Source organism: Podarcis muralis, chromosome 7, assembly GCF_964188315.1.
Source record: "Podarcis muralis chromosome 7, rPodMur119.hap1.1, whole genome shotgun sequence".
In the NCBI taxonomy this organism is placed as follows: Eukaryota; Metazoa; Chordata; class Lepidosauria; order Squamata; family Lacertidae; genus Podarcis; species Podarcis muralis.
Window position 1 is genome coordinate 15,184,708 of NC_135661.1, and position 142,696 is coordinate 15,327,403.

General features: G+C 46.5%; 3 protein-coding genes across 7 annotated transcripts in view; 2 read left to right on the top strand and 1 right to left on the bottom strand.

Moving 5' to 3' along the window:
- The first annotated feature begins 4,092 nt into the window (after positions 1 to 4,092).
- Positions 4,093 to 107,554, top strand: FER1L5 (fer-1 like family member 5). Its single transcript, XM_077930949.1, has 55 exons — positions 4,093 to 4,770; positions 7,381 to 7,463; positions 27,355 to 30,761; positions 32,281 to 32,336; positions 34,482 to 34,573; positions 38,033 to 38,141; positions 39,719 to 39,803; positions 40,417 to 40,544; positions 41,330 to 41,458; positions 43,577 to 43,639; positions 46,112 to 46,162; positions 47,410 to 47,440; positions 48,695 to 48,810; positions 50,480 to 50,603; positions 52,720 to 52,796; positions 55,033 to 55,101; positions 55,758 to 55,801; positions 56,129 to 56,297; positions 57,810 to 57,965; positions 58,715 to 58,828; positions 59,928 to 60,105; positions 61,929 to 62,053; positions 63,756 to 63,856; positions 64,622 to 64,811; positions 66,285 to 66,440; positions 67,448 to 67,579; positions 68,382 to 68,545; positions 71,043 to 71,157; positions 72,377 to 72,479; positions 72,593 to 72,809; positions 75,669 to 75,879; positions 76,317 to 76,461; positions 78,280 to 78,357; positions 79,195 to 79,376; positions 81,354 to 81,515; positions 82,599 to 82,697; positions 83,047 to 83,208; positions 84,251 to 84,416; positions 85,685 to 85,710; positions 86,915 to 86,974; positions 87,661 to 87,771; positions 88,779 to 88,901; positions 89,488 to 89,643; positions 89,808 to 89,899; positions 90,952 to 91,122; positions 91,762 to 91,910; positions 93,229 to 93,368; positions 95,443 to 95,531; positions 95,977 to 96,072; positions 96,921 to 97,062; positions 100,919 to 101,018; positions 102,123 to 102,334; positions 103,028 to 103,137; positions 104,076 to 104,223; positions 105,685 to 107,554. The coding sequence occupies exons 3-55, from the start codon at positions 30,677 to 30,679 to the stop codon at positions 106,606 to 106,608; spliced, it is 7,233 nt and encodes a 2,410-aa protein (XP_077787075.1). The 5' UTR covers positions 4,093 to 4,770; positions 7,381 to 7,463; positions 27,355 to 30,676; the 3' UTR covers positions 106,609 to 107,554.
- A 1,753-nt stretch (positions 107,555 to 109,307) lies between these two features.
- Positions 109,308 to 130,843, bottom strand: LMAN2L (lectin, mannose binding 2 like). 4 transcript variants are annotated; one of them, XM_028741049.2, is made up of 9 exons: positions 130,662 to 130,843; positions 129,334 to 129,452; positions 123,986 to 124,103; positions 121,808 to 121,890; positions 119,902 to 119,934; positions 117,492 to 117,653; positions 117,268 to 117,382; positions 115,844 to 115,963; positions 109,308 to 114,939 (listed from the first exon to the last, which is right to left on the bottom strand). In XM_028741049.2, the coding sequence occupies exons 1-9, from the start codon at positions 130,816 to 130,818 to the stop codon at positions 114,797 to 114,799; spliced, it is 1,050 nt and encodes a 349-aa protein (XP_028596882.2). In that variant the 5' UTR covers positions 130,819 to 130,843; the 3' UTR covers positions 109,308 to 114,796. The 4 variants fall into 4 exon arrangements, with proteins under 4 accessions (XP_028596882.2, XP_028596884.1, XP_028596883.2 ...); XM_028741051.2 differs by lacking the exon at positions 130,662 to 130,843 and adding an exon at positions 125,963 to 126,098 and having other exon boundaries at positions 129,334 to 129,432; XM_028741050.2 differs by lacking the exon at positions 119,902 to 119,934.
- Positions 130,844 to 140,342: 9,499 nt separating this feature from the next.
- The window catches only part of CNNM4 (cyclin and CBS domain divalent metal cation transport mediator 4), a 54,037-nt gene continuing 51,683 nt past the window's right edge, over positions 140,343 to 142,696 (top strand). For both annotated transcript variants that reach the window (XM_028741045.2, XM_028741047.2), the window contains exon 1: positions 140,343 to 141,897. In XM_028741045.2, coding sequence (XP_028596878.2) covers positions 140,358 to 141,897 — 1,540 coding nt within the window. In that variant the 5' untranslated portion in view covers positions 140,343 to 140,357. The remainder of the gene's footprint in view (positions 141,898 to 142,696) is intronic.

Sequence of the window (142,696 nt, forward strand, 5' to 3'; positions counted from 1 at the left end):
TGGAAAGAGTTTTTTGATTCTTGGTTTGCTTGTTTGTTTGGCTTTTCCCATTAAGTATTTTTCGTTTTCTGGATTCTCTTGAACATCTCCATCTTGGTATTCTTCTGAGTTTGTCCGTTTGAAGGGTGCCTTCGTGTGCCCGGCAGTTCCTTCTCTTGGGGTGTGAAAAGCAATCCACAGTTCCTAGTTTCTCCCCAGCCCCACCACACCAATTCCATGGAAAGAGTTTTTTGATTCTTGGTTTGCTTGTTTGTAAAAGACGTCCACCGTGACTTCTGTGACTCTGCAGGAAGAGGTGGCTTCATCTGAGTGTTGTGTGACTTCATGGGTCTGGCAGCTCCTTCTGTTGCGTTGCGATCTAGAGTCACTAGCTTGTCCCCAGCCGCCTTCCACCAATCCTCCAGAAAAGAGTGTCTTGTTTTTTGGAAGAGCGTTCATTTCATTTGAGTGTTGCAGGATCTTTGGAGAGAACTGGGAAGAGAAAACCAGAAAGGAAAATGGGAAAAACGGGAGACCAATAAAAAAAAAACATTGCTTGAATAAAAAGAAACCAACTTGAATGAAGGTAACGTGAATTTACCTCAAGCAGCACTGTCCTGATGGTGGTGAGTCTCACTGCAGGGTTTTTCTTGATGTATCAAGAGCTCTGCCTCACATTGCATCTTCTTTCTCGTCAACTGAACAGATCTGCTTCAGATACAGTGAGCTCTGCAAATCCGGAAGAAAAGAGAAACTGGAAGAAAAGAAGAAGCGTTCTCCTACCTGCAAGTGAGCTTCATTGTGGTGACACCGAATAGGGCCTCTTCTGACGACTCGGTCACCGCCACCTGAAAGAGACTTAGCACAAAAAGTTGCAGAAGGAACACAATACAAATTTTCTTCCCAACCAAGCAAGGGATACTCACCTAGATGTCCTTCAGGCAGAATGTCTCCATCTATATCGCTGCTATCATTGTGATGTAGCGTTTTGGCTTGACTTGGGAGGTATCAGAGCCTGTCACCGCCTCTTCAAATTCAAGAGGACTTTCTAGTTGCCATGTGTGTCCCTCCCGAAGCTGCGCGCTCGGTGGAAGAGGACGACCATCCCAGATCGAAGGAGTGTACCCTTCTTCAGTCAAGGGTATACGAGAGCTGTGCTGCCCTGCTCGAAGCTGCAAACCCCTGAAGGTCCATTTGTAGGAGAACGTAGGGTAGTCCAGCTTCCAAGACTCCAGACACATCCAAGTAAGGCAATGACACACGATGTCTCAAATGGTGTTCTTGGAAGATGCTTAGCCAAAAGTTTGCAGGTTCTAGCAGGGGAGCGCAACTATCGCATACCCTTGACCGAAGAAGGGTACCCTCCTTCGATCTGGGATGGTCGTCTTCTTCAACCGAGCGCGCCGCTTGGGGAGGGACGCGCATGGAGCGCTGAGGGATGCAGCAGAATCCACCCCTTAATGCATTTGTCAATGAAATCCTAGCCCCTGATTTTAGAGTGATTACTCCCACAGCCACATCACATATTGGTGATAGTTTGGCCTGCCCTGTTGCATAGTTACCTTTTGACGTCCGTTTCCCATTTATTCTGTCATCTGGTCATTGCCCTCAGAGAAAGCACTTTCCCACAGGATCCTGGACTTGCCGTTTCCCTGAGCAGTCCCTCTCCAGTCGCCATCAGCAGCTTCATCCTCAAAATGCTTTCTTTGCCTTTCCAGCAAGTTTTCAACTTACCTTTCTCTCTCTCTCCGTCCAAAGCAACCTGAGCCAACATGAAATTAGAAGGCTTGTTTTTCTCCTCTCCCTGTCTTCTTTCTTTTTTTTCCACATGCACATTTTTAGCTTCAGTAACAAAACAAAAAAAAACTTTCTTGTCAGGAAATGACTTCTCTAGTTGCCTCGTGAAAGAAATGCCTTCTATTTTCCCTGCTCATTTTTACTCTGCTTGAAGTAGACCTCGTATCCATGTGCTCCTTCTTTTCATCCAAAGACTAGTTTGAAAGGTAAATCAAACTTGAGCTCCCCCTTCATATTCCTTCATTTATCTTCCTTTTCTATTGGCTTTTCCCATTAAGTATTTTTCATTTTCTGGATTCTCTTTAACATCTCCATCTTGGTATTCTTCTGAGTTTGTCCGTTTGAAGGGTGCCTTCGTGTGCCCGGCAGTTCCTTCTCTTGGGGTGTGAAAAGCAATCCACAGTTCCTAGTTTCTCCCCAGCCCCACCACACCAATTCCATGGAAAGAGTTTTTTGATTCTTGGTTTGCTTGTTTGTTTGTAAAAGACGTCCACCGTGACTTCTGTGACTCTGCAGGAAGAGGTGGCTTCATCTGAGTGTTGTGTGACTTCATGGGTCTGGCAGCTCCTTCTGTTGCATTGCGATCTACAGTCACTAGCTTGTCCCCAGCCGCCTTCCACCAATCCTCCAGAAAAGAGTGTCTTGTTTTTTGGAAGAGCGTTCATTTCATTTGAGTGTTGCAGGATCTCTGGAGAGAACTGGGAAGAGAAAACCAGAAAGGAAAATGGGAAAAACGGGAGACCAATAAAAAAAACACATTGCTTGAATAAAAAGAAACCAACGGGGTGGTGGAACGTGAATTTACCTCAAGCAGCACTGTCCTGATGCTGGTGAGTCTCACTGCAGGGTTTTTCTTGATGTATCAAGAGCTCTGCCTCACATTGCATCTTCTTTCTCGTCAACTGAACAGATCTGCTTCAGATACAGTGAGCTCTGCAAATCCGGAAGAAAAGAGAAACTGGAAGAAAAGAAGAAGCGTTCTCCTACCTGCAAGTGAGCTTCATTGTGGTGACACCGAATAGGGCCTCTTCTGACGACTCGGTCACCGCCACCTGAAAGAGACTTAGCACAAAAAGTTGCAGAAGGAACACAATACAAATTTTCTTCCCAACCAAGCAAGGGATACTCACCTAGATGTCCTTCAGGCAGAATGTCTCCATCTATATCGCTGCTATCATTGTGATGTAGCGTTTTGGCTTGACTTGGGAGGTATCAGAGCCTGTCACCGCCTCTTCAAATTCAAGAGGACTTTCTAGTTGCCATGTGTGTCCCTCCCGAAGCTGCGCGCTCGGTGGAAGAGGACGACCATCCCAGATCGAAGGAGTGTACCCTTCTTCAGTCAAGGGTATACGAGAGCTGTGCTGCCCTGCTCGAAGCTGCAAACCCCTGAAGGTCCATTTGTAGGAGAACGTAGGGTAGTCCAGCTTCCAAGACTCCAGACACATCCAAGTAAGGCAATGACACACGATGTCTCAAATGGTGTTCTTGGAAGATGCTTAGCCAAAAGTTTGCAGGTTCTAGCAGGGGAGCGCAACTATCGCATACCCTTGACCGAAGAAGGGTACCCTCCTTCGATCTGGGATGGTCGTCTTCTTCAACCGAGCGCGCCGCTTGGGGAGGGACGCGCATGGAGCGCTGAGGGATGCAGCAGAATCCACCCCTTAATGCATTTGTCAATGAAATCCTAGCCCCTGATTTTAGAGTGATTACTCCCACAGCCACATCACATATTGGTGATAGTTTGGCCTGCCCTGTTGCATAGTTACCTTTTGACGTCCGTTTCCCATTTATTCTGTCATCTGGTCATTGCCCTCAGAGAAAGCACTTTCCCACAGGATCCTGGACTTGCCGTTTCCCTGAGCAGTCCCTCTCCAGTCGCCATCAGCAGCTTCATCCTCAAAATGCTTTCTTTGCCTTTCCAGCAAGTTTTCAACTTACCTTTCTCTCTCTCTCCGTCCAAAGCAACCTGAGCCAACATGAAATTAGAAGGCTTGTTTTTCTCCTCTCCCTGTCTTCTTTCTTTTTTTTCCACATGCACATTTTTAGCTTCAGTAACAAAACAAAAAAAAACTTTCTTGTCAGGAAATGACTTCTCTAGTTGCCTCGTGAAAGAAATGCCTTCTATTTTCCCTGCTCATTTTTACTCTGCTTGAAGTAGACCTCGTATCCATGTGCTCCTTCTTTTCATCCAAAGACTAGTTTGAAAGGTAAATCAAACTTGAGCTCCCCCTTCATATTCCTTCATTTATCTTCCTTTTCTATTGGCTTTTCCCATTAAGTATTTTTCATTTTCTGGATTCTCTTTAACATCTCCATCTTGGTATTCTTCTGAGTTTGTCCGTTTGAAGGGTGCCTTCGTGTGCCCGGCAGTTCCTTCTCTTGGGGTGTGAAAAGCAATCCACAGTTCCTAGTTTCTCCCCAGCCCCACCACACCAATTCCATGGAAAGAGTTTTTTGATTCTTGGTTTGCTTGTTTGTTTGTAAAAGACGTCCACCGTGACTTCTGTGACTCTGCAGGAAGAGGTGGCTTCATCTGAGTGTTGTGTGACTTCATGGGTCTGGCAGCTCCTTCTGTTGCATTGCGATCTACAGTCACTAGCTTGTCCCCAGCCGCCTTCCACCAATCCTCCAGAAAAGAGTGTCTTGTTTTTTGGAAGAGCGTTCATTTCATTTGAGTGTTGCAGGATCTCTGGAGAGAACTGGGAAGAGAAAACCAGAAAGGAAAATGGGAAAAACGGGAGACCAATAAAAAAAACACATTGCTTGAATAAAAAGAAACCAACGGGGTGGTGGAACGTGAATTTACCTCAAGCAGCACTGTCCTGATGCTGGTGAGTCTCACTGCAGGGTTTTTCTTGATGTATCAAGAGCTCTTCCTCACATTGCATCTTCTTTCTCGTCAACTGAACAGATCTGCTTCAGATACAGTGAGCTATGCAAATCCAGAAGAAAAGAGAAGCTGGAAGAAAAGAAGAAGTGTTCTCCTACCTGCAGGTGAGCTTCATTGTGGTGACACCGAATAGGGCCTCTTCTGACGACTCGGTCACCGCCACCTGAAAGAGTCTTAGCACAAAAAGTTGCAGAAGGAACACAATACAAATTTTCTTCCCAACCAAGCAAGGGATACTCACCTAGATGTCCTTCAGGCAGAATGTCTCCATCTATATCGCTGCTATCATTGGGATGTAGCGTTTTGGCTTGACTTGGGAGGTATCGGAGCCTGTCACCGCCTCTTCAAATTCAAGAGGACTTTCTAGTTACCATGTGGGTCCCTCCCGAAGCTGCGCGCTCGGTGGAAGAGGCCGACCATCCCAGATCGAAGGAGTGTACCCTTCTTCAGTCAAGGGTATACGAGAGCTGTGCTGCCCTGCTCGAAGCTGCAAACCCCTGAAGGTCCATTTGTAGGAGAACGTAGGGTAGTCCAGCTTCCAAGACTCCAGACACATCCAAGTAAGGCAATGACGCACTATGTCTCAAATGGTGTTCTTGGAAGATGCTTAGCCAAAGGTTTGCAGGTTCTAGCAGGGGAGCGCAACTATCGCATACCCTTGACCGAAGAAGGGTACCCTCCTTCGATCTGGGATGGTTGTACTCTTCCACCGAGCGCGCCGCTTGGGGAGGGACGCACATGGAGCGCTGAGGGATGCAGCAGAATCCATCCCTTAATGCATTTGTCAATGAAATCCTAGGCCCTATTTTAGAGTGATGACTCCCACAGCCACATCACATATTGGTGATGGCCTGCCCTGTTGCATGGTTACCTTTTGACGTCCGTTTCCCATTTATTCTGTCATCTGGTCATTGCTGCGGGAAGAAAGGCCAGGCCTTTCAATACAGCACTAACCTCCTAGCATTCGTTCTACCTCCACTGGAATCCTCCACTTGCAGGACGCATTGGAGACACATCTTCCAGAGTTGAAGGCTCCATTTTAAGATGAGCATATGCAGAAGAATCGTTTATGGTAACAGGGCGCAAAGGGGCTTGCCACAAGCCGTCGCCACCTCTGAAAAGTATTGAATAGTTACCTTCCTTCAACTGCAACGCTGATTTCCGGCTGCAAAGTTACTGGCAAAGGAAGCTGACTGCTAGATCGGGTTTTAAAATGGGTATTTCAAACCTATTACCTTCAGTGCTGGAGGATCCAGGGTTTTTTGCAGAGAGTCAACGCTTTGTGTTGCCTGAACTATGTAGCAAAAAAAGAAGATCAAATCCCCAAACCTTGGGTATTACTGCCAGAGAGCCACGTCACGCATGAGGGGTAATTTTGCCTGGCCTGTTCCATAGTTACCTTTGGAGCTCCCTTTCCCATCTCTTCTCGTAATCTTGCAGGTTCTGCTGGAAAGGCTTAGTGGAGTTGATCTTCTAGTCTGCTTCCTCATTTGATCCTCACAACAACCCTGTGAGGTAGGTTAGGCTGAGAGATAGAGAGCTGCTTCATGGCAGAGGGAGGATTTGAACTCTAGTCTCCCAGGTCCTAATCCACCCCTCTAGCCGCTCTCAGCAACTTCCCTCAGAGAAAGCACTTTCCCACAGGATCCTGGACTTGCCGTGTCCCTGAGCAGTCCCTCTCCAGTCGCCACCACAGCTTCATCCTCAAAATGCTTTCTTTGCCTTTCCAGCAAGTTTTCAACTTACCTTTCTCTCTCTCCGTCCAAGGCAACCTGAGCCAACAAGAAAATAGAAGGCGTGGTTTTGTCCTCTCCCTGTCTTCTTTCTTTTTTCTCCACATGCACATTTCTAGCTTCAGCAACAAAAAACCCCAACTTTCTTGCCAGGAAATGACTTCTCTAGTTGCCTCGTGAAAGAAATGCCTTCTATTTTCCCTGCTCATTTTCCCTCTGCTTGAAGTAGACCTCGTATCCATGTGCTCCTTCTTTTCATCCAAAGACTAGTTTGAAAGGTAAATCAAACTTGAGCTCCCCCTTCGTAGTCCTTCATTTATCTTCCTTTTCTATTGGCTTTTCCCATGAAGTATTTTTCATTTTCTGGATTCTCTTGAACATCTCCATCTTGGTATTCTTCTGAGTTTGTCCGTTTGAAGGGTGCCTTCGTGTGCCCGGCAGTTCCTTCTCTTGGGGTGTGAAAAGCAATCCACAGTTCCTAGTTTCTCCCCAGCCCCACCACACCAATTCCATGGAAAGAGTTTTTTGATTCTTGGTTTGCTTGTTTGTTTGTAAAAGACGTCCACTATGACTTCTGTGACTCTACAGGAAGAGGTGGCTTCATCTGAGTTTTCTGTGACATAATGGGTCTGGCAGCTCCTTCTGTTGTGTTGCGATCTAGAGTCACTAGCTTGTCCCCAGCCGCCTTCCACCAATCCTCCAGAAAGGAGTGTCTTGTTTTTTGGAAGAGCGTTCATTTCATTTGAGCGTTGCAGGATCTCTGGAGAAAACTGGGAAGAGAAAACCAGAAAGGAAAATGGGAAAAACGGGAGACCAATGCAAAAAAACATTGCCTGAATAAAAAGAAACCAACGGGGTGGTGGAACGTGAATTTACCTCAAGCAGCACTGTCCTGATGCTGGTGAGTCTCACTGCAGGGTTTTTCTTGATGTATCAAGAGCTCTTCCTCACATTGCATCTTCTTTCTCGTCAACTGAACAGATCTGCTTCAGATACAGTGAGCTCTGCAAATCCGCAAGAAAAGAGAAGCTGGAAGAAAAGAAGAAGTGTTCTCCTACCTGCAGGTGAGCTTCATTGTGGTGACACCAAATAGGGCCTCTTCTGATGACTCGGTCACCGCCACCTGAAAGAGTCTTAGCACAAAAAGTTGCAGAAGGAACACAATGCAAATTTTCTTCCCAACCAAGCAAGGGATACTCACCTAGATGTCCTTCAGGCAGAATGTCTCCATCTATATCGCTGCTATCATTGGGATGTCATTTTAAGATGAGCATATACAGAAGAATCCTTTATGGTAACATGGCTTGACTTGGGAGGTATTGGAGCCTGTCACCGCCTCTTCAAATTCAAGAGGACTTTCTAGTTACCATGTGTGTCCCTCCCAAAGCTGCGTGCTCGGTGGAAGAGGACGACCATCCCAGATCGAAGGAGTGTACCCTTCTTCAGTCAAGGGTATACGAGAGCTGTGCTGCCCTGCTCGAAGCTGCAAACCCCTGAAGGTCCATTTGTAGGAGAACGTAGGGTAGTCCAGCTTCCAAGACTCCAGACACATCCAAGTAAGGCAATGACACACGATGTCTCAAATGGTGTTCTTGGAAGATGCTTAGCCAAAAGTTTGCAGGTTCTAGCCGGGGAGCGCAACTATCGCATACCCTTGACCGAAGAAGGGTACCCTCCTTCGATCTGGGATGGTTGTCCTCTTCCACCGAGCGCGCCGCTTGGGGAGGGACACACATGGAGCGCTGAGGGATGCAGCAGAATCCATCCCTTAATACATTTGTCAATGAAATCCTAGGCCCTGATTTTAGAATGATTACTCCCACAGCCACATCACATATTGGTGATAGTTTGGCCTGCCCTGTTGCATAGTTACCTTTTGACGTCCGTTTGCCATTTATTCTGTCATCTGGTCATTGCTGCTGGAAGAAAGGCCAGGCCTTTCAGTACAGCTCTAACCTCCTAGCTTTCGTTCTACCTCCACTGGAATCCTCCACTTGCAGGACGCATTGGAGACACATCTTCCAGAGTTGAAGGCTCCATTTTAAGATGAGCATATACAGAAGAATCGTTTATGGTAACAGGGCGCAAAGGGGCTTGCCACAAGCCGTCACCACCTCTGAAAAGTATTGAATAGTTACCTTCCTTCAACTGCAACGCTAGTTTCCGGCTGCAAAGTTACTGGCAAAGGAAGCTGACTGCTAGATCGGGTTTTAAAATGGGTATTTCAAACCTATTACCTTCAGTGCTGGAGGATCCAGGGTTTTTTGCAGAGAGTCAACACTTTGTGTTGCCTGAACTATGTAGCAAAAAAAGAAGATCAAATCCCCAAACCTTGGGTATTACTGCCAGAGAGCCACGTCACGCATGAGGGGTAATTTTGCCTGGCCTGTTCCATAGTTACCTTTGGAGCTCCCTTTCCCATCTCTTCTCGTAATCTTGCAGGTTCTGCTGGAAAGGCTGAGTGGAGTTGATCTTCTAGTCTGCTTCCTCATTTGATCCTCACAGCAACCCTGTGAGGTAGGTTAGGCTGAGAGATAGAGAGCTGCTTCATGGCAGAGGGAGGATTTGAACTCTAGTCTCCCAGGTCCTAATCCACCCCTCTAGCCACTCTCAGCAACTTCCCTCAGAGAAAGAACTTTCCCACAGGATCCTGGACTTGCCGTGTCCCTGAGCAGTCCCTCTCCAGTCGCCATCAGCAGCTTCATCCTCAAAATGCTTTCTTTGCCTTTCCAGCAAGTTTTCAACTTCCCTTTCTCTCTCTCCGTCCAAGGCAACCTGAGCCAACAAGAAATTAGAAGGCGTGGTTTTGTCCTCTCCCTGTCTTCTTTCTTTTTTCTCCACATGCACATTTCTAGCTTCAGCAACCAAAAACCCCAACTTTCTTGCCAGGAAATGACTTCTCTAGTTGCCTTGTGAAAGAAATGCCTTCTATTTTCCCTGCTCATTTTCCCTTTGCTTGAAGGAGACCTCGTATCCATGTGCTCCTTCTTTTCCTCCAAAGACCAGTTTGAAAGGTAAATCAAACTTGAGCTCCCCCTTCATATTCCTTCATTTATCTTCCTTTTCTATTGGCTTTTCCCATTAAGTATTTTTCGTTTTCTGGATTCTCTTTAACATCTCCATCTTGGTATTCTTCTGAGTTTGTCCGTTTGAAGGGTGCCTTCGTGTGCCCGGCAGTTCCTTCTCTTGGGGTGTGAAAAGCAATCCACAGTTCCTAGTTTCTCCCCAGCCCCACCACACCAATTCCATGGAAAGAGTTTTTTGATTCTTGGTTTGCTTGTTTGTTTGTAAAAGACGTCCACCGCGACTTCTGTGACTCTGCAGGAAGAGGTGGCTTCATCTGAGTGTTGTGTGACATTGCCTGAATAAAAAGAAACCAACGGGGTGGTGGAACGTGAATTTACCTCAAGCAGCACTGTCCTGATGCTGGTGAGTCTCACTGCAGGGTTTTTCTTGATGTATCAAGAGCTCTTCCTCAAATTGAATCTTCTTTCTCGTCAACTGAACATATCTGCTTCAGATACAGTGAGCTCTGCAAATCCGGAAGAAAAGAGAAGCTGGAAGAAAAGAAGAAGCGTTCTCCTACCTGCAGGTGAGCTTCATTGTGGTGACACCGAATAGGGCCTCTTCTGACGACTCGGTCACCCCCACCTGAAAGAGTCTTAGCACAAAAAGTTGCAGAAGGAACACAATACAAATTTTCTTCCCAACCAAGCAAGGGATACTCACCTAGATGTCCTTCAGGCAGAATGTCTCCATCTATATCGCTGCTATCATTGTGATGTAGCGTTTTGGCTTGACTTGGGAGGTATCTGAGCCTGTCACCGCCTCTTCAAATTCAAGAGGACTTTCTAGTTGCCATGTGTGTCCCTCCCGAAGCTGCGCGCTCGGTGGAAGAGGACGACCATCCCAGATCGAAGGAGTGTACCCTTCTTCAGTCAAGGGTATACGAGAGCTGGGCTGCCCTGCTCGAAGCTGCAAACCCCTGAAGGTCCATTTGTAGGAGAACGTAGGGCAGTCCAGCTTCCAAGACTCCAGACACATCCAAGTAAGGCAATGACACACGATGTCTCAAATGGTGTTCTTGGAAGATGCTTAGCCAAAGGTTTGCAGGTTCTAGCAGGGGAGCGCAACTATCGCATACCCTTGACCGAAGAAGGGTACCCTCCTTCGATCTGGGATGGTCGTCCTCTTCCACCGAGTGCGCCGCTTGGGGAGGGATGCACATGGAGCGCTGAGGGATGCAGCAGAATCCACCCCTTGATGCATGTGTCAATGAAATCCTAGGCCCTGATTTTAGAGTGATTACTCCCACAGCCACATCACATATTGGTGATAGTTTGGCCTGCCCTGTTGCATAGTTACCTTTTGACGTCCGTTTCCCATTTATTCTGTCATCTGGTCATTGCCCTCAGAGAAAGCACTTTCCCACAGGATCCTGGACTTGCCGTGTCCCTGAGCAGTCCCTCTCCGGTCGCCATCAGCAGCTTCATCCTCAAAATGCTTTCTTTGCCTTTCCAGCAAGTTTTCAACTTGCCTTTCTCTCTCTCCGTACAAGGCAACCTGAGCCAACATGAAATTAGAAGGCGTGGTTTTGTCCTCTCCCTGTCTTCTTTCTTTTTTCTCCACATGCACATTTCTAGCTTCAGCAACCAAAAACCCCAACTTTCTTGCCAGGAAATGACTTCTCTAGTTGCCTTGTGAAAGAAATGCCTTCTATTTTCCCTGCTCATTTTCTCTCTGCTTGAAGTAGACCTCGTATCCATGTGCTCCTTCTTTTCATCCAAAGACTAGTTTGAAAGGTAAATCAAACTTGAGCTCCCCCTTCATATTCCTTCATTTATCTTCCTTTTCTATTGGCTTTTCCCATTAAGTATTTTTCGTTTTCTGGATTCTCTTGAACATCTCCATCTTGGTATTCTTCTGAGTTTGTCCGTTTGAAGGGTGCCTTCGTGTGCCCGGCAGTTCCTTCTCTTGGGGTGTGAAAAGCAATCCACAGTTCCTAGTTTCTCCCCAGCCCCACCACACCAATTCCATGGAAAGAGTTTTTTGATTCTTGGGTTGCTTGTTTATTTGTAAAAGACGTCCACCGTGGCTTCTGTGACTCTGCAGGAAGAGGTGGCTTCATCTGAGTGTTGTGTGACTTCATGGGTCTGGCAGCTCCTTCTGTTGCGTTGCGATCTAGAGTCACTAGCTTGTCCCCAGCCGCCTTCCACCAATCCTCCAGAAAAGAGTGTCTTGTTTTTTGGAAGAGCGTTCATTTCATTTGAGCGTTGCAGGATCTTTGGAGAGAACTGGGAAGAGAAAACCAGAAAGGAAAATGGGAAAAACGGGAGACCAATAAAAAAAAAACATTGCCTGAATAAAAAGAATCCAACGGGGTGGTGGAACGTGAATTTACCTCAAGCAGCACTGTCCTGATGCTGGTGAGTCTCACTGCAGGGTTTTTCTTGATGTATCAAGAGCTCTTCCTCACATTGCATCTTCTTTCTCGTCAACTGAACAGATCTGCTTCAGATACAGTGAGCTCTACGAATCCGGAAGAAAAGAGAAACTGGAAGAAAAGAAGAAGCGTTCTCCTACCTGCAGGTGAGCTTCATTGTGGTGACACCGAATAGGGCCTCTTCTGACGACTCGGTCACCGCCACCTGAAAGAGTCTTAGCACAAAAAGTTGCAGAAGGAACACAATACAAATTTTCTTCCCAACCAAGCAAGGGATACTCACCTAGATGTCCTTCAGGCAGAATGTCTCCATCTATATCGCTGCTATCATTGTGATGTAGCGTTTTGGCTTGACTTGGGAGGTATCGGAGCCTGTCACCGCCTCTTCAAATTCAAGAGGACTTTCTAGTTGCCATGTGTGTCCCTCCCGAAGCTGCGCGCTCGGTGGAAGAGGACGACCATCCCAGATCGAAGGAGTGTACCCTTCTTCAGTCAAGGGTATACGAGAGCTGGGCTGCCCTACTCGAAGCTGCAAACCCCTGAAGGTCCATTTGTAGGAGAACGTAGGGTAGTCCAGCTTCCAAGACTCCAGACACATCCAAGTAAGGCAATGATGCACTATGTCTCAAATGGTATTCTTGGAAGATGCTTAGCCAAAAGTTTGCAGGTTCCAGCAGGGGAGCGCAACTATTGCATACCCTTGACCGAAGAAGGGTACCCTCCTTCGATCTGGGATGGTTGTCCTCTTCCACCGAGCGCACCGCTTGGGGAGGGACGCACATGGAGCGCTGAGGGATGCAGCAGAATCCACCCCTTAATGCATTTGTCAATGAAATCCTAGGCCCTGATTTTAGAGTGATTACTCCCACAGCCACATCACATATTGGTGATAGTTTGGCCTGCCCTGTTGCATAGTTACCTTTTGACGTCCGTTTGCCATTTATTCTGTCATCTGGTCATTGCTGCTGGAAGAAAGGCCAGGCCTTTCAGTACAGCTCTAACCCCCTAGCTTTCGTTCTACCTCCACTGGAATCCTCCACTTGCAGGACGCATTGGAGACACATCTTCCAGAGTTGAAGGCTCCATTTTAAGATGAGCATATACAGAAGAATCCTTTATGGTAACAGGGCGCAAAGGGGCTTGCCACAAGCCGTCGCCACCTCTGAAAAGTATTGAATAGTTACCTTCCTTCAACTGCAACGCTAGTTTCCGGCTGCAAAGTTACTGGCAAAGGAAGCTGACTGCTAGATCGGGTTTTAAATTGGGTATTTCAAACCTATTACCTTCAGTGCTGGAGGATCCAGGGTTTTTTGCAGAGAGTCAACACTTTCTGTTGCCTGAACTATGTAGCAAAAAAAGAAGATCAAATCCCCAAACCTTGGGTATTACTGCCAGAGAGCCACGTCACGCATGAGGGGTAATTTTGCCTGGCCTGTTCCATAGTTACCTTTGGAGCTCCCTTTCCCATCTCTTCTCGTAATCTTGCAGGTTCTGCTGGAAAGGCGTAGTGGAGTTGATCTTCTAGTCTGCTTCCTCATTTGATCCTCACAACACCCCTGTGAGGTAGGTTAGGCTGAGAGATAGAGAGCTGCTTCATGGCAGAGGGAGGATTTGAACTCTAGTCTCCCAGGTCCTAATCCACCCCTCTAGCCACTCTCAGCAACTTCCCTCAGAGAAAGCACTTTCCCACAGGATCCTGGACTTGCCGTGTCCCTGAGCAGTCCCTCTCCAGTCGCCATCAGCAGCTTCATCATCAAAATGCTTTCTTTGCCTTTCCAGCAAGTTTTCAACTTACCTTTCTCTCTCTCCGTCCAAGGCAACCTGAGCCAACAAGAAATTAGAAGGCGTGGTTTTGTCCTCTCCTGTCTTCTTTCTTTTTTCTCCACATGCACATTTCTAGCTTCAGCAACCAAAAATCCCAACTTTCTTGCCAGGAAATGACTTCTCTAGTTGCCTTGTGAAAGAAATGCCTTCTATTTTCCCTGCTCATTTTCCCTCTGCTGGAAGTAGACCTCGTATCCATGTGCTCCTTCTTTTCATCCAAAGACTAGTTTGAAAGGTAAATCAAACTTGAGCTCCCCCTTCATATTCCTTCATTTATCTTCCCTTTCTATTGGCTTTTCCCATTAAGTATTTTTCGTTTTCTGGATTCTCTTGAACATCTCCATCTTGGTATTCTTCTGAGTTTGTCCGTTTGAAGGGTGCCTTCGTGTGCCCGGCAGTTCCTTCTCTTGGGGTGTGAAAAGCAATCCACAGTTCCTAGTTTCTCCCCAGCCCCACCACACCAATTCCATGGAAAGAGTTTTTTGATTCTTGGTTTGCTTGTTTGTTTGTAAAAGACGTCCACCGCGACTTCTGTGACTCTGCAGGAAGAGGTGGCTTCATCTGAGGGTTGTGTGACTTCATGTGGCTGGCAGCTCCTTCTGTTGCGTTGCAATCTAGAGTCACTAGCTTGTCCCCAGCCGCCTTCCACCAATCCTCCAGAAAAGAGTGTCTTGTTTTTTGGAAGAGCGTTCATTTCATTTGAGCGTTGCAGGATCTTTGGAGAGAACTGGAAAGAGAAAACCAGAAAGGAAAATGGGAAAAACGGGAGACCAATAAAAAAAACAAAACATTGCCTGAATAAAAAGAAACCAACGGGGTGGTGGAACGTGAATTTACCTCAAGCAGCACTGTCCTGATGCTGGTGAGTCTCACTGCAGGGTTTTTCTTGATGTATCAAGAGCTCTTCCTCACATTGAATCTTCTTTCTCGTCAACTGAACAGATCTGCTTCAGATACAGTGAGCTCTGCGAATCCGGAAGAAAAGAGAAGCTGGAAGAAAAGAAGAAGTGTTCTCCTACCTTCAGGTGAGCTTCATTGTGGTGACACCGAATAGGGCCTCTTCTGACGCCTCGGTCACCGCCACCTGAAAGAGGCTTAGCACAAAAAGTTGCAGAAGGAACACAATACAAATTTTCTTCCCAACCAAGCAAGGGATACTCACCTAGATGTCCTTCAGGCAGAATGTCTCCATCTATATCGCTGCTATCATTGTGATGAAGCGTTTTGGCTTGACTTGGGAGGTATCGGAGCCTGTCAACGCCTCTTCAAATTCAAGAGGACTTTCTAGTTGCCATGTGTGTCCCTCCCGAAGCTGCGCGCTCGGTGGAAGAGGACGACCATCCCAGATCGAAGGAGTGTACCCTTCTTCAGTCAAGGGTATACGAGAGCTGGGCTGCCCTGCTCGAAGCTGCAAACCCCTGAAGGTCCATTTGTAGGAGAACGTAGGGTAGTCCAGCTTCCAAGACTCCAGACACATCCAAGTAAGGCAATGATGCACTATGTCTCAAATGGTGTTCTTGGAAGATGCTTAGCCAAAGGTTTGCAGGTTCTAGCAGGGGAGCGCAACTATCGCATACCCTTGACCGAAGAAGGGTACCCTCCTTCGATCTGGGATGGTCGTCCTCTTCCACTGAGTGCGCCGCTTGGGGAGGGACGCACATGGAGCGCTGAGGGATGCAGCAGAATCCATCCCTTAATACATTTGTCAATGAAATCCTAGGCCCTGATTTTAGAGTGATTACTCCCACAGCCACATCACATATTGGTGATAGTTTGGCCTGCCCTGTTGCATAGTTACCTTTTGACGTCCGTTTGCCATTTATTCTGTCATCTGGTCATTGCTGCTGGAAGAAAGGCCAGGCCTTTCAGTACAGCTCTAACCTCCTAGCTTTCGTTCTACCTCCACTGGAATCCTCCACTTGCAGGACGCATAGGAGACACATCTTCCAGAGTTGAAGGCTCCATTTTAAGATGAGCATATACAGAAGAATCGTTTATGGTAACAGGGCGCAAAGGGGCTTGCCACAAGCCGTCGCCACCTCTGAAAAGTATTGAATAGTTACCTTCCTTCAACTGCAACGCTAGTTTCCGGCTGCAAAGTTACTGGCAAAGGAAGCTGACTGCTAGATCGGGTTTTAAATTGGGTATTTCAAACCTATTACCTTCAGTGCTGGAGGATCCAGGGTTTTTTGCAGAGAGTCAACACTTTCTGTTGCCTGAATTATGTAGAAAAAAAGAAGATCAAATCCCCAAACCTTGGGTATTACTGCCAGAGAGCCACGTCACGCATGAGGGGTAATTTTGCCTGGCCTGTTCCATAGTTACCTTTGGAGCTCCCTTTCCCATCTCTTCTCGTAATCTTCCAGGTTCTGCTGGAAAGGCGTAGAGGAGTTGATCTTCTAGTCTGCTTCCTCATTTGATCCTCACAACAACCCTGTGAGGTAGGTTAGGCTGAGAGATAGAGAGCTGCTTCATGGCAGAGGGAGGATTTGAACTCTAGTCTCCCAGGTCCTAATCCACCCCTCTAGCCACTCTCAGCAACTTCCCTCAGAGAAAGCATTTTCCCACAGGATCCTGGACTTGCCGTGTCCCTGAGCAGTCCCTCTCCAGTCGCCATCAGCAGCTTCATCCTCAAAATGCTTTCTTTGCCTTTCCAGCAAGTTTTCAACTTACCTTTCTCTCTCTCCGTCCAAGGCAACCTGAGCCAACAAGAAATTAGAAGGCGTGGTTTTGTCCTCTCCTGTCTTCTTTCTTTTTTCTCCACATGCACATTTCTAGCTTCAGAAACCAAAAATCCCAACTTTCTTGCCAGGAAATGACTTCTCTAGTTGCTTTGTGAAAGAAATGCCTTCTATTTTCCCTGCTCATTTTCCCTCTGCTTGAAGTAGACCTCGTATCCATGTGCTCCTTCTTTTCATCCAAAGACTAGTTTGAAAGGTAAATCAAACTTGAGCTCCCCCTTCATATTCCTTCATTTATCTTCCTTTTCTATTGGCTTTTCCCATGAAGTATTTTTCGTTTTCTGGATTCTCTTGAACATCTCCATCTTGGTATTCTTCTGAGTTTGTCCGTTTGAAGGGTGCCTTCGTGTGCCCGGCAGTTCCTTCTCTTGGGGTGTGAAAAGCAATCCACAGTTCCTAGTTTCTCCCCAGCCCCACCACACCAATTCCATGGAAAGAGTTTTTTGATTCTTGGTTTGCTTGTTTGTTTGTAAAAGACGTCCACCGCGACTTCTGTGACTCTGCAGGAAGAGGTGGCTTCATCTGAGTGTTGTGTGACTTCATGTGGCTGGCAGCTCCTTCTGTTGCGTTGCAATCTAGAGTCACTAGCTTGTCCCCAGCCGCCTTCCACCAATCCTCCAGAAAAGAGTGTCTTGTTTTTTGGAAGAGTGTTCATTTCATTTGAGCGTTGCAGGATCTCTGGAGAGAACTGGGAAGAGAAAACCAGAAAGGAAAATGGGAAAAACGGGAGAGCAATCCAAAAAAACATTGCCTGAATAAAAAGAAACCAACTGGGTGGTGGAACGTGAATTTACCTCAAGCAGCACTGTCCTGATGCTGGTGAGTCTCACTGCAGGGTTTTTCTTGATGTATCAAGAGCTCTTCCTCACATTGCATCTTCTTTCTCCTCAACTGAACAGATCTGCTTCAGATACAGTGAGCTCTGCAAATCCGGAAGAAAAGAGAAGCTGGAAGAAGAGAAGATGTGTTCTCCTACCTGCAGGTGAGCTTCATTGTGGTGACAGCGAATAGGGCCTCTTCTGATGACTCGGTCCCCGCCACCTGAAAGAGTCTTAGCAGAAAAAGTTGCAGAAGGAACACAATACAAATTTTCTTCCCAACCAAGCAAGGGATACTCACCTAGATGTCCTTCAGGCAGAATGTCTCCATCTATATCACTGCTATCATTGTGATGTAGCGTTTTGGCTTGACTTGGGAGGTATCGGAGCCTGTCACCGCCTCTTCAAATTCAAGAGGACTTTCTAGTTGCCATGTGTGTCCCTCCCGAAGCTGCGCGCTCGGTGGAAGAGGACGACCATCCCAGATCGAAGGAGTGTACCCTTCTTCAGTCAAGGGTATACGAGAGCTCGGCTGCCCTGCTCGAAGCTGCAAACCCCTGAAGGTCCATTTGTAGGAGAACGTAGGGTAGTCCAGCTTCCAAGACTCCAGACACATCCAAGTAAGGCAATGATGCACTATGTCTCAAATGGTGTTCTTGGAAGATGCTTAGCCAAAGGTTTGCAGGTTCTAGCAGGGGAGCGCAACTATCGCATACCCTTGACCGAAGAAGGGTACCCTCCTTCGATCTGGGATGGTCGTCCTCTTCCACCGAGCGTGCGGCTTGGGGAGGGACGCACATGGAGCGCTGGGGGATGCAGCAGAATCCACCCCTTGATGCATTTGTCAATGAAATCCTAGGCCCTGATTTTAGAGTGATTACTCCCACAGCCACATCACATATTGGTGATAGTTTGTCCTGCCCTGTTGCATAGTTACCTTTTGACGTCCGTTTCCCATTTATTCTGCCATCTGGTCATTGCTGCTGGAAGAAAGGCCAGGCCTTTCAGTGCAGCTCTATAACATCTTCCAGAGTTGAAGGCTCCATTTTAAGATGAGCATGTACAGAAGCATCCTTTATGGTAACAGGGCGCAAAGGGGCTTGCCACAAGCCGTCGCCACCTCTGAAAAGTATTGAATAGTTACCTTCCTTCAACTGCAACGCTAGTTTCCGGCTGCAAAGTTACTGGCAAAGGAAGCTGACTGCTAGATCGGGTTTTAAATTGGGTATTTCAAACCTATTACCTTCAGTGCTGGAGGATCCAGGGTTTTTTGCAGAGAGTCAACGCTTTGTGTTGCTTGAACTATGTAGCAAAAAAAGAAGATCAAATCCCCATACCTTGGGTATTACCGCCAGAGAGCCACGTCACGCATGAGGGGTAATTTTGCCTGGCCTGTTCCATAGTTACCTTTGGAGCTCCCTTTCCCATCTCTTCTCGTAATCTTGCAGGTTCTGCTGGAAAGGCTGAGTGGAGTTGATCTTCTAGTCTGCTTCCTCATTTGATCCTCACAACAACCCTGTGAGGTAGGTTAGGCTGAGAGATAGAGAGCTGCTTCATGGCAGAGGGAGGATTTGAACTCTAGTCTCCCAGGTCCTAATCCACCCCTCTAGCCACTCTCAGCAACTTCCCTCAGAGAAAGCACTTTCCCACAGGATCCTGGACTTGCCGTGTCCCTGAGCAGTCCCTCTCCAGTCGCCATCAGCCGCTTCATCCTCAAAATGCTTTCTTTGCTTTTCCAGCAAGTTTTCAACTTACCTTTCTCTCTCTCCGTCCAAGGCAACCTGAGCCAAAATGAAATTAGAAGGCGTGGTTTTGTCCTCTCCCTGTCTTCTTTCTTTTTTCTCCACATGCACATTTCTAGCTTCAGCAACAAAAAACCCCAACTTTCTTGTCAGGAAATGACTTTTCTAGTTGCCGCGTGAAAGAAATGCCTTCTATTTTCCCTGCTCATTTTTCCTCTACTTGAAGTAGACCTCGTATCCATGTGCTCCTTCTTTTCATCCAAAGACTAGTTTGAAAGCGAAATCGAGCTCCCCCTTCATATTCCTTCATTTATCTTCCTTTTCTATTGGCTTCTCCCATTAAGTATTTTTCGTTTTCTGGATTCTCTTGAACATCTCCATCTTGGTATTCTTCTGAGTTTGTCCGTTTGAAGGGACCCGGCAGTTCCTTCTCTTGGGGTGTGAAAAGCAATCCACAGTTCCTAGTTTCTCCCCAGCCCCACCACACCAATTCCATGGAAAGAGTTTTTTGATTCTTGGTTTGCTTGTTTGTTTGTAAAAGACGTCCACCGTGATGCTTAGCCAAAGGTTTGCAGGTTCTAGCAGGGGAGCACAACTACCGCATACCCTTGACTGCAGAAAGGTACCCTCCTTCAATCTGGGATGGTCGTCCTCTTCCACCGAGCGCGCCACTTTCGTACAGGCATATTCAGTCCACCACTTCCCCCCCCCCTTCTCCTGTCTCCAAAGGGGGGGTTTAGTTCTTTGCTGATGGAGATTTTAGTCTTTTTACAAAGGGGTTTCCAAGACTTCAGCTTGCAGGCTCATCGCCTTAATTTATTTACAAAAGTGGAGGCGGACTTCCTGTGTTGAACCTCCGCGTTTCGATGCCAAATTAAACGTTTAAAAATCCAATTCTCCCACTTCAGCTTTACTCACGGGTAATTACTTTAGAGTCCAATTGTCCACAGGAAAAAGTCAGTGCTCTCTGGCAACAGCTATGCGGCTTCGCTCCGTGGAAGAAGCAGACGATTCGAAGCACCACGCCGCTCACCCCACGTCGCTCCGGATCCCTGAAACCGGGTTTCCCCGCGAGTAGGGGAGACGCAAAAGGTGCCCACTGAATCCCACGTTCACAGGCTTCTCCCGCCTGTGACTTTTATGGGTCTCCGCCTTCGCCGTGGCGGTACAGACCCAAATTCCCACGGGGCAAGTTCCTCCCAGTCAGAGGAACACTGCCATTGCCGGAGGCACCAACCCGGAAGTCCTCTCTGCCCTTTAGCTCCTTCAGCTCTGACCAGTGAGCAGGCTAACACTAGTATTACAGCCAGGGACAGGCTCACTCACTGGAATGTGGCTTGCTCCTTCCGCCACCAGTCCGTCATAAGAACACATAAAAAAGTCCCTTGCGGCGTTAATACAGTGGGTGCAGGTGTCTTTATTTTCGTCATGGGGTCACTTCAGGGCTTTGATGAGAAACGTCAAAATTTACATACTTTCCAAATTAATACATTCTGGTAATACAAGGGAACTGAATTAGTAATCCACCCAAATCTCATGGATTACAAACTACAGGAACATGACCTGCACAGGAAAATAAGGGAAAGACTATGTGAAAAATAAGGGAAAGACTATGTGAAGAGGGACACGGGTGGCGCTGTGGGTTAAACCATAGAGCCTAGGATTTGCCGATCAGAAGGTCGGCGGTTTGAATCCCCGCAATGGGGTGAGCTCCCATTGCTCGGTCCCTGCTCCTGCCAACCTAGCAGTTCGAAAGCACGTCAAAGTGCAAGTAGATAAATAGGTACCGCTCCGGCGGGAAGGTAAACGGCATTTCCGTGTGCTGCTCTGGTTCGCCAGGAACGGCGTAGTCATGCTGGCCACATGATCCGGAAGCTGTACTCCGGCTCCCTCGGCCAATAAAGCGAGATGAGTGCCACAACCCCAGAGTCGGTCACAACTAGACCTAATGGTCAGGGGTCCCTTTACCTTTACCTTATGTGAGGAGGGGCTGGCTTGGATCTCAGTGGCCTCCATTGAATTCTGTGGAGCAAAGTAAATGGGCTGCAATCTGGGGCACAGTTGGAAAGAACAGCAGTTGCTTCTCACTCCTGCAACATTCTATGATAGAATGAATGAAGACTGGGTGCTTGTTTTTAAAATGTTGACCAAAAGGAAGAAAGCGGTGTGTGTGTGTGTGTGTGTGTGTGTGTGTGTGTGTGTGTGTGTAATTTTACATCATTGCTCCTGTTTGTAGCATACTGGCCGTCTTTCCCTTGAAAATTGGTGGATGGGAAGGGCTTGGAGTGATTGAAATAGATGTACAGCTCCACTAATTACAAAATACATTTCATTTCACTTTGAGGATTAAAAACCTCAGTGTTTGATGCTTAAGAATGCCTTTTTTGGTTTAAAGTGCTCTTTTCCCTGTTCTATCTCTGTCTTAATTTTAACCGCCATGACATGATTGCATAAGTATTGTAGCTTGAAAACTGGGTGAATCTTAGCACAATGTGTAAAGTCACTTTCCAGATAATCATCACTGAAGTTGGACTGTTCTTTTACAAGAAAGCAGTTATAGGTGAAAGACCATGTGAAACTGCTTTGGATATGGGTTTTTCCTGCTGTACCCCCAGTTGTGTAATGCATGGCGTCATTAATCCATTTGCCATTGCCAATAGATTTAAAACTCTCCTCATCAAAAGCATTCATTTAAAGGAATCTGCCTTGTTGGGTGCGCTTCTTTCTTGCATTGTGCAAGGAAAACATTGCCATTGAGAGAGAGCAGAACAACCAGCCCCAGCCTCCTGCCTTCTTACATATAATCTGCCTGTAAACGTCCTCTTCCTTAGTGTCACTGTTGCCCACAAAGAACTCAGCAGGAGGGAGAAGGGAGACAAAGCTAGAATTAGTTGGCTCTGCCTGTCACTGGCTTTGGTGCCACCTACTGTTGGCCTCTTGCCTTACCCCCTCCCTGTCCTTGCTCCCTTTTGTGGGCATAGGACTCAGACTCTTGGCTCAGTTATTCCCCAAGGCTTTATTACACAAGTCACTACATGGCCTAAACATACAGGTTACACAGTTCAGTGCTTCAAAGCAGAGATGTAACATACATGACTAGGCACAAGGAAAGTTGTTGTCTCAGCACCCTTTGCCCTCTTTTTGAAGATCAGGGAGGACACGGTCATTTGTATTTTTCAGGTCCAAACCAATGGGACAAGCAAGCGGGCACTCCTGCAAGTAGGTTGGGTCTGCTCACACTGGTGCACCCAGTGGCGCATCCTTGGAGACAGCCTCAGAGCCTGCCCAGCCGGCTCATTATCTGATCAAGGTTCAGGAGCCTCCTCAGTTACTGGCATCACATGAACATCATAGCATTAAGCTGAATTCCACAGTCCCAAAGCATGCTTGTTTCCGTCATAAGACTCAGTGCAGTCTTCTGGAATCACCAGCTCACTTAGGAGAAAAAAGTCCAATCAGTTTTGCCTTTAATACTGCCATAAAACTAAGCCTTGAAATAGGAGATTAGTCTTGAGGGAGAAAAAACTCAGCACCATACAGAGACCCTGCTGTATTAAGACAAACCAACCTTATTAGTGGGAGAGTCAGATCTGCAACGTTCCCTGGGACAGTCCCCAGATCTGGAAATCTGTCCCCGGGAAACGTGGCAGCGGCAGCTTCAGCGAGATGAGTGCCACAACCCCAGAGTCGGTCACGACTGGACCTAATGGTCAGGGGTCCCTTTACCTTTACCTTATGTGAGGAGGGGCTGGCTTGGATCTCAGTGGCCTCCATTGAATTCTGTGGAGCAAAGTAAATGGGCTGCAATCTGGGGCACAGTTGGAAAAACAGCAGTTGCTTCTCACTCCTGCAACATTCTATGATAGAATGAATGAAGACTGGGTGCTTGTTTTTAAAAAAGTTGACCAAAAGGAAGAAAGCGGGGTGTGTGTGTGTGTGTGTGTGTGTGTGTGTGTGTGTAATTTTACATCATTGCTCCTGTTTGTAGCATACTGGCCGTCTTTCCCTTGAAAATTGCTTTGTTGAAATATAATACAGTACTTGGTTGGTGGATGGGAAGGGCTTGGAGTGACTAAAATAGATGTACAGCTCCACTAATTACAAAATACATTTCATTTCACTTTGAGGATTAAAAACCTCAGTGTTTGATGCTTAAGAATGCCTTTTTTGGTTTAAAGTGCTCTTTTCCCTGTTCTATCTCTGTCTTAATTTTAACCGCCATGACATGATTGCATAAGTATTGTAGCTTGAAAACTGGGTGAATCTTAGCACAATGTGTAAAGTCACTTTCCAGATAATCATCACTGAATTTGGACTGTTCTTTTACAAGAAAGCAGTTATAGGTGAAAGACCATGTGAAACTGCTTTGGATATGGTTTTTTCCTGCTGTACCCCCAGTTGTGTAATGCACGGCGTCATTAATCCATTTGCCATTGCCAATAGATTTAAAACTCTCCTCATCAAAAGCATTCATTCAAGGAATCTGCCTTGTTGGGTGCGCTTCTTTCTTGCATTGTGCAAGGAAAACATTGCCATTGAGAGAGAGCAGAACAACCAGCCCCAGCCTCCTGCCTTCTTACATATAATCTGCCTGTAAACGTCCTCTTCCTTAGTGTCACTGTTGCCCACAAAGAACTCAGCAGGAAGGAGAAGGGAGACAAAGCTAGAATTAGTTGGCTCTGCCTGTCACTGGCTTTGGTGCCACCTACTGTTGGCCTCCTGCCTTACTCCCTTTTGTGGGCATAGGACTCAGACTATTGGCTCAGTTATCCCCCAAGGCTTTATTACACAAGTCACTACATGGCCTAAACATACAGGTTACACAGTTCAGTGCTTCAAAGCAGAGATGTAACATACATGACTAGGCACAAGGAAAGTTGTTGTCTCAGCACCCTTTGCCCTCTTTTTGAAGATCAGGGAGGACACGGTCATTTGTATTTTTCAGGTCCAAACCAATGGGACAAGCAAGCGGGCACTCCTGCAAGTAGGTTGGGTCTGCTCACACTGGTGCACCCAGTGGCGCATCCTTGGAGACAGCCTCAGAGCCTGCCCAGCCAGCTCATTATCTGATCAAGGTTCAGGAGCCTCCTCAGTTACTGGCATCACATGAACATCATAGCATTAAGCTGAATTCCACAGTCCCAAAGCATGCTTGTTTCCGTCATAAGACTCAGTGCAGTCTTCTGGAATCACCAGCTCACTTAGGAGAAAAAAGTCCAACCAGTTTTGCCTTTCATACTGCCATAAAACTAAGCCTTGAAATAGGAGATTAGTCTTGAGGGAGAAAAAACTCAGCACCATACAGAGACCCTGCTGTATTAAGACAAACCAACCTTATTAGTGGGAGAGTCAGATCTGCAACGTTCCCTGGGACAGTCCCCAGATCTGGAAATCTGTCCCCGGGAAACGTGGCAGCGGCAGCTTCAGCGAGATGAGTGCCACAACCCCAGAGTCGGTCACGACTGGACCTAATGGTCAGGGGTCCCTTTACCTTTACCTTATGTGAGGAGGGGCTGGCTTGGATCTCAGTGGCCTCCATTGAATTCTGTGGAGCAAAGTAAATGGGCTGCAATCTGGGGCACAGTTGGAAAAACAGCAGTTGCTTCTCACTCCTGCAACATTCTATGATAGAATGAATGAAGACTGGGTGCTTGTTTTTAAAAAAGTTGACCAAAAGGAAGAAAGCGGTGTGTGTGTGTGTGTGTGTGTGTGTGTGTGTGTGTGTGTGTGTAATTTTACATCATTGCTCCTGTTTGTAGCATACTGGCCATCTTTCCCTTGAAAATTGCTTTGTTGAAATATAATACAGTACTTGGTTGGTGGATGGGAAGGGCTTGGAGTGACTGAAATAGATGTACAGCTCCACTAATTACAAAATACATTTCATTTCACTTTGAGGATTAAAAACCTCAGTGTTTGATGCTTAAGAATGCCTTTTTTGGTTTAAAGTGCTCTTTTCCCTGTTCTATCTCTGTCTTAATTTTAACCGCCATGACATGATTGCATAAGTATTGTAGCTTGAAAACTGGGTGAATCTTAGCACAATGTGTAAAGTCACTTTCCAGATAATCATCACTGAAGTTGGACTGTTCTTTTACAAGAAAGCAGTTATAGGTGAAAGACCATGTGAAACTGCTTTGGATATGGTTTTTTCCTGCTGTACCCCCAGTTGTGTAATGCACGGCGTCATTAATCCATTTGCCATTGCCAATAGATTTAAAACTCTCCTCATCAAAAGCATTCATTTAAAGGAATCTGCCTTGTTGGGTGCGCTTCTTTCTTGCATTGTGCAAGGAAAACATTGCCATTGAGAGAGAGCAGAACAACCAGCCCCAGCCTCCTGCCTTCTTACATATAATCTGCCTGTCACTGTTGCCCACAAAGAACTCAGCAGGAGGGAGAAGGGAGACAAAGCTAGAATTAGTTGGCTCTGCTTGTCACTGGCTTTGGTGCCACCTACTGTTGGCCTCCTGCCTTACTCCCTTTTGTGGGCATAGGACTCAGACTCTTGGCTCAGTTATTCCCCAAGGCTTTATTCCACAAGTCACTACATGGCCTAAACATACAGGTTACACAGTTCAGTGCTTCAAAGCAGAGATGTAACATACATGACTAGGCACAAGGAAAGTTGTTGTCTCAGCACCCTTTGCCCTCTTTTTGAAGATCAGGGAGGACACGGTCATTTGTATTTTTCAGGTCCAAACCAATGGGACAAGCAAGCGGGCACTCCTGCAAGTAGGTTGGGTCTGCTCACACTGGTGCACCCAGTGGCGCATCCTTGGAGACAGCCTCAGAGCCTGCCCAGCCGGCTCATTATCTGATCAAGGTTCAGGAGCCTCCTCAGTTACTGGCATCACATGAACATCATAGCATTAAGCTGAATTCCACAGTCCCAAAGCATGCTTGTTTCCGTCATAAGACTCAGTGCAGTCTTCTGGAATCACCAGCTCACTTAGGAGAAAAAAGTCCAGTCAGTTTTGCCTTTCATACTGCCATAAAACTAAGCCTTGAAATAGGAGATTAGTCTTGAGGGAGAAAAAACTCAGCACCATACAGAGACCCTGCTGTATTAAGACAAACCAACCTTATTAGTGGGAGAGTCAGATCTGCAACGTTCCCTGGGACAGTCCCCAGATCTGGAAATCTGTCCCCGGGAAACGTGGCAGCGGCAGCTTCAGCAGCCCAGAGCCAGCCTGGTAGTGCAGTTGGCTCTGGCTGGCTTCAGGAGCTGCTCACTGTCCTGGTGTAGGAAAAATGGTGGGCGCCACGGCAGCGAGCAGTGAGCAGCTCCTGAAGCCAGCCAGAGCCAACTGCACTACCAGGCTGGCCTCTCCTGGGCAATGGCCGCCTGCCCATGACTCCTGAACCTCCCCTGATCTGTCAAAACAAAGGGGGAAGGGGGGGCTCGGGAGTCACAGGTGGGTGATGCGCCGTTGCCCAGGAGAGGCCAGCCTGGTAGTGCAGTGGGAAAGAAGGGCTTTGCACCTTTATACGATATGCATATGTGCTTGGGCCCAGGGTCTTTTGCCTCACCATCCCCACTATTGACTCCCTGTTGCTACTCAGCTTCAAAAAAAAAAGGGGGGGGGTCCCCGGATGCATTGAAAAAAATCTGGTAACCATACCATTGGGACACAGGCCCAGATGGGTGGGTGCTCACACACTGGGCAGAGACCAGGTGGGGAGGGTGCTCTTCACCCTCCGTGCCCTGTTCCTGCCTGGCAGCGGCAGCAGCAAGGACTGGGTGAGCACGCTCCATCCCTGCTTGCGGTGTGTGTGCGCACCTGCCCCTGGCGCCTGTGGACAGTGCTACGCCCCTGCCAAGATTGCCTACACTGACTGGCAGCTAGCTTTTCTCCAGGGTCTTGGGCAGAGAGAGGTCTTTCTGCATTATCTGCTTCCTGAACCTTTCCTTTTAGCTAGGGAGGCCAGAGACTGGGAACTTCTGCAATCAAAGCAGATCCTCTGTTCTCTGCACTGTGCTCCTTCTCCAGGAAGTTGTGCTACACAGACCCTTCTGAAATGAATGGGAGCTGTAGGGGGGGCAGAGACAACCCCCCCATCCCGGTGAATCATGCCCCTTGTCAACTAGTGGGAAGGGAGGGGGCCACCTGGATTTTCTTCCTTAGGCACTAAAGTAGTCCAGCTCCACATCTTTCCACAACTTTATGTCCTTGAGTGGGCACAACCAAGACTTTTCTCTTTTGCTGGGGAAACTGCAGTTCTCTACAGCACCTACCAAGGGATTATTATTCCCTTGATTTAATTGAATGCCTTGTTGACAGCATACAGAACCATAAGGAACAGGTCCAATTAGATTTGACACCCTCCATTAAACCTCACAGAGTCATAGAACCTGTCACTCCTTTCTGTTTCCATTTCAATAGATTCCCACCCACAGCATTGCAAATGCACCTGGGCGGCACTTTTGACTGATGTGCGACAGCTGTGGCAAAACGCTGCAACAAAAAACAGGCCAGCAGTTTGTTTCATTCCAGGCCGGGATGATCATTGCCTTCACTGCACTCCGCCATAGGGCTCTATGTCAGCTGATGTGAGTATCGGCAGGGACCTTAGCTAAGAACCTCCTTGGCTAAATTCTGCTGAGGCCAAAATTCATTGAGGCTTCCTCTGCCTACCATTACCTCTGCCTTTTGTTGCTCCTGGCTCTGTCTACTTTTGGCAGACCTGTTTTCCAAGAACAGCTCCAGATTTACAGAAGCCATCCCAGTTTCTGATTTGATCCCAGATTTTCCATAGGTTGTCCCTGTTTTCATTAGAGAAATGTTGGAGGGCATGGAGTTATGTGCCATCTGAAGGCAGCTCTGTATGGGGAATTTTAAAAATGTTTTAAATTTTACTATGTTTTTATATATGTTGGAAGCTGCTTAGATTGGCTGGGGCAACCCGGTCAGATGGGTGGGGCATAAATAATAAAATTGTTGTTGCTGTTGTTGTTGTTGTTATGGAAAAGGATCTCCCCATTTTCATTGGTGAAATGTTGGAGGGTATGCTTTCTGTTGCTCTGACCTCTGCCCCAAGAGCCCCCAATAGTGACCACTAGCAACCGATGCCTGATATCTAAAAGGATCAGCTGGGAAAGACCTGAAATTAGGGATGTCAGAGAATTCTGATGAAAACAGAAACCAGAGTGGAAAATGCTGGTGTTCCCATGGCTCTGTCTCCACAGGCAGAGGCAATGATGCTTCTGAATACCAGCTGCTGGAAACCGCAGGAGAGGAGGGAGAGCTTGTGCCAACTGGTCCTGCTTGTGCCAACTGGTCCTGCTTGCCAGTTTTCTGGCCACTGGGAACAAGAAGCTAGGCTAGATGCAGCATTGGCCTGATCCAGGAGGTTCTTCTTATGTTCCGGTTCATCCTACATCCAGAACAGAAATCAGTCCAGTGAGTATTCACTGTTGCTGCTTTCAGTCCACAAATAATACACCACTGATTGAGTCATTTGCACTGTGTTTCCTTTGCACTGAAATGAATGGAGCAGAATAATGCAATAACAATTGTGCTGCAGCAGCCAGCAAGTAGGTTTTTTTTGGCAGAAGAGGAACTACAGTGGAATGCAACAAACACAGGGCAGAACAGGAAATGGTGCCTAAGATCCTACTTGAGATTCCTGATCAGCACCCTCCTCCCCAGGTTCCCATTTAAAGTTTAAAAAGGCCAAAGGGTACAGGTGACTTGATAAATAGTTCAGTCCTAAGTCCATTAATCACATGGCTTTTAGTCAACTGACTGATCACATTTGCATAAGATAAAAGCAATAATTATAAGGGGGGGGATGTCTACTTCATTTAAATGTCACAGCAGGTATAATCTTAAAAGGGTCACTTCCCTCTTCTGAGATTGGCTATGTAAATTCTACAAGTTTGTGTGTGCGTGTGTGTACACACACACATATACACACATATACACACAAACACAATGTGATCATTCAGGGGACCTTTTCAGCCAATCCAAAAAGTTTAAAAGCTTTATTTAAAAATATATATATATTAAGTTTTCCATTTTAATAATCCAATTAAAACCACATTAAAACATTCCAAATTACAATACAATAAAAAAGCCAGATATAGGTGGCAAATTATATATCTTTGGGTGACCCATGCTCTGAATTTCGCGAAGTGCTGATCATCTTAATTAGTCAATAAACCATTCCGATGTTAATCCTTCATTTTGTTTTCATTTATTTTTGCAACCACTGGTCTGTTCAACTTTTGCCTTCGTAGTTCTGTGTGAAATATTTTTCCCTGTTGTAATCCACACTCCAGCAATTCCATTTTCAGTGTCTGCTCTCAGGAGCCGTAATATGCCACATCCCAAACAAAGAGACGCCATTAGTCCAGGGCAGACATCCAGAATTCCCCTTTGTAATCTCACTCCATCTCACAGGGTGCTGGTATCTCTGCAAAAACACAATAACTCCAGTCCAGAATTCTTTCCATCCTTCCGCTGAGGGTAGCTGCCAAAATCTTCACCCAGTCAGTATTATATTTAAGCCATAAAGGCAGCAGAATGCTCTTTCAAGCCCGCTTGCATATTTCAAACAGTTGCCCTTTGGGGGAGGTTTACCAGGTAAAACTGCAAGTACAAATATATCAAAAGAGAATAATAAAGGCTAACCTCCCCCTGGGGCTATACAATTAATCCCATCAGTTAATTCAGCAAGTGGGCCAGTCCTTTGTGCTGTCTTGCTCCTCAGCGAAGCTACTTTTATTTTCTGCTCACAGGGATAATTTTAACTACTTCACAGTCCACCATTAGTGGCAGATATCCAGAATTCTCCTCTTTGGTCTCCTACCAACTTCTAATGAGATGGTACCTCTGCACTAACACATTAGCTCCAATCAGGAATTCCTTTCATCTTTTCGTTAATGGTCATTGCCAGAATCATGGTCAAAATTTCGCACAGTCCATTTCGTAATTAAGCTTAGCGTCCACTCATGTATTTCTGACAGTTGTTCTTTAGTTGCGACAAAAGTCTTTTCTCCAGATCGAATCCTTCTCTGTGGCTGGTTAAATTAGCAAGTTATTTTATCTCCACTAGTTCAGAGCATGCCTGTTAATTAAATCCGAATATTTGTCTTAAAAAACAGGTGTCCTCTGCTCATGGTGTTGGCTTTGGAGAGTTGCTGAGATGCTCGGTGCATTGCACCCAGTGCCCCCTGCCCCCCGCATTCCTTCAGAATGGGCAGCAGGTATCAGAGCCCGGGCCCTGAGGGGTTTGGGGAGATAATTACTCCCATATTATCCTCATTGTTCGCACGAAAGGGCTCTGCTGTTATGGGCACAGCCATTCGCCATGGCAGCCAAACAGGAAGTTAAAAGCATAAAAGTTACATCCTTAGAGCAGTTCACATATGGAATATTTATTGCCTTCCTATTGTGACCTCACTTTTTAGTTTTCCTTCCATTTTTCTCCTTTATGATGTCGACCGTCCTTAGATCTGGATGCTAAAGGCGGCTCCATTCCCTTTGAAATGGGAAAATTGAGTGACAGGCTTTAAAGGGGGCTTTGGAATCAACCATTGGATTGGTTTGGGGTCCTCATTAGCAGACTATTAACAGTGGAGAAAGAGAGGGAGACTTAAGGGGACATTATAGTCTAAGAGATCCCTGGCAAATAACCAAAAGGGATCATCATCAGCTTTTTTCAGAAATATAGTTTGGAGGGGAACGCGGGAGGTTGCACAAGATGTTGCGTGTTTTTGTTATGTCTGCTCATTTACAGCTTGAACAGGAAGATCGCCCTGATACGTATGTGACTGGTTCCTTCAGAGGTAAAGCAATAATGCAGTTCCACTTGCCTTTGAACAATTGTATTCTTGTCAAGGTTATAAGTAAGTCATATTACCATGGGACGTCTGAATATTGTGTTAGCTGCAGAATTCAGCTTGCTAAGAATCTCAGCTTGATTACTTGCAACAAAGATTCTAGACTTTAGGACTGCAAACACAGGGCCAGCCCACCCACGAGGCAAGGTGAAGTGACTGCCTCTGGCAGCAAGATTCACTAGGGCACATAGCTGTCAACTTACAGATTTGAAAATAAGGGACCAGCAGCCTTGAAAATAAGGGACCAGCAGCCAAAATAAGGGACCTGCAGCCTCACCTGTTCCAGGCACTCCAGTCTTCCTGTCCTCCTGCAGTCTGGTCAAACTCATGCTGGTAGCTTCGAGAACACTGTCCAACCAACTTTGTAACCAGAGGTTCAACTGAATAGAATCTGAATCACATGCACCACAAGGCCTATGCAGCCTCAACTTAAGATGGCTCCCCGGCCTGGATTTGCACTGCAAAGTTTGCAGCAGCACGTGGCCAGCAGGGAGGGAGGGAGGGAGAGGAGCTGCTTCCTTTGAAATTTAAGGGACATCATTTAAGGGACATTTAAGGGACATCCATCAATAAGGGACAGCAGCGGGACATGGCGCTGGAATAAGGGACTGTCCCTTCAAATAAGGGACACTTGCCAGCTATGCTAGGGCAGGAAGTGCCATTCTGGGATCCAGCTCAGGTGTCAAAATGTATTGGGCTGGCCTCGTGCAAACATGTACTGGAAAGTGTGGGAAAACAGCCAGATAGAATCCCAGCACCCAGAGGAATAGCTGGGTGACATCTGGGTGGTAAAAGGTTTGGAAACAAGGTGGTGGACAAAATGTTACTTTGGCATTACTTTGTTTAATTTCTCACAAACTGCCCTGTCCATTAAAAAAACCCATTTTTTAAAGAAGGTTTTTAGCTAATACTGGAAGCTAGAGACCCAGAAGCAGCTCTTGCTCTGTGCTGGACCCAAAGCTGAACTTTGGGATTCTTGCTGCTCGGAGAGACTGGGGTGTGCACATCACTACATTTTTACAAAGTTCCAGGTCTTGTTTGCATTATTGTGAGTTGGAATCCTCATTGGGTATAACTTTGTTTCCATCCTGGGGTCTGCCAAACACTAGGACAGAATGGGCATTCTCCAACCAACACAAGGATTTCCACTTCTGCAACAAGACTCACCTGCCCCAAATCTGCTCCTGCTCCCTAAAACAGGTTATGGGGGGGACCCAGAAGAGAAAACCAGGAGGAAATCCCACGGTGCAAGTGGAAATCCATGTACTGACTGGACTTATTAGTCAGAGCTACTCTGAATACAACCCAACGCGGCCAGAGGCCAGTAGGCTCCCTGGGAATGGATGTGGTTTCTCTCAAAAGAACATGGGGATGATCCATGGACATGGCTGTTTGTCAGGTGTACTGAGCAAGGAGACCTATGCTAGTCATATTCATTGACAGAGTGTGTCCCCCCCCCCCTTAGATATTCACAGGGACACCAGAGTTGTGCAGAAGGAACAGAATCCTGTCTGGAATGAGGTAAACTCTTTAATCCTGTTGATGGCCTCAGTCACTTGTCTGTGGCCACACCCACACCATCCATTTAAAGTGCTTTAAACAGTCACAGTTTCGCCAAAGAATTCTGGGAGCTGTAGTATGTTAAGGGTGCTGGGAGTTCTGAAGGCATCCCTATTCCCCTCACAGAACTGCCGTTCTCTGTGTGGTTTGCCACTCAATCTTTCTTCAAAAAGAACTCCTGGAATTGTAGCTCTATGAGAGGAATAGGGGTCTCCTAACAGCTACACTTTCCCTGATGCTTCGGAGGAAGCCAGGACTGCGCATCCCTCAACTCCTTGAAGGTAAAAACCAGGACGCCATCTTCCCAGACACCATCTGCCTGTTCCTTCTCACAAGAGAACAACGGCCATTAGGGGCATTGTGCCCAAAAACACGTGTTTTGGGGCGCTGCGCAAAATCGCAACCCTGAAAAAAGTGCTTTTTCAGATGGAATCACGGCACAAAATCACACAAGATCACAGCACCCAAAATGACTGCCATTCTCTTGCAAGACAAAAGGGGATATCCCGGTTTTTCTAGGAGACTTGCGGGGGATGTGACTGTTTACAATGGTATCATAGCACTTTAAATGTATGGTGTGAACACGAGCAGACTGGCAGGAAGACTGCCTGGGAGGCCATGTGCCCTACCCTGCAAAAGGACACATTTGAAGGGCTGCCGGCTGCCCTGTTTAAAGCTAAAAAGCCTTTAATGGCTGCCTTAAAAATGGTAGCGCTTCCTGAAATTTAATTCCTGTTTTTGAATACACCTTTCAGAGTGTCACCAAAGATATTAAAAGATTGGCAGTACAGATTTATAAAATGTGTTTGGAATGGGGGGGTGGGGACCAAGAGTTGCTTAAAAAATGAAGCATAGTTAAAAACAATGTGGTCTGTTTTTCCCATCCACAAAACTACATTATGAAGCAGCGATGCAGATCTGCAACGTGCAAGTGGCCATCCCAAAGACTGCTAGTCTGACCAGCATGGTGGTCTCCCTCACTCATAAGTTATCTAAACTGAGGGAAAGCAGTTGAACCTTTGGGTGAGCTCCTCCCATCACCCCGGAGCATGTGATTGTCCCTCTAAGACCACCCGATTCCCTAGGCCAGAGGGATGTTGGTTTGTTGTTCAAGCATCCTAGGAGTAAGCACAGAACCTAGATCCAGGGAGTTTTTGATCCAGGCCCCCTGGCACCTGACCATAGACAAGCAGACCTTCTAGAATAAGGGTTTTTATTTATTCATTCATTTATATTTAACAAAATATATACTGCAAACTGCTTGATTGTAGTAAAACTCTTGACTGATTTACTCAGAATATTAAAAGGAACAATAAAAACAGTTGAAAATGCTTAAAGCTATTAAAACCTAATAAACAATAAAAGAAAATGTTTAGATAGACTTGCCTAAACGAACATGTTTGAAGCAGGCACCAAGAGGAGGTAAGAAATTCTCAAGTGTGAGTCGTGCCACACCAAAAGATCAATTTCATAAAATTAAGGAATGAATATTTTGTGGCACATGTGACTGTGACAGTTCCACAGATCACAACTGTTGGGTGGTTGTTCCTGTTTACTTGCTTCAGAGATCAGGTGCATCTACCCAGCACTTTGGGATTAAACTTCTAGAGACCCCAAGGAGCAAGAATGACTATTCTAGGAACTCGTATCAAAAAACTTTTAAACAAAAATAAAATATGTTTTTGCTCAGGCCCAGTATCAGCAACCAGAATAATCAAGCATCTGCTAAGGACCCAGTATTATCATGATTATGATTATGATTCAGAAGGATTCATCACCAGCCAGTTCCAACCCAGCCAACCTGTCAGTTTATGCAACATAGCACTTTTCCTGCTCACCTCATTCCACCCCACCCCCTTAAACAAAGAGGTTCTTTAGAGGATAGCCACAGTAGCAGCAACACCAAGTTGGGCACTGCATTTTGCATGATAAAAGACATCAGGCAGACACCACATTTCCAATACAAACTGAGCAATGATTCAGCTCCCATTCAAAACTGACACATCGTACAGGAGCCAGGACCACCCACCCAGGACCGTAGTGTCCAGGGCAAGGTGAGTGACTAGCACCATCAACCACTGACTGCTTTTCTTGCTTTCCCTACAGACCCTGGTGTGGTATTTGGATGGAGAGTTGTTGGACAGCGACCCTTTTGTGACTGTCCACCTCCGAGAGTGGAGCACTAAAGCTGTTGACAGGTGAGTCACCAGAAGAAAGCCAAAATGGAGCATCTGGAGGTCAGGGACCATTCTTGCTTTGCATACACTGTTGAAGGACCCGTTTGCAATGCTATTCTCTAGCTAATTCGTGCGTACAGAAATGCATGTTCTTGGGTACAATATGCATAATAATGTATATATTAGGGATATAATACCAAAAAAATGCATTATACCACCAGAAATTGTTTTGCAAAATTGGGCATATGAGGCAGAATTGCATACAAGAATGTGTATATTAGGAAAACGCTGCACTAAAATTCTCATGGAACTTTCACGAGGAAAACAAAGCCAAACCACAAATAGATGTGGAAATGTGCAGAGCTGAACTTAAGAGTGGGAAAAGGAGAAACAGAGAACCTGAAATTGGTACTAATTCATCTATCCCTAGTGGAGCCTCCCCAGGTGATTTAGAACCCTGTAAGATCAGAGTCCTAAACTGTGCAGGAGATGAGGGAGGACGGACCTTCGAGCATTTGCACACACACACCCCAATGTTAGTTTTACACATCAATAGACGTGGGTGGCGCTGTGGGTAAAAGCCTCAGCGCCTAGGGCTTGCCGATCGAAAGGTCGCAGTTCGAATCCCCGCGGCGGGGTGCGCTCCCGTTGCTCAGTCCCAGCGCCTGCCAACCTAGCAGTTCGAAAGCACCCCCAGGTACAAGTAGATAAATAGGGACCGCTTACTGGTGGGAAGGTAAACGGCGTTTCCGTGTGCTGCACTGGCTCGCCAGATGCAGCTTTGTCACGCTGGCCACGTGACCCGGAAGTGTCTTCGGACAGCGCTGGCCCCCGGCCTCTTAAGTGAGATGGGCGCACAACCCCAGAGTCTGTCAAGACTGGCCCGTACGGGCAGGGGTACCTTTACCTTTACCTTAGACTTCCTGATCACTGTAATCCATGCGCTGGTAACTCTGAGGCTAGATTACTGCAAAGCGTTGTATGTGGGGCTGCCCTTGGGCCTCGTTCAGAAGCTCCAGGTAGTGCAGAATGCTGTGGCCAGAGCACTGGTGGGAGCTTTTTGTTGAAAACATGTGTCACCATTGTTAAAACAGCTGCATGAGCTGCCCGTCTAATACTGAGCCACATTCAGTCTTCTTGTATTAATTTACAAAGCCCTGAACATCTTAGGTTCAGGATACCACAAGGATTGCCTGAACCCTTGTATCCCACCACAATCATCTACAGGAACATCTCTGACCATTCCCAGAGTTGGTGGGGCTCAACAACAGGAAACAGGTCCTTTAGTGTCATCAGTCCAGCACTGCCAATAGAGATTCAGCAGGTGCCTTTTGTACTTTCAAATGCCTGCTAAGAACTTTTCTATTCCATCAGGCCTATACAGGCAATTCAGAGTACCTCATCCTTCACACCAGTCTACAGATGTTTGCTTTTAATTTGTTTGCTTTTAACCTACTTTTAATTTTTTATTATTTTACTGGATGTTTTTAAATACATTGCTGTAAACTGCTGTGGTATATTTCTATGCTACAGTGGTATATAAATATTAGAAAGAAAGAAAGAAAGAAAGAAAGAAAGAAAGAAAGAAAGAAAGAAAGAAGGAAGGAAGGAAGGAAGGAAGGAAGGAAGGAAGGAAGGAAGGAAGGAAGGAAGGAAGGAAGGAAGGAAGGAAGGGAGGGAGGGAGCTAAGAACCCATTCCTGAGATCTAGTGTGTTCTCAAAGTCATCCAGCCCCGGTTTCTGTTTTGTTTCTTAACTTGAGCACTTGTTCCATCTCGTCCTCAGGCATCAGACTGAAGCTTTATTCATGATGTGCTAGTTTTCCAGGTGTCTTTTGAGGGGGTGGGGTATTCAAATATGGTATATTCTTCTACACCTGCAAAGGTCTAGGGAGAAGTAGGAGGGTTATCTCTTGTTTTTGCTAATTGTGTAAACTGGAATGAAGATCCATCTACTTTCAGGGCAAAACTGCAGGTCACATGAAGTGTACCATCTAATGGAACTGTAGTATTTAGAGACTGCTGTGTTTTTGTTTGTTTTTCTTTTTGTTTCCTTTCCTTTCCCTTTCCTTCTTTGGATGTTGCTATGGCCTTTAGCTAGCGCAATAAAATCCAATAAAAATTTTAAATACGCAACTTCTATGATGGAGAGAAGAATTGGGACCGGTGCATGGGTTGGTGCATTAACCCCTCCCTCCCCTGCCAAAGTTTTTACAAATCTTGCCGTCCCCCTGCAGCTACATATTGCAACAACAGCAGCTTCCTTCCTGGTGCAAGTAAGTCATGGGCTTTTGTCAGGCATGTGGCAGAGTTCAAGTCCCTCCATGCCCACCAGGGCCCCAGTTCTCATCTGGGCAACTACTGAGTTGTATAGGGAAGCTTTTTAAGATTTAATGTTTTACTATGTTTTTATATATGCCGGAAGCCGCCCAGAGTGGCTGGGGCAACCCAGTCAGATGGGCAGGGTACAAATAACAAATTATTGTTATTACAGTACTAAGAAAGATGTACAAAAGGGTAAAATGTTTAATGCCTCATGCAGTTTGACCCTCAGGCAGACACTGCCATCAAATTCCAGTGGATAGTGGGTGGACCTAGCCAGATGGGTGGGGTATAAATAAATAAACTATTATTATTATTATTATTATTATTATTATTATTATTATTATTATTATTAAATTAACAGCTGACTCTAGCATCTTCTTGACAGTCTTTTTTTTAAAAAAGGTATTTATTAAAGTTTCAAAAAAGTTATATAAAATAAAAAAGAACAAAAATACAAACACAGACAACAACAAGTATAATTTCGATCCCTTATTTTCTTAATTCCTTACTTTCCCGACCTCCTCATACCTCCCCTTTCTGTATTCCAGTTTCTAGTTATTTAATTCAGCAAATCCCCCCCATAATTTCTATTGATTTTCAACATTTCTTTTCTTAATTACATAATCATTACAGCTAGAAACCACTTAATTTCTAAACCAACATCGTTCTAACATTCAATAATTTTACAATGTTTCTTAAGATAGTCCTTAAATTTCTTCCAATCTTCCTCCGCCGTCTCTCTTCCCTGGTCTCGGGTTCTGCCGGTCATTTCTGCCAGTCCCATATAGTCTATCACCTTCATCTGCCATTCTTCCATGGTGGGTAGATCTTCTGTCTTCCAGGGGAACCTGGCATGTCACAGCCATTTACGTGTTACAAAATATTTGCATCTTTGTGGAAGGATGCGGATTTTGGTGGGCTGGGAGGTCTGACTCCTGTGTGCTTCCTCCTGACCCAACTTTGCCCAACATGGAACCTTCCAGATGATTTGGACTACAACTCACATCAGCCCCAGGCAGCATAGATGCTGTGGGGTTGTATTCCAAAAAATCTGGGGGGCACCATGTTGGGAAGGGGGTCTCCTTCTAACACACTGCTAACTTTTGCACTGGCTTTGAAGCTCTTTGACGACTTCCCCTTATATCTCCTACTCTAGGAATTTTGGCTTTGCTAGCATAGCCTTAGGAGCTGCTTCTGAAAGACCCAGAACTTTGATCAACATCAAGAACCTGGCACTGAGGGATGACAATCTGAAACCAACTGGGGTATGTCAGGAAAGGGGAGTCTGTGTGTGAATGATGAGGGGATCTGGGTGTCCATCTGAGAGGTAGTGAGAGGCAGTGGGCCCAGGACAAGATTACATTGAGTTCCCTCTAGATCAGCCTTCCTCAACCTTCTGCCATCCAGATGTTCCGTACTCCAGCACCTATCATCCCTGAATCGGCTATGTTGACAAGGGCTGATAGGAATTGGCTGCACATCTGGAAGACAAACAAATAGGAAAATACTGCTCTAGATTGCTAGATTTTGAACAATGCTGATGTGGCTTGCCTCCCCTCTAGGGTTCCCTGCTGTGGTGTTGCTTTTCCATAATTATTTGGAAGTAGAATTAACAGGGTGCTTTTAAATAGCCTTAGAAGGGACCTTTGCTGAAGTGGACTTATTTAGAAGTTTGTAAACACTGGTCATGAAGAAGGACATGGCACTGAAAGATAGCATTAGATTGTCCAGCAATGCTCTTCCCATAACTTAAATCTTCCTATAATATTTAGTCACAAGTCTATTCAGCAATAGTCCATTCCATGTTGATTTAAAATGTCCTCTTTGTAGGCCCAACTTTTTAATTGAACAGAAAGGATTAAAAAGGCCGGAAAGTGCACACAGGAAGGTTTATTAAAGGCACGGGAGTCCCAAGACACCTATACAGGACAGGACAGTGCTGCAATTTCTTATTATTGCACACACACAAAAACCACAAATTGGGTCTATAAAGGTAGGATAAGTAGAATAAAAACACTGAAACGCAATTCTGTGGTGATGGGATCCGTATTATCCATAAATTTAAGTGAGTGAAGGATGGCAGTCCCAGAGTAAAAGGCTAAAAGCAGCCATAGACCCAGTTGTGAAAGAGCCTCAGTGCTTGTCAGCCATCCCAGCAACTTTTCTGGCAATGGCCAAAATAGTGACAGGCCGGAGCAAGTGTGGCTGGAGAAAAAGAGCAGAAGGCAGTCTTGCAGATAAATCCACAAAATTAATAGCCCTCTAAGTAATTCTAAAGGCAATCAAAACTCACAATGTGGAAGATATTTGAGGCACACCAGTAGCCTGGAAGAAATTAAGAAGATGCTGACATTCATCTGACGTACAGAAAATTCTCGTCTGGTTGCCCAGAGAAAACCCTTCCTTACCATGAGTGAATAGCTATATAGCAGCCTGCATAGATAAGCTAAAATAATTATTTCTAAAGGAAAATGTAACATTCAGAGAAGAATCCACAAATATTTCTTAGGGGGCCTGGTATCTACAGTGTGGGTGCACACTGGCTAAAGCAGACATAAGAAGATGAGACAAAAAAAATTCCTTCCACTGGAAGAAATTTTTTTTGTTTTGACTATGGCAGACCAACACGGCTACCTATCTGTAATAAGAAGATGAGGATTCTTATATCCATACTGTTAAAAACTTGCCCAGTGATTTCTGCAGTTCAGGCTGTTGTTCTAGGGATGTGAGCAGGCCAGGCTGCCTTCTTTAGGTTTCAGGTGGGGTTTGCTTAGGAACCCCTTATTGTTTTCACTTTAGCTGCTTGCAAACTAATACACATTCATGTGACTCAACATTTCAGTGTACCATCACTGTGAAGATCTGCTTTTCCCCTGCAGAACCTGCAACAGATCTGCCATCAAAAAAACATGATTTCAGGAAATTTAGTAAGTATGCAGTTGGCTTGGGGACTGATGCCCACCTAGTATTGCTTACCAGCCCACAAGCTTGGCTCCTCATTCCATGATGGGCCTCTAAATACTGAACCAGAGAGTTCAGCTGCCAACCATGAGAAAGTCATCATTTCTAAGATGATTTTGATGAAGCAATGAAATCTTAACACCTCATTAGCTTCCTAAGGAAATTTATATTTTCAGTCTATTTGATTTTTTTCCCTATAAGGCTTGTGTTTTTATGTACAATTGCTGTGCCTTTGTATTATTATTTCTATCAATTATATTGCTCAAAGATTATATTGCTCACCTTCTTATGCCCCTTACGGGTCCCATTGACCTTGTCTGCGTTTTTCATACATAAGTCTGCACATTCCATGTGTGTGCAGCAGACTGCGCTGCAATGTAAGCAACACCACCTTCACTCCTGTGTGTTTGAACCACACATTAGCCCCAGGAGGTCCCCAGGAGGAAATATTTCTGTTTGCCTTTGATTAATTCTTGTATCATTTCAGAGATTCTGTGCATGATATTGCTTCAAATATTTAGGGGGGAAAGCTATGGAAACAATAGACGTTACAGCACTGTTATTTCTGGTCTTCACCAGTTTGCTGCCCCATCTTTGCAAAGGATTCTGAAACGGAAGAACTGGTTCCAAAGGAAACAGATATCCAAGAGGCAACACCAATGCCCACACCCAAGAAAGTATTGGTTGACAAGAAGCAAGTCTTTCAGGTAAGGTGGTCCAGTTGCTGAGGTCAAAATGTAGGAACAATCATTGTTTTAAGACATCTGATGCCATCCTGATGCCATCCAGTTGCAGCCATACTGGCTGGGATTAATGGGAGATCAGGTGCAACAACATCTGGATGATGCCTAGTTAGTCTCCTCTTTCTATCTCAACTATTTTCCCTTGGATGTAACTCACTGGTAAAGATATCGGAGAATTGCAACAAAAATGGAAGTGGGACCATAAATTGTCAGTGTTCACTTATTTGTCCCATATCTGGGACATACCGGTAAATCAATCTAGTAAATACAATCAGTATTTGCTTTTGCTTTCAGTCCACCAATGATACATCATTGATTACGTTTCTTCCCCATTTGCACTACATATCCTTTGCATCAGAATGAATAGGGGGTAATAATGTGGTGACAATGCAATTTAGTTAATTAATTATGTAGATTACATTTGTTATGTAATTTCACTGCAGTGGACAGTGAGAGAAGTAATGCAGGCTTGGGCAGAAGATGAACTGCAGTGGAACAGTGTCGCGTGTGACATATACATGGCGAACCAGAAAATGCTGCCTTCTTCCATTCCTACCCACTGGCTTACATCCTGGAGTCTGAGCTCCACTATCTATTGTCACCTTCACCTCTTTGTTCTCTTATTTTGGCCCTTTCTCCAAACATGTCTCCATTCTGGGTGTTGCTCAGCTGCCTGTTGGCCATAGACTATGACAACAGATCACAGATGCTTTCAGAGTGTGGCCAATATGTTGTCTCTCTCCTTCTAGGTGCGAGTTGGAATAATAGAGTGCCGGCAGCTGCAAGAAAACAACATCAAGCCGGTGGTCAAAGTCTCTATTGGAGATTACGTGTTCAGGACGAGAATTAAATTTGGGATCAGCCCCTACTACAATGAGGTTGGTATTCTGTGAGCTTTCGGGTGGCATGCACAAACACTGTCCTTGGCTGACAGGGGCTTTCCTGTCTGGGGCTCAAATGAAAAAGTCATTGTACAGTAGCAGGACCTTAGGACTTGAAGGTGCTGGCTTGCTAAGAGGAATATTTGGAAAGGCACTATGAACCGCCTGCTTGGAAAGGCACTATGAACACACTATGAGGCTGTTTGCAGTCATTTCTGCAATGTTGGGGAACCTGTGGTCCTCAAGACATTGCTGGACTCTGTCCCTCGTTAGCCCAAACCAGCATGGTCTATGCTCAGAGATGATGGGAGATGTAATCCAACAACATCTGGGGGACAACATGTTTGCTACCCCTGCTGTAGAGGGTAAGAGGAACAGCTTTCCTCCTATCTACAGTCCAGCAGCAATAGCTCAATAACTATACAAATCGAGTGGAGGAAGCCAGTTGGACAGAGGAAAGCTACTTTCCTGGTCCAATATAAGTAAATGGTGTTATTGTCCAGACCATAGTCAACTGCAATCCAAAGAAAATGAAAGAGAGCCTATAGCTCATTGGTAAAGCAACAAAGGAAGTGATCTTATATCACGTCAGCCCATTGGTCCACCTAGCTCAGTAATGTCAACACTGACTGGCAGCAGCTCTCCAATCTTTCCCGTCCATACCTAGATATGCCAAGGATTGAACCTGGGATTTTTTGCACTCATAACATTCTCTGTCACTGAGCTTAAGGATAAAATTAATAATAATAATAATAATAATAATAATAATAATAATAATAATAATAATATAAAAAAATAATTTAATATTTATAATCTGGGTGGCTTCAAACACACATTTAAAATAAATAAATAATAAAACATCAAACATTAATATTAACAACCTGTTCATGCAGATATCCAATCCAAACTGGTGTGTTCAGTTAAATAGATTCCCCCCTCCTCCATTTAAATAACAGACAGGAAAAACCCTTTCTTGCCTGGGATAGACAGGTCAATGGTTTGGTTCAGCATAAGGCAACTACATTTGTCCAAAATGATTAGATATAATCGGGAGACTAACCAATTAACCTTCAGTCGCTCAAGCACTTGGGACCAGTTGGAACTGATGAAAAAAAAAATCTATCTGGGGATGTGAGAGTTAAATGCTCACACCTTTGCTTTTGGGGACTGTTTTGATTTTGATATGCTTCTGTAAAGGAGAAGTTTTTTAAATAATAAAATATTAACATAAGAACATAGGACTAATCTTCTGGGTCAGGCCATTGGCCCATCTAATCCATCATCCTGTTCTCACAGTGGCGAACGAGGGAGCAGAACTTGAGCACAAGAGTAGCGCTCTCCCCTCCCATGGTTTCCAGCAAGTGGTATTGCTGCCTACAGCTGTGGAGGTGGAATAAAGCCGTCATGACTAGGAGCCATGGACAGCCCTCTCCTCCTCCATGGATTTTTCTAATTCTCTTTTAAAGCCATCCAAGCTGGTGGCCATCACTGCCTCCTGGAAAGCAAGCTCCATGGCTTGACTGAACACAGCATCTCCTTCTAACAATATTCTATTTTCTTTATCAGCACGTAAAACAACTGTTTTGGAGGGGATTCAACAACAAGCACGATGGTGGTATCATCTTTATGGTCCTTTTTTGCACCTGCTGAAGACAAGTCTATTCACCCAGACCTTTTAAAAGACATACATTTTACCTCTGGGCCACTCTATTTATAACTGAGTTTTAAATTGTGCTTCTGTGTTTTGTTTTTCTTCTTGTTTTATTAGGTTTGTTTGGGTTTGCTTCCTGTGAGTACCCAGAGAACTCTTGTTATAGTGTAGCTGCATAAAAGTAGAAAGTAAATACATGAATGATTACTCAGGTAGAAAGCCCTTTAATGGGTTTGAAGCTGTAACAAGGACTTTACAATATTGCCTCTGCTGCAAGGTTGTCATCTTACTGCAGCCATAGGCAACCTCGGCCCGCCAGATGTTTTGGGACTACAATTCCCATTATCCCTGACCACTAGTCCTGTTACCTAGGGAAACATCTGGTGGGCTGAGGTTGCCTATGCCTGTCTTACTGAAACCTGGGTACCTCTCTTCTTCATTTACATTTGTTTGATTTTCCTTAGACATTCGTTCAGACTTTTGATGAGAGACCTATGCAACTATTTGAGCAGTTCATTGACATCCAGGTGAGAAAGCGACATCTGGTCCTTCCTTTTCAACAGAATCCCATGTCCTCAAGAGTAGCCCATGTGGTGCTCTCCAAAGGCTGCCAGGCTCCAGCTCCTAGCAGCCCCCAAAGTCTGGCACGATAGGAGTTGGATTCCAGCAACCTCTGGAGGACAAAAGGTTAGACACGTCTTGCGATTGCATTACCTTGTGATTCTTGTAAAGAAGCAGCAAATTGGGTTGTCGGCAACTGGGGCCACATTAGCACCATAAATTTGAAGCACTATCGTGTCACTTTAAACAGCCCCAAAGAATCCTGGGAGCTGTAGTTTGCTAAGGACACTGAGAGTTATTGGGAGACTCCTGTTCCCCTCACAAAGCTACCATTCCCAGAGTGCTTTAACAATCAATCCCTCTTCACAGGGAACTCTGAGAATTGTAGCTCTGGCAGGCTTCATTCGGACTCAGGGCTGATAACCTGGGGAGCAGAACTGGCAATTTTGTAAAGGAAGAAGCAGGCCAGACGTAAAGTGACTTCTAGTCCAGAATCTTCAGAGAGTCTTAGTGGAACAAGGAGGCAGAAGGAGCCGTAGCAGAAACTGAGGAGTGGATACAAAAACAAACACAGAGATTCCCAAGCATATAGGAACAAGGCCATCCCACCACCGTCCCCAGCAAGTAGCTAGAACCTTGTCCTCCATCCACATCCTCAGCTAACCACTGCAAGGTCCCAGGGTCATTCATCGCAGCTCCAAGGAACCTGGCCAGGTGAGAGGTTGCATGAGCTGCTTCTGAGACGTTGCAGGCTGTGGGCACTCTTTGCCACTCCCCAGCCACGCTTCCTTCTCACAAGAGGTCACAACACCTAAAAGGCCACAAATGACTGTTAAGCAATTAGGTTGTTCCACTCAGAGTAGACCCATTGGAATTCCTTCACTTGTTAGGCCACATTCGCACCATACATTTAAAGCACTACAATACCACTTTAAACAGTCCTGACTTTCCCCAAAGGGTTCTGGGAGCTGTACCATTAAGGGTGCCATTAAGAAGGCCCCTCTCCCCTTCACAGAGCTATAATTCCCAGATTTCTCTGAGGAGAGGGATTGTTAAACCACTGTAGGAACTGTAGCTTTAGGAGGGGAATGGGGGTCTCCTAACAACTCTTGGCACTCTTAACAAACTACAGCTCCCAGAACCCTTTGGGAAGCCAGGACTGTTTAAAGTGGTATCATGGCACTTTATTATGTAGCTGTGGGCTGAGAGAGCTAGCAGGGCAAAAGCAGGAGACACCCATTCCTGGGAATGAGGCCTAAGAAGATGCCATCAGGCAGGGGAACCAGAAATAAGGATAGAAAACCAACGCACCATTGCCCAAGTGAAGTCCAAGCTTGACCCTGACACTTTTTGTTAGCTCTTTCAAATCAGGAACATAGGAAGTTGTCTTGTATCAAATCAGGCTGCTGGTGTATTTGTTATACACTGGCTGGCAGCAGCTCTCCAGGGTTTCAAACAGATGTCTTTCTCAGCTTTACCTGGAGTTTCCTGAACCTGGGACTTTCAGCAGGCAAAGCAGGTAGTCTCCCTCTGGACTGCGGCCCTTTCCCCGCCTAGCCTGACGGTAGGCAAGTGTGGTGTGTACACCAGAAGAAGTGGTGTGGGCTGGTGGCTCTTGAGTCACCTTCCTCCAGCTTCCATTGATTATGTTTTCCATTCTTCCGCACCCTCTGCGCAGACAGTTGGTTGTTGCTGGGTTGCCTGTTTTGAATTTTAAACTCTTAAATCTATTCCTTTTCCGCAGAGATACAAAAGAAGCCTCAATGCAAGTGGTAAAAGGATAACGCAGCTGCTAAATGTATCTCACTTAGACTAGGGGCAACCCATGTGGTGTGGTGCCCTCCATATGTTTTGGGTGAAGGTGCATTGCCCAGTCCAGTACCAGCAGAGTATTCAGGGCACCCCATTAGAGGGTGGAAGTCTCTGTCCAGAAGCCAAGCATGGGTCAGGCGGGCCTTAGAGCTTCCAGCAAATGGCCTTAGCATGGCCACCTCAGTAGCTTGGTGTCTTGGAGAGGCCAAAGTCCTTGGCATAACCCTGAAAATGTTTCAGCCCTCCGGCAGGAGGCTAAAACAAATATACACCCGATGCCTGAGCCAAAATTCCACCTACTTCTGTAGTCAATAAAGCTGTGGCCATTTTTAATCCAGATTGTTGTCTGGTTGAGTTTATTTTATCACTCCTTGTTTTAGTCACTGCCTGGGGGAGAGTGGAGTTGCGACTGAGGCCACAATTGCCTCTTACTCAGACCAGACACAACCAGTGTGGTGGGGGGCCCCTCCACATACAGTATTTTGGAATTCAGCTCCCATCAGCTGAATCAGTGATCAAGGATGATAGGAATTGTAGTCCTCAACATCTGGAGGCACTGCATTGCCAACCCCTATACTAGACGAACAAGGCAGCTTTGTGGGAATTTATGTGTGTTTCTTTTTTAGGTGCTGAACTCCAAGGCAATACGGGCCGATTCCCTCATTGGGGTCTTCAGGGTGAGCGGATGCAATTTTGGCTGATATCTACAGAGAGGCAGAAATCAAGAGGTGCCTCCTTGCTGGTGATGCTCAGTGGGCCTGAACTCAGGACTGGGCCTTGAGCTGCCCTGGGCTGGCCCCCAAGACAAGGGAAAGAGTCTTTTTTAGAAGTTCTGATCTCTCAGCCAAGCTTTTGACATTCATTCATTCATTCATTCATTCATTCATTCATTGTTTGTTTGTTTGTTTGTTGTTTTACCACTGGTAGCACTCAACATCTGACAACATCCAACACTTAAACAGGCTCTATTTATGGCAGCTAATTACATTAGAGCAACAACTACTAAATGCAATGTTGTATCAGGGTAACGTTTGCCTATAAAGGCATACATCAGTGAAAATGCCATACAAAAATGCATTACCATAGGGGAGAGTGCTTGCAAACATGTCTATATTTGTCAAAACTGCATTTAAGAATTAGGGGAAATTCACACTGAGAAAACCAAATTGCTGCAGAAATGGGAAGAACTGAATTTAAGATTGGAAAAAGGAGAAACTTAGAAAACCAGAATTTGTAAATCCCTAGTCCCAGCTCATACCTTGGGTTGGTTTCCTTGGAGTGAAGGCCACGGAAGGCTGATGGTGATTTCTGTGGTAGAAGGTTTATAAACACAGGCTGAGCATGTTCTGGAAGGTTTACAGCATTAATCTTTCAGCTGATCATCTCTTCCTCCTACTTTAGGTTCCTGGGGTGGGTCACCAAAGCCATAGCTTTGGATTCTTGCAGAGAGCAAGTCAGGCCTCTGTGTCTCTTCTGCAGCTCCAGCCCCCAGACGGCCATTCTCCTGTGTCCTTTTCCACACAGAGATATCTTGAAGACATCCCCTTTAGCCAGGGAGAGGGAGGGAGACACACCCTCTTCCACTGACCGCCCAGAAGAGCCTCCAGAGATTTAGAGTTTCTGTGACAACATATTAGCATACATTACAATACAGATACTTAAAAGACCTGCCTATGCTATTTCCTTAATAAAGAAGCATTTGACCATTTTAGCAATCTCCCCTATTCCTGTGGAAGCCCATTTTAGTTATAAAATCACAGGATTGGAAGGGAACCCCACCTCCCGCAAAAAGGAAAAACAACCACAATTTAGTCTAACCACAAACTCTTTGCAATATTCTGAATTGCCCTGAAATTTTCCCACAGCTCAATTTTTCCTTTCCTTGACAATTCCTGTAACTCCTTCTGTTTTTCTCTCTCTGCAGATTGAGATCGGGCTTGTGTATGAATCTCCAGGTACTTTTCTCTTGAGCCAGTGGCGAGTTTGAGGGCTCTTGGGAGGCAGGGTGTCCAAGACCCTTCAGCCACTGTTCCCTTCCTCTGCCCTCCATTGGGCTTTGTGCTCCATCCTCACATCACAAGCTCCATGGATGTTTTTGGTGTCAGATCCTGTTAATTGTCCTACTGGTTGTTTTGTGCTAATATGCTTTTTATATTGTAGTGCATTATATTTGTATTACATATTACAGCTGTTGTGCTACTACTATATTTAAATTGCCTATTTTCTATGTATATTTGTGGGAAATGAAATGTAAACCGGCTATTGTAGGACATGGGATGGTATTACTACGCTATAGAGCCCGTCAGATTTGAGTATATGGTGATGGCAATTGAAGGCAATTGAGAGTGAGAGCTAGTGAGGCAATGTAAGCAATCAGATTAACCTTTTCACAAGGAGTGCCTAAAAGAATTGGGAAAGGAAGCCCTCATCAACAGGGCCAAAACCATTCATGGAAACTTGTGAAAAGTTTCAGCTCAGACCTCAAATTTAGGGCTTGACAGCTTATATTACCTACAGAGTAAGGAAAGAGGGACTCTGACCAGGTCACACAGTTTTATATTGACGTTTGACAAAAAGGAAGCATCCTTGTGATACTGTTACTCATAGCAACTCCCCTGCGAGGACTTTTTAGTTAAGAGAAAAGGTGAGCAAGAGGTGAAATGACAGAGGTGTCTAAAATGATGCCTGGCCTGGAGAAAGTGGGCAGAGAAACGTTTTTCTCCCTCTCTCATAACACCTGAACTCGTGAACAACCAATAATGTTGGAAGATTCAGGACAGATAAAAGAAAGCCCTTCTTCACAAAGCAGTTAAACAGTTCAAATATTGAACTGTGGAACTCACTGCCACAGGAGGCAGTGATGGCCGCCATCGAGGATGGCTTTAAAAAAGGATGTGGCGAATCCATGGAAGAAAAGGTTGTCCTTGGCAATCAATGGCTGCTGGCCATGATGACTATGCTCTGCCTCCATGGCTGGAGGCAGCAAGGCTTCTGAAGACCAGCTGCTGGAAACCCCGGGGGAGAGAGGGCTCTTGGGCTCGGGTCCTGCTTGCAGGTTTCCCAAAGGGATCTGACAGGCCCTGGTGAGAACAGGATGCTGGCCAAGCCTAATCCAGCAGGATCTTCTAATGTTTTTAAAATGAATGTCTGTCCACAATTAGATGGCACTTCTGGATGGTGTGAATGTTGGCTCTTGTTCTTTTCCCTAGGTCATGCTCTGATGGGCAAATGGCTGAGCCTCTATGACCCAGCTAATCTCAATGCCGGACTAAGGGGCTATGTGAAAGTTAACCTCTGTGTCCTTGGAGCTGGAGATCAGGCGCCGGTAAGAATCTTTACATTACAACATCTTCACCACCTCAACAGAGGCTTGTCACAGGCATTCAAGTTCATGTGATGCCATTGGCAGCTGTTAAAATGATGGGGTGCCTTGTTTGGATAATGGAATAAGGCATCATTTTTCAAGACTGGTAGGTCAGACGCCAACTTGCTAAATGGTTTAGTAGAGCAGGACAGGCTGACTAGACAAGCAGAACTCTTGGTGGCCTTGTACCAGCAGCCTAAATAGGAAGAACTTGGGATTTTAGCAGCAACATTCTTAAGAAGATAAATATTATCTATACCTGGGTCCTGCTACAGGATGCCAACATCAGCTCAGTTAATTAGAGTGTGGTGTTGAGAACACCAAGGTTGCGGGTTCAATAAGGGACAGCTGCATATTCCTGAACTAGATGATCCTCAGGATCCGTTCCAACTATGATTCCATGATTCTGCTATGTGGGGTGCACACCCAAATGCCTATGCCAGACTGGGATGGTGGATATGGAGTGTTAGACTTATTCCTGTGGGGAACAAGGTTCAAACTCCTATTTTGCCCTGAAGCTCAGTGGGTGAATGGGGTACAGCTGCTCCATCTTGACCTTACCACCTGTCTCGATTTGCACCAGCCCCTACATTAAGAACTTCACAGGAAAGCTGCTTGGGGTTCCCCCACTATCTAAAGGGCCTTTTGGGTAGTAGCACTCCAGCCATGGAACACCCTCCCCAGAGAAGTTTGCCTGAAGCCTGTCTTTTATTTGTTGTTGCTTTTCCTTCTCTCACCTTTTGCAGATAATTTTAATTGCTCTTGCAATTCTGTGGTCTTTAGCTTTATTTAAGTTTTATTTGTGCCTATATTTGAACTGTTGCAGACTTTTCCAGGAACATGAACAAGCAGCGGAAAAAGACCTATAATTAATTCATTACCTTACCTCATAAGGTTGTTTTGAAAACAGAACCATGAATTCTACTCTGAGTACCTGGCTAAATCGAAAAGGCCCACCTTACACCATTGCCTGCCCCCATGTGGCCCTCCTGTGTGGCTCACCACAGGAAGAAGCTACAGGACAGCAGGTCCCACATGCCAGATCTACTGTTTTCTTGGGAGACGGCATGCCTGTTAAACTGGGTTGAGTTTTCCACAGCTTTCCTTGCATAACTGTGGGCTGGTTCCAACATTGCATTTGTTCCTGCTACAGTGTTTGTGCTCCTTTTGCAGCTGCCACTGAAATGAACACAGAAAATACCCTGTTTGAATCTGAAACTCCCTCCGTGTTCTGTAGGGATGATCTGTGACAGCTTTCACCCACCTAGGGCCCTCCCGATATTTGAGACTGAAAAAGGATTATGGGGAAGGGAGCTCCCTGACAGAGCACCTGCTTTGCTTGCAGGAAGTCCTCCCCCCCCCCCCCGGCATCTCCAGGTGGGGCAGGGAATGTCTCCCATCCAGAGTCTTGGGAGCCGTTGCTTGTCAGTGTGGACAACACTGTGCCAGGTAGGCCAATGGCCTGATCCATGATAGGGCAGCTTCCTGTGTTCCCATCCATCCCCACCAGCACAGCTGGGGCAGGCTGGGGCTGATGGGGGTTGTGAGCATCTAGAGGGCCACCAGCATCTGGCCACCAGCCACCAGCATCTGGGTCACAGGTTTATGTTGCGCCTTTCTCTTCTCCAAGGATGCAGCCCATTTGCCAGACAGTGGCGATTTGGAAGCCAACCTCCTGCAGGCAGCAGTAATGCCAGCAGTACGCAGAGCCATGCTCCAGCTCTTTGTATACCGAGCAGAAGATTTGTCTCCAAGTAAGTTTGCCCCCCCCCTCTCTCCACACACACACAATATTACTTCTGTTTGGCCTGTGCTTTCTAGGCACAAGTTCGAGAAGTTTTTCGTTTGCCCATCTGCTTTCCCCAGAAAACTCACTGTTTACTGCTGAATCAGAAGAAACACCAATCGGGTTTTTGAGTATGGGTGTTTGTTCTGATTCAGCAGTAAACAATGGACAAAGGAAAAACCTCTTGGTGACTCTGCATCGCTGTACCACACTCAAAAAGTGGCCTCTTTGTCACAGTGGGGTGGCAGTGCCAAACCAAGATAGGGACAATGGCCCCTTTCTCTTTTTTGTCTTTTTCTATAGAGAGACTGGTTTTATTTTGCAAATTGCAGCACAATTATTTTTTAAAAAAGTTACAGATCTCATATAGACCAAAGTGATAACCATTAAGATCAGTAGGTGTAGCTTGGTCCCTTGGTGACACCCGGGGCGACTCGCACCCACCACACACACCCTTCCTCCCCCCCCCCTAGGAGGTTTGGACCAGTGAAAATAGACAAGAGCTTAAGGGGCAGCTTCTGGGAGGGTCTCTCCCTTCCTGTGTGACTTAGCATTTCCAGAGCACTGAAAGTGGCGTGAGAATGGGTTAGCTTCCTGTGCTGTACAACAAGGATGGGGAGCCCTTTTCAGCCAGGGAGCTACGTTTCCTTTGGGGAGCCTTCTGCATGGCAGCTGTGTGCAGGGTCCCAGGGAAAAGATGGTGGAGCAGTGGATATAAATGTTGCCTTTGTATACTAGGCTGTTTTTAAACAAAGCTATGTTTTTTTAAAAGCTATGTAACAGATTTAAGCACCACAAAACTTCCCGCCCACAAAAACAAACCAACCACACACTTATTATGGACAAATGTTTGAAATAGCCCTGGTCAGTGGGGGGAAGTCTTTGAATTTTTCATATGCATTTGCAATTAATTAAGTACCTAGGGTAGCAGTAGGACTGGGATGTCCTTTCAGGAGCTAAGCCCACATCCGTCCCCACGTGTTGCTATGACTTTGCCTCGGTCTTTGCAGTATGCCAGGCTTTATAAAGAACTTAATGAGCTTTGCTGCTTTTTGAAAGCAAAAACGCTTGTTAATTTTTAATTTCAGAAATTCTGGTGCCTGGGCTGGGCCAGACAATGGAGCCACCAGTTATACTGGTGGGTCAGAGAGTGAGGATAATAGCACAGTTTTGCTCTTGTGTTGGTGGACACAGTGGACTAAGCCTTTGCTTGTGAAGGGGCAGGGGGAGGAGGCAATAACCGAGGAATCGCCTTAAGCTTTGTCCTGGCTTAAGAACAGAAGAAGAGCCCTGCTGAGTCAGGTCAAAAGCCCATTCTGACCCAGCATTCTCACAGTGTCCAACTGGATGTTTGTGGGAAGCCTGCAAGCCAGACCTGAGTACACTAGCGCTCTCCACACCTGCAATTCCCAGCAAGTGGTATTTAGAGACCTACTGTCTCCAACCATGGAGGGAGGACATAGCCACCATGGCATGCATTGCAGTGGTGCATTAGTGTGCACGCATGGCCTCCACAGTTCAGGCATGCACAGTAAGTAAAAGTGCTTCTTCTGGCCTTTTCTCAAAACTTGAGAAACAGGATAATCACTGGTTTTGTTTTTGTTTTTTAATTTCAACTGGCAGCTTTTTGGCTGAAGAACAAGGGGTGGTAAAAATGATTTACTTAAATAAATCAATAAATTTTTCAAAAAAATAAACCCAACAAAACAAAACAAAACAAAAACCCATAGCTACTCCAATTTCCATTTTTAACATAGAACATTCAAATAAGTGTCTCAGAGGTCAAAACACAGCCAGACAAGAGTTTGTTTCTGTTAGGCTATTATATGAGTGAGAGGGCTTGAATCTTTACTTCTAAATGATATAGGTTGATAGTTCAGATTCATGTTCCTCCAGGTTCCCTTATGCGGTCAACACATTCCCATTAGAGCTGTCTAGCAGATAAGAGAGTAAGGAAGGGCTAAGTTCAAATTTCGTCTTTATGTCATTGGTGGCCTCAGATAAACATAGTTTGCCAACACACCCACCCTGGTAAAATGGGATCATTAAAAAAGATTTAATAGGGCTCTTACTTTCCTCAACAGTGCAGAGCAACATGGATGTTGATCCCACTGGCGGTTCAGTTGACCCTTCTCTGGAAGTTGATTTTGCAGGGAAACTGGTATGTAAAATGCAGCCCTAATTATTTTAGTCTTCCTTAAAGGAAGACAGTAGCATCTTAAGAAACTAACATCTGCTACTGACAAACAATACAATAAGGTACTGTATTCTACAGTCTTTGAATTTACTAGCCTATACAGGCTATGTTAATCTCTAGTAGCATAAAAGGAGGAAAGGGCCAATATTGCAATCCATCCTTGCCTGATCACCTTGAGGCCCCTGATGCTCACCAGAAATAGCCTAGCCAAAGGTTGTTTGCAAGCCTAGTGTTTGGTGGAAATGACAAGTTGCAGTAATGCAAAACAGAAGCAGGGTAACTACTTCCTATTTACCTGGGAACTCATTTTTACGTCTTGCCTGGAGAGATGCGACTTGAGAATGACTTGAAGGTGTGTCTGGTAGAATTGTCAAAGGGTGCATTTTGCAAAACTCTGGTGCCAGTTTGGAAGGAGGCTGACACAGAAACCCAAGCATGCCAGTGACGCGAGTGCCTTGCTGGCAGGTCCTGGTGTTTCCACACAGAGAGAGATTTTCTTCCAGGTAGTGCTTCATTGACACATGCTCAGCCTCAGGCTTAGCTGGAAATCATAGCACTGGACTCACCTTCTGCAGGTGAGCTGCTTCTGGTTGCCATTGGGGACCCTAAGGAAATTGGGCAGGTGGCGGCAAGCAGGCCTCACACAAAGCAATTCACCCTCCTTCCAGCTGCCCTCAGCATGGGCTAGGTGCCATTTTTTAGCTACCAGTGACACCTAGGAGCCTGGCTATTAATATCTCTCTAATGTTAATATTTTTATGGAGCACTATCAATGTACATGGTTCATAATTGTGGATGGGGGAGAAATTCTACCTAATTCATATTTCTGAAATTATACACAAACTAAACTGTAGCTATGCTTTGAAATCTGCATCTCTTTGAATTTTGCAATGCAGTTCTCCAACCCCAAGAAATGTGTACAGAAATGTGTGTATTGGAGAAAAGTGGGCATAAAAATGCATGTATCCATGAAAATAATACCAAAGTGCAGTACATTGTTTTAGAGAAACTCCCTTTCAAAAATGTGTATACAGTCTTAGTAGAAATCCTGCTGACTTTTTGTGGCAAACCAAACTTAAGATCTAGAAAATTATAAACTAAAACCATAATTAAAGCTTCTTACCAATTGAGCTATCCAAGCTGGGGCTAATTAATCAATTATTACATGCCTTTCACCAGCAGATCCCAGGGCAAGTTACAACTTAAGGGAGACCCTCTCTTTCTCCCTCACATAGGAGGAACGTCTTTTTGAAGGCATTACCTGCCATTGATAATAGAGGAACCTATCTTCTAAAGACACGGGAAGTTTGCTTCAGAACCATTGCTTTTATCTATATGCAGATTTAAACAAGAAACTGATTTCTTCATCGACTAAGATTTATTTAATTGAATGACAGCTCTAATCATAATCTGCATAAAAGATGATGCGACATATTCTCTCTATACAGCTAAAAATTAAATACATCTCCTTTCCATCGTTCCTGCTGTAATATTTAGCACATTGACCCCATGGTACTCCCTCTCCCTCTCCAAAATGCACAAAGCAAAAACCAACCAAGTGTCATTCATTTAAAAAAACCAACAACCTAGCAATGCATTTCCATGAATAACAATTTAAGTTCCAAACTGACTGACCATGCAACACTGACAATAGCAGGGAGCCTTCTCTTTGCCTTGATCACCACATTGGAGAACTTGCCATGAACCAAAATGGGTGCGTCTCAGCCTTCGAAATAAGTCCTTGAAAGCTACCAGATCTCAAGGAGTTTGATCAGCTGCTGCTTGCCCACACTTCACTCCTACATCTATAGTACACTCATGGCCTGAAGAAAGCAAGAACCGCTGCTCATTCAGTTCTCCAGAGCTTTCAGGCTTGGTTCTCTGCAGCTCAGCCTTACGTGTCAGAGACAAGTGAATATACATAATCCTGTTTCATAAGATAGTCATAGGATCAAAGAATTGTAGAGTTGGAAGGGACCACAAGGACCATCTAGTCCAGTCCCTGCAATACAGGAATTTTTCTCCCAACATGGGGCTCAAACCCACAACCATTAGACTGAGAGTCTCGTGCTCTACCAACTGAGCTATCCCCTGTCATCTAGAAGTGGGTATCTTACCTGGCACTAGCATGGGCTGAAAGCTAAGCCCTCTACAGAATGGTGGCTCTTTAGTGACCTGCTCCCTTTACCCACATGTTCAGCTAAAGACCAGAGTTGTGCTCAGAGACGCCAACCCTGTGTGGAACCAGCTGATGTTCTTTCCTATGCAGGTGAGTATTGTTATGCAGAAATGGGGTGAGGAGAGAGAGAGCACAGGGGTGCACTTGTGGCTGGGGCTGAGCTTGCTTCCTAGCACTTATGACACCATGTTTCATTGGGGAGGGGAGGGCTAGTTACTTAACCCCCTCTCCTGTCTGTGTCCTCCCAGATTGCAGTCTGCTACTCTGTCCTATCAGGATGAAATGTCTTCTACTGTTTACTGTTTACACCACTGACATGCAAACCCACGCTCTGGCTCAGTTTGGAATTGGCCTTCTGGCCCTAAAACCAGAAATTTTCTCAGTCCTTTTGCTTTCCAAAATGCAGACTATTGTTAGGTTCCCAATAACAGCAATAGAAGCCCAAGACCTCAGCCGCCACCTCTCCCTCATGCAAACTTTACTTAGCTGCTATAATGGCCTCCATTTATCCCTGATGCCTGGGGTGCTGAAATGGGAGCATGTTCATTGGTATCCCAGGTGCAAGGAGATTTGGGACGTGTCAATTCCATGGCACCTGAACTTCATCACTGATTACTTTCTGTTCTGCACATGCTTAACTGCTTGTTTTATTTTCTGAGCTGGAGAAGAACTTCTCTGGGACACATGGGCATTAGGAGCAACAGATGCAGAGAGGTTTCCTTACCAACTTGCCTTTTCCTTTGCAGATGCCTTCCATGTGTGATCTAATCAAATTCAGTGCTCTTGATGGGTGAGTGCTGCCAGTGCACCTCAAATGCGGGACAGTATCTAGGCCATATACTATGCCCCCCAAAGACATTGCCAGTCCAAGATATATTGCTGCTTTCCAGTCATGCAAAGGTCAAAGGTTTCTGCACATGGATGCCCTGCTCTAGCCCCCAGCCAAACAAGTGAGAGGCACATGAGAGGGTACAGAGCAGGGCAGTGAGGAGTCTGTTCTGGGGAGATGGGGTGCAGTTGAGAAGAGTTCCAGGGCCTAGGAAGAGACCTGGAGTGCCACTGGGGGGAGGCGTGTCCCCCTCCCTGCTGCCACGGAGCCTTCTATTTTGTTTTCTAGGGAACAAAATGAAGATAGCAGTGTTCTGGGGACGGCATTCCTCAGCCTTTCCCAGATCTCTTCAGCTGGGAATGACATGGGAAGTAAGCAAGCTTTGATTCTTTACAAACACACACCCTGCAAATCTGCAAATCTGGGCCACCTGACAGCAACCCACTCCTTTCAATTAGCATAAGGCACAATCTTCCGGTGCAAGCTCTGATCTTATACAAGCAGAGCTGGTTCCAGGTTTCAGAAGATCCTGGAGGAAGTGCCTTCCATGGCCCCTCCCCACTGGTAGCAAGCCCTTCACTGGGCGATGGCAGGCATCCCGGACAGCAGGCACCAACAGGGGATGGCCTCCTGGCTTTGCTGTCAGAGACTCCAAGGCTGTGTGACTGGACTTACTGCTAGGGACTTACTGCCACCATTTTAATTTGCCCAAAATGCAATGCCCGTTGCATGTACATCATATTGCATTCTGGTGAAATTCAAAGGACGGCCTGGGACTTGGCACCAGTCACAGTGGGCCCTCCCAGGTCACAGGGCTTCTGGCATTTGCTGTGCACTGGTGCAAGCCCCATTGAATATTGGAATAGTGGAAACACATTATCCTACATCCCCCTCAGAGCCAAAGGCAGGTGAGGTCCAGGTCCTGAGTCTGAGAAGGATAATCGTTGGCTTGGAGGGACCACCTGGTGACCAAGTTGCCCGGAATGAGGAAGATTAGCAGTTCTTAGAGACTGGGTGGGGAATCTGTGGCCATGGAGGTATTAATAGACTGCATGCCCTTTCAGTCCCAGCCATCATGGCCAGCAGTCAAGGATGCCAGAAGTTGTAGTCCAGCAGCACTGGGTTTTAGGGCAGTGCGGTTGGTTCCCCGCACAGGGTGCCCAGCCAATGGGGCAGAAAATAATAGCCATAGTCATAATACTAAAACCATTATTTTTACGGGTACCTACTGAGAAGATCCATTTAAAAAGCACCTGTACCAAAAGGTATTACTGCAAAAACATGAAATATGTGATGGGGGCACAAAATTTTGTCCTCACTCAAGGCACCATATTACCAAAGTCTGCTCCTGAGTCCAGCAACATCTGGAAGACCACAGTTTCCCCACCTGTCTTAGAGCTATATCATACCCCCCCCCCAACTGTACCTTCTTTCGTGGGACATCCCACATCATAGAAGGCAATCCTGGCTTCTGTTTGGATCCTGGAATGTCCTGTTAAAGACGTGCATTCTGGCACTCATCAGCAGGGTCACGCCAAAGCGTCTTCTGGTCCAGTACTTTGGCAAGACTCTGCCAACTCTCCAGACGATTGCCAGAGCACCGGACTGGAAGTTGCACCCCTCCTGATGTCCCGATTTGGGGAATGAAACTGTTGGAGGGCATGCTCTAGAGCAGATAGTGTTACGGGATTGGCTCTATACAATCACGGTATCAAGGACCAAGAGGATTCTGGGTAGTGGTGTCCAGTATTGAGCTGCCTCCAGTTCCTTCCCCTGGTCTTCGACCGCAGAGGCATGGAGTCCCATAGAGCTCCAGGTTTAAGCCCTCTGCTGCCTTTTAGCTTCCTTGGTTTCCGTGGAAGATTATGCAGGAAGACTTCCCAATGGGTTGTGCCCTGGGGATCAGATCTGTCTGGTGTCCTCTTGGAGAGCACTCAAAACTGGCCACCTTGCCTTGCCTTGTGACTAGGCTGGTGGTGCACAGACTCTTCCTCCCCTCAAGCTCTTGTTGGTTTCAGAGAATTTCCCAGGCTACCTGCCGTGCTTCGGGCCAAGCTTTGTGACCCTCTACAGGACGCCACCAGAGCTCATGAACGAAGAGGACAATTTAGAGAATGTTGGGAGTGTAAGTCTGTCTCTTGGTTGTCCATTCAACTTCTTAGGAGTTGTGGCAAGAGGGTGATTGTTCTGCAAGGCACCAACACTGCAAACCTAAAATAGTTTTCTAATGCTGAGCTACAACATTTACCAAGAGTGAATGACACAGCCGCTCTTTGTGATTAAGATATCAATTTCTATCCAGAAACATATTTAAGAAGACCAGTGTCAGAGATGGATGTACCCATTGACCAGTAGCCTCACTGGTCTCCTGGCACACGAGCTTCCAAAACCCTTGTCCCTGGGGGCAATCCCAATCCCTGGGGCATGTGGAGGTATGTACCAACCATACCACAGTCTCTCAAATGTGGAAGGAGAAAGAATAGGGTTTACAGTACAATGCTTTCTTTTGTAAAAAAAATCAAAAATTGTTTCTTGTATTTGATTTATTCTGTATGATTTGGAATCTACAAAATTATGAAAAGAAACGCAATAAAAATATTTTTTTAAAAAAAAGAATAGGGTTTATCAGGGATAATTTCCCCGGTGTAAAGTACCATTCATGTACACCTTGGCAAGAACAAGCTTTTGTGTTCCAAGGGTCTCTTTCTTAACACTGAGAATGTGCACACTCTTGTCAAGATGGGCTATTTTAGGCTGTGCTAAAGAGTGTAAGGAAATGGTAACACAGACATCACAATGTTGCTCTTTCTTTTCAATTCTTCCTTATCATTGTCTGTTCTGCTCTTTCTATCACGAACTCTTCTTCTCTTTTAGAAGGAAGGGATAATTTACCGGGGAAGAGTCCTAGTGGAGCTGATTACCTACATGGATCCGGACCCCGTTCAAAGAATAGAAGCTGTTCCTGAACAATATATTACAAGAATGGAGGTAACCAAAGAACAAAATATATACAAGTTGTTTTCTTGCCATATGTAAACAGGAGTATGGGGTGGGGTGGGGGTGTTTCATAAGACCATGAAGATGTGGACCTTGCAGGAGCAGTAGTTGTTTCCTCCCTTCTTACTTTCCCATGTTTCTCCTGGAAGACTGTAGTGTCATGGAAACACAGGATTCGGGCAGCTGGCAACAGGAACAGTCTTTATTATTTAGTTACAGATGAAGCTTTCTTGTGTTTGTCTTTGGAGGATGTTGAGGAACTTCACAGGGCCCAGAATGCAGAAGCTGGACTATGTGGTGTGAGATGTTTGGACCATATTACCACAGTATTATCACAGTGTCACCAGTTGCCATTTTGTTTCTGGGCCTAAACTTTTCAAGTGGGCCCTCAAAACTCTCGGACCAGGATATTTCAGTGATTGCTTCCTATATTTTTTAGCGGAAAGACAGGGCATAAATTATTCTAGTAAATGAATAACATAATAGATCTGCTTGTGAGCTCCATGCAGCAAGAGAAGGCCTGTGGACCTGTCATTCCCTGCCCACCTGGCATGCCTTCTCTGCTGCCTGGAAACTGCAAGGCCAAGAGCTTGAAGAACCCAAGTTCCATCCAGGCACTGGGTCACTTGGGTCCTCCAGGTGTTCTTGGACCCCCATCAGCTCCAGTCAGCGCAGCCTGTGGCCAAGGATGATGGGAGGTGCAGGCCAAGAAGACCTGGAGGGTTTCCCATGCCAGCTGTGCCAGACTGGAGTGCCCAAGTTCTGCTGGCATGCTTCCACTGGGGCCTCTCGCCGGCCACTGTAAGAACAGGATGGTGGTTCTTCTGCTGCTAAAATTTTGAGGATCTTTTGTAGGCACTTTAATTGCTTCTCAAGATTATTAGATTATATATAAGTATATAGATAGTTTTGTGCTCAGATGTCAACATACTACATATTTTAGTAAGCTTGTCTAAACATAAAATGTTTTCAACAGGTGCTGAAAAGAGTCCAGTGAAGGTGTCTGTCTGATGTCAATAGGAGTTCCAAAGTGTGTGAGGTTGATCTGTTACTGTGCCAGTTCCACAGATTTGTTTGTTTGTTTCTGCAGCGCTATTTGCCTCAAATCCGGTATGGGTTATGTGTCATCTTTTATTCAGCTACCATGTTGGCTGATATCAAGGAACAGATCCAGTTTGAGGTCAGCATTGGGAACTATGGCAACAAATTTGATGGGACTTGCAAACCTTCTGCCTCAACCACTCAGTACAGCCATGCTGTGTATGATGGTAAGGAACAAGTGACTAAGAGATGATGGTGAAAATTATGAGTTATCCTTCACCAGCAGATCCCAGGCTGGATTACAACAATTTAAAATTCAGAATTAAAAACAGATGAAGCATGTTACATTCCCCCAAATAGGGTGGGTCTTGAAAATACACGTCTCAGGTGCCAAAGACCAGGGTAAAGATCTTCAGCATTCAGTAAAAGCTGCATAGTGAAGAAGTCAGACACACCTTTCTGGGTAGGAAATTCCACAACTTAAGGGCCACCACAGATCATGCCCTCTCCTAGGCCATCACACCCATCTACCCCAAACCTCTGAGGGAGCTGGAAAGCTTGGTTGCAGGTTTGGTTCCTGTAAGGGACTACAGTGGTGCCTCGCAAGACGAAATTAATTCGTTCCGCAAGTCTCTTCGTCTTGCGAGTTTTTCGTCTTGCGATGCACGGTTTCCCATAGGAATGCATTGAAAATCAATTAATGCGTTCCTAGGGAAACCGCCTTCAGACCAGGTCCGGGGACAGTCTGTCCCCCGACCTCTTCTGAAGGCTGGGGGGGGCGAAAGTCTTTGCTCCCCCCCCCCCGCCTGCATTCAAAAGCCCTCCGCGCGCGCCCAGGCTTCGCGGACCTCTCCGCAAAAAGCGGCAGCACTTTTAAGATCGCCCCGACAGCGGAGAAGTCCCCCGCTGTCCCGGGGCTTTTTAAAATGCTGGCGGGCGACAGCGGAGGCTTTGCTCCCGCCCGCCAGCATTTTAAGATCGCCCCGACAGCGGAGAAGTCCCCCGCTGTCCCGGGGCTTTTTAAAATGCTGGCGGGCGACAGCGGAGGCGCTTCCCCCCTGTCCCGGAGATTTCCCTATGGGCTTTCGTCTTGCGAAGCAAGCCCATAGGGAACTTCGTCTTGCGAAGCGCCTCCAAAACGGAAAACCCTTTCGTCTAGCGGGTTTTCCGTCTTGCGAGGCGTTCGTCTTGCGGGGTACCACTGTACTTCATATTCCTTCCTGCACTGCAGGGGTTGGGTCCCTTCCATCTCTATGATTCTATGAAAGCGAGGAGGTGCCCTCTCTGCTAAGCTTAACACCTGGGAGGATCTGTAGCAAAGGAGGCAGTCTTTCAGGTATTTGGGGCCTAAATCATTTACAAGCTTTGCACACTAACACAAGCACCTTGAATTGGGCCTGGAAATGAACTGGCAGATGGGGGTGGGCAGGAAAAGAAAGGATTCACTGGGAAGGGAAATACTATTTGGAGGTACCACAGGAGCTCTACCCACAGGCTACCCACAGGAGCTCAGTGGGTAGAGCATATGCTATGAGTGTCGTGTGTTCCATGCATCTTAATCCCTTCCTTCTTCCAAAGGCCTCAGGCATGGTTTCTCCCATGTATCCCTACAACAGTCTTGTGAGGAAGGTTGGAGGCTGGGACCAATACACAGAAGTTCACTGAATAAACTTTTTGCAGAGCGGTGCTCATGCTAGTGTCTTGGAGCAAAGAATCTTCTGGCACCATCAAGAGTTAACCAGTTCATTATGACACAAGTCATCCGTTATCTGCATAGCCCATGGAAGCTTATAATAAACTTGTTAGCACTTTAAAAGGTACCACAAGACTCTTTGTTGTCTTCCCAATTAGCTTTGTAGCTGAAGAGAGCACTGGTCTGACTGCTACACCACAAAGGTTTTCAAGTGGCTGGCCTCTGTCTACAAGTTTGGAGAGCTGCTGCCAGTCAGAGTAGACAGCACTGGGATAGATGGAGCAATAATCTGACTGCTCATGAAGCAGCTTCATGGCAAGACAAGACCCAGTGCAAAACCAGGCAATTCCTTTCCAGGTAACCACTACTACTACTTGCCATGGTATGACACAAAGCCCATGGTTGCCATCACCTCATTCTGGGAGAACATTAGCTACCGAATCGCCAGTATGAACGCCATGCTATTCATTCACAACAGGCTGGTAAGTCCAGGAACCAGTGATTGGAGGGAGCAGGCATGTTTGTGATGAACCACCTAACAGGGGCTGGTAGAATGGCCTGTGTGCAAGAGGGATGTGTATCCCAGGTTATTTTCTCATTTCCTACGGCTGCCAATTATATACCCCTTGCATGATGGAAGCCGCCACCCACAATACCAGCGTCATAGTGCTTCTGAGCATGGAGGGTATGTCCTTAGCTGTCATGGACCATAGCCTCTGGTTTGCCTTATCTCCATGCATCATAGATGCATAGAGTTGAGAGTGACATCAAGGGTCTTCTAGTCTAAGCCCCTGTGCCAGGGACTGGTAAGGTTCTGAGCAGTTTGTGGTGGAGGCAGGGGGCCAGGGAATTGACCCAGAAGAGGGGGCCAGCAATTTATGGGATTTGGCACTGCCTGTGAGACAAGCCGGGGGGAGGAAGGGTCAGAGCCGTCAGAGACAGAGGAAAACATGCAGGATGTGTCAGAAGCAGAGGAAGAGGCTGTGCAGGTGAGGGATGAGGCAGTCAAATCCCTGCTATCTCCCACCCCGCTGTCTCCTAGAGCCAGAAGGGGCTTGAAGAGGGAAGAACAGCGACAGCTTCCCTGCAGAAGAAGCCACAGGTTGCACGTGCCCCGTCAGATGAGGGTACATATGCCGGGGGCGGGGCGGGAAGTCCCACTGTTGTTTCATAGGGTTCTTATCAGACCTCGGCCGCAGGAGATTCCTGAGTTCTGGACAGAGTGACCTGGCAGAGGTGGTCAAATCCTGGTGCCGATAACCTAGTAAGAAGAACTGGCAATCTTGTAAGGAAGAAGTAGAGCAGATATAGTGTGATTCTGGGCCATATTATTATAATCATTATTATAACTATTATTTACCCCCTTTCACTCTAGGGTCACAGGGTGAGTTAAAACATTAAATAAAACATGGTGTTAAAGAAGTTTAAAACAACTTACAACCACAAAAACACAGTGGTTTCTAAAAATATGCACCTCCAGTGTGAAAAGCCAGGGTAAAGCATTGAAACAGGCCAATGACTGCTGGGCTGGATGCAAGTAGGCACTGCTCAGAGTTGACCCATTGGAATTAAGGAACTTAAATTAGGCCACATTCACACCACATGTTTAATGATCCATTATACCACTTTAAATGCTCATGACTTCCCCCAAAGAATTCTAGCAGCTGTGGTTTCTGAAGGGTGCTGAGAATTGATAGCTTGGGTGGGACTGGGGGTCTCCTATGATTCCCAGAGTCTCATGCAGAAAGGGATAGATTGTTATACCATTTTGAGGATTGTAGCTTTGTTAGGGGGAAAGAGGGTGCTCTCTGAACAATTCTCAACAGTCTTGAATTCTGTCTCCCAGGACTCGGGGGGGGGGGGGGGAGCCATGACTGTTTGAAGTGGTGTCATTGTGCTCTGAATGAATGGTGTGAATGGGACCTTAGTCATGTCCATTCAGTTCAGTGGGTCTACTATGAGTAGAAATAGCACTGGATACATCCTTTTATTTGTATTGTTGTTGTTGTAATGTAATGCATCTCTGCCCTTCTTCTCAGGGCCCATATTTGCCTAGTAAGATGGCTTACATAATTAGTATTATTTATTGTAGAAGACACATAGAATATACTTTATACTATGATATGCTGTTGGTTTTGGCTTATGGGCTGCCCAGCTATCACCATGTGCTTCCTTCCCTACCAGAAGAAGAACCTGGACATTCTTAAAGCCATCAGCTCTCCCAAAGACCCAGTTGTGGGTGCTGTTTGGAAAATGCTCCAGAAAGAACTGGTGGAAGACTGCAAGTGAGCAATGGGAAGAAGGCCGTGGAAGTTCTGGCGGGGGAGTGGGCCGCAGAGCTGGTGTGTTCCTGGTCTGCAGGGGAGGTCATACGCCCAGGCAGAAGGTGTCCCCTCCCCAAACCAGGCTTTTATAGAGAGCGTGAGACTTTAAAGTGGCACTAGTCATCCCAAAAGCATGTTCTGTGTCCTTGCAACTACTTCCAAACACTTGAATCTCCTATTTAAATTTCCCAATGTTTAAAGTGAGTCCCTCAGCTACTCCACTGGCTCCAGGCTTCTCTTAATATACCCACTGCCATCTCCTCCTAGCTTGCAGTGAGTAGTTGGTGAGAAGGTCCCCTCAAAACCTGGAGCCTGTCAGTACTCAGGAGAAAGAGACACTAGTGATCAAAACCGTGGGAACTTTTTGGAAAATATGTATTTCTGAGGTATGATGACTCACACCATAAGCCTTTTTTAGAATAATGCCATAAATTTGCATATCATTAGAAAGTCAATTTGTTGCAATATATTCTGCTGTGTTGCATTACTTTTATCCTATCAAAAGTTATAGCCAAAATAAAAGATGTTATACACGGAAAACCATGATAAAGGGCATTTCATATATAACTTTTCCTAAAGGTTTCCACAATTTTGGCCACTACTGTAGTGTCCATTCTTTACCTTCCCTTCAGTTCTGCACCCAGAGCCACAGTTGCAATGAACGGCTTTTGTCCACCTCTTTTCCCGCGGGGAGCACTGAACTTTTCCCACTTCCTCCATGCTCAGGAGACCTCTTCCTGGCTGGGAAGCCCCAACAGTCCCTACCATGCTGGATCTGCAGCTGAGGAAGCTGCGCAGCCAACTCCTCCTGAAAACCAGCAAGGCAGCAGAGAAGACAAGTTGGAAGACACCCCTGCAGAAACTGATTGCCAAAGCAGAGATCTGGCTGAACAGGATCGCTTCAGTTGCTTCCGAGGTACCTCCAGGGGACAACTCTTGTAAGGAATGGAAGCTCAAGGGCTGTTTTTCTCAGATGCTTCTGGGATAGTCCCCCATGTTCCTTGGACAAAGGTGCTCTGCACTAAGCCTTAAAAGAGAAGGAAGGCTTGGGGTGTTGTGTGTGTGTCGTACATCATGTAATGGATGCCATAATAGTGCATTAGTGGTAGATTTATACTGGAACATTCACACATCATTCCAGTTTATTGGATGTTATGAGATGCTTCCCCAATGTTTCTGCATTATTGCTGGCTGCAGGGACACTCTTGCACTAAAGTAAAGGTAAAGGTACCCCTGCCCGTAGGGGCCAGTCTTGACAGACTCTAGGGTTGTGCGCTCATCTCACTCTATAGGCCGGGAGCCAGCGCTGTCCGCAGACACTTCCAGGTCACGTGGCCAGCGTGACAAAGCTGCATCTGGTGAGCCAGTGCAGCACACGGAAACGCCGTTTACCTTCCTGCTAGTAAGCGGTCCCTATTTATCTACTTGCACCCGGGGGTGCTTTCGAACTGCTAGGTTGGCAGGCGCTGGGACTGAACAACGGGAGCGCACCCCGCCGCGGGGATTCGAACCGCCAACCTTTCGATCGGCAAGCCCTAGGCGCTGAGGCTTTTACCCACAGCGCCACCCAAAAGCAACAGAAGAAGAAAAAAACCCAGAATATGTGTGGTATAAAATGTTGTTGTCGATATATTTATTTATACTTCAACTTTTTCCTTGAGGGGACTCAAGGTGGCTTACAAATAAAAATAAGGACTGGTAATAACATAGAAAATTGTGCCTGGAAAGCAACTGGTAGCCAGCGGAACAGCTGTAGCATCTTCTTCACATCTCGTGCACTCCCAGTGCTAGTTAAAGCCACAGTTGCATGACGTTAGCCACAATCCATGGCCATCCTGTAGTTTCTTGACAAATGCTGTTATCTAATGTGTTTCCCCCCTCAAACCAGCTTCTATCCAACTAGCAAACTTAAGCTGCATTCACCTCCAGTTTAAGAATGGTGTGTACATTTGAGACACTCATTGCGCATCCACAGAGAAGAGCACATATGCAGATGACAGATTCATGAATAGGAGTTTGGGGAAAGGGGGTTGCAGGAGCCAAACAGGTCATGCTTGTTGGGTGAAGACATCCCCATTCACTCTCGCAGACCCTCCAAGTGCCCCTATTTTCCAGGGACGTCCCTGATTTAGAGAAGCCATCCCAGTTTCTGATTTGATCCTGGAATGTCCCACTTTTCCTTAGGATGTTCCTACTTTCATTGGAGAAATGTTGGAGGGTATGCTCTCTGATGTGACCAACACCATGCAAATGTGACTTGAAAACATGCAGGGTGGAAACACCTGTGCTGTGTTTTAGGCTGCTAATATGAACATACGCTAAGTGTTATAAGTACAAACACGACCACAGTAAGTGACCTCTGGCTCCCTGTCCTTCTTGCTGCCCTTAGGCCCAGATCAGCATGCCGGATGTCATGATCTGGATGCTGTGTGATGACAAGCGGGTGGCCCACACCCGGGTCAGGTCTCATACAATCATGTTCTCCAAAGCTGGCCCCCATGCCAGGGGCAGGATGTGTGGCAAAACCCAGACCATCTTCCTGCAGGTAAAAAGAACTACTTTTTGACATTGAAAATGGAGTCTGTTTGCTTGTTTTCCTCTTCCCTCCTCTTTCCTTTTTTCTTTTCTGCTGTGTCTACAGTGGCACCTCGGGTTACATACGCTTCAGGTTACATACGCTTCAGGTTACAGACTCCGCTAACCCAGAAATAGTACCTCGGGTTAAGAACTTTGCTTCAGGATGAGAACAGAAATCGTGCTCTGGCGGCACGGCAGCAGCAGGAGGCCCCATTAGCTAAAGTGGAGCTTCAGGTTAAGAACAGTTTCAGGTTAAATACGGACCTCCGGAGCGAATTAAGTACTTAACCCGAGGTACCACTGTCAGTGGCGTAGCGTGGGGGGGTGCAGGGGGGGGCGGCCGCACCGGGTGCAACATCTGGGGGTTAGGGTTAGGGGGCGCAAATCCACAGGTTAGGGGGCGCAAATTACTTGCCTTGCCCCGGGTGCTGACAACCCACGCTACGCCACTGACCACTGTATTAGATTGTAAGCTTGCAGGCTGGAATTGTTTTGTTTTTACTGGTCTTACAATAGCCATTCTAGGAGTCCTTTTTGTCTGAAAAGCAGAGCACAAATGCTTTAAATAAAATTAAAATAACAAATAGAAAGATATATGTAGCTTGGCTCATTTGTTTGCCAATTCTCTTAGCAAAAACCATAGGAATTAAAGCTATTGGGGTCACCCAGGAGGCACTGTACCCACAAGCATCTCATGCCCTCCCCTCTGAGTCTGCCCAAGGGAGCTGCTGGCGCTCCTCTAGCCCTGCCTGTTGTGCTTTCTTTCCTCCTTACATTACTGCCCTTGTGTCACAGGAACCGGCTCCATCAGCCAAAAAGGACTCTTCATATGGTTCCACATTACTGGATGCCCACCTAAGCATCACCTAAGCCTGGTAGACCTTCATCTAGCCATTATGTCCACTGTTATGTCTGCAGTCCTGATGATGGTGGAAGGAATGCATATGCATAACTCTTTTCCTTTCTATCCCACAGAGTGCACAAAACAAAGGGAAGGAGGCTCCCATTCCTGTTGTGCTGCGGGTGCGAATGTGGCTTGGAGAGCTGGCTGATAGTGCAGAGTTCTTGAAATGTTGTGAAGGGAGAATCCTTATCTACGCTGAGACGGTGAGAGACAAGCCAGGCAGCTGCATGGGAAGGGTCCAGTTTCAACCTGATTCCAGGAGACACCTCCTCACTGAGCCACAGCGCTTACCGAATGACCTTGGGGCAGTTACTATCTCCTAGCATAACCTTTCCTCACAGGTTTATGCTGGAGGCCGTATGGGAGTGGGGGAGGCACTGTTGGAAATGCAGTCGTAAGGATCATTCTGTTCGTAATTTCAAGGTTAATTTTGTCAATGTCAGCTAGCCAAGAGGGAAACAGGTGGAGGTGTTGCTTAACAAGCAAAGAGGGTGGCATGACATCACTGAGGCATCATGTGCTTTGATTGGCTGTGTAATTCTGAGAGAATTTTTTTCTCTGTATGTTTGGTTGAATGCCTCCATGATATGTACAAAGCCTGAACTAAGAAAGACATAACCTCTCTGTTGCTTTCTCCTTAGACTCCTTAGACTCCTTTCTCATAGCCTATTTTTGTTCAGTTTGCTCACCAGCATGTTTTTAAGAATGTAGGAAGCTGTCAGACTTTTGGACCATCTGGCTCATGGCTGCCTATACTGGGTAGCAGTGACTTTCCATGGGCTCAGACTGGGGACCTTCCCAGCCGTACCTGGAGATACCAGAGACTTGTACCCGGGACCTTCTGCATGCAAAGCAAATGCTCTACCCCTGAGCAATGGCCCCCTTCCTCCAGACCTCTCTCTCTGGACTATGCTTGGGCCATTTAATTGGCTGTGCTGATAGACACCATGTATGCTGCCCTGAGGGGGATGAAAATAACCATGGTTCTAACGCTCATGCTTGCAGTATGAAAATCAAAAGAAGACCCACGGAATATGGGGGACCAGGGACCTGATGCAGCACCCCGCCTTTTCAGATGTCACTGGGAAGGTCAGCCTTCCCAAAGAAAAGTTCCAACCGCCTGTGGGATGGCAGTGGGATGGCGAGTGGGTCGTGGAGCCCCAGAGAAGGTGAGTGTGTGCATAATAATTTCAAGATTACTTACAAGGTTCTTCTTTTCTAAATGCCACTCTTTTCTTAGAAAAACATCAAAATAGCTTTCAGTAGAATCTGAAGTGCAAATGACAGCCTAAAACAAAGCAGGGGGGACTCAGTAACCAACAATCCATCAGATGGGGGAGTGGGAGACAGAATGTTAAAACAGGGTGTTTAAAAAGAGGAATTTAAAGACCTTCCTGTTAACGCTGGCATTTGATGGTTGATAGCTACTGGCCATGACAACCTTGACATTAGCAACTGTGAGGGTATGCTGTTGCTTTTAAATGTTTTCCAGTTGTTTTTAAATGCTTTAAATGTGCTTTTGCTTTTTTATTTTAAACGGTGATGTTTTAACACTTAGATGTTTGCCACGCTGGGCTGCTTTGAGAGGAAGGGCAGAAAACATCTGATAACTAAGGTTGCAGACACATGGTCTGGAATCATTCGCGCTCGTCCTCAGCATTCTGCTTTCAATCTAAATTGTGATTCTGGACACTGCCCTCCACAAGGGCGGGTGGGGCTGTTGGATGCCCCCTTCTTTGGGTTATCCAGGCCTTTTTATCACTGCACATGCCCCAGGTGAATGAAGAAGGAAGTAATAATTGGTGGACACGCATCTACAATGCTTAATAAAAAACAGTAACTGTCTGTGAGGGGAGGTTATTGATTTTGTTTGTTATTATGGTTTGCGTGGCAAGTCCCCTCCCCCATGTGAAATGAAGACACTGAACACAGTATTTAAGGTTAATGGGCATAAAAAGGCCACAACTTTATTGATTACAGAATTGGAAGGTATTGGCCTTAGGCATTGGCTCCTATCGACTACCCGGCATGGGGACCGGGAAGGGTTGTCCACAAGCCGTGGGAGTCCTGTTGAAGTACGCCAACTAGGATCCCACGGGTGTCACCGCTCTGGGGCGTGCCGGAGGCCCTTACCTTCCTAGGTTTCGGACAAGGCCACGCCCCCCGGAGTCCTCTACCGGACTACCCTTTCTTTTGGGGAAGGTGATGGCGCTTCCTTCCCCCCTTCATTTGCATAACAATTGACCCCTGCCAATGCCTAACCGCCAATACCGAATAAGTTGTGATGTTTGCTACGAGGTAGGCGAAAAAACCAAAAGGCTCGAAGTGTGCCAACTTGGAAAAATTCCTACCAGGCCCCTTGCGGCGACCAACCGAAGTCCATAGCAAGGTCAAAGCTAGCTAAACCTAAAGGGAGGGTGGGATGGGAAAACCGCTTAGCTGGAAAGGGGCCAAGAGGGTGGTCCCCAGGCGTGCCTAGTCTTAAATAGGCTAGGCCACGCCTCCCCGGCCCGCTGATTGGCGGGCCAGGTCGCTGACACGCCCGGGGATTCCCTAACCACGCGGGGGCAAGGGCCGGCCCCCGCGTGTGAGATGTGGGAGGGATTTCTGCCCGCAACCCCCTCTCCTCCCAGGTCGGAAATGGCTTTGTATTTTTCTGTTTTTATATGGTTATGCACCACCCAAATCTCCACAGCAGCGTGAAATTCCAGGGGTTCCAGGCACTTCCCTAGGGTTTGTGTTTCCATTTGGAAATGAGGCACAGCAGAGACTGTGGTGTCTTCGTGATATATGGTTTTTTTACATATATAAACAACCTGAGCCTACTGTGGAGGGGTTCAGAGCATTGCCACTCCAAAAGGGTCTTTCTTCTCCCATAGGCCCAATCCTGAATTCCAACAGAAATCAAACATGCTCCAAAACATGGCTCTGGCCCTCTCTCCAGAGAAACTTATGATTGTAAACTGCTCTGTAATCTTCAGATGAAGGACAGTACAGTGGTACCTCGGGTTAAGTACTTAATTCGTTCCGGAGGTCCATACTTAACCTGAAACTGTTCTTAACCTGAAGCACCACTTTAGCTAATGGGGCCTCCTGCTGCTGCCGCACCACCGGAGCACGATTTCTGTTCTCATCCTGAAGCAAAGTTCTTAACCTGAAGCACTATTTCTGGGTTAGCAGAGTCTGTAACCTGAAGCGTATGTAACCTGAAGCGTATGTAACCCGAGGTACCACTGTATAGAAATTTAATAAATAGTAATGATAATAATTTTATTTGGGTAGGTGTGGATACACCCACCCCAAAGCCAGGACCACCGACTTCTGTTTTCAAATAGGCCCACAGCAGGGCAAAGGAGAATCAGTCTGCAATTAGCTTTCATTTTCAGAATGAAACCAGTTTCTCAAGGATCACTTTCCAAGGGCAGAGAATATGCAACAGATCTCAGTGACGCATGGACTACAGACTGGGGAAAAGCACTCGGTCTCCATTGATTCTAAAATAGAATGTGTCTACACAGATTACGTAGATACAAACTTTGTTTATTCCTTTTGCAATGTATTCATGTGGTTCACCCTGCTGGGGCCTTTGGGTCACTAAACAGTATGTAAATAAACCACACCATACCAAAACCATACCAGACCTTTGCCCCTTCTGCATCTGACCAGGCTCTTGCTGGACAAAGAGACAAACCACACCGAAGTGCTAGAGGAAGTGTATGAGAACCAGATCCGGCAACCTGGGCGTCGATGGAGACCGGCCCCAGTCCCCTATAGCAATGCTGTGAGTGAGGGGAGAGACAGACAGCTTCAGCCTGGGACTGAGGGCAGACCCTTTGAGGCTGGGACATCCTTGGGAGATGCCAGTGGTTTTCAAACTTACCTTTGGAAGATGCTCTCCCCGTAGATTCCCCGCCTGTCAGAACCTGCCATATCCAAAATGGGTGAAAACTTCCGAAAGAAGAAGGAGACCCCCCCCCACCCCCACAGAACATCCCTTGAGACTGCAAGGCACACATACTATAGCACCCCATTCCTGGGATCATGCAGGGCCAGCTCCAGAACCATTGCTGCCAGTGCCACCCCCAAGCCCAAGGATATGTCTCTGCCATTGTCCAACTCCAAGGACTCCATTGTATAAGACCCTAGAAGACTGGGTCCTCCTTGACTCCTTCGCAGTAGGAGATTACGAGGGACAGGTGGGCCCCTTTAAGTAAGGCAGCCTCTTGCAGCACAGATGGTGCTAGCAATTAGACTACACCTGCTGCTGCCTTTACAAATGGGCTCAGGTTGTCCCTTGCTAGAGCTTTGTGTTTCCCAGAGCACAGCTGGAACCCTGCCTTGTGTCCAGCATGAACCTCACCTTGTCCTACACCCTGGGTGAGTCTTGCCACACTACTGAGCAGGATACCTCTATACCACAGGAACACACACACCACCATCACTCCTAAATTTCATATCCTCCTGAGGCTGGGGGTCAATAATCTGAAAAAAAAGACTCAGGGACCAACAGTGTGGTGCCCAGGAACGCGATGGCACCCTTGTGGTCTTCCCCTGGTGCCCCAAAGCCTCCAAGCACCACCACTGCCCCTTTAGCCATTAGATGGAGAAGATGAATATCTTTTCCTCCCTTGAAAAATGCTTAGGAAGTTTCTCTTTCAGCTTTATGTGCTTTTCAAGTCTCAGGTTAATTCTGCCTTAACCAACTTTTACCCAGATCCCTTGGGAAAGTGAAGTGTGTGCATGCAGGTGTACACGGACTCTCTTTCTGTCTCGTGAGGGAGGGACTGAGCAAGGGGAAAGAAGAGAGCTGGTCAGTGAGGGCAGGGGTGCTATGGCACTCACTCGAATATTCTAGCATGCCCTCAAGCCTAAAAAGGTTGGCTTTCAATAGTACCTCAAAACCCTCCCCTGCACTGGAGCCCCCAAGATTTGCAATGCCCTGCACATTTTAAATATTGCTGCTTAGACACCCATTTTGCCCCATGCCCTCTCTCTTTTAGAGTGGTTCCCCTGCCCCTCCAAAGGAAGAGATTTTGTGCCCCCAAGGCTGGCTCTTTGTGGAAGACTGGAAAGTGGAGGAGAATCGTGCTGTGGACGATGCTGGCAAGTTTTCCATTTGTGTTTGTCTTGGCCCTGGGGCCACTCCTGAGAACAATGAGTGCATATCTTCTGGGGTCATTGCCTGGAGCCTCATGAGAATACATTTCCTCCCTTAGGTTGGGAGTATGGCGTTGCTCTCCCGCCCGCTGAGTTCCCCCGTTCTTGGAATGCAGCCGAGAAGACCTACCACACCCACCGCCGGCGGCGCTGGCTCAGGAAACGCTGCCGGAACCTGGCCAGCGAGAACCAAGAAGGAAAAATGGCCGCCTTCCTTCGACTGGTAACTGGCAGTGGTGCTCACAGCTGTTGTGCCCAAGGGCTTGTTCAGAGAATGTCAGGGGTTAAAAGTCAGCCATAAACTCTTGAGGCCAGGACTTTTATGGGGACCAGGTGGACAGGGATTGGCACCCCCTGGGGGGGTGCCAACTGACAGGGCACTCAGGCAGGCTGGTACTGCAGCTTAGACACTGCCCACAAAACAATAAAAACAATAAAATATAATACTTCATGGAAAGGGTACAAAATGATTATTAAAATTACTGGCACAGAGAAAAGGCATTCAAGAGGTGCCTGCTAGGAAAAAGGGAGGGTGCTTGCTGTCCAGCCTCATATAACCAACATAATTAATCCATGAAGGGATTAAGACCATAGAGTACGCTGTCCTGCTAGGAAGGGTTACCAAACTATTTGTTATCACTCTTCTTCCTCCATGTTAACCCTACTATAGTGACCTCTGCAGGCGAGCAGCCTGATAAAGCAGCGAAGACTCTCCTGTCAGCTTGTTAGAAGTTTATTAAAAAGAAAGAAAGAAAGAAACACATTCAGAGCAGGGCAGACAGCCATGATCTCATTAGTTGCTCCAGTCCGAGTCATCGTCCCGCCCTCTCCAACAGGAGGAATGCCAAAATCCCGCCTTCCTTCTCTTCCCCTTCCTTCATTCTCTAACCTACATTTTCTAACCTACGAGTTCTTGGACTCTCGGATTGAATGCAATCCCCCTCCAAAGATCCAGCCTGAGAGGAAGTCTTATTTGATGGTTGCCTGGCAATGTCTTTGTCAGGATCCAACTCCTCCTCCTCTTCCTCCTGGGAACTAAACGCTCTTTCCCTGGAGATGAGGAGGGGCCCTGGGCTGCTCTCTCGGAAATCAGACAGACAGCTCTCAGAAGAGTTAACCTCTTCCTCACTCAGCTCAACTTCCGAGGCTGACACTCTTGGTGTGCTCAGGGCCCCCCACATTCCTGATACCTACCAGTAAGGAGGTCTAAGCTGGATGCTCCAAACTTAGATCATGTGGCTTTAGCAAGCTATCTTTGTGTTTCAATACAAATAATTTAGAAACATTTACCATTTTGGAACATAAGTTAAACTGCCTATCTTTTCTGGTTGCTATATGGGAAACCAAATGAATGTGACCTTTGAAGAGTTTGTAAGTAAACCATTTTTAACTTACCAATCATGTGGTCTCTTTCTGTGCTAAGGGTAGAGGGAAACTTTGGAAGCAACCTAGAAGAGGATATTTTAAAAGTCTAACAGTCTATATTTCCTCACTTTACTTTGCTACATATTTTGTGGTTTTAAACCTCTGCTAGGGCATTCGCACCAAAGAGCACTTGCCACAAACCTGGATCTAGGCCTCCAGGGAATTCTACTTGTTATTGTTTTCTTGTATTTTTCCCCCTTTTAACCAAAATACAACAAAATACCAATACGTGTCACATCTCTGCTGGAAGTGTTCTACAGCATGGGTGAGGTGACACTAAATATTGGTTCCAGAGAGCTTGTAGTTGAGCTAGAAACCCTCCAGGTTGTATTAAATGTTGCAATAAAGTGCCCAGTCTTGCAGCTAAAGACTAAGGAATAAGCATTGCTGGAAACAGCAGGAAAGGAGAGTGTCTGGTTGTGGGCTTCCCTTTGGGGCATCTCTGGGGTCACTGTGAGAACAGGACAAGGGGCCACGGGCCTGATCCAGCAGGGCTCTTCTTGCATTCTTATGGATCCTGGGGGGTAAATCCCAAGGCCCCACAGAACAAGAGCCCCCAAGTGACCGCCCAGCAAGTGGCAGGTGGTCGGGCTGTGGCAAACAGACCCAAGCATCATCACATGGGCCACGCCAGAGCTCAGTGGGGCTGGGGCTGGGTAGGGCAGCCTCCTTTCTTCTTATTTTAAACAGATTTTTTATGGTTGAGTGGGGGCAGCACATACATGGTTACAGCTTCTCATTCATTATTTTAAAATGGTGCCTAGGTAAAGGTGAAGGTACCCCTGCCCGTACGGGCCAGTCTTGACAGACTCTAGGGTTGCGCGCCCATCTCACTCAAGAGGCCGGGGGCCAGCGCTGTCCGGAGACACTTCTGGGTCACGTGGCCAGCGTGACATCGCTGCTCTGGCGATCCAGAGCCACATACGGAAACGCCGTTTACCTTCCTGCTAGTAAGCGGTCCCTATTTATCTACTTGCACCCGGGAGTGCTTTCGAACTGCTAGGTTGGCAGGCGCTGGGACCGAACAACGGGAGCGCACCCCGCCGCGGGGATTCGAACTGCCGACCTTTCAATCGGCAAGCCCTAGGCAAGCCCTAGGCGTTACCCACAGCGCCACCCGCCACCCAACTAGTCACAACTAATTAATGACTAGCCACCTGCCTAGTCACAACTAATTAATGTCTGTAGCATCAAGTCTGTAGCATCAAGGAACAAACCCCCTTTTTATTACTGTAATGGTGAGTTTAGGATGCAAAACTGCATGTGCTCCAAAATATTTCTCTTTTTTTGGGGGGGGGGTTGTGAAAGCATTTCTAAAGCTGGCCCAACAAAAAAGAACCAATATAAGAATCACAATATGAAATTCCACATTCAAAACCAAACATTACTAATACTAGCACTAACCATAATAATTCCCACATATGAAGTAACAGTGTAGTTAAGTAAAACCACAAAAACAAAACATACGTGAAACCTCAAAATATATCGCAATGACAATGAAATGCAATGTAACATTGTGTGCATCAAAATTGTAGCAACACACATGGCTGTCTAAACTGGGGCCCCAAATCAAATCACAATCTTCATTGTTACTGTTAATGACCAGCGTTGAAGTGAACCCCCATAAAACCTTCAATTCCATCCAGGGGGTCTCAAATGGCCTTGATACCAGGATCATATGTGGTGACCTAATCACTATCTTTTCTCCAGCTCACTTCATGCCTCTCTTTCCATCTATTTCCTGCAGCACTCGGAGTTAAGGCTGAAAGAAGAGACTTGGGAATATGCTCCACTCCATGGCTGGAGGTTCCACCTGCAGCGGCATCCCAGCGACATCTTTCGCCGGCGATGCTGGCACAGGAAGCTCATCCCGATGTCGCCCAGCGGTGTGACCTCCATTTTTCTCTTGGAGGGTTCACTGGTAAGAAAAGGCAGGTGCCTTCTGCCTCAGCTGTGGCACAGCTGGCAAGTGATTCATTCAGAGGACATGAAGCCAGTCTTTTGGCTTACAAAGGACTTGTCCACATAATTTCTAGGCACAGGTTCATGATGTGTGGGCTAGGGTCTGAGCGGGTTTTTTTTTGTCCTACCGCTTTCTCCAGGGATACATGCTATTTACAGCTGAATTGGACCAAATGTCAAACGGGTTTTCCACGGATTGACATTTGTTCCAATTCCACAGGTGAGCACACACACATACCATGACTAGCAAAACTGGAATAAATTTGGCAAAATAGCTAAAAGGCAATGTGCTCCTGTGCTTTATTTGCATGATTTGTATGGGTAGCAGGGTTTTTTTTAAGTGTACACTTATGGCATTTTTTTAATTTAATTTTTTTTAATGTCATCTCTTTTCAGGGTGTGGAAATTGAAAGTCAATGGAAAAATAAGAAAATTGAGATAGGAAAGAAAGAAGAAAAGAAAGATGAGAAAGAGCTAGAAAAAGCTCCCTCTCAAGCCCTCCTGAAGAAGAACACCCCACTTATCTTCTGCATGTTCAAGAGTGAGTAGTCTGTGTTAACAGGCCTTAGCAGCTTGGGTGAATGAGAATGACTTACAGTTTCTGGAGTTCGAAGGCTTTATTCATGCAGGAACTATTTACCTGATGAGTGGATATAAGAGAGAAACAGCAGACATATTTTATGGAGAGAAGAACAAACATCTTTTAGGGTTGGACATAGAGGCTTACAAACTGTTGGCTAAATAGCTACACACAAAGTACCCTCTTGTAGTTTAAAGCAATTCATGCATTAACTACAAACTCAAGAGAAGGAAATGCATTTGCTTTTCTCCAACAGTTTGTCCAAATAAGAGCACATGGAAAAAGAAGTCTGTCCTGCTGCACATAAAATAACAAGTAAATATCAGATTCCATGACAGCTACAAATGGTCAAGAAATAGAATCAAGTGGAAAGAAAAGTGACAGAAAAGAAACCACTGGTAGCCCTGATTGACCCCACATTGATTCCTGAACTCCAGAAATTTCCCCAAATATGGACATTAATTCTTTGGCAAATAGTGGATTCAAAGCTTACATGGAGCAGTCATAAATCTATAGAATACGTGCCATGGTTTCTATGTATGCCACCTTGAACTCCTTGGAGGAAAGGTGGAATATAAAAGTAAGTAAAAATAATAATAAAATATGAATTTAGGAACTGTAAATGATGGGCCAGGCTTGGGCTTTAGCGGTATCCAAGACAAAGGACTGTTATCCAGAGACAGATTTAAAGCAGCGCATCTGGTTCTACCACACCAGGTGCTGAGCCTAGAGGGTGACACAGGGCTCGCAAGTACAACATAGTGAATTGAGCAGAATGGACGGCGAGAGGAGGGCAGTGCTGAACTTTGGGCTCACATAGGGCACTGCTGATATATGAAAGGCCAAAGTCCGCCCCTGCTGTTACCCCTCCCAGATGTTCTCCCCTTTCTCCAGGACTTGGCCAAACTGCTGGATCACCTCCAGCTGTGACATTTGGCTGTTTTGTGCCTGCCAAGAGCAAATGCAAAACCAGTTTGCTAAACCAATTTTGATGTATTTTAAATCTATGTAAGTTACATTGACATGAATTGAAAGCTGATCTTCTGATGGGTCAAAATGCCTAGAGTGTCCTTGTTTGTGCCACTTTTTGGATATTTTCTCCCTGTTCTGTTTTTCGTTTTCAGTGGTCACTCGGCATTCCATGGCCATGCTCAGCACTTATTGGGCTGTCTTGAGGCAGAGGCATCCTTAGGGGGGTGGTTGTATTTTGAAAGATTCTATTTCTGTCAACCTTGGGGTTCTCCCAAGCATTCTGGGGCATAACTCATCCCCTGAGATGGAATGATATTGTGGACAAGGAGACTCTCTAACAGAGCAAGTAGGGAGTTTGCAGAGAATTCGGACAAAAACAGAAGCAGGAGCGGAAATTGCTGGTGTTTGCGAATTTATCCCATGTCTGGAACGGTGCTTCCCACTCCACCATTTGCAATGCATTTCCTTTGCATTGAAATGAATGGGGTAGAATAACATAATGACAACATAACTTGTGCAATTTATTTAATCAATTGCATAAGCTCACCACAATGGACAGCGAGGTTTTTGGTGGAAGATGAGCAGCAAGGTTTGGGTGGAAGAGCGGCATGCGATGAATACAGAGCGAAATGGAAAAACGTTGCCTTCCGACATCCCTGTTTGCAAGTCTGGGTGGTATATTGTAGCCAAACTAGAAGGAAAGTGCAGTTCTTTCTTCTTCTTCTTCTTCTTCTTCTTCTTCTTCTTCTTCTTCTTCTTCTTCTTCTTTTTCTTCTTCTTCTTTAAAAAAAGACATCCTCCTTTCAGATCCTGTCTATTTCCAGTTGCGCTGCTACATCTACCAAGCAAGAGACCTAGTTGGAACTAGTGCTAAGAGTTCTGCAGGTAGGTGCAATGGAAACAAGTAATTGCATTGCAGGGGTTGGACTAGATAACCCCTGGGGTCCCTTGCTACTCTAATCATTCTATGATTCCAAGTCCTCTGCCCTCCCATGCCCTCTATCATTCACTCCTCCCTGTCCTCATCTCTTTCCTCACAAGAGGCCATTTCCCCAGAGGCACTCGAATGCCTGTGTTACACTTTGAATTTAGGAGGGGCAGATTTAGGTGTCTCCTCCCATTTCAGACCACAGGTAATTATTATTTTTCCGGAGCTCAGGACAGGGCAAAAAAGCTGTGTTGCAAGAGATCCAGTATTGGATCTCCTGCCCTCTTCTTCTTCTTCTTCAGCATCATCTTCATCTTCGTCTTCATCTTATCCTCAAATCATGCTCAGACTGGATCAGGGCAACAGTGCTGTTTTTAAAAAGCCATTTCCCCATCTAACATCCCCACACACTCTCCCAATGTTGCTTTTAGCTCCACTTAGGAAAAAGTACAGCTATCTATAGATCATTCCTCTCTCCTCTCCCTCCCCATTTGCTTTAACAGCTGCTTTTGCAGGGGGGGGGTTAGAGCAGGAAAGTGGCCTGGGGGAAAGAGTTGATGCTTATAGCTGGGCCAATCCAATGGTGGGTGGGGAGTGCAAATGTTGAGAATTCTCTGTTGGGGATCCCCAGACTCACCCACCTTAAAACTAGAGTTCCCAAGAAAGAGGGGGGGGGGTGAATGGCTATTCATCCATTTTAAGCTTATAGCGTAGTGTTATCTTGGGAAACATGTAGGTGATATTTGACTCTGTATCGGTAATTCCTCCATCTCCTGTTATTTCCTCTCTGCTAGATCCTTTGGCCCACATTTCCTTCCTTCACATGAGCCAACATACCCAGACCATCTCTGGCACGCTGCACCCCTGCTGGGACCAGACCCTTATCTTTGAAAACATCTTGATCTATGGAGACCCTCGAGCAACTGAGCAAGATCCACCTGTGGTGGCCTTGGAGGTCTTTGACTTTGACGCAAGCGTATGTGCATAGGAAGTTTCCCTACGCTGAGCCAGACCATTGGCCTGTCTGGCATGATATTATCTGTATGCTGACTGGCAGCGGATTTCCAACACAGTCTTTCCCAGCCCTACCTGGAGATGCCAGGGATTGAACCTGGGACCTTCTGCATGCAAAGCAGATGACCTAACCCTGAGATAGGCATGGGGCTCTCGTCACAGGCCCATGAAGTCAACAGAAAAAGGTGGCAAGCAAAAGGGCAACTGAAATTCAGGCATCTCTTTTCTGGCATTATTAACCTGTGATAACAGCACCATGGACAGTCCAGAAGGCATTCCTGGGTGCTTTACCTCCAGCCTTTAACTTGAGTAACAACTTAAGAGCCCTGCTATATCACACCAAAGACCCACCTATTCAGGCATCCTGTTTCCCAGTTAGTCCATCTCCAGGAAGTCCACAAGCAGGGCAGGAAGGCAACAGCCCTCCTCTTTCATTTATCCCCAGTATCTGATATTAAGAGGTAGACTACCTCTGAACGTGGAGGTTCCATTTGGCTATCATTTTTAATAGTCCCTGATAAGATCCCCTCCTCTATAAATTAGTCAAATTGCAAATGTGGCAAAACACCACATCTCATAGCAGTGAATTCCATGCAACATATGTCAACAAACACTTGCTTTAGTTTGGGGTGACTACCGTATTTTTCGCTCTATAGGACGCATTTTTCCCCTCCAAAAATGAAGGGGAAATGTGTGTGCGTCCTATGGGGCGAATGCAGGCTTTCGCTGAAGCCTGGAGAGCGAGAGGGGTCGGTGCACACCGACCCCTCTCGCTCTCCAGGCTTCAGGAAGCTATCCGCAAGCCTTCGGAGCGCGGCGGGAGTTCCCGCTGGGCTCCCAAGGCTTGCGGATAGCAGGCAGCAGCCTGAATCCCGGGGAGTGCATTGCGCATTTCCCCCCCCCCCCAAAAAAAAAAAACTAGGTGCGCCCTATCGTCCAGTGCGTCCTATAGAGCGAAAAATACGGTAATTTTTTTCAGCCCAGGAGCCAAATTCATTCTTGGTCCACCTGCTGGGGACCACAGGTCAGTGTAACCTTCTAGAATAATTGTGATTTCCAAGGATGCTTTTGATAGACTTTATGTTTCCCTCTTAACAAAGAAATCACTCTCAGACTACTGAGTAAACAAGAAAAAGACAATGTTTACTCATATCAAAATACTTGCCAGAATTCAAGAGCTATACTGCTGAAAATCAGGCAAGCAATAATCCTTAAATACAAATTTAAGATACAAATATCCATAAGTCCAGTTCAAAATGGAGATTGCTCTCTGGTAAGGATGGAGAAGAAATTTGATTTGGTTCACATTTAAAGGCAAATCTACCTAATTCGCACTACTCAACAACACACAAACAGAAACATGCCCCCTTCAGAATTCACACTTCTTTGAATTTTGCAATGTAGTTCTCCCTCCATGTAACATGTGCAAAAATGCATATGTTTGAGTAAAGTGTTCATAAAAATATATGTGAAAATAACATAGAAAAATGCATTACATTAGGAAACACTGCTTTGCAGAAATGTAAGTGTTAGGCAAAAATGTATACAGTTAGGAGAAACTTGCACTGAGACGCATATGAATTTTCATGAGAACTTTTTTGAAAATGAAAAAAACCACAAACTAATGTGGAAATGGGGAGAACTGAATGTAAGATCAGAAAAGAGAGAAACTGAAATTGATGGATTCGCCCATTCCTAGTCTCTTTTAAACTTGTCCTTCCCCATCCAGCTGCTTCGGACTGTAATTTCCACATTGGGGAACAACTAGATTATAGCACCAAGTACAGTCTTCAGCATGTCCAACATTTCCTGTCTGTTTGCTTTCTGACCCTACACTATTGCCCACATACAGGCAGCCAAATCTACTATTGGCTTTTAACCACTCCTCTTGCACACCTACCCTGGAAAACCTTCACCCCTTGTTCTGTGTCTCTTTCAGGGCCACTCCCATTATTTCATGGGAAGGAGCTTGTGCATCCCAAGTGTGCACCTGGATCTCAGCTCACGAAGACTACCCCGCCTCCAGAAGTATACAATCATCAAAGAACAGGAGGATTCCGGACAGCTCCTGGCTGCTTTTGAGCTTCTGCTGGACAAGAAGGTAACAAATTAAATTATGCCTTATGCCAGGTGCGTTAGTATCATGGACTGGTGGGATGCAGAGGAATGGTGGAACTAGCAGGAGAACTCTCAAGGGAAGAAGGCACAGAGTCTGGGCAGTGGTGGTGGGACAACAGTGAGTGGTCACTGGGAGAAGTGGGAGAAGCCTGGAAAGCGGTGTCAGAAGCTGAAGAGGTAACAGGGCTTAGTGAGCTGGGAGAGTCTGTGGCAGAGTCCAGAATCAGAGTCATAAACTTAAGCAGGAAAGTGGGATGAGGGAGGCCAAGAGGCAGAGATGAGTCAGGCTGGTGCAAAGTGACAGGAGTCCGTCCCCCCCTTCCTGCTCCGACAAGCTCCCCTCTCCTGTGGTCTCCCAGGAACACAAGAAGCATGAAAAGGGTGGGGGAGAGGTTGACTTCATTGCAGACATTGTCTCCAATTGCTTGAGAAAACTCCTGGAGAGGAGGGAACTTAGATGGCTGTGGTGAGGCAGAGACTTTCAGGCTTGGCAACTGATCCAGGAGGCAAGACCTACCAGACACGAGCTGCTGTGCTCATTGGGCCTGGCATTCCTCCAAATCTGTGCAGACTCTGTTCTTGCTAACAGAAAGTTCCCTCCATCTTCAACGGTGTGATTTACTGCTGGCTCACTCCTGACATTTAGGTACACTGGAATAAACCCAAATTAAGCTACAACTCCTGAAAAGACTGAATAAAAGAGTCATGCAGTCGCAAGCAACAATTTTCTTTGAGTTTCCCAGCGGCTCTAAAGCAGCCTTCACTATCCCTGGTGCCCTCCAGATATTTTGGACTACAGTCCCATCAGTTCTACTCCTCACAGCCACCTTCCCTGGGGATGATGGGAGTTGTAATTCAAAACATCTGGGAGGTTCGAAGGAGCAACCTGCTGCCCCAGCAAAAGAAATTTGTCTACCACACCCTACTCTCTAGATTTCTACTCTCCAGATTTGCTCTCAGGGGCTCTTAAAGCCAATAGTTATCCTCCAGAAAATGTCATTCATCACTGGCTAAAAAAAGAAAAGTAGATCTCTGTTCAGCAGAGCTCTTCATCTTCTCTCCCCAGGATGGATCCTTAGGAAAGCTTCCACCGCCTGCATGGAAGGATGGGACATACATAATCCCTAAAGGAATCCGGCCCATCTTAAGGCTGATGGCCATTGAGGTGAGTGTAAAGCCACAAGATGATATTATTATTATTATTATTATTATTATTATTATTATTATTACCCTGCCCATCTGGCTGGGTTTCCCCAGCCACTCTGGGTGGCTTATAGCATGCATTGGGGGGGGGGGGGAGAATAAAGCATAATAAAACATCATGAATTGAAAAGATTGCACGGGGGGGTGTAAACTCCACAATTATCATTTAATTCTTCAAAGGTTTAGGGGAAGTAAAATGGATGGATTGGTCCAACCTTGCAGCCAATCCAGAAAGCAGAGCCTCAGGCCCTGTGGCCCCACTTTCTGCTGAGCTGTTGCTTTTATACATATTTATCACGATCTTCCCACAGATCCTGGCTTGGGGCCTGCGGGACATGAAGACCTACAATCTGCTGGCCGTCAGCAACCCGAGTCTCATCATAGAGTGTGGAGGAGAAACACTTCAGACGCCAGTCATCAGGAATCTCCAAGAGCACTCCAATTTTCCAATCAATATCTATCTCATGAAAGTGGTGAGTGGGCCCCTAGCATACGGCAGAGACAGTTTCCAAGGGCGAATCTTAAGACTCGAGATGAAACTAACCTCTCCTCCTAGAATAGGAATAAGAATAATTTCCACCATTTTAGAGTTTGCTAATCAGATTTTGCAACCCACATTTTCACTGTGACCTTTTGCCTCATGTCTCCTTTACTAGCTATACTTTCCTTCCAGCCTCTATGCAGGGCTGGCCCACCCATGAGGCAAGGTGAGGCGACCGCCTCAAGCAGCAGGATTCACAGGGGCAGCAAATCTGGCCTCCAAGGAATGCATTGCCCACTGCTGCCCCCACAGTGCTACCAACAGTTGCAGCGTGCTCCTTGGGGGCTGGGTCTGCTGCCTCCTCAGCAGGCCTCCCATGCCACCTCCACAGTAGCTTCTTAGAATCCTATGGAATTGTAGAGTTGGAAGGGACCCATGGGATCGTCTAGCCAAGCCCCCTGCAATGCCGGAATATTCAGCTGTCCCATATGGGATCTTAGTGAACAGGAGGCACTGCTGGTCTCCTCCTACCCTTGTTCCAGATGTAGATCTTCTCTCACCCTTTCTTCCCTCGTGGGAGGAGAGGGGATGCCATTTTGTGGTTTGCCTCAGGTGACAAAATGTCTTGGGCCAGCCCTGCCTCTAGCCAAACTGGTAGCGTGTGTCGTCAAGAGCCACAAATGCTTATCTAAGCCAGTGTTTCCCAACCTTGTGCCTCCAGCTGTTTTTGAACTACAACTCCCATCATCCCTGACTAGCAAGACCAGTGGCAAGGGATGATGGGAATTGTAGTCCAAAAACAGCTGGAGGCACAAGGTTGGGAAACACTGATCTAAGCAAGCATCTTTAGGCCAGGCATGCTCATTATATAGGCATCTTTTTAGTTACTAGCTATACTGAAACCTTAGAGGTGTCATCTCCTCACTTGGACAGCATGACAGTATGTGCACAGCTGTCTCTGTCTCCCTCAAATGGATCCCCCAGCCATTCCTCTCCTGGAAAAACCTCATGTAGCCCCTCCTGATCTCTCTTAGTACCTGCCTGTGGATGAAGATTATGCGCTTCCTATCGAACTGAAGGTGATAGACCACAGAGAGTTTGGATTTAAGCCTGTGGTGGGCCAAGCGACTGTGAGATCCATGAGCCAGTACTACTGTGACCCCTGGGAAGAAAGGAAGGCCCATAATCTCCCTGTCAGAGGTAGGCCCCACCTTACAGGAGTGAGTTCATTTCATTTTCTATGCTGCTTTTCACTCACATGAGTCACAAAGTGGCTCACAACCAATCAATGACAATAACATGATAGAACACCACAATTATAGAATACCGTAATTAACAAATAATCAGTAAAACAAGCACCTTCTATAAAAACACTATTAACGAAACAGCTAAAAAAATAAGCTAAACAGCACAGCCACCACACAGGTCATGTTATAAGATTCACAAAACACTACAGCACTCATAATCTATAATATTAGCCACATTAACAAACTAACAGCCCACATACTGAGTTCCATTGCAAGAGTTTATCCTTAGGGCTGAACAGAGCTATATTCCTGGCTGCAAACATGGCGCTGGACACCTCAGTTGCCTCCAAACAGCTGCAAAGCGGCAATTGGGGGGAGAGGTTGCAGAGGAGCTGCAGGGTGTGCTTAACCCTTTCCCACCTGTCACTTTCTCCCTGCAAACTTCTCCTCCTTCCACCCGTTGCTTTTGGTTGCAGCACAGGAAATATAGGTCTCCATGCCAGCCACACACTCTCAAGACCACTGCAAGGACAGAAAGAGGATAGCCTCATGTATGTCTTTCTCAGCTCTGGGGAACAAGAGTGCCTTGCCCAGTGGAGCAGAGCCACAGCAATAGCCCATAGCAGCAGTGCCACTGGCGCTTAGCAAGGTTTGGTTTGTGCCAAAGGACCGAATTGGCCCTACCAGTGTACCTGCACAACCCTGACCTCACTGCCACCTTGTCCTTCCCAGTAAGCGGCAGCGATGCCACTTCCAGGAGGCTACTCCTGCTGCGCCGCTGCCCAAGTCACTCCTGGGAAGGCTGGGTCTGAAGTGCCTTATGGGTTGCTTCCACATCTGTGTTGTGGGTTAAATGACCTTGCATGCCAGCTGAATGGTCTGGGAACACCGGTTGTTGCTGTAACACAGGTGTGAGGAACCTGTAGCCCTCCAGATGGTTGCTGAACTACATCTCCCATCAGCCACGGCAAGCATGGACAATGGCCAGGGATGATGGGAGTTTCAGTTCAGCAACATTGATCCCTGCCTGAGAGAACCATGTAAGCCTCTCTGAGCTTTCCAAAGGGCGCGCAAGCTATACTAAACTAATGGCTCTCCACCTCCTAAAAGCATTTGCAAGCAAGGTGGCGGATTTTGTTCCTGCTTGTTTCCACTGTCAAACCTTTCAAAGTTTGCTATTATTAATTCCACGTCTTCTCAATTTTTCCCTTCTCCAAACAGCCATTGCCAAGACAAAGAGAAAGAAGGTAAGTGTTGCTGCATCTCATTGTCTTGCCACTATTTGATTCAATTCCTTCCTTCCTTCCTTCCTTGAAGAAGGTCTACATTTATCAGGCTCTTCACAGGCCAATGGAAAGAATGAACCTTTAAGAGCCCTGGTCTCCTCCTACGGTGGTGGGTTTCCAAGGGGTAATTGATACTTCCTTTAGAGCCATGTTTCTAGGCACAGGTGTGTGTGTGTGTGTGTGTGTGTGTGTGTGTTTCCCCAGTGCCTTCCCCCCGGAAACATGCTCTTTACTGCTGAATTGGAGCAAACAACCATCCAAATTGTCGTTTGTTCCAATTAGTGTTAAAGAGCAGGTTTTCCTGGGGAAAGCAGTGGGCCAAAAAAAGTGCTTGGACACTGCAATTTATTAAAGCACAAACTTGTGCCTAGAAAGTGTGGGGTGGAAGGTAAGTGTGGGTGAGCCCTAACTTCCCATGTTCTATATCAGTGTATTTTGGTATCTCTGAGATTCTGAAAGTATTCTTGGTTGCATGAATTTTGCAAGCATGTTCACATGGGGTGCTGGCTGGGCTTCTTGGGCCTCAGCATAACCTTGCGTCAACTATGAGTGATCCCCCAAAAGCACACCACACATGCCTCTACAATGGATTGGTAGCAGAAGGGAAAGCCTCATCCAGGGAAGCTCAGGTCTTCTTCATTCAGGGCTGGACCTACCATCAGACAGAGTGAGACACCCACCTCAGGCAGCAGATGTTTGGGGACAGGGAGTGGTGGGCTGCAAACCCCCAAGGATTGTGCTGGCTCAGGAGCTCTGCGGAGTAGCCTACACATTTGTTTTGTGTGCATGCCCCAAAGCATAGATCCTACACCTTCCTGCTCAGTTCTCATTCAGCCACCATAGCAGGTGGAATGGAGCAAATTCTTTCTAGGTCCTTCATCCAAGCAGGTTAAGCTATTGCCAAACTTCCAGTTTTTCTTCTTCCTTGCTTTTCTTTCCCTTTTTCTCTCTTTTTAAGGCTTCTGTCTTTTGGTTTTGCATTTCACTTCCTTAGCTTTAGCCACTTTTCAGGCCACAGCCTATGGCACAGATGCTGCCATGTAAGTAGTGGTAGTCAAAAAAGCCCAGTCTCCCAGGGAAGAGAGAAACTATGGGGTTCCCTGGAAGGAGGAACAAAGTCGGATGGCTGTTGGGCTTGTGAGAGTTATTCTGCTGCTTCTTGCAGGAGCTGGGCAAAGCCTACAAGGCCTGGTTCTGGAAAAGGCCCTTTAGGAAAGAAGAGAAGGTAAGTCATGATGCCATCAAAGGTAAGGGCCAGTGTGGTGTAGTGGTTAAGAGCGGTAGATTCGTAATCTGGTGAACCGGGTTCGCTTCCCTGCTCCTCCACATGCAGCTGCTGGGTGACCTTGGGCTAGTCACACTTCTCTGAAGTCTCTCAGCCCCACTCACCCCACAGAGTGTTTGTTGTGGGGGAGGAAGCGAAAGGAGAATGTTAGCTGCTTTGAGACTCCTTCGGGTAGTGATAAAGCGGGATATCAACTCCAAACGCTGCTGCTTCTTCTTCTTCTCCTCCTTGATTGCGGGTGCTGCATCCGTACAGATCTGGAGGCTCCCAAGCCACTCCCCTGCTTGATTTCTTGTTGATTAGAGAGGGGGGTAAATTGTGATGTGGTGCTTCAGTCATCAAAACAAAGACTGGTGACTATTCAATTGGGGGGGGGGCGTAGACGGATCCATCATAAAACCCACAAGCCCCACCCCTCTGACTTCTTCCAATTTTAGTAAAAAACTTGTGTAGAAACAGTAGCTGAGGGAGCATCACAAAATGTTTGGGCTATTGTGCTGCCTCCTATAATCTGAACATATTCTACAGATCAGATCCCACAAGTCAAGTTTGGATCCGAGCGAATGTTGTTTTGCTCTGAGAGCATGTGATGTGGAGGTGAACTGAATTTCCTTCTCCCCATATAGGAGATGGAAGAAGAGGAAGAGGAGGTCGACTGGTGGAGCAAGTACTACGTGACTATGGGAGATCTGTCAAAGAGTGGACATTACCTGGAGAAGGGCTTTGATAGTTTGAAGGTGCCTTTGCTGTGGGGGGAGGGGTAGCAGCCCAAGCAGAATGCAAGGCAGAACGGCAGGTTTCCTCAACTAACATCTGTCCCCAAACTCATGTTTGTAGAGATAATGAAGGGATCTAGTTGTTGTTTTTAGGGTTATTAAAACAAAAAGGATTGTGAAGAACTCCAAAAGGATCTCTCCAAACTGAATGAATGGGCAGCAAAATGGCAAACGCTGCCATTCTGTGTAAACAAGAGTGAATGATGCACATAGGGATCATTAGGGAAGGAATTGAAAATAAAACTGCCAATATCATGATGCCATGATGCCAATCTATGATGCAACCACACTTGGAGTACAGTGTACAGTTCTGGATGCCTCAACTCAAAATGGATATTGTTGAGTTGGAAAATATTTAGAAAAGGGACACAAAATACCCATCTGGGTCTTTTTAGTTTAAAGAAAAGGGAAGTAAGAAGATACATGATAGAGGTGTATAAAATTGTGGGTGCTGGGGAGAAAGTGGCTAGAGAAAGGTATTTCTCCCTCTCATAATACGAGAACTCAGGGATGTTGAAGGAAGCTGAAAGTTGAAAGATTCAGGACAGACAAATGAATGTATTTCTTCACACATTGCATAGTTAAACTTTAAAGTTCACTCCCACAAGAGGCAGCGATGGCCACCAATCTGGATGGATTTAAAAGATGGCGGAGGGGGCTAGCGATGATGGCTGTGTTCTGCCTCTACAGTCAAGAGGCAGAATCCCAGTTGCTTCTGAATACCAGTTGCTGGACCTCGTGTGGGATGCTCTTGTGCTGGCAGGTTTCCCACGGGCTTCTGGCTGGCCACTGTGAGAACAGGCTGATGGACCTGACCCAGAAGACTCTTACATTCTGATGTTCTTAAATGTAAGAAAATGAATTTAACTCAATGCCAGGGGAAAGATGGCTGAAGCACTGAGCAGGTGCACACGCTGCAGGGAGCCCAGCCAAGGTGCTAAGCCAACGTCTGTGTCTCCTTCTCCCAGATGTATAGCTGTGAACTGGAAGAAGTGCCTGAATTCCATGGCCTACAGGATTTCTGCCAGACCTTTCAGCTGCACCGAGGGCTGGTGAAAGATGACGACCCCAGAGTGGGGGGTCAGTTCAAGGTGAGGGCCTGCCCCAAGTGGCCCTGCTTTCTAGCCATCTATAAAAATCCACAGACAGTCCACCCTGGAGACTGTTTTCAGGAGACTGACTTCCCACTCTGCTTCAGATGTATATTAAACAACATATAGTCTTCAGAAGCAGAGTTGCCAAGTTTTGCATGGGGGTTTCATCCCCAGGAGTAGCCTGACTAGGCAGTGTTGCAGCAAAAGCAGCACAGCGTCTTTGGCGCCTTAGAGGCAAACAAATTGTCGTGGCGTACACTTCCATGGACTAGAGTCCAGTTTTCTTTGTGCAAGGCTTCTTGGTCTCTTGGCATCTGCATGAGAAGCAGGAAATCAGCAGGGGAGAGATTATGGCAGCTTCGAGCAACAACAAGCTGTATTCTTGAAGCCTTTCCAGGCAGTAGCGGCTGGGGGGGGGGGGGGTGTAGGGCGCTCAGCATGGAACAGGCACAGCTGCACAAAGCAATGAGCATTGACACAGAGCATTGGGCAGCCAGGAGAACAATGTGGCCTTGCCAGCTGCTACTTCTGGGGTGGGGGCAGTGGAGTTGGTAACTAAACGAAACAGTGCTTTCTCCTGCAGGGACTTTTCCGGATCTATCCTTTACCAGAAGACCCCAATGTCCCACCCCCTCCACGCCAATTCCAGGAACTTCCTGACAACGTCTGCGAGTCATGTCTGGTCCGGATTTACATCATCCGAGCCTTTAACCTAGAGCCAAAGGACAGCAATGGTCTGGTAATCACAACAGCTTTGTTCTTTTGCTTGTCTGAGGTTACTGCTTCCTGCTCTGAGCTTCCCTGTGTTATGTGATAGGAGGCTTCCTCTGCAGCAGGTGTGGCTGGGCCCCGTTTGAGGGCCTGGTCTCCTAACATTCTGCATTGAACTGTGTCCCCTTACAGTGTGACCCCTACGTCAAAATCAAGGTCGGGAAGAAAAAGGTTGGAGAGAGGGAGGAGTATATTCCCAACACTCTGGAGCCTGTCTTTGGGAGGTAGGTCTGGCACACTTCTCCCTCAGAGCCTCTGCCTGCTAAGGCTAATCTCTTTGTGCACATCCTGCGGATGCTGTCCCCACCTCTGGTACAGGGCAGGGCAGGGCAGGAAGCTACTGGGATAGGAGACACAGGTGCATCCCTACCATGACTTATCCTTGGAATGTACAGAGCACAACAAGCGTTCAGAGGTGGGAAGGGAAAGGGATTATTTCCTCTCCTCTTTTCCATTTTTTTATATATAATTTTTATTAAATTTTCTGTTTTACAATTTTAAATACACATTTAAACATCCTTAAAATATCAATGACTTCTCTTCTTCTTTTATGGTTCATTTTGCATACCATAAATCCCTACATATTTTAAAGGTAAAGGGACCCCTGACCATTAGGTCCAGTCATGACCGACTCTGGGGTTGTGGCGCTCATCTCGCTTTATTGGCCAAGGGAGCCGGCGTACAGCTTCCGGGTCATGTGGCCAGCATGACTAAGTTGCTTCTGGCAAACCAGAGCAGCGTGTGGAAATGCCATTTACCTTCCCGCCAGAGCGATACCTATTTATCTACTTGCACTTTGAAGTGCTTTCAGACTGCTAGGTTGGCAGGAGCAGGGACCAAGCAATGGGAGCTCACCCCGTCGCGGGGATTCGAACCGCCGACCTTCTGATCGGCAAGTCCTAGGCTCTGTGGTTTAACCCACAGCACCACATATTTTACGTAAACTATAAACCATTCAGTATTCCATTATTACACCCATCAAAACTTATTTACACTGTTGAATTTATCTTAATGCTGCTAACGTTTTCAAGTGTACACAATTTCCCCCCATATATTCAATGAATATTTTTGAATCTTCTCTAAATGTATGTTCTTCTTGTTCTCTTATTCTATGTTAGGTCCGCAAGCTGCACATATTCCATCAGCTTATGCTTTCCATTCTTCTTTAGTTGGGACCTCACTCATTTTCCATTTTTGAGCTAAGAAAACGCGGGCCGCAGTAGTGGCATACATACATATTTATTTATTCCTCTACTCTTTTCCTTGACCGCCACAGGATGTTTGAGATTATGTGCAACATCCCAACAGAAAAGGAATTGAAGATCTCATTCTATGACTTTGACATGTTTTCCCCTGATGATGTAATTGGAGACACCACCATTGACCTGGAGGACCGGATCCTGTCCCGCTATGGAGCCAACTGTGGCCTTCCACAGTCCTACTGCGTGTAAGTAGCAATGAGCATAGGTGTTAAGCAGGTGCCTTTTGGACTCACTCAGGCAGCTGCTTCAGATGGGCTCATTGTCAGAGCCCATGGTTTTGCTGCAAGAGCTGGGAGCAGCCAGTTCAAGGGGGCAGCCCCACAGAGATGCCTTCCCCAACAGCAGTGTCATTGCCACGTCCCCTGGCAGGGCAGGAGCACCAGCCTTAACTAATGAACTGCCAGTGGTCATTTCATAAGCTACATATCAATGTTTCATCAACAAAACACTCGGTTTTTAGGTCACGTTTGTCTTCTCTCTGAGATCCACAATATAACTGCCCTGAAGCACCAGAAATATTTCCACTATGTGTTCATCTTACCGTTTTAGCAAGCAATATTAATATTAGCTTAACAAGTTCCTTCTCTTTAAAGTCTCTATTTACTTTTCCAGAGATAGGAATGAAGTAGGTGAAATGAAAATGAACAATTAGCTAATCTTTCTACCCAACAGAGCAGAAAAATCATTGCCCTGTAGACATTTTTTTAGGGCATTACACCAGTTCATGAAATAAACATTTTCTGCAGTCTAGGAGAAACTAAATCCCTCAGGTAGTGCCCCCTGCAGATGCCACTTGACCTCCTGATCGCTCCTTTCTCGTACAGATGTGGCCCCACCCAGTGGCGAGACCAGCTTCTTCCAAGCCAGCTCTTGGAGAATTATGCTCGGACCAAGAACATACCTCAGCCGGATATAAGTGAAGATGGCAGCAGAGCCACTTTCCGAAGCAAGATTTATGAGCTGTCTGACTTTGGTAAGTACTTCAAAATATTCCCACGGAGCAAGAGAGAAGGGGGCTTGAGCTGCTCTGAAAGTTGAGCCTGAGGTCAGCACCAGCCACTGGTATCACTATAAAAGGTAAAGGTACCCCTGCCCGTACGGGCCAGTCTTGACAGACTCTAGGGTTGTGCACCCATCTCACTCAAGAGGCCGGGGGCCAGCGCTGTCCGGAGACACTTCCGGGTCACGTGGCCAGCGTGACATCGCTGCTCTGGCGAGCCAGCGCAGCACACGGAAACGCCGTTTACCTTCCCGCTGGTAAGCGGTCCCTATTTATCTACTTGCACCCGGGGGTGCTTTCGAACTGCTAGGTTGGCAGGCGCTGGGACCGAGCAACGGGAGCGCACCCCGCCGTGGGGATTTGAACCGCCGACCTTTCGATCGGCAAGCCCTAGGCACTGAGGCTTTTACCCACAGCGCCACCCGTGACTGGTATCACTAAGCACCTGCTAAAAGGGAGCCCACTGCCAATCCTTTGAAGCTCTGGCTTGCTGTTCCTCCTCCTCGTTCCTTCCTGCTCACCTGTCCTCTCTGGGTGTGAGAGCAATGGTTTGGCACATATTTAATGCTAAAGGAAGATTAATTAAACTATAGTTTGTTAATCTATGCCTTAACTCTGCCATGCGTTAACTCTGCCCAATGACTTCACAAAATGGTTTTGCCATGCGTTAACTCTGCCCAATGACATCACAAAATGGTTTGTTTATTGCCAACAAAGCATGATCTGAAGCCATGGATATTTGGTGGCTTTCAGCCCATGGTTTATTTTATTTATAGCTTGGTATTATATGTGAACCCAGCACCTGTCCTTAACCATGGTTTGTCTGACATTCACCAAGCAGCAAATAATAATAATAATAATAATAATAATAATAATAATAATAATTATTATTATTATTATTATTATTATTATTATTATTAACATTTGTATACTGCCATATACCCACAGGCCTCAGGGTGGTTACAACATAAAATCACAATAAACAAACAAGCAAAGATGATAATGATAATGATAAAAATAATAATAATAATCCAATAAATCCCCACCCAATAAATCCCCACAAAGGTTTATGGGAAGAGCATAATGCAAGGAAAAATGCTCCCCCAGAAGAAGCACTCTGTAAATGTGCTCATGTTGCACAATGTGTATAAATTGTAGAACACAGGCTGCACTGGAGCAGAATTTTATTTGCAATTGTGGCCCCCTTTGCCCTGCATGGAAGTCTCACTCTCCTGTGATACATTTGGCTGAATAAGTGCTGATTCTGTTGTACTTGACACTCCCCTTTCAGAGACTAAACTACCTTCACATGGCTTCCTGGGGCCTCCAAAAGAGCGCATGGCTCTCCATCTCCTCCACACCTGTGGGCTGGTGCCTGAACACGTGGAGACTCGTGGCATCTACAGCGCTACCAATCCTGGGATCCAGCAGGTAAATTTCCTGCTTCCATTTCCCCGCTGCACCAGGAGTAGCCAGTTGCTGTGAACTGCAGCTCCCACCATCCCTGACAACTGCTGAAGGGTGCCAGGTTAGCTGCTGCTGAGCCGACACATTTGGTGGTTGCTGGAAGAGAGAAGCTTCACTATTTGCCCCAGTAGTCTGGCTCCCCTTCACAGGTGGGAAGCTTAGAGCAGCTACATACTTGGCTGACATGTTCATTTATCCTACATAAAACTACAGCAAACTCATTCTCCAAGAGCTGACACTTACGTAGCCCAAACAGTACCATCCACTCAAAAGAGCACTTAATCCCAAGGATCGGGGGCAAGGAATCTCCAAAACAACACAGTAAGGACTGAGCATGCTCAGCGGGCAAAGACTGTGTCCAATGCCAGTAGTGCTCAGCGTAGACCCATTGAAATTAATAGGCATGTTCATTATGTTCATTAATTTCAACGGGTCTCACTGAGTAGAAGTTGGTTGGCTAAACCCCAGAATGCTGGGAGTTGATGGAGGGACAGAAAAGAATAGTATCCTGTAAAAGGGGTGGCTGGCTGGAAATCTGAACAGAAGCACATCTGTCAGCAAGATTTTCCTGCAGGTCCGACTTACTGTTCATTTATTATAATTGCAATATATATCCAACCATTCTATGCAAAGCATTCAAAGTGGCTTACCAAGTGACGATGGTTATGATTTTTAAAAATGCTATAAACCCATTTTTAAAAGTGTGTGATAGTAAGAACAGGTGAAACCAACAAGAACTGCCCTGTTAAAGGATATTAAAGTAAGCCATGCATTTGAAAAGCCAAGGCAGCTTGACAAACCAAAACCAAATTTCCACATAAGCTTTGTGCAGAAGGATCAGGATGGATGCCTGATAAATAGGTCTTCTGCAGAGACCCTAAGGAGAGAATCCCAGAGGTAAGGCCCAGCCAGTGAGTGAGGAAGGCCTCTCATTGCACCCTTGCCAAACATGCCTTAGACAGTATGTTTAGATGCTATCTAGATGCCTTAGGCAGGACTGAGATGGGGACCTTTCAAGAAGATCTCAAGACTTGGGTTGGTTTGTGCAGGAGAACTTGATCCTTCAGCCAAGATGGTCCCAGGCCATTTTGCCTCACAACCAGCAATTTTAATGGTGCCCAAGAAAATCTACATCTGGTTGAACCCAGTATATGTCATGGATTACTCTAAATTATAGTTTTGTGAGAAATCCGTCATCCAACAGAACTACAATTCCCGGGGTTCTTTGGGTGAGAGTTGAAGCTGGTTTCAGTGTAGTAGATGTTACCCTAAATACTCCTGCCCCAGACCCATTTCCTCCTGATTTGGCTGCAGGAGGCAAGGATAAGTTTGGCACTGACCCCCAGGAGACATTTCAGACAAGCTGAAGTACTGTAATATCCTAAATAGGTGCTGGTAGATGAAATGGAACCTTTCTTTTGAAGCAGAGTGGCACACACTGGAATTGGAAAGAAAGACCAGCCTTCTTGCCTGCAGGTCTGAATTTGCAGACTCCTTTATAAATCTTGTGCCCTATAGCCCAAACCTGGAGGACCCCGCAGGGCACTGAACTAGAATTGTGGCTTAAGAAAGTCTAGAAGTTAGCAATTGCTGAAGAAATAAGATGTGATGTAGCAATCTTGAAAGGGAAAAAGAAACCAGCTGCATTGCAGGCTGTTTGGTGGCAGTTTATTACATAGGCCAACATATCAGGTTTACAAAACACCTTGTCACCAGCATCAGCACAAATCTGGATGTCATTGTTATGTTTCCGCTCCTAACTTTGTCCTTGGACATCTCAGTCTCTTCTGGCCAGTTAAAATGGTGACATTATCCTGGCAATATGCTCTGTAAGGTCCCTGCAAGAACAGCAGAGAAAATGAATGAAATAGGCAACAGTGAGTATACATGAGAATACAATTACTTGCATAGGGAGGAGGATGTGGTTGTTGTTTTTTATCCCTTGTTATGTTCACTGTCTGTTTTGTGACTATACTTTGTGTACATCACTGAAGTACCAACTGAAAAACATTAAGAATGTGCCTCTCTTCATATCCAGGGGAAAGTGCAGATGTGGGTCGACATCTTCCCAGAAAACATAGGTGAGCCAGGACCTCCTTTTGACATCACCCCAAGGAAGCCCAAGAAGTAGGTGCACCAAACACAGCCACCCCAACCCTTTTGAAGACCCAGAGCTATTTGCACGTTTTCAGGATGGTTGAATGAGAGTGTCAGGGTGCAGGTGGACGTGGATGCTGGATCTGACCACCCCGTGTCCGCTGTTGCATACTTGTCATTGTTTCTAATCCCAGAGCAGGACACAAGGGGGAAGCTGGTTCACAAAGGCATCTACTGGTGGCGCCCCTGCTCTTAGGGAAGGGCTGCAACTCAATGCCAGAGCATTTGCTTTGCATTCAGAAGGTTCCAGCTCCAGACCCCACTGGCATCTCCACACTGGACTGGAGCGGGGTTGCACAGAAAGTTTTCCTGTAAAAGTCCTTGTTAGCCTGCCCTGTTCTTGTATATAGCAGGAAGAGGAATCCCTTAAAGCACCCTCCCAGTAGCACCAAGACTCTCCTGTTTGTCTCTGTAGGCACGAACTTCGCTGCATCATCTGGAACACCAAAGATGTGGATCTGGAAGACACCAACATTTTTGGAGACAGGATGAGTGACATCTATGTGAAAGGGTACGAGAGAACAGAGGCAGAAGGTTTATGGCAGCCCAACTCCTGTGGTGGCAAGTGACCAACAACTGGTCTTATTTGCAGATGGAGAGCTATCTACCAGCCCTAGCCATATTTCCTTTGAGGTGTCAGCTCCATGATTCCCAAACTGTTATAGCCCCATTTGCATAACAAAACCATTCATGAATTCATTCATCAATTGTGTTGCTTTTCCCCAAAGAACCAAGGTGGTTCACAACAATCAAATGAAGCAGCAGTTCACAAAGGAGAGACTAGTAGCTAAATATTTGGCTGGTGCTTCTGCATCAACTTGTGCGCCAGAACTTTCTCCGTCTCCTGGTATAGAGAACCTTTGCTCCTCTGCCACATTTGTAGCTGAACTGCAACTCCCATCAGCCTTCAAAAAGGGTTGCCCCAATAGTCTAATGCAAGAAATAAAAGATGGGTTTTCTGGCACCTTAAAGGGGTGAAAAATAGCCTTTGCCAACCTAGTGTCCTCTAGATGTTCTGGAATGCAACTCCCATCATCACCAGCCTGTATGGCCTTGTGTTGCTGAGGCTGATGGGAGTCCAAAAGATTCAGAAGGCCTCAGGTTGGGGAAGATTGGGCTGGAGGATACACTCCAGCAGCAGAGATGTCAGGGGAACCTGGACTTTTTGCTCTGCATTCAGCTCCCGCCTGTCCCTTGCCTAAGGGTCATGGAGGAAGAGGGACATCTCTCCCAAAGCTGCCAGCGGGACTAGATGATGCAGCTTTTCATTGCCAATGTACCCAAGTGTGCCCTAGAATCTGGGGTGGGGCAAAAGAGTTCCTATGAACAACTCCAGCATCTCCTTTGCCCTGGTTCCAGGTGGATGGATGGCCTGGAGGAGGACAAGCAGAAGACAGATATCCATTATAGGTCCCTGACAGGAGAAGGCAACTTCAACTGGCGCTTTGTGTTTACCTTGGAGTACCTGCCCATGGAGCAGGTCTGCGTTCTCACCAAGAAGGTAGGTGGAAACTGAAACAGAGCATTGCTCCAATTTAGAAAAAGGGAGGTGGCCTTGGCTTCCTCAAAGCTTACCTTACCCCATAGGAGCGCCCTCAACCACGTGGACTGCCAGAACTGGCACCTTTACAATTGACATATCATGCCTGCTCTGCACTTGCAAGGAATCAATCTCTTAATGTGTGGCAGCACCTGTTCTTTCGAACTCTCTGTAGGCACCTTTGCTGCACTCTAGTTGATACCAGCTTTAAACAATCGTTTTTGCGTAGGCCACGCCTAGACAGATATGAAAATTTTTAGTATGTAGTTTTTTTCTCCCATTTTAACATGTTAATATTTCTATTTGTTTTTAAAATCAGTTTATTTTATTGGTGTTTTCTTGTGAATATTTTATATTCATTTATGCAAACTGCTTTGATTATTATTATTTGTTTTGACTAAGTAGTACATAAATTTTGTTAAACTTGAATGAATGAAGGAAGGAGGGTTGTGTATGGACAACCAGCAAAGCCTTCCTATCCTCCATCTCACAAATCCAACTCAAGAGATTATGATTATATTATTATTTCTTGAATTTATATACTGCCCTATACCTGGAGGTCTCAGGGTGGTTCACAGAAAATATCTCTCTGCATATCATCTGCTGGAGGATAATCAGAGGCACATGGACAGGCACACGGCTCTCTGTGGTGCACACATCATTTTAATGGATACTCTCATTCATATTCTGGCACACTTAGTCCATGTAAATTTAATAGCACTTATAGTTCTCAGATGCAGGGCACTTCCAGGCTGTTGCTATTTTCTAGTGGGTTTCAATCATGTAGCAGCAATCACAGCTGATTAGGAGGTCCCATGCAACAAATAAGTAAATAAAACCACTTCCCCCAAAAGATCAGGCTTTTTGCAATAAAGGAAGTGACAGGAAAATGCCCTGGAAAGTGTGGAATAATAACATTGGCTTTCATATGACATATTCTAACACACACACCCAAAAATAGACTGATTTTTAAGGAATTTGGCCCTGATCTGCATTGAGTGGCAAGAGCTCTCTGGGTTCCCTGGCAGACAGGGGATCTTTCCCATTAGCTACTGCTGAGAATCTGGAGCTGCCTCATGAAACACAGGGGCTCTGTCTCTGGGGATGCTCCAGTCCCACAAAGCACTTTATATGGAAAGCTCCTCCTCCTCCTCCTTCTTCTTCGTCTTCGGCAATCCCTGGTAGCCGAGTAGGATTGTCTTCCATGAACACGGTTTTAACAATGAGTCTGTGACTGTGGAGGCCAATTCTGGATCCGCACGTCCTTCCACAGTGGGGACATAGGTTTCTGGGCAGGAGTAGATCACAATGAGGGTTTGCCAAATGTGCCTTCCTCTTAGCACATTTCTCCCTTATCATGGAGGAGCTGAATGATGTTCACAAATTTATCTGGGCAGCCAATTTTCAGAAGGACAGTCCACGGTCCAAATTGCATTGCTATTTACAATGTTGAAGGCCTTAGTCAGGTCAATAAATGCCATATACATGGGTTGGTTTTGCTCTCTGCATTTTTCTTGAAGCTGTTGAGCAGTGGAAATCATGTCCACTGTCCCCCTAAAAGGTCTAAAACCATTTTGGGATTCAGGAAGGGTCACCTCAGATATTGTTAAGAGATGGTTTGCTAAGATCCTTGCAAGAATTTTGCTGGCTGCAGCTAACAGAGAGATGCCGCAATAGTTTCTGCAAGCAGTTCTGTCACATTTTTTTCGATGAGCTTGTGAAGTTGTTGCGTAAGTTCAATTCCACCCACTTTGAAGACTTCAGCAGGTATCCCATCAGGTCCACTGGCTTTGTTGTTTTTCTTTGGTTACTAGCTGTACATAACTCACCCAGATTTGGAAATACTGCAAGCTCATCTCTAATTTGTTTTTTGTGGAATTTGTGAGAGGACCTCAGCAGCTACAGGGAAGTTACGGTTAAGGAGATGCTGGTAATGTTATTTCCAGCACAGGGCAATAGTTTCTTTATCTTTCTTTATCTGTTGAGTGTAGGGGGCATATGCCATGATTTACTGGCCCATAGATGGTCTTTGTGGCTTTAAAGAAACTCTGTGTATCATGAGTGTCGGCTAAGTGCTGGATCTCCTGAGCTTTTTTTTTTTTTTAATCCGCGAGGTGTTTTGTAGTTCTCTGGTTCTTCTTTGAACCTCAGCCTTAGCATTGGCATAGGTTTTTTTCTTAGTGGCACAGTTTCTATCTCTTTGCCAGATTTGAAAGGCCTTCCTTTTCTTGTCAAACACACGTTCAATCTCACTGTCATTCTCATCAAACCAATCTTGGTGTTTCGGTTTGGTATCCGATAGTTTGTTCACAGGCGACAATAATGGATGTTTTTAGCTTGGTCCAGTGTTCCTCAATGTTATCAGGGAATTCTGAAAGCAGATGGTCCTTAAGAGTTGTCTGGAAGCAGTCCCACTTAATGAGATCTTGAAGGGCTTGAGTGTTCATTTTGCGCCTTGGCTTCCTTCCTTGAAGCCTGCGTTAAGGTATAATCTTGATAGCCATCGTGGAGCGTATTAGTCAGTGATCTGTCCAGCAGTCGCCGGCACTCGTCATAGCTCTGCTAAGGAGCACATCATGGCGATCTTTAGCACGGACAAGAACATAGTCTAAGAGGTGCCAGTGGTTTGACCAAGGATGCCTCCAAGATGTTTTAAATTTGTTGTTGTTGTTGTTGTTGAACGAGTGTGTTGGTAATAACAACATTGTGCGCTGCACATATCATCAAAAGTAAGATTCCATTCTGGTTGCTGTTGCCAATTCCTTCTTTCCCAATAGTCCCAGGCCACAGATCGAAATCTGGCAGCAGCAGCGGCAGCAGCGGCATGGGCCTTAGGTAATTTTTCACAATGCACATTTCCCCCTTGTTGCTTCATCTTGAAACAATTCCCTCCCCATTTCATCAGTTTACTTTAATACTGTTGTTGTTGTTTATTTGGCTTGTCACTTGTGAATTTTTAGAGTCATCCCAGCCCAACACACAGCGGTCGTTTTTGTTGCAAGCAAACTAAAAACTTGCTTCATCACCAGGAATATGATCCATGTCCCTGGTCAGCTTAATGATGGTTCATCTAAATTTCTGTGAAAATAGTCAGGGGGCCCAATGTGCTTCCTCCAGTGAATAGCCCTGGAGCAACTGGCCGGCTTATCTAGCTAATAAACTTGAAAATAATACTCCAAGTTGGTGCTGCCACCTAGTGTCAAGTGTTTTACCACACTCCTTTCTCTGGAAAGCAGTTTCATGCTGTTAATTATAGAATCATAGAATTGTAGAGTTGGGAGGGACATTGAGGGCCATCTAGTCCAACCCTCTGCAAAGCAGGAATCTCAACGAGATTATACATGACAGGTGGTCATCCAACCTCTGCTTAAACACCTCTAAGGAAGGAGAGTCCTCCACCTCCTGAGGGAGACAGTTCCACGGTCAAACAGCTCTTACTGTCAGAAAGTGTTTTCTGATGTTTAGTCAAGATCTCCTTTCTTGTCACTTGAAGCCATTGGTTTGAGACCTACCCTCCAGAGTCAGAGAAAACAAGCCTGTTCCCCCTTCCATGTGACAGCCCTTTAGATAGGTGGCTATCACATCTCCTTTCACTCTCTTCTTTACCAGGCTATGCATGCCCAGTTCCCTCAACTGTTCCTCATAAGGCTTGGTTTCCAACCCCTGGTTGTCTTGCTTGCCCTCCTCTGTGCTCCTGTCCCACAGCCTCGGCACCAGCTCCCAGATGTGGTAGAGCTGGTCCTGACTTGAGCAGGTCTGCCTTGATGCCTGTCCTGCGTCTCCCATTTCAACAGCCCTTCTTCTACCCTGTTTGCAGCAACATTTCTGGAGCCTTGACGAGACCATGCAGAAAGTGCCCCCCAAGCTCATCATCCAGATCTGGGACAATGACAAGTTCTCAGCTGACGACTTTATAGGTAAAAAGAATCCTGAACCTGGGGGGCAAGACAAGGCTTTTCACCCCATGTCCTATTTCAGGGTGGGGAAGCTTCTTCACCCTGAGGGCCGCTTTCCCTTCTGGGCAGCCTCCCAGGGGCCACATGCAAGTGGCAGGCAGAGCCAGAGCCAACTGTGGGCAAAGCCATAGCTTTGGATTTTGCCTTGTACAGTCGGCGAGGTTCCCTGTGCACATGCACACATGCACACTATCCTCCACCCAGAGATGCAAGAAGCATTAACAAAGAAACTAGTTGCATTCTAGTCAGGTATCATGGACTGGTTGGACGCAGTGGGAGGAACCATCTGAGGGAACCTCCCAGGGAAGAAGGCTCAGAGCCCAGGGAGGGGTGGTGGGACAGCGATGGGTGGTCAGAGGGAGATGAGGGAGAAGACTGGGAGGATCAGGTGTCGGAAGCTGGAGAGGTAACAGGGCTTAGTGAGCTGGAGGGAGTCTATGGCAGACAGAAGTCCAGAATCAGAGGCAAGAGCTGCAGCAGGGGAGGAGGGAGGCCAAGAGGCAGAGAAGTCAGGTTGCTGAAGAAGCAAGGGGGTCTCTCCCTTCTGTTGAGATAGGCTCTTCTCCCGCCTGGTCTCCCAGAAGCAGAAGATGCATGAAAAGGGTGGAGGAGAGGTTGGTTGCATGCAGGCAGAGTCTCTAAATGCTTGAGAAAAACCTTGGAGAGGAGGGTACTCAGTTGGGGGGGGGGAGAGTACGGATGGACTTTCAGTCTTGGCAACTGAACTATGGGGCAAGACCTACCAGGGACGGGCTGCTGTGCTCATTAGGCTTGATACGCCACCAAGTCTGTGCAGATCACGTTCTTCCAAATAAAAAGTTAGCTTCAACTTGCACAGTGTGATTTATTGTTGGTTTGCTCCTGACACCAGGCAAAAACACTCATGGAGGGTGCAGGGTGTGGCCTGGGGAGTGTGGCTGTGGCTGTGGCCAGGATGCGGCCTGAAGAGAGTCCAGATGGAGGGCTGCATTTCCCCCCAGGCCTGAGGTTCCCCTGCCATCAAACATGCCATCTGTCCCTGTCCTTCACAAAGCATGGAGACTGAGCACTCGGTTCCACTTGCAGGAATCCTGGAGCTGAACCTGAACTGCATGCCTCAACCCGCCAAGCGTCCCCGCGACTGCACTGTGAAGATGCTGCTGGAGGACACCGGTGCCACCACCTCCACCTCTTTTTTCCATCGCCGCAAACGGAAACCTGTCTCCCTGTTCAAGCAGAGGGAAATGAGGGGATGGTGGCCCTGCATCGTCTTTGAGAAAGACAAGCCTCGCGTGTCGGTCCGTAAGGCATCATAGGCCAGATCTACCACACCTCTGCATGTTGGGACTTGGGTCTGGGGGCTAAGAATAGCAAATAGAACAGAGGGGAGTGGAGGAGTTCACTTCATGACCTCCTAAGACAGCCTTTCAGAAGTTTTGGTCTGTGAAAAACAGCCATGTTGGCTGGGGCTGGTGGGCGGAGCCTCTGGAGGGCTCTCAGCTCTGCCTGTCTTGTTCTGGGCCTTTTCTAACCCTTCCCAGCTCTGCCGTAGCAAAAGGTTTTCCAAATGTACCATGTGTCCCATTCTCCACATTTCCTTCCCTCCAAGTATTCAAGGCTGGGCATGCCTTGAACAGGACTAACAGGAGATGCCAAATTAAGAATGGTGGCACTACAGACACACCGCTCTATGCAATTGCTGGAAGAGAAGATACCCCAATGAACAGAAGAACCACCCCCATATATTGAAAAATATGCATACATTGGGTATTCAGTTGAGGAGTTACACTAATGTAATGACTTTCAGCTATGCAATTTAACACCCCCATTCCCTGCCCTCCCACCACCACCTAAATCTGATCCACAGGTTTCTCCAGTCAGTTGGGAGTGGTGAGAAAGTAGAAGTTACACTTGGCAATTTTGAGTCGTTGCTCTTTTCCGTTGAATACCACCCTGGAAACCCCTCTGCCCATCCTCTCTCGTTCTCTTAGGGCAAGGTGGAAATGTCCTTGGAGCTGCTGACAGAAAAGGAGGCTGAAGAGCGGCCAGCTGGGAAAGGAAGAGAGGAGCCCAACATGAACCCAGTTCTGAAGCCACCAGAGTAAGACTGCAGCGCCTGGGTGCCCCCTGCTGCATGAACTACTGGGGAGGTAGAAATGGGGAAGGGGATGTCACTGTGTCAAGAAGGAAGCCTTTGCCAATCTAGTACCTTGCAGGTGTTTGGGGCTATAGCTCCCATCAGCCCTGTGCTTGGCTGGGGCTGATGAGAACTGCAGTCCAAAACATCTGGAGAGCACCAGGTTGGCAAAGGCTGTGGCAAAGATTTGGTGGCTGGGCGGCTTCTGTATGAGAGCTACACCAATTAAGCCACATGCACCCAGTTTGGCTAGCCTGCTCTGAGCACTGTGCCCTCTGGCACTCTCCCTGCCCATGCCTGCCTGGCATCTGTGTGGGCCCTGAGGACCTTTCCTAGCTATACTGGTACCGCTCTAAGCAGCACTGGGCACCTAGGTGCAGCCACCCTTTGAATTTTTCACAAGAGCGATGTTAAGATGTTCTGGATACTGCTTGGTATCCCGTTTTTATATGCAAACATATAGAAACTACATGGTATAGTTTTTATATGTTTGCATTGTTCTTACAGGTGTAACTGTTTATAACTGTTTTGTGTCTTTGACTTTAAAATTGTTGTTTTATTCAAGCTGTCACCCCTGCTGGGGACACCCCCTGCCTGAAACCCTAGAGAGCTGCTGCCAGTCGGCGTCAAACAGTTGAAGGGAACCTTTGGCCTTCCAGGTGTTGCTGAAGTACAACTCCCACACCCCAGGCAAATGTGGCTAATGGGCAGGTATTATGGGAGTTGTAGTTAAGCAACATCTGGAGGCCTAGAGGTCCTGATGTATACCATATCAAACTAGGTGGGCCAACAGTCTAACTCAGTGTACGTCAGCTCCCCATGTTCTTAAGCCAGGGAAGATGGAGACAGCTGCTGTAGACAACATCCGGTTAACTTTTCTTGCCCCTTCTCCCCGTGACCAGGAGGCCGGAGACCTCTTTCCTGTGGTTTACAGCCCCGCTGAAGAGCATCCACTTCGTTGTGTGGCAGAAGAGCAAATGGAAGCTCTTGATTTTCCTTTGCTGTGTGCTGGTGATTCTGCTGTTCGCAGCCTTCATCTACGCAGCTCCTGTGAGTCTGCTCAGGAAGAACAAAGGGGATCAGGAAGCTTGGGCTCAGCCACATACCTTGCTAAATCTTACCCAGCTCTGCCCCACTAGGTGCAGCATCAATCCAGGCTAGACCGTCTGGGAGTGGGGTTGCCGTAGTTCACCAGGCTTCATTCGTCCTCAGTGGGAAATCTCTCTGCCTTAGAGCAGGACTACAGGGCCTGCATCTCATGTTTGGGCTTAGAGACTTAGGAGTGCTGTTGGGCTTAGAGACTTAGGGGTGCTGTTGGGCTTAGAGACTTAGGGGTGCTGTTGGTGTACTAGCACCAACAACATCCTCCCTGACCAAGCTGGCTGAGGTAGTCTTGAGCAGTGTGCTGATGGAATCCCAGATGATAATTCTGGGTGACGTCAACTTTCACGCCAATGCTGCCGTTGGGTCATTGGTTCAGGATTCCATGGCAACCATGGTGCTGTCTCAGGTCATCTTCAACCCAATGCACAAAGGACCTACCCTTGACTTGGTCTTTGCTCCAAAAGGGATGAAAAGTGATCTGGAAATGGGTATGTCATTCCATCATTATGGTTGGACCACGTCCTGATGAAGGTTGGACTCATAGCAGCTATCCCTCTCTGCAATTAAGGTGTTCCACCCTCTGAGAGCTACGGATTCTGGTGGATTCCTGAATGCTCTGGGGCACTTTCTGGTGGACAGAGCGGGTGATCCTGCTGAGGCTGTTGTCTCACTATGGAATGAAGAGAACTATTGCAGAGGACTACTGACATGATCACTCCTGAGTATCCTCTTCGGCACTGTGGAGCCTGCAATGTCCCCCGGTATTCTACGGAATTGTGTGCAATGAAACAGGCTAGATGACTGCTATAGTGCTGGTGGTATAGATCTTGTTCCAAGGGCTAGCAAACAGTGATTAAAGTGCAAAATCACACCTCCCATGTGGCATCAAGGGCATGGCCTCCACTGTGTCCTCAAGTAATTGTCCAGGAAAGCTTCTCCAGCTTGTCTGAAACCTGGTCTCATCTGCCGGTAGGAATGGGCCTCTGGAGGCAATGAAAGCCTGTTGTGGTCCATTGTTTTGAGAATACAGTTTTGCTTGATGCTGCAACATTTCCCGAGAGGAATTTGGGACATCAGCCTCCCCCCATCCTGCCACCACCACTTGCCCCCCCTCCCAACTTACCTTGGCTATCTGTCCCTCTCCCCACACTGCCAACTGCGGCCTGTGGCTGCAGGCAAAGGCCATGGGGTGGTAGAAACAGAGGCTACAGCATGCCAGAAGCACATCATCAGCATGCTTCTGGAAAAGATAGTGGCCTGGGCCACAGGCAGAAGCCATAGTACTGTGCCCAAAATGGGACAAATGGGATTACTTTCAGAAGCCAAGGTAGCTTCTGAAAATCCATGATATCCCAGTAAAATTGGGACAGTTGGGTGGGATGCTATTACCTGTTTTTCCCCCTTCAGGGCTACCTGGCAATGAAGATAATCAATCCGATGGGAGGGAGACGCTCCATAATATACCAAATGCCTCCAAAGAAGAAGGAAACTCTTGAGAGGCCACCTGAAGAAGCTCCTGAAACACTGCCTCCAGTTGCTGAGAGACCACTCCCAGCTCCCAATAAGTTGCCACCCACTCCCCAAAATCTACTCACAACTCCCGAGGAAACACCCACTACTCTCAAACCTCCCACTACCAAGAAACCACCTAAAGCTCCCAAGAAACCACCCAAAAGTCCCAAGGAATCACCTCCAGTTCCCAAAAAACCAACTCCAGCTCCCAAGAAACCACCCAAAACTCCCAAGAAACCACCTCCAGTTCCCAAAAAATCAACTCCAGCTCCCAAGAAACCACCCAAAGCTCCCAAGAAACCACCCAAAACTCCCAAGAAACCACCTCCAGTTCCCAAAAAATCAACTCCAGCTCCCAAGAAACCACCCAAAGCTCCCAAGAAATCACCCAAGGCTCCCAAGGAATCACCTCTAGTTCCCAAAAAATCAACTCCAACTCCCAAGAAACCACCCAAAGCTCCCAAGAAATCACCCAAGGCTCCCAAGAAACTACCCAAAGCTCCCAAAAAATCACCTCCAGTTCCCAAAAAATCACCTCCAGTTCCCAAGAAACCACCCAAAGCTCCCAAGAAACCACCCAAAACTCCCAAGGAATCACCTCTAGTTCCCAAAAAATCAACTCCAGCTCCCAAGAAACCACCCAAAGCTCCCAAGAAATCACCCAAGGCTCCCAAGAAACTACCCAAAGCTCCCAAGAAACCACCCAAAGCTCCCCAAAAATCACCTGCAGTTCCCACGAAACCACCCAAAGCTCCCAAGAAGCAACCATCCACTCCCAAGAAGCCACCACTGATTCGCAAAAAAAGACGCACCTGGTAGTTAGCTGCAGTGGAAGCAAATTATGTCTCCAAATGCTGTTGCTTATAATGTCTTGCACCAGAGGACCACTCTGTTCATGCTCCATCTTGCCTCCAGGTATCTGGCAAAAATGGAGCATAGCTGCTTCTAAATCGTAAGCCTACATCAGACAATCCTCACCTAATCTTTGCCTTCCTACAATTATGAAGGCCTTCTGATCCCAACCACAAATTTACAGCAGCATCACTGAATAAAACTAGCTTGGGGTGGGGAAGCAGGGGGTAAAGTACCACTGTAGAAACAGACTATCCAAACAGACTTATGTTCAATTCCCGCCCATCCATCACCATATATTTTAGCACATTTCACTCTCACAGACTATAATATTCCCATTAAAAAAATAAAAGTTAAGCCCTAAGTCTCGCTGCTTCTAGAAGTGGGATTGTTGGTATTTGCTGAGCAATCCTGTGGGGTGTGGAACTGGCTTGGGCGGGGCTGCACTCCCCCTAAAGGGTCAGGCAAGCAGCTTGTGGTGGGGGGGGGGGTCATTGGCTTGGCAGACTTTGGGGTGGAGCAACATCTTCAGCCATGTCTTGCTAACAACATTTGTGGCCTTACTAAAGAGAAGGCATGCCTTGCCTCAGTGATACAGGATGGGGTTAGATTACTGCAATGAGCTTCACATGGAGTAACCCTTGAAGACAGTTCAGAAACTATTTGGTGGCATATGTGGGAGCTAAAATGCTTGGATCACACGGGACCTGTTTGCACCAGTTATGTTGCTTACCTATTTGCTTCTGACCCCAGTTTAAGGTGTTGCCACTGACCTTTAAACCTTAGTTTGGGACCAGGTTATCTGAAGGGTCCTCTGCACTCATAAAAACCTGCCTGAGACATCCTCCTGCCTGAGGTGAAAGTCCATACATGCCTCATTCCAGTAGCTGACTTTTCCTTCAATATTGGTGTCCTCTACAGCACTGGAGGGCAGGCAGCTATTTATTGTTTGTTTGTTTGTTTGTTTTTGTTTGTTTAATAATCCCCCTTTCCTCTCCTCACCACAACCCGTAGCGTGGGTTGGGCTGAGAGATGGTAGGTGACTGGCCCAACATCGGGCTTCATGGCTGGGTGGGGATTTGGACCCTGGTCTCCCAGGCCCTAGGCCAACACCCGATCCCCTACACCACCACACTCACAGACCGCATATGTGTGTCTCAAGAGACAATGGAGCGTGCTTCCAGGGATGAGTTCAAACCATTGCATTAGTAGCAACAGTGGCACCTCCCCAAGGTGCAAGACAAAGTGATCCTCTCAGCCTCACTGATGGGGCCCAAGAAGAGCAAGATGTTTGGCACCAGCTTGGCTGCAGGAGCTGCTTAAAGGCGGCGTACGAGGCACCATTCAACTGACTTAGGGACTCCAGATTTGCGTAGGGTTTACTCCTGAGCCTTTTCTTCTCCCAAAGATGTTCTGCAAAGCAGCGGAGGTTTAGGATCAGTTTTCCTGCTTCTAGATTCCCAGGTTGATGAGTCCTACCTGCTCTTCACTGCTCTTGTCAGATGGAACATACAAGACAGGTAGGTGGTACTTGTTACTGAAACATATTTACATGAATTTGTATCTGAGACTGAGCAATGTTTACAGACTGGCTCTGATGCAGACATAATAATAATTTATTATTTATACCCCACCCACCTGGCTGGATTTCCCCAGCCACTCTGGACAGCTTCTTTGTGGGCTTCTGTTTAAGCAAACATTTACCTGCTGCTGTTATATTCAAGGTTACACTGAGTGCTGTTTAAAATAATTTGGAATGTATTATCTATATTGCACCATCTGTGCGCAAGACAACAAAGAGCTGTCCTGACAGGCTCCTGCCCCACAGGAGACACAATCTAAAATAGACACAGGAAAACAGAAGAGAGAAATTGGAGGTATTGTAGGTAGGCATCCAAATATGAGCTTTCAATGGAGAGCCAGTGGCTTCACTTTCCCTGTTATAGCTCAACAAGCCTCTTATCAGCTCCAACTGATATGGCAGCTTAGACAGACCTGGACACTCTGGTCACCTCCCTTTAGGACTACAGTGCACTGTAAGTAGAAACTACAGCTGGTTCAAAATAGGCCAGTATATTTATTAATTGGACGGAGCTGTTCAATCTTATGCCAGTACCTGATCAGCCACACTGGATGCCAGGCTGCTTCCAGGGCTGGTTGAAAGCCCTTAACAGCATAAAGGTTAGCCAGAACACCACATTCTCCTGCATACACTTACCCAAACCATAATATCCTCCTCAAAGCCCTTGTTCCATGTGCCAACACTCAAGTGAAGTGAGGCGCATGGCCCTCGCAAAGGGATCAGCACTTCAGCTACAGAATAGCCTCACATCTGGCATCTTCTTTGCTCTTTTCGGCACCAGATGAAGATCCTTTTATCCACCCAAGCCTTGTAAACAACTTACGCTTGGAAATAAAACAGATCTGTGCTCCTTTAACATTAGAGTTCTGCTTGTTTGATCGTCCAAGCTGCTAACTAGTTTTATTTTTCCTCCGCCGGAAAGTGAAGTTTATATGTTACAAGTTGCTGCATTTTTAATTACTGGGCTTTTTGTATTTTAACATCTCGTTCTTCATTCTGTGAGCTGTTTAGAGATCCCAACTGTGATAGAGTAAAAGAGAACTAAATTAAGCCAACAATGCATACAGCAGGAAAGAGCAGCAAAGAGACTTCAGCATCTGTGTTTATTGTCAAGACACAAAAACAAATACAGAGGAAAAAGGCAGACGAGCATACAATCTTTTTACCAGATCAGGCAAAAAAAAAAGGGGGGGGTGTCTTTGAAAGAAGCAATGCTTCCTGGCTACAATATTGCTTCATCACTATTTCAAACAGCCTTCACCAAGCAGGTGTTCAGTAGATCCTTGAGCCTAGATCTACTATCGGCGCCAGCCATGCTGTTTGGAGCTGATGAGAGTTGTCAGCCAAAATATCCAAAGGGCACACCATGTTGGCAAAGGCTGATGTAGGAAACTTATCTTCAGAAAGAGGAAGGGTCCTCCTGCAGCCATTAACTCAGCAGCTGCCCCACAGCCAGATGCTGACCCTGCTGAAGCACAGCATTTGGGTGCCAGTGAAAGTGAAGCCCCCGCATTAAAAAAAACAGGACACTGCAGTGGGTTTTTTCCTTTAGCAAGGAAGGTACTGGCATCCCTCGTCTCATGCTTCGCTTGATGCTCTAGAACCAACATGAAAAGCCCACCACCCAGGACCAGAGTACAGAAAGGCGCTTGGCATTGTTGGAGCAGCTTCTGGAGGTTCACACACTCCCCCAATTCTGCCTCATACCAAGGCTGAGCATTAGTCTGTCTAGGCTGGGGGGGGGGGGGGCAAGGAGTAGATCTCTGGCCGGTTTGGCAAGTGTTTGCTTCTCAATCCTTTAGCAATAGCAACAAATGCAAAAGGCTGCTTCACTACAAATTAGGCCACTGAATTCAAGAACACTTGGAGTTTGTGGGTCACAAGACCCAGCAGCTCACTTTTGTTACTAAATTCAAATTACTGCACTGTGCAGTGAGCAAAAGGCACCCTGTTCATAACAAGTGCACCCAGCTCTTAAAGCCACTAGTCTTCCACTTAGTGCAGGTGGTGAATCTTGGGGGGTCCAAATAAAACAAAATAGATCCTGGAAGCTTCAAGTCTGCCCACCCAATGAAGTGTTTCTCCAAAGCCTTAAAGCAGCATTTTGTTTTTAAAAAACTAGAGGTGCCAGGAATTGATCCAAGGCTTCCTGCATGCAAAGCATGTGTTCTCCCTAGGGCTGCCACACATCCAGGTCTTCCTGGACATTACCAGGATTTCAAAGGTGGAATTAATGTCTGGGGGGAATTTCCTAAAGGTGGTGCTTTGTCCTGCTGGATCTTAGGTAAGTCAATTGAAATTTCTCAGGGTTTTTGTGTTTTTGTAAAAAAAAAAAAAACTCAACTTTTGGGGTGTCCTGGTTTTTACTTTTTGAAATATGGCAACCCTAGTTCTACCATCGTTTGTGGAGGTTGCAACACTGATATAGAAGTAAACTGCACAACCCACTTGAGCCTTTGTGGCAGGTCTCACCCCTTAGGGATCCACTGTCACTAATCCAGAACTCTTACTGAAACAATGGGAAAAGCATGCCATCTTCTTCCTCCTTCCACTGCTCACTATCACAACTGCCACTTGAGGCAACCAGGGAGGCTCCCCCTTGATTACTCCTCCGGTTGCACAAAGATCTGTTGAGTCTTGGGCCTGAAGCTGCACCTCACCTTGGTGAGCTGCTGTCAGGTGCAGCCTGGTAATCCAAAACATGGCTTAGCACAAGGGTGTGCGCATGCAGGTTCTGCGAACCATTGTGCGCCTGCCTGGTCACGTTGCTGATGGGCTTTGCCCAGCTAAGCACACCCGGACAAACCATAAGCTGCAAACCATAGGGTAAACTGTGGTTACAGCTTGTGGTTAGCCAGGAGAGAGTTAAATCTGACAACACACTAAGCCAAACTATGGATTCACTCAGCACAGCACAGCAGCAACAGAATCAGAGAGGATCAAAGCTCTTCTTGCACAGCCTGCGTAACTGTGTTAAGCCATAGTTTGGCTTGCAAGACCAATACAGGCCAATACAGAATGCTGTTGTCTCATGTGACCACCACCAAGTGCCTCCCTAACCAATAAGAAATACATTCACTTGTTTATATTAAGGACCCTATAAAATTACAGCCTGTTTCTGAAAAGCAGCTTGTGACAGATAGCAGCAAGATTTAAAACACATCCCCAATGAGAAGAACACAAGCTCCCTGTGAGTTCCTCAGGCCGGTTCCCAAATATCCACTCGTTGCTTTTGAGCAACTTTACCAATCATTTATGAGCTAGGGAATACTTGTACTTCATATCCCAGCTCTGAAGGCTGTTAAAACAGTGAAAGTTTTTTTTTTTAAAAAAAAAACTTATTACGAGATCATGCTGCTTAGCACAGCAACTCTCAAAATCATCCTTGTAACTAAACTCCCCCCCCCCCCAAATGTGGCTTCTTCTTCTTTCCACAAAGGATCCATTTTTATAATGAAGTCAAGCTCACCACACTTCTGCCCTCAGAGGCTCCCTCATGAGAAGTGTTCCCTGCAGGTAGGGCAAGTAGGATCGGGTCAAAAGAGCAATCTAGCCCAGGATCCCTGCAGACAACATGGGCCAGAGACATTTGGGGGCAAGGTCACAATGTGCCTCCACCCCACAATTATTCAGGGCAGCGCACATGGTTTTTTTCTTTAAGGCTCTCCTGGAGTTCCCCCACTTCTCTCCTGTTTCCCCTTTAACTAGGACAAGTTTATGAACATAATATTTATTGCAGTTAATACAAAAGGTCAGTTGCATCAGAGATAGAGACAAGCCCATGTTTATCGCTAAATAGAAAAGGCTCCTGAAAAGCAATATAATTTGTTAACTAAATTGGGATGAGGTAACATGCAAACCAATAAGACACTTAGGCTCTCTCAAAATCCTGAGCTTTTCTTTTTAAGCATTGGCCTTTTCTGAGTTTTTGGCTTATTTGACTCCATCTTGGGGATCTTCTAAGCAGCTGGCTCATAACTTTTCACATTCCATTTTAAGCTTACGTGTTAAAAAAACAACAACCAGGTGTAGTGAATTATGATCTGGACAAACGTCAAAGCATTTTAAAGTTCCTTTCGAACTAGGGTTGAGCCAAAAGAGCAGAGGCAGGATTTGTGCTTGTTTTCAGCAGCATTGAAAAGCAAGTCCTGCCACCTCATGGTCCAGCTGTGTGCAGGGAAAGTAGCCTGTGTCCCACACGGCCAGATCCGGAAGTCCAGCCCTCCCTCTCAACTGGATTTCTTTGCTCTCACCCTTCAGATTTGGCCATCACCAGGTCCATTACATGATCCTTGATTGCCTGGCATTACTTGAGAAAAGAGATCATAGAGCCAGCTTTTAAAAAATGGTAACTAAGGAAGAAAATTAACATGCTAAAGGCAAGATGACCATTAACAGGTTTAGGGAAACATTTTTCTTTCTGCCCTTCCTTGCTCTCTCAAAGCTGAAATGAAGAATAGTTAGCACAACCCGAGTTCCAATACACCAAAGTGACTGAATGTCATTATAAAACTTTTGAAGTTGGAAGGGGTGCAAAGATGAAAATATGCGCAGTGTGACAGTGACCAGGCTCTCCCCACTTCACAGGGAAAGCACAGCTCATTTCTGTAAAGAATCATGCTCAACATTTGTGCAAGCAGATGCATCCTCCCTTCCACCAATGCACACCCCAAGGTACCTCTGCCTCAGGGGGGTCAGGCAGCCAAATTCACTGTAAATAATAAAGCCTTCAAGCATCAGTTTGCAGGTGAAAAACGGTCCTGATGCCAACGGGCCTTTCCTCCTGCCATGGAGAACCGTGGCAAAGGTTAAAATGATGACACCAATCTGACCATTAAAGGGGGGGGGCATCAGTAGGGAGGAAAGAGGGGACTTCTGAGTTGTATGGAGCATGTTCAGGGCTGGAGAGCGATGGAGGTCAGGTTCCCCAGAGAACTGGGAAGAGTCACCTTACATATATATATAAAGGAGGTAATAGCAGCAATAAATGTCAGCAGCATTTTGTCTAAAACAGTAATTCGCCAATAAGAAAATAAATCCCCACCCACCATCCTGTCTACCTTTCAGTTTTCACATCAGCTTCTCGGTGCTCTGGCATAGTGCACTGCCTTCCACATTACTCGGCAGATCAGGAAAACAACAGCAGCAAAGATGACTTTCAGGGAAGTGAGGCCACTAGGAGAGGCGGATTTAGGAAAATGCCTGCCCTGGGCGCCGAGCTGAGAGGGCTCCACAGCGGGTGCTTCAACAATGAGGAACAACAGAAGACGAGAGGTGGGGGCACCAAATTTTGGCATTGCACAGAGTGCCTCTGAAACGTTAGCCTCAAGTCTGCCACTGCTCCCAGTACTGATCTCTGGAACCACCAGCCACCAGGCTTCTGGTGGGACCTAGGAGGAAGAGGCATCACACAGCTGGCTAGCAAGGCTCAGAGGATGACTGGCAAGGGAGGCCCCTCAGCTGAGTTCCTGTCAATGGAGCAGCTAGTATTAAGAACAAAGGGATTTCCCCCCACCCAACCTCCATTAGCAGAGGCAGAGCAACCAGGGGAGGCTCCCCGCTTCGGAAAGAGGAAAGAACACAGAGGGGCTGCCTTTTAGTTGCTGTAGGAGTCAACTGCTTTGTAGCAACTGAATAAAAACGTACAGCAGTTTGTCCACTTAGGAAAGCCAGGAGGTCTCAATTTGGAGTGGGAGGGACAGGATTATAAGGCAGGCTGCCATTCATTTTAGGAGGGAGGGCATTCACATTTGTTTATTCTGCAGGGTGGTGTCTTTGTAAACTAGAGGAAAAATAAGAGTAAAGGTGTATTTGTGGGACATAAGGTAAGGATACCTTGGTTTCTTATAGATACAAGCTTCCCGGCTTCCCTTGCCAAGCTAGCTGGTTGGGGCTGATGGGAGCTGTAGTCCAAAACTGGAGGGCGCTAGGTTGCCAAAGACTGATCTACATGCTAGTTAAGGCATCCCAGTAAAACAATGTTAGCTAACCTGTGGCCCTCCATATACTGCTGGACTACAACTCCCATCATCCCCAACCACTGGCGAGTCTGGCTGGGGCTGACAAGAGTTGGAATACAACATCTGCAAAACTCAGCTTAGCCACCCCCTGCAGTAGAACATTCAGACCAAACAGCCTTGGTCAACATACCAGCGTTTCGACACCCACCCAACTACTCTGGTTTCCAGCCAGTCTCCACAGGGAACAGCAGAGGTTACCAAATCCAGATCTCAGTGGCTAAACGTCTCTCCCATCTACATAGAGCGATGTGATGAATGTTCACTTCACATTGCATGATCAAGGATATGTCTGTAAAGTCTCGTAGAAATGCCAGTGTTGAAAACTCACAGTTCAAAGCAGTCAAAGTAGAGCAGAGTGATATGGCTGCCTCCATCACTGGGGGCCCGCCACCAATCCAAAGGCTGCCATTAGAAGTATAAGATCCAGATGGACAGGAGTCCTCACAGCATGGCTTCTGGAAACTAGCTGCCTGCATAGGCAACCACCCATGCCAACAAAACCAATGGCCCTCCAGAAGGCAAAGGAGGAAGGATGCAACAGGACGCCTCCAAATCAGTAAAAGTGTTTCCGGCTCTGTTCCTGCCATTTGTTGTAGACTATAATTCCAATGACGATGGCAAACACGAGGGCAACCAACGAGAAGAAGACTATCAAGAAGAGAGCAAGGCCACTCATTGGTTCCATTGGAGTCTCTACTGCAAAGGATGGAAACACAGATCAGGCTCAGCTACCAAGAAATAGCCATGAACAACCTTGTGCCTCTTTGGCTGAATTCCTTGGCCAAACTTAGCTTCACGTCAAGAAAGGTTAGCAGAGGGAGTAGGCATGGAGGGCAGATTTAGTTTGTGGTTGACTATTCGCCAGAATACCTAGATGGGATCTAAATCTCAGATGTATTGTGCCTTTGAGTAACAGATTCTGGGAAGAGCAGCAGCAGGGGCTCATCTAGAGATCAAGGGCCCATCTAAGCTCAGTGCTTTCTACACCAGGGAAGGGGGTGCCTAACCGGTGGCCCTCTGGATGTTTCTCAACTTCCGCTCCCATCACCCCTGACCACTGGCCATGCTGGCTGGGGCTCATGGGAGTTGGAATCCAACCACATCTGGAGGGCCACAGCTCCCCACCTCTGGCTTTCACTTACTTGCACAGCAGTGGCTCTCCAGGGTTTAAGGCAAAATCTTTCCTGGGGATGCTGGGAACTGAAGCTGGGACTTTTTTCATGCAAGTCATGTGCTATGCCAGAGAATTGTGGCTCTTCCCCACAAACACCAGCCAAGTTGCTTCATCTTCCTAGTCCCAAGGAGTGTTGAATTACAAGTCAGGGAAGTGGCATCCATGCTGCAGACGCACATGTGAATTATCTGGACAACTCTTAAGTTAAGCCTTCAGGGACTTAACATCTGACCTTTGAAACTGACCTCCTTCTGTCAGTGTTGCAGACAAGGCCCATTGCTGCACAGGTAAGAATTAACTGTGTGATATCAGTATCTTAAGATCAAAAGAGCAGGACTCCTCTGCAAGCAACCAAAAGTCTGCATCCCTACAGCATCTCTTCCTGAAACTCCAGCCCTAAATCCCCACCCACCCACCCACACTTACTTCCAGGCAGTTTCATGTTCTCCACCACAGGTAAGAAGACTTCTTTGTCCCGCTTGTCCTCCTCCAGTGTCCGTTGAACAGTCAGTTGGTACAGCTTCAGGGAAATGATGTCATGGTTATCTGGGGCAAAAGAGGAATAGGGAGAAGGAAGAGTGTGAGCACAATAGGCAGGCAGGCAGGCACTCCCCTCACACCTGCTGAAATTCCCCCTTGCGTGGGAGGGAGCACAACCTCTACTGGTTGGCCAGGTAGCCTTCCCACTTGGCTCTCACACACATCTCAGGAATGGCTTGCAACCATTGTTCAAGAACTCTGTTTTGTCAATTCTATCTGGGGAAGAGTAGACAGATAGCTCTTCCCAAACTCCTCACAAATAGGAATGACTTTGCCCATCACTGACTGGAGGGAACTTTGTGGAACTAGGCTGCCTAAACAGACCCAACACCAGCGGCTGTGTGGCAGTCCTTTAAGCTGGACTTCATTAACATGCTCACAGAATGGCAAGAGCACACAACTGCACAGCAGATCCCTTCGGTCAACTCAGATCCACCCTCTCCTTCCCACTGTGCAATGGCAGTTGGCCCTGGGTGATGCAACCATCCTGGAGTTCTCCCCAAGTTCCATGCGCAGCCAGCCATTCCTTTAGATTAAAGAGGAACAACCAGCTCTGACTTATGGACAGGATTTGCATCTTCAGAGGAGAAGCTGTGCAGCCCTTAGGCCACTGGGGTGCAATGGGCAGACAGAGGTCACCACTAAGCAATTAATAACTTATAGAAACTTTGGTGAGACATGAGTAAAAAAAAGGGTGAATGAGCCCAGTTGGGAGCATGTAAGAGGCCATGTCTAAGTGAGAGGAACCCACACAAGGCACATGAGTGATGCCCATTTGAAAATGAGACCCATGAAAATACAGCAGGTATGTTTGCAAGTGCAAGGACTGTGAGCTCAGTTCTAATTCTGAAACTCAAGATGTTCCTAGGTGCAATTTTCTCTTAATTCTAAGTGCACATCTTTAGCCCCTGGCTACAGCTGATGCATCTGTGAGTTGTAATGTAGATCCCACAAGCCTGAAGTCTGCCCTCGCCTGGTCCAGAAAGACCAGGCATAGGCAAACTTGGCCCTCCAGATGTTTTGGGACTACAACTCCCATCATCCCTAGCTAACAGGACCAGTGATGAGGGATAATGGGAATTGTAGTCCCAAAACATCTGGTGGGCTAGGTTTGCCTATGCCTGAGAAAGACTAAAGATATTTTAGGCATCTACAAACAGAACTACAGGAAAACATGAGAGCCAGCAGCCATTTATGGGTTCACTTTTCCCTGAACTTCTTCATTTCTGCTTCTAGGAGATCTGGCTTTGGACTCTTGAAAAACACAGCAGCAGGAGGAGGATGCTTTCAGCCGGCCTTAAAAGCAGTACCCGACAGGTCCCCGGTGACAGAAGAGACCCCAAAGTAGTAGCCGCGTGGCAAGTGTACTCCTGGGATGTCAATGCAGTCTCTCCATTCATGCTTGCCATCGATATCAAGCAAGACCTGAAAAGAGAGAAGACTCAATCCAACCTACTCCTTTCTGAGGCCACACCTGAGGAATGCCGGTGGGAATGTGGAATGCAGCAGACAAAGTGCACAGAGAAAGACTCACCGTAAGCCTCCTCTTCACATAGCGGATCACCAGAAATGTGTCGTGGTTCAAGTTGCGCACCATTGCTGTGCATCCACCAAGTTCAGTGGGTCTGCCATCTCTGTCGTGGTCATAGGCGAGGGACCCATTGCTCACCATGGCAGAGACGTATGGGAACACCCGCTGGAAGGGAAGGGAGGAACTGCAGGTCAGCCGGCTATTTGCACACTGCTCTGTCAAAGGTCTGGTCACATCCAGTGGACAATGAGGGGAAACAGGCATGCAGGGAGCCAAGCAGGACAGAGACAGAACCCAGCATGAGCATTAGCAGGGCTGGGACCTACTCTGGACAAGCAAGCACAGATCAGCACAAACTACTCCTACGTCTGAGCAAAAGTTAAGGTCTAAAAAAGGGTTAGACAACAGCACTCACTCCCAAAGGAGGCAGTGATGGAGAAGAAAGCTATCAATGTCTACCAGCCATGATGCCCAAGTTCCGCCTCCACGTTCAGAGCCAGTAATGTTTCTGAATGCCCGTTGCTGGAAGTCACAGGAGAGTGCGCTCTTGTGCTCAGTTACTTGCAGGTTACCCACAGCCACAGCAGAAATAGGAGGGGCACACCCCAAATTCTGGAAGGGTGTGTTTTGATGCTCTCAAAACACATTGAGTCTCACCTAGCAAATAGGTACAAAACTAACTAATGTACAAAGATATAAAATGCCCACCACCAGCTTAAGCAACTGTAGCACAGCCTGAGCCAACAGGCTGCTCCACTTGACTAAACAATAGCCTGGAGACTTCCTGGTTACTGCAAGATGGCTACAGACGGAGAGTGCAGTTCTCCATGAATGTTTCGATTGTCGTGAGAGAACACAGGCCCTTTGCCAACCTCACGGGAGAACTTAACCGTGAGGCTTGTGCCCCATGAAATTCTTCTAAGAGATGCATCTTGCCCTTTTAGACTATACATTTCTAACCAGGCAACATCAGTGTATTACTTCCGATATCTGCATCAAGTGTTGTTAAGTACACCATCTTTCAGCACAAGCCTAGAAACATATAGACTATGGAACTGGGCACAGAATTCCATTTCTCAAAGCTTCAAGTTTTTTAAAATAATAATAATCCTCAAGTTTCTAAGCCATATGGTTTATTAAAAATATGCTTGAAAGCCTGCAAGAGCCCCACCCCACCCCCAGCCAGCATCAAGTCAGTCAAAAGCACAGATTCTGTTTCGCTGTTATGACTACTGGATAATCCACTGATAGACCTGCCCTCCTTTATGGATTTGCCTCAATTCCCTTTAAAGCCATCTAAAGCAGCGACCATCGCCACACTTTGAATACTGAGAGTTTCATAATTTTTAACAAAACACTTGTCTGTCCTAAAGCCACCATGCAAGGTCTTCTGCTAAAGGGAAGAGGTGAGAAGGAAGAAGTTTATAAACTCATGCATGGCACGAAGAAGGCAAACAGAAAAGTTTGCTCTCTCTCAAAACGCTAGAACTCATGGACCTCAATGAAGCTGAATGCTGGAAGACTCTGGATGGATAAAGTAAAGTCCTCCTTCACACAGAGCACCCTCGCTCCCACAAGAGGCAGTGATGGCCACCAAACTGGAAGGTTTTAAAAGAGGACTGGACAGATGCAAGGAGGAGGGGGCTCCTGATGCCTTCAAGGCCAGAGGCAGTCTGCTTCTGGAAGGCACGGGGGGGAGGAAGCTCTTGCACTCGGGTCCTGCTTGTGGGTTTCCTCAAGGCATCTGGTTGGCCACCGTGAGAACAGGATGCTGAACTAGATGGGCCACTGATCTGATCCAACAGGCTCTTATGTTCTTAAGCGGGCAAAAGACCTCTCCCTCTTCCCAGGCACTTTAGGTGACCATCATGAAGCCCTGTCTGCATCTTAGCACAGAAGGACCCTACTACGTATCTGCAAGGCAACTGTGTGCTGCCTAACAGTGGAAGTAGCTCTCGGATGGTCACAGTGTGTCACTTTTCATTTTTACTAGCCCAAGTTCATCTTGGACAATCGCCCCATCTACAGATTATGAACTGAAGCCTGAAATTTGTGGTTAGAGCTTGTGGTTTGCCCAAGGCCAGCTGAGGAGTCCGAGATTTGAACCCAGAGGTCCCTATGGTCCAAATGCATTAAACTGATGAGATTCACAAGAGAAGGCAGGGCAAAATATCCCAGTAACTACACATATTGCAAAGCCAGATCTGCAGGGAAAGGATGGAGAAGAATGGAAAGATAGAGGGTGGTCCAGTAAAACAGGCTGTAATTCAATAATGGTCACTCTGGTTCTAAGCACTGGAGTTTTCCGACCTGGGATATTGGCAGACATAAAACCCAAAAGCAGTAAGTGAGGCAGACTGGCAAAAAGAACGCTATAAGCTTGATGCAAGGCTAGGAGAGCATCTTCAAGTACCTGGTTTCCTGAGGAATACCTCTTCTTCTGGGCCTGAGAATCCAGAACAGTTATTGCAAAGCAAGGGAGAGAGGGAGGGAATGAAGCAAAAGACAGTCATCCAACAGACAGTTAAAGATTGACCTGTAAAACTACACACCACCACTCAGCCGTGACCAAGATCCACATTGGGGAAAGCCTTGGCAACTATTCATATTCCTGGGATTGATGGTCAGGGATATTTTGACACAAATCTAAAGAAACTCTCTAAAAGCGCAGGTGAGGAAATTTAACCACAAATGGGCTCAATGATATGAACTGAAGTACCCGACACTGCTAAGCAGGAATCCAGCTAAACCATGTGCTTGCATATATGCAATGGAAAGGGTTGTGTTTTTCAAACTGCAAATCCTGACATTAAAAAAGGACAGCTTTTAAATCCTGCCCAGCATACTTTATTTTTAAAATTCTTTTTATTAAATATCTTCTTGAATTACAAAAGTACATACATTGTTTGTTTTCAGATCTTGACGTCCTTTCTACAGATCAGTTATATTCGATGTGAGACTTTAATGTTGCACACAGTATCAAGATACTTCTTGACCCACAGAGCTTACCAGCCAAATGCTTCGTAAGCAGTGCCGCCATCCACCAGAAAGTCATATGCACCAGGTTCTTTGCACACTTGCCAGACAACCAGACAACGCGGAGGAGAAATCAACTGAATCAGATGGCCAAGGACACCTGTGGCCCTAGAGATCCACCTACAGTGATGGCTCCCTGTTGGACCAGCATTTCATCCAGAGAGGCGTCTTCACCTCCATCCACTGTTGGTCTCAGCTGGCAACAGGCAAGGCTGCTACTCCTGAATCTGGTGCAACTGGATCACTCTCCTCATTCCTAACTACAGGGAGGAACCAAAGTGACTCACCCTTCAAGGAGGCTCCCTGCTCCCTGCCTGAGGTATGCCTAGATCAGTAGCTCATGCAGAGGCAGAGCAGGTGAGGCTGTTCTGAGGCAGGCAAGTGACTTTACAATAAAACTCTCTTGCGCGTACAAGTAAAATGAGCCTTCTTTTTCAATGGGGGGGGGGAGGGGGTGCTTCACTTTCCCCACCCAAGTGTATGGCCAAGACCCTGGCCAAGACCATGGGGAGCGGGAAGAGAAGCTGAACTTCCTTTCATGGGAGGGCCCAGCAGGGTTACGACCAGAGGTTCAAGAATGGCTTTCACTGCCATTTAAGGTAAATTCAGAGCTCCACTGATGGGAGACATTTGAAAAGGGAATACAAAGAGCCCCCTCAGGTAGGCAAACAAAAGCAAAGCTCAAATGGTATTAGCAAACCTGAGCAAATATCGGCTTATTTGGAGAAAAAACTGCTCAGTATTTCCACAGCAAGGCCAACCAGATTTTTTTTTAAAAAAGGTCTGAAACTGCAGAGCCTCATTGTGCAGCAAGTCTGCTTGCCATTTGAAGAGGAGAGATCCAAAGTAAACATGGGAAGGGGTAGTTTTGTTGTCACAGAGCTGCTCTGCTCCACAATAAGGTGAGCCGCTACAGGGCATGCCACGTTCCATGCCAAGGATGGTCCATGGTACAAACCATTTGATTCTGGAAGCCATGTTCAGAGGTCTTGATTTAAAGTGACCTGTGGTGGACAGGGAATGGGAGAGACAGAGGGGAAGGGAGGGAGAGAAAGAGATGGAGACCTGCTCCAAGGCCTTGGAATGGGGTCATTAGTTCAACTGTATTACTGAACTTGGCCACCCTTGTTCTGAACAACCTTCCCCACTTCTGAACAACCTTTAGCACTTAAAAAACCAAAACCTTCATCCCATTGCAATGGACACCCCGGGACACTGAACAACAAGGATTGCCCCCCCCCCCTGCTTTCCCAGCTTTAACCACTGTTCCAAAGCCACCTTACCTCCTGCTGCTTTTCCTCATTTGGATAGGTGTCTACAAACACTCCCAGCCCTAGAAAGTTATCCTTGCTCCCGAAGACAGGCCCTAGAACAGATGTCAGTGTGTTCACCATCAAGCTTCCACCAGCTGCTGATTTCTAGCATTTTACTCCACCACTTGGTGGAGCAAGCAGAAGTTTGAGCTAAGCAGGCTTATTCCCCACAACCAAACTACAGAAGAGCTGGCTTCCCGTTTACACAACTTTTGGAAAGATTTATTAATGGATCCCCATTACGACACATTTCAACTTTATAGCTTATTTTGAAACAATGCAAATCTACAGCAGAGAAGTGCAAGGTTCTCGTGCCTGTATTCAATAGTCATCCATCTCCCAAATCAGCACATTTTGAAGCGAGTAATGGCTAACCCTGAAATGGACCCTGGAGCAATCCAACATTATTCTTGGTGGGTTTACCAGACTTTAGTCAAGTTTTGAGCAAGAGATACAAATTTAACTTCAAGGGGAAGTGCTTTCAGAGTGTAAAAGCACCCACATTCAAATGTTGCATCTCTTGCTTATGAATACAAGTACATTAATCAAGTGGGGGGGGGGAGCAGTAACCTAGTCATTCATGGACGTTGTTCTTGTAGAATAGCCATCTCCAGCTTGATGCCCTCCAGATGTTTTGGGCTACAGGCAGACCCAAAGATTTGGAAGGCACCAGGTTGGAGATGGCTATTGTGCAGCAACTCACACTTTAGGACTCTGGCCCACTGCCCAAAGTATGGTTCTTGAGAATGCAGGTCTGCCTCTCCCATTTAAAGCTACAGCTCAGTCAAACTGGTTTTAATTGAAAAAAATACCACCTTATCCCCCGAGTCAGGGGTTAGGAATAGGATCCAGCAGGCAGGCCAAACCCTTCTCTCTCCTTTACCTGCCAACCTGCCCACAGGCCAAGTTTGACAGATGGGCAGGGTCACTCCTCTGACATCACAACAATGTCAGGTGACCTATTTTTCCCTTTGTAGTTTGAAACCAAACCATGTGGTCAAAGGCACAGCCCTGTACTTTGCAAAGCCAACAATCAGCTGACCACTGTGTGCACAGTGCTTTGCAAGCCCTAACAATCAGATGAACGCAAAGTGCTGTTTAGGGGTTTTGCAGGTGCTACTGTTCAGGTGCCTGCAAACTCACTTTCAACTCAGCCGTGCCTTCACCTGCCATACACTCGACTTCATAGAAGCCATCAGATGCAAGGGAGGTTGGGCATGGCTTAGTCAAAGCAGCCTCAAAGGCCTAATGTGGAGACTGGGAGGGCCTAATAAGAGCTTCCCCACTGCCGTCCTAAGTGCCAACTTCCTGGCCTCTTCAGGGCTCTTCTACATTAACCTGTTTGAGAGAGACACAGTGTGAATGCATCCAGTTACTGAGGGCAGGAGAAGTGATCGGCATCCATTTATGGCCAAAACAAATTTATCATGTGGCATTAGGCAAAGCACAGGATCTCAGGGGTTGTCCTTCCTCACACTCTAGAGCCACTAGCCTAGAACCAAATGAGCAGACGTTGGTGTGGGAACCATTAATTATCTCCCAGTGCACTTTCAGTTGAATCCCCTGACACCACAATGAAAAAATCTGGAGAGATTCTTTGGGGTTCCCACTACATACTGGAGAGGCAACCTGCTTCCCAGTTATGTTCACAACTTAAACTAGTACTAGCTTGCCAACTTTAGCAGTGCAAAACAATTGCAGCCAAAAAACAGTAAGAAGGAATTTTATTATTTATTAATTATTATTATTATTATTATTATTATTATTATTATTATTATTATTACTCAAGATGGGGGTGGAGAGAATAAAGGAGCTGGGGTTTTAACTCAGCAGCTTTAAGTATATTGCCTTACAGCCACTATAAAAGAAGAAAACCTAAACTGGAAAAATGGTACTCCATTCAATAAAATTCTCAAGCCTTTGTTTGAGGTAGCTTTTAGCTCACTTCCCATCCATTACACAAGACAAGTCATCTCCCAGTGCAAATACACACACAAACCCCAATCCACAGCAAGCTGATCTGTGCTATCAGAATCTAGAGACGGGTGCAAAGCAGCCAGGTGGCTCACTGCTATGGATCTGCATCAATTCGGTCCCTTGAGCAGCGGCTTGTGGTTTGGCAATGCGCTCGAGAGAAAAGTCTTTTACCTGGCTGCATACGGTCCTTTGTGTACCAGATTGCAAAGCCATCTCCATTCAGATTCTTCTTTCCTTGCCCGTGGATTTTGAAGTGTACCTGCATCTCCCAGTCTCTCAAGTAACAAGGCTGCAAAAAGTGGAAAGGGGACAGGGAGAAGACAATGCATTTGTGATATCAGGGACTACTATTCCAACATCCGCCACACAAGCGCATGAGAAAAAAAAGGAGACTTTTGGTCACATTTCCACTACAAATTTAATTTGGTTTTAAAACCAGATTTGTTAAATGGCCTTCCACCAGGAACAAAAGTATTCCAAAAGCACTGTGAATGCTGTTATCAACCCTTAGTTTTAATATACTTTGAATGCATCTACTTTGCATGCAGAAGGTGCCAGGTTTAATCTCTGCCATCCCCAGGTAAGGCAGGAAGAGGACCTCATCTTAAACCCTGGGCAGTGGGCAATACTGAACTAGACACTCTGTGCAAGGAAGCTCCCCATGTTCCATAGCACAAAAGGACAAGCCCCTGCCCTGAGAGGCTTACCATCTAAATTTGGCATAGGACAGTGATGTGGATTTTCCAGAGCATTGTGAATTAAAATTTCAACTGGAAAATTTCACTATGCAAGCTGGGGTAATTTGCTTTGGAATTTTTTCTGATGCCCTACAGACTGATCTAATTAAGTGTGTTTGTTGACTAAATGCAAGTAAAACAAAGCTTTAAAAAAGAAACAATATTTTTTGTTAAAAATAAAAAAGCACTGGAAAATTTTGCATGGAGAAATTTACACTAGGGCTAGGCAATATTTGGTTTTCAACCTCATGACATATCAACAGCTAAACATCGTGATATACTGACGTATCACAATGTCTGAAATAAGGATGGAGCTATGAAGAGACATTGGCTGGCTTCACAGTTTTTCCCACATTGTGACTTTTGCATAGCGTTCACACACCTTGATTTACGATAAATTGCTGGGTCAAAAATTATGAAACCGATTTTATTATTATTAACTTTAATTAAATTTATCTATCACCCTATACCCACATGTCTCAGAATGGTTCACAGGATAAAATCAGAATATACAACCACAAAATACTTAAAATAAAACTCAAACCGCCTCCCCCCCCCCCCCAATATCATGATATGGACTTAAAATCAGTTTTGGCCGATGTATCTATATATCATCCAGCCCTAATTTCCACCCCACCCCACTGCCCAGGGTTAAAAGAAGGAAGAGAGAGGTGGTGAGATTTCTAGAAGCAGGAAAATGGCACGGCATCCCACTTTTATTCCAAGAGACCTTGGAAGGGGAAAGGGCACATCCTTAGTCCCCTTGCACAAATCCAGCCCAGGGCCCCATGCTGTTTGTGGTGAGCCATGACAGCTCAAAGGAGTTTTAAGGCTATAACCCAACATACACAGGCAGCTCAAGAGGAAGTTTTAGCAGGGCTTATTTCTGAGTAAAGGTGAATGAGGTTGGCTTGGGAATCTGTAGCACAGATGAAGAACAATGCAGCTGAAAAGTGTGTACTGTGCAGGGAGGGTGAAGAATTCAGTATTCAGAATGGCGTCCCCTTTGTTGTGTGCTACCCTCCTTAGTTTAAGAAGGGAAACAGAAATGGACCTCAGCCCTGATGCTGTTCTCCCCTAAATATTTCTCTGTTGTATTTCCGAAAAGAAACAAACACCAAAAAATTGAGGGAGAAAGAAAGTTCCCATCAACCTATAGAAACTGCCAATTTTGTGAAGATGCAAGAACAGATAAGGCATTCATTGTTTAGGCTACTCATTTGGAGAAAATAAGAATCCAGTAAGCAGGGAGGGAAAGGCTTTTCTAAACCAGAAGGAACAAGGTCCTTTTATTTACTTCTCAAGCTACCGATGCGCAAGAGCCCAACAAAGCAGCTGCTAACTGCAGGCTGGCAACTTTGGCTCCAATTTGGACAGTAGTATTCCCTTAACACGCCACGCCCAGCTCCACCTTGTCAGCACTGATTGGAAGCCATCAAGCAGGGTCCTGGACCTGGTCCGATTTCGCACAGCTCTGAAGTCTGTTGAAGCACTTGAATACGCACAAGCGGAATTATAAAGGAGTTCAACTGTCCCCATTACGTCTACTGAAAGGAAAGGTAGAACTTAGAAGCAGGCTGCAGAAATCCACCTCAGCAGAAACAAGCATCAACCTTTACAAAACGCAAACAGCAAAGAAGAGTGCTTTCGGGATTCCTCTTGCCAATGATTCCCTTGCCAACTGAGTGCCAAGGAAATTAATCCCAGCTGGTGTTATTAAGATATGGGGAGCTGCACACAGGCATAACAACAGAGCAAAATGGCGTCAGTTTAAGGAAAAGGGGGACCGTTCCCAAGAGAAGAAAGTTTCCCAAGTGGAAAGACTTCAGGATCTGACTAGCCCTGTGCCTTGATAGTCAACTCCACAAACAGCTGACAACCTACTACTGTCAAGTTATGAACCTTACTGCCACTAAAATGCAGTATTAAGGCAGCCAGCTGATAAAATGCCTGAAAATTTCTACACTGAATCTGGCCAGTGCCAATGTTTTGCTGAACCTCTGGGACAGCAGAAAGAAAAAAGGGAGTTGGCCAAACATAACACACAAATGATGAAACCCAGTCTGCTTTTGGATAGTATGAATAAACACTGAGATTCTAACAATTTCTGATGTCTGCAAAGTCCAGGTCATTTAATACCTTAATGGGTCAATATTCACTATCACATTTACTGAAGTAAGAACAAAAGAAGGGTCTTGCTGGATCAGAACCAATGCCCTTCTAATCTTGCATCATTTCCAGAAGCATTCAGATAGATTTCCCCAGGAAGCTGAAAAGCAGAGGCTCTGGATATTAGGAAATCATTCATATTATGATACAACCTACACCCTGCCCAAATCTCCTCCTCAACATAACTAGTACAGGTAGCCATGCAGTGGAGAGGGAGCACACCTCCAGGAATTTTCAGAACAGGGGCAATAACATCTGCTGGAGCAAGAGGGTAAATGATGGACCCCCCCCCCCTTTGCCTTGGCAAGTGAATGAAGTAATAACAAGGCTTTCAAGTTCTGAAATTGTTTGTGAAGATTAGCATAAAGGAAGTTGGAGAAAAAAGAAAATAATCAAATAGAGGGTGGGTGCTGCTTGACTTTTCTTTGCTGATGTTCCTATTTCATTCTAGCACTTTTTGTTTGCAACATTTTTACAAAATGGTTTGAATTCCTATGGTTTGTTTCCTCCAGAGATGCCATGTTCAGTCAGCATGCTAAGCTAAACTACGGCTTAGCTCATGCTTGATCTTTATCTTAAATTATATTCTTTGGGCAGAAACAAGCAATTAATAGAGATTCAGAAACACATCTTTGTCTTAAGCAGTGTTAGAAACTGGGATAGAAAAGCTAGGAGCCAAAACAGAATGTCTAGGTGCTATTTGGGGTTGGCAACACTTTTTATTTATCATTTTGATAAGCATGAAGTAATACACAATTCACATAAGTGACATATTGTGTGAACAAACACCGGCTCCCTTGGCCTGAAAGTGAGATGAGCGCCACAACCCCATAGTCGCCTTTGACTGGACTTAACCGTCCCTGGGTCCGATACGTTTTACCTTTCAACATAAATTGTTAATACGTATTTAATTTGGTATTTACAATAAAAAATATTGGTACCATACTTCGCATTTCAAAACACTCTACTCTTTATTGTTAAACTCCTTAACATATTGTCTGTCTTTAACATATACTTTTAGGCTTCAAAGCACATAAATTTCCATAATCCTTGAGTGTCAGCCAGGGACAAAAAACGGCAAACATGTAGCAAAAAGGTTGCATTTAAAAAATATCCAAGGTGTTGCACAGCAATTAAAAACCATACAATAACCTAGCTGTGTGCAAAGCATTAAAAAAAAACCAAGCAAAACAAACCTAAGCAGAAGGAGCTACCTAAAAGCACTGGAAATTACACTAACATTCTAAGCAGCAAAGAAAAATGTTTTAGCAAGATGAGGGGCCAACCAAAATAATCTCAGAGATATTTCACAGAGTTGGTGCCACTGCTGAAGGTCTTCAATGAGCCTTCCCTAGAATTGCCTGTTCCCTGAGAGCATTTCTTTCTGCCAGCAACTTGCAGCTCCCCCCCCCCCCCCCCGCTTTGTATTCTTCCATTTCAGTGACTAATATTGCACTGGCAAAACCAATATAGTAAACAAGGAGACAAAGGTCACAACTCTATGTTTTAAGACTGTGGGGAGAATAGCCTGGCTTGTGACCAGGTGAAGATGCCTGAGCACCACAATGGTACCTGTCATCTCCACTACCTAGAGATGCAGGCCGGGGAATCATTGAATCTTGACTGTTTCACACACTAATACCACATCCTGTAGAATTCTATCTGTTACATTTTATCTGCACAATCAGAATGAATTTCAGGAACCAATGCTTTTTCTGTGCAGCCTGAACAGGAGCAAGGAACAATGTTACAGTATAGTTAACTGTTGTTGCAGTTTGTCTCCCCTTACCCCACCCCACTGCCCTGCTCACAGTTGTGAAGAACATTCTTATGTTATGAATGGTCTGTGTCACCATTAAGAAAAGAGGTTGGAATATGTGGACTGTCCCTGGATAAGGTGACTTTTCTTCTCAAAGTCATTTCTTCTAAAAGCCTTAGCTCAAGGATGTCATCTGAACTAGCCAGATGTTTAACTGAGAATCACTCAGTCAGTCCATCATTTGAAAAATAAGACTTTAGAGCTGCCTTACCCAAAAATGGCAACTAGACTTCCGTTCTGGTGACTGCAACCCTGGTTTCAGGAGCTATTTGGCAACGCAACGTTCCTAATGCTGCTCTTGTGTTGTCATGGGCATCTGATGCTAGCTTTTTTGGTTTTAAAATACCAGTTTACTGAAGCAGCCATGGAGATTGGCACATCAGTCAGCAAGCCCAGCACCAGAAAAGCATTATGATCGCTGAAGGTGGTTTTACTGCTTGGAAGCTCACTTTTAAAGTCATCTCTGATCTTGAAAATAAACATGAGCCACACAGTAACTTCTTCAATATACAGCTCTGGTACAAAGAGAACTTTGTAACCAACGCAACTTGGCTTTGAAACATAGTTCGTTTCACATCTAATTTTGCCTGCACTCCATAATATTTTTCAGCACATCAGACACTCTAAATATTAATCCTCACAGGATTTCATTATCATACTATGAATTGCCTCACCTTTCACTGCTTTATTTTCAGATAGGATAACATCAACAGAAGAACTTACAAGGCAATTATTTCTGGTGTAATGAAGCCCTAGAGCCCACCGGCAGACAATTAGAGGAAAATAAGCCTTACCACCCTGTTCCAGAGAGCGCCCTGCTTGCTCTGAATATCTGGAGTGAGACGAACAAACTGGGTCATCACCATCGCATTGCCCATAAGTTCCCACAGAGAGGAGCTGGCTGATCCTACACCTGAAAAAGTGAGGAGCAGAGCATTTAAGCTATAATCCTAAAAACAGCTATTTCATCACAGCTTAGTACAACCAAGAAACAAAAGCAACAATGAATCTGCAACTGAAAGGATACAGAGACAGCACCCAACTTGTTTTCTCAGTGACTGGGGACAGCACCTCATTATGTTTTCCCATACAGGTGAATGGTTGACAGTCACTTCTACTGGGAGAAGTGCATTAATTCACTTGAGGGCAATTAACCCAGCAAGAGTAAGAATGTTGCTTGCCCCGATCTGGTGGCCCAGGCCTTGCTGGTGGAGATGCTATAGAACGTGCCATGAGGCTCTGTGCACAGAAATACACTACAACCACCACCGACGTGCCCCAATCATACCAGCATAAAAGCCCACCCAGTCACAGGGAGAGGCACTCTGCTGGTCAGCTTATTTTTTGTATCATTCCTTAAATCTGTATACCACCCTTCATCTGTAGATCTCAGGGCAGTTCGGAGCACAAAAATACAAGCCAAAAACACAAAATACATAACAAAAGCAAGAAGAAGAGTTCACTGCATACAGGCAGAACTTCAATCACACCCAACATTTCTGAAGGGTTTTGCACAAGGAAGAAGGCTTCACTTGTTGTATTCAGAACTTAAATATAGCTGCAACAGCGTCCTTTCCATCTAGTCTCATAGGCACACAAACATTGGGACGCACAGCCTACTCCACAAGGGTACTCGCCCCCCCCCCCCTTCTGTCCCTTAGATAGCTGCACAGAGCAGAAGCGGAGCAGCTTTGCATTCCCACTAGGTGCCTTTCAGAGGAAAGGTTTCCACCTGTTGGGTTTCTTATGTACATGAGGCTGCTCGGGGCAAAGGGGCAGCCCAAACAGGCAGCCCCACCTTTTCCTTCCATGAGCCCCCCCTTGGGCCTAGAGACAATCTCTCCCTCCCCAAAGCGGGGCATCACCTCCTCCCCCAAGCAGCCCCACGGAACATCTGCACAGCTGGCCAGCACCCAACAGGTGAAGCACTTCCTGCCCAGAAATGCACCATTCAGCCTTCAGTGCCTACATCGCTTTTGAGCAGCTGCCTTGCAGGCAGACATCCAACGGGGGAAGCGCCCCCCCCTGTGATATGGGGGGGGGGGAAGCCCAGCGAGGGAGCCTTGCAGAAGCTGCACCGGGAGGATTCCTGCCTGCCTGCCGTGAGGAGGGCGCAGCTCACCCTGGTAAGGCTTGGTGAGGGAGTGCTCCCGCTTCAGGTGCTCCTCCATCTGCTCGGCCCGGGACCCCGGAAGCAGCAGCAGCAGCAGCAGGAGGAGCAGCCCTGCGGGGCCCCGGCCGCCTCTCCACGGTCGCCCCGCCGCCGCTGCCGCCGCCATCTTCCCCCGTCCTCCGGCCCCGGCGGGCTCTTTAAGCACAGCCCCGCCCCCCGTCTCCTCCCACGGCCAGTAACGGACGCCGCTTTCATTGGCTCTCCCTTTAGGTGCCGCCCACTTCCGCGTCGTGCGCGCCAGTCTGTTGGCTGGAGTGCACGCCCGTTTCCTTAACCGGCAGAGAGACGAGGTTCTGGGCAGCTTCGCCGGAGGCTTTATCCGCGGAGGAGTCTGGGAAATGTAGTCTGTGGCTCCTGCTGAAGCCCGGGTTCGGAGGCTTCCGGGAAGGATGCTCAGCGCGGTTCTGCTCCGCTAGATGTCTCCAGAGGTTTTTAATGGGCAGGTCCACGCCATGCAGTTCAAGCGAATTCGATGCACATTTAAAGGACAAGGCCTCCCCATTCCCCCCCCCCCGCCATAATCCTGGGAGCTGCAGTTTGGGCTGGGAATTGTAGCTCAGCGAGGAAGAAATTGCAGCGCCCAGGCTCCTGGCGGGGAAGGCACGTGCTCTCAATGTGCTTTCAGTGTATGAAGTGCGCTGCTCCTTAGAAATTGCTCTATAACGACCAGATAGAGGACTTTTATCTCTTGAGCAGACATGGGTATAAAATTGCAGGGTGCAGCAGATCACTTCCCCTGGCTTGCCGGACCAGATCTTGCCCACAGGCATTAAGTTACCCCCAGCCCAGCCCTGCTGGACCCAGTTCTTTGGTGTCAGCCTTCCTCCTCCTAGCCTTCGTTGCTATTTCTCTTCGTCTTTTAAAATGAGCCATCGTTCTCTGAAAATCGATAGTGACTCTCTTGGTGTTCAATAAGGGCCCACTGCGGTTAAGTGCTTGCACTGACAAAAACCATGAAATTATTTTTCAATGTCCAATTAATGCTGGCGGGAAGTCAAGGCCGAAAGCACCGCACCGGCTGCCAATATGCTACCAAGCCCATTTCAGTACTGATAATCAAAAGTACTGGTTTTCGTACTGCTATACAACACCCTAAACAACTTGGGAATCTGGTTGCCTGAGAGACAGATCAGCTTGAATGTTAACATGGGCAAGGAAGATGGGCTCCCACCTGTGGCAGAAGTGGGCAGCCCAGCGGAGAGTCTTCTTGGTGGTTGCATCCCAGCTCTAGCTCGACGTCCCTCTGAGATTCACCAACACAATTGAATTGTCACTGCCAGGTGAAGACTGGGTCATATCTACACCAATACTCTTCTACCACTTTAATAGTCTTGGCTTCCTCCAAAGAGTTGTGAGAACTGTAGCTTACTTCTCCCAGCACCCTTCACATAGTAATTTATACTTTCCACACCAATTTTTCCGTCAATAAACCCCTGTGGATTTGCCATGGAATGCCTGCATGTCAAAAAGAGATGTGTGAACCAGTATATCCCAGGTCAGTGACTGAGCTGATCAGGAAGCTTCAGAAGTGCTTCAAAAGCCTGGCTGACTCCAACTAGGGTCACATCCCCACCATGCATTGAAAGCACATTTATACCCATTTAACAGCCATGGCTTCCCTCAAAGAACCCTGGCACTATCCGTGACCCCTCACAGAGCTTCAGGTCCCGGGACTAGGGACCACTTAAATTTTTATCCAACATCATTCTAACATTCATTAATTTTACAATATTTCTGTAGATAGTCTTTAAATTTCTTCCAATCTTCTTCCACCGACTCTTCTCCCTGGTCTCGGATTCTGCCGATCATTTCTGCCAGTTCCATATAGTCCATCACCTTCATCTGCCATTCTTCCAGGGTGGGTAGATCTTGTGTCTTCCAATACTTTGCAATAAGTATTCTTGCTGCTGTCGTGGCATACATAAAGAAAGTTCTATCCTTCTTTGGCACCAATTGGCCTACGATGCCCAGGAGAAAGGCCTCTGGTTTCTTCAGGAAGGTATATTTAAATACCTTTTTCATTTCATTGTAGATCATCTCCCAGAAAGCCTTAATCCTTGGGCACGTCCACCAAAGGTGAAAGAATGTACCTTCAGTTTCTTTACATTTCCAACACTTATTATCGGGCAGATGACAGATTTTTGCAAGCTTGACTGGTGTCATGTACCACCTGTATATCATTTTCATAATATTCTCTCTTAAGGCATTACATGCCGTAAACTTCATACCTGTGGTCCATAACTGTTCCCAGTCAGCCATCATAATGTTATGTCCAACATCTTGAGCCCACTTAATCATAGCAGATTTCACCGTTTCATCCTGCGTATTCCATTTCAACAGCAAGTTATACATCCTTGACAAAGTCTTAGTTTTGGGATCTAGCAGTTCTGTTTCCAATTTTGATTTTTCCACATTTGGTTTCAACTTCTCCCCACCTTTTCCATGGTTTGCTTCATTATTTTCTCTTCCACTACATAGTCTAATTAATCTTTTCATTTTCTCTCTTTTTTATATAAATGTATTTAATTTTCAAATTTACAAACAGTCATCAAGCAAACAAAACAAAGGAAGAGTTCCATCGATTCCCCTGGGCTCCCCCTCCTGCATCTTCTCTGTTGATCCAATTCTTTTAAATCTCCATTACAACATAGTCCAACATTTAACTATAAGTGTCATTCCAATCCTACTAATAATTTTATTTGTTTACAATGATTTTTATGGAAAATTATATATTTCCCCCATGTCTGAAGATGCAACTCTTTACCCTGGCTTCTGACACTGGAGACGCACCGCAGTATTTCTGTGACTGAAAGTTGTTTTAGACTGTTTTTAATAATGGGTTTTAGTTGTTGTAACCTGCCCCGGGACTGTAGGGTGAAGGATAGGTAATAAATTAGCAACAACAAGTTTTATTTTACCTGCCTATATTGTTGTAAACTGCCTTGATATTTTACAGGAGTGGGCCATGTGTGAATATGTTTATAACAAATATATACATATTCCATAGATCAGGGGGGAGGGCTGCTTTCAGCCTGAGGGCCGCATTCCTAACCTTCCAGGGGCCGCACACCGGCAGGCCAAGAGACAAGAGCAAGTGAAGGAACTAAAGCAAATTTTACCTTTGTACAGTTGTAGGCTCATTTCTCCGCACACTCCTGTGCTCCTCTCTATCCCCATCCAGGCACCCAAGAAGTATTAGCCGACTTCCAGGACACATTCCAGCCAGGTGCAAACATTCAAATCGGGTGTGAAGCAGGACAGGTAAGGCTGCAGCCTGGGGAAGTCTCAAGGGCCAGATACAGAGGTGCAGAAGGTTGCATTCTGCCCTTGTTGAACTTGGCTGGGTGGAGGATGGGACGCAACTAGAATGAGTTGGTTCTGCCTGTCCCTGGCTCTGGCTCCCCCTACAGTGGGGCTCCCGGCCCTCCCCACTACCACTCCCACCTGGTGTCACTGCCAATCAGACAGAATTGCCAATGCAATTCTGGGCTGCATCAATAGGAGCATAGCATCTAGATCAAGGAAAGTAATAGTGCCACTGTATTCTGCTCTGGTCAGACCTCACCTGGAGTACTGTGTCCAGTTCTGGGCACCACAGTTCAAGAAGGACACTGACAAACTGGAACGTGTCCAGAGGAGGGCAACCAAAATAGTCAAAGGCCTGGAAACGATGCCTTATGAGGAACAGCTAAGGGAGCTGGGCATGTTTAGCCTGGAGAAGAGGAGGTTAAGGGGTGATATGATAGCCATGTTCCAATATATAAAAGGATGTCATATAGAGGAGGGAGAAAGGTTGTTTTCTGCTGCTCCAGAGAAGCGGACACGGAGCAATGGATCCAAACTACAAGAAAGAAGATTCCACCTAAACATTAGGAAGAACTTCCTGACAGTAAGAGCTGTTCGACAGTGGAATTTGCTGCCAAGGAATGTGGTGGAGTCTCCTTCTTTGGAGTTCTTTAAGCAGAGGCTTGACAACCATATGTCAGGAGTGCTCTGATGGTGTTTCCTGCTTGGCAGGGGGTTGGACTCGATGGCCCTTGTGGTCTCTTCCAACTCTATGCTTCTATGATTCTAAGTCAGAGATTCCTACACACACCTCCCTCTCCATCCTCCATCTAAGCATGCAAGAGGGATTGTAATAGTTCAAGGGCAGGATCCAGCCAGGAAAAAGCATTGAAGAAGTGGGTGGCGCAGAGCCAGAGAGGAGCAAGGTCTGGGAAGTGGGGGCAAGGGCCACATTTTGCCCCTGAGCCTGAGATTTCCCACCCCTGCTGTGCAGCTTGCAAAATTCAGCATTTCTTGATATGGGAGATTTCCTTCTTGTGAACCACTTGACTAATATAAGAGGCTGCCTGGATTTCCATTTGTTCTGCACCAGCTGAAGTGGCCTCCTCAGAATGGTCTGCCCAATTGCTTTTTAAATAACTTATTGTGTTCTACTGAGCTGTTAAGAAACCCACATGTTCCCCCAAGAAACTGGCTGCATTTCAGGCATAAAAGGGCAAACTCCTTCGTCAGTGTGCTCCGTCTAACAATCTGTAAAGCTTTTTTGAAATCTTGGGCAGGCGATGAAAGGCACTATATAAATGCAAGATATTTATAGCCTTCCAAGCATTACTACCCAGGCAAATTGCCAGACAGACCTTGCTGGTTTGCTTTGTTGCCATAACATGAAGCCAGCAAGCGATGCTTTCTAAGGGGACTATTTCCTTGCCGTGTTGCACTGCAAATTGCAAACCTCTGTGAAAACCACAAAAAGTCAAGTCAAGCCCTAAATAGAAAACCACCCATCTGCTTTGAGCATGTCCACAATGCAGATTTGCGATGATTTTTAAAATAGTTATCCCCTTTCCCCAGGGAAGTTTGACAGTGGAAAGTGTATTTCTGTCACAGAGCTGAGGAATCTGTAACAGAGAATTCTCACTGACTGCAGTAAAACAACAATTCTCCAGATTCTGTGGAAGAAGCCATGGCAGGGAAGTGAGCCTAAAAGCAGAAGGGCAAGGTCACATCCCTGCCATACATTTAGTACACTCTTCTGCTACTTTAACAGTCATGGAGAATCCTGGGAACTGTTAAGGGTTCTGAGAAGTACATCTTTTTGAGGCCAGCACTCTTAACAAACTGCAGTAGCCAGGATCTCCCATGGCTGTTAAAATGGTGTAAATTTACAGTGGGGATATGACCCAGTTGGCCGTGTGGCTTCTCAGTTGTATGACACACAAATGTTGAGGATATGAAGCTTCCCACCTGTCACTATTGACACCCTGAGGAAATCTTCATTTGTTCAATTTCTGTGCGTTGAGCTGCTGCTAAAGGCACAGGACCAAAGGCAGTGATCAAGGGACATAAGAAGAGCCTGCTGCATCAGGCCAAGGGCCCATCCTGTTCTCACAGCAGCCAGCCTGCTGTCTCTTGTGGGAAACCTGCGAGCAGGACCTGAGCACAAGGGCACCTCCCCGGCTGTGGTTTCAGAAGCATTGCTGTCTCCAACTGAGCAGAGCCATTATGGCTAGAAGCCATTGATAGCCCTTCCTGAATGAATTTGTCTAATCCTCTTTTAAAGGCATCCCAGTTGTTGGATGCCCCCAGTGGGAATGAGTTCCACAGTTTAACTATGCCCTGTGTGAAGAAGCTCTTCATTGTATCTGCCCTGAATCTTCCAATGTTCAGCTTCATTGGGTGTCCATGAATTCCAGTGTTGGGGGGGACACACTTTTCTCTATTCCCTTATGCCATGCATAAGTTTATGAATTGCTATCATGATACTTGCCTTTCCTGTATAAACTAAAAAGTCCCAAGCACCGCAACCTATTCTCACAAGGCAGTTGCTCCACAGCTGGTCATTTGGTTGCCCTTTTCTGAACCTTTTCCAACTCTGCAATACCTTTCTGAAAGTGAGGCGACCAGAACTGTACACAGTATTCCAAATGTGGCCAGACCATAGAGTTGCATAATGCCTTGTGATATGGGCAGCTTTATTTTCAATTCCTTTCCTAAGGACCAAGGGACCGTGTGGCGAAGGGCAGGCTCTAAATTTGTTGGATAAATTAACAAAGAAACAAACAAACTCCCAGGTATGCCCTTGACACATGAACTTTGCCCAATGCAGTGCTCTTTAGGGCCAAGGTATTTTGGAGAAGGCATGCACAAGTTTTGAGTCACACAGAAGGCCACATCAAATACAGAATGAAGAGGCTGTTAATTAATGCTTACAAAGAGACCAAATTCTAGTTAAAAATGCAAGCAGTTCAGGCCATAAAAATTCAGCTCTGAACTTAAAATTGTCATCCTTGAGAGATTGCACCCCACACATAATCAGATAATAATAATAATAATAATAATAATAATAATAATAATAATCAGACACATATTTTAACTGCCACTTAAAACCACTTTTGGCAGATTAATCCTACATTATTATTTTTTAATTCACCACATTTTAGTATTGAAAACCACCTTGGACAGGTATTGTTTGACTGAGAGTGTTCCTTTCTGGTATTTTCATCCTCCCTCATCAGACACCAGAATTTCCAGCTTGAGTTCTGCTAACAAAGCATTAATGAAGATCAATGACAGCAGGGTTCTTCTGCATTAAATTCTAATATTTATGCATCTCCCTGCCGTTATTGCCTTTTACCTTTTTAATGTGAGCCTAAAACTCCTGAATAATTAAAAGCTGGGCTAAAATAGATGTAAAAATGGTACCAAGTGAAGGTGAAGATCCTTTGGTGTCCTGGGCCCAAGAAAGGCTCTGTGGCATTTGGAAGGGTTGCCCACGGGGGGGGGGGGCATAGGTGGCCCAGCAGGACAGAGAGAATGAGGTGAAGGGATAATTTAGGGAAGAAACAGGTCTCTGGCCGTTACAGCACAGCACAAACAAGGCAGAGAGTGAGGCTCCTGCTGGGTGCCTGTACCTTTGAGCACTTGCAGGCCAACAGAAACCCAGCATGGTGCAACTGTCCCTCATCAATGCGCCTGCAGGCTGATGGCAAAGCTCTGCCTGTTGAATTTCACCTGCTTTGCCTGCAGGGTGATGTGGGGGTTTTCTTTTTTTAAAAAAAAGATATTTATTAAAGTTTTCAAAGTATTACAAAAAAGAAAAAAGAAAAAAGAAAAAAGAAAAAACACAAAATAAAAATAGTTAAAAACAATTCGATCTTTCCGTATCTTATCTTTCATTTGCCTGTTTTCCGGACCTCCTCACACCTCCCTTTTTTGTATTCCAGTTCAATTTTTTGGTTCAGCAAATCCTTTCCCTCTTTGTTTTATCCTGATCTTTAATCTTAATATATTGTAGCTTTAGATTTTCACCTGTTAACAATCCATTTTTTCATATTCCTTTATGACATTACTGCTAAAAAACCCTTAACTTCAATCCAACATCATTCTAACATTCATTAATTTTGCAATATTTCTGTAAATAGTCTTTAAATTTCTTCCAATCTTCATCCACCGACTCTTCTCCCTGGTCTCGGATTCTGCCAGTCATTTCCGCCAGTTCCATATAATCCATCACCTTCATCTGCCATTCTTCCAGAGTGGGTAGATCTTGTGTCTTCCAATACTTTGCAATAAGTATTCTTGCTGCTGTTGTGGCATACATAAAGAAAGTTCTGTCCTTCATTGGCACCAATTGGCCGACCATGCCCAGGAGAAAGGCCTCTGGTTTCTTGTGATGTGGGGGTTTTCAGGCATAGGAGACCACACACAATGAGCTTCATGGCTAAGTAGGATTTGAACCCTGGTCTCCCAGGTCCTTGTCTGACAGACCAACCACCACACACTTGCTTTTGAATTACAACTCCACAGTGGTTGGGACATCTGAAGGGCTCCAGCTTAGTCAATCTACACTTACTGACAGCCGGTCACAAAGGTTTTAGACAGGAGTAGCTCTCAGCTTTGCCTGGAGATACCAGGCTCAAACTTCGATTCTTCTGCCTGCAGAGTGTGGGTGCTGAAGCCACGGCCCTTTTCTCTGCTACTCTCTTGTGCATCTTCCTCCCGCCCCCAGCTCCCCCTTATGGTGTCTTTATCAAATTTATACTCTGCTTTTCCATCCAAGATAAAACTGCTACAGTACAAAAAATATTCATGTACACTACAAAAGAAAATCACCAGTGTTTCTGCATTTTTAAAAATCAGACTTTTTAATTTATTTCATAAAAAATTTAAAAAGTTGAATCCCCTTCTGGCTTCTTTTTGAAGCAGCCAGTGTTTACAAAGCAGTTCAAGTCGTAGCTGGGAAAAAATACACTCAGTTTTTCCAACTGATTTCCTGTAAATTCTTCAGACCTTTCCACCAATAGGGCACAAGTGCCAAAAAGAATATAGCAAAAGCACCTTCCTGGTGTAAGTAGGTCGGGAGTTTCAGTTTGGGTGCTGCCACACTAAAATATCTATAAAAGATATAGAGAGATATTTGTTTAATTCCAGAATTTCAGTAATGGAACGAAAAGCATATGAAACAAGTCAATTCAATGACTCAAAGGGAGCTAAAAGGTGAAAAGGTACAAATGATAGAGCAAGCATGTGCAAAGTGCCTTTCCCTCCAGAGCATCAGAACTTAGAAGAAAAGGCCACCCACTTAGGTCTGCATTCCTCTTCTCCTGCTGATTCCAACTCTGACTGAAACATTGAGTAGAACACCACCAGACATTTAAAGCACATGAGTGTGATGCAGCAGCAAAATAAACCAACCCAATTCTTTGGCTGCATCAACAGAAGTCTAGTGTCCAGATCAAGGGACGTAATAGTACTGCTCTATTCTGCCTTGGTCAGAGCACACCTGAAGTATATGACCAACTCTGGGCATCCCAAATTAAAAAGAATGTTGTGCAGAGCAGTGTGACCAAGATGATCAAGGGCCTGGAAACCACAGAATTATAGAATTGTAGAGTCGGAAGGGACTCCCAAGGGTCATCTAGCCCAGCCCCCTGCAAAGCAGGAATCTTTTGCCCAACCCAGGAGCCTGAGATTAAGAGTCTTGTGCGAAATGACAGCCATCTTCAAATATCTAAAGGGCTGTCAAATGGAAGGTGTAGAAAGCTCTTTTCCTGCTGCTGCTCCAGACGGTAGGACCCAAACCAGTGGCTTCAAATTGAAAAAAAGGAGGTTCCGACTAGACATGGGAAGAGCTTTCGGAAGGCGAGAGCTGTTCAGCAGTGGAAGAGATTACCTGGGAAGGTGGGACTGGCCTTCCTTGGAAGTTTTAGAACCGCGACTAGCTGGCCTGGGATGCTTTAGCTGTGCTTCCTGCACTAGAGGGCCCTCGGGAGCCCCTTCCAAGTCTGCAATTCTATGAGCCCCCAAGGCGGGGGGGCCAACTTGAATAAAATATTGGGGGGGCTGTAAGCCCCGCCCCGCATAACTGATCGCATGATGCAATGCACAGACACTATTTGAATGGGAATGTCCACCAACTTTTTTGGGGGGGGGGCGCCTCAAATATTTTATTGTGGGGGCCGAAGCCCCCCCCCCCCGACCACGGGACTGGGCTCCTGTGACTCGCGGGAAGTGTAGTTGTTCCGGGTGCTGCTTGGAAGTTGCTGTGGGGCCGCCGGGCGCGCCTTGCCCGGTCTGGGGCGCCTCCTTAAGCGGCCGGCCCCGCCCCGGCGCTGCCTGGCGGCCCGGCGGGCGGGCGCTATGCAAAGGAGGCGAGCCCGTGACGCCGCGCGCTCCGGCGGCCGCGGCCAGTCGCAGCGCCCGCGAGCCCCAGTCAGCGAGCGCGGCAGGAGCGGCTGGCCAGGCGAGGCTAACATGGCGCTGGGCTGGAGCGGGCGGCCGCGCGGCGGAGGGGGCGAGGCCGGGGCGGCGGCGGCGGCGGGGCTGGTGGCGCTGCTGGTGGCGCTGCTGTACCCGGCGCCCGGCAGTGCCGCCCGCGCGGGGCCCCCCCGGGTGCTGGGCATGAGGTTGGAGAGCAGCGACCTGCCGGCGCCCAGCGCGGCCAGCTTATCGCCCATCCAGGTGCTGGAGGGCGCCGAGATCAAGCTGCGCCTCTACGGGCTGGGCATGCACGCGCGCGTCTCCGAGCTGGTCTCCTTCTCCGAGGTGGGCCCGGTTGGCAACGCCTCCTCCTTCTTCTGGGGCGAGGCCGCCAACGCCACCTGCCCCGAGAAGACGCAGGACCTGGTGGTGCAGCCGCGCGCCGAGGAGAGCCGGGACACCTCGGCCCTGGTCTCCGTCAAGGTGCAGCTCCTGCGCAAGGCGGAGAAGTCCAAGCTGTACGTCCTGTGCACGCAGAGCGGCCCCGGGCAGCCCTGGCTGCCCCTGGAGGGCCGCGACTCCTTCCTGCAGGTGGTGGAGGAGAAGAAGCACCTGCTGCCCCTCTGGTTCCAGGTGATCCTCATCTGCTGCCTCCTGGTCCTCTCCGGCATGTTCAGCGGGCTCAACCTGGGCCTCATGGCCCTGGACCCCATGGAGTTGCGCATCGTCCAGAACTGCGGCAGCGAGAAGGAGAAGCGCTACGCCCGCAAGATCGAGCCCATCCGCCGGAAGGGCAACTACTTGCTCTGCTCCCTCCTCCTGGGCAACGTGCTGGTCAACACCACGCTCACCATCCTCCTCGACGACCTTATTGGCTCGGGACTGGGGGCCGTTGTGGCCTCCACCACGGGAATCGTGATTTTTGGGGAGATTGTCCCGCAGGCCCTCTGCTCCCGCCATGGCTTGGCGGTGGGGGCCAACACCATCATGGTCACCAAGTTCTTCATGCTGTTGACCTTTCCCCTCTCCTTCCCTGTCAGCAAGCTCCTGGACTGCGTGCTGGGTCAAGAAATTGGCACGGTCTACAATCGGGAGAAGCTGGTGGAGATGCTGAAGGTGACGGAACCTTACAATGACCTGGTGAAGGAGGAGCTGAACATGATCCAAGGGGCTCTGGAGCTTAGGACTAAGACCGTGGAAACTGTCATGACCCCACTGCACGACTGTTTCATGATCAACAGTGACGCCATCTTGGATTTCAACACCATGTCTGAGATCATGGAGAGTGGCTACACTCGTATCCCCGTCTTTGAGGAGGAGCGGTCCAACATTGTGGATATACTTTACGTCAAGGACCTGGCCTTTGTAGACCCTGATGACTGCACCACCCTCAAGACCATCACCAAGTTCTACAACCACCCTGTCCATTTTGTCTTCCATGACACCAAGTTGGATGCCATGCTGGAGGAATTCAAGCTGGGTAAGGCAGATGGCTGTTAACCAGAAGGTTGGTGGTTTGAGTCCACCCAGGGATGGCAGTGGGCAGGATTTCTGTGTTGCCGGGGGTTGGACTAGATGATCCTCGGGGTTCCCTCCAATTATATGGTTCTGTGAAAGGGGGGCGAGGATGTGCATCTAATACTAGACTGGCAAAGTTAATGCCCTTGTAGGGCCACCCCACACATTAATATGGGAAACCTGGGTTTGTTACCTAGTGTATTCTCACCCAGGAATTTCAACCAGTCACAGGTCTCCAGTGAGTGTCTGTATAACACTCGTGTGCATTCTCATGTTGCATTTACATCAAGGTGGGAAGAGGCTCCGTCTAGAATGGGCTGAGTTTGGTTGTCTTCTTGAATAGGTTATGCAGCCCAGTCCTACAAAGATTTACTCAGAAAAGTATTCATTTCAAAAGTGACATTTCATTCTAACAATGATCTTCAATTTTAGCATCAGCAAAACTCTGAAGTGGAGTAATGCTATTCACCCGTTGTATGCTAATATAAAACAGCCTTTCTCTTATGCACACACACAAACATCAGATCTGTTTGAAACAAGGTCTTGAAAGATCGCTTTGGGGGGGTTACATTGTATGTACATTTTTTCCATGTAGGGAAACTATCTAACAGGGATCAAATAGGATGAAAGTGAGAAATGAGATATTTCCCGCCTTGGAGTAGATTAGCTGGGTGAAGGGCTAAGAAATTACAGCTGATTTCTCTAGCATTAAACCAGAATCACTGAGAATCTGGGCCTTGGGAAACTAAGTTGCAAAGGGA

What these genes read in the sequence shown, in the direction of transcription:
- FER1L5 (XM_077930949.1), top strand. Translation starts at nt 30,677, where the DNA reads ATGTTGCGTGTTTTTGTTATGTCTGCTCATTTACAGCTTGAACAGGAA. An exon ending in TCTTTGACTTTGACGCAAGC is followed by an intron (nt 79,377 to 81,353) that starts GTATGTGCATAG and finishes TGTCTCTTTCAG; the next exon opens with GGCCACTCCCATTATTTCAT. An exon ending in CTTCCACAGTCCTACTGCGT is followed by an intron (nt 91,123 to 91,761) that starts GTAAGTAGCAAT and finishes TTTCTCGTACAG; the next exon opens with ATGTGGCCCCACCCAGTGGC.
- LMAN2L (XM_028741049.2), bottom strand. Translation starts at nt 130,818, where the DNA reads ATGGCGGCGGCAGCGGCGGCGGGGCGACCGTGGAGAGGCGGCCGGGGC. An exon ending in GCGCTCTCTGGAACAGGGTG is followed by an intron (nt 124,104 to 129,333) that starts GTAAGGCTTATT and finishes CACTTTTTGCAG; the next exon opens with CCTTGTTACTTGAGAGACTG. An exon ending in ATGTGAAGAGGAGGCTTACG is followed by an intron (nt 117,383 to 117,491) that starts GTGAGTCTTTCT and finishes CTCTCTTTTCAG; the next exon opens with GTCTTGCTTGATATCGATGG.